This window comes from Sycon ciliatum, chromosome 1 (genome assembly GCF_964019385.1).
Source record: "Sycon ciliatum chromosome 1, ocSycCili1.1, whole genome shotgun sequence".
Lineage (NCBI taxonomy): Eukaryota > Metazoa > Porifera > Calcarea > Leucosolenida > Sycettidae > Sycon > Sycon ciliatum.
In genome coordinates this window covers 29,024,593-29,168,771 of record NC_088643.1, presented here as the reverse complement: position 1 = coordinate 29,168,771, position 144,179 = coordinate 29,024,593, and the positions used below count along the sequence as shown (strand labels likewise).

The 144,179-nt window shown below is 46.7% G+C and overlaps 6 protein-coding genes and 2 long non-coding RNA genes across 11 annotated transcripts in view; 5 read left to right on the top strand and 3 right to left on the bottom strand.

Annotated features, from left to right (window-relative positions):
• Positions 1-3,608, top strand: part of LOC135821749 (inactive C-alpha-formylglycine-generating enzyme 2-like) — a 29,413-nt gene extending 25,805 nt beyond the window's left edge. Inside the window, exons 7-8 of the mRNA XM_065334749.1 lie at positions 2,109-2,262; positions 3,095-3,608. Of these exons, the coding sequence (XP_065190821.1) occupies positions 2,109-2,262; positions 3,095-3,188 (248 nt within the window). The 3' untranslated portion in view covers positions 3,189-3,608. The remainder of the gene's footprint in view (positions 1-2,108; positions 2,263-3,094) is intronic.
• A 9,120-nt stretch (positions 3,609-12,728) lies between these two features.
• Positions 12,729-29,861, top strand: LOC135821741 (uncharacterized). The gene is made up of 6 exons (XM_065334741.1): positions 12,729-13,000; positions 15,987-16,111; positions 24,820-24,914; positions 25,511-25,729; positions 28,684-28,813; positions 29,276-29,861. Exons 1-6 carry the CDS (start codon positions 12,934-12,936, stop codon positions 29,567-29,569), a joined length of 930 nt encoding a protein of 309 aa, XP_065190813.1. The 5' UTR covers positions 12,729-12,933; the 3' UTR covers positions 29,570-29,861.
• A 1,522-nt stretch (positions 29,862-31,383) lies between these two features.
• Positions 31,384-49,357, top strand: LOC135821736 (uncharacterized). The gene is made up of 6 exons (XR_010554392.1): positions 31,384-31,992; positions 37,154-37,475; positions 39,495-39,640; positions 45,199-45,531; positions 45,758-45,854; positions 49,228-49,357. It is a non-coding gene; the product is annotated as an uncharacterized LOC135821736 (long non-coding RNA).
• Positions 46,376-48,200, bottom strand: LOC135821730 (uncharacterized). The gene is made up of 2 exons (XR_010554391.1): positions 47,446-48,200; positions 46,376-46,606 (listed from the first exon to the last, which is right to left on the bottom strand). It is a non-coding gene; the product is annotated as an uncharacterized LOC135821730 (long non-coding RNA).
• LOC135821716 (corepressor interacting with RBPJ 1-like) lies at positions 48,582-63,936 on the bottom strand. Of its 2 annotated transcripts, XM_065334717.1 has the most exons (8): positions 63,653-63,936; positions 61,291-61,385; positions 60,895-61,074; positions 60,067-60,172; positions 57,364-57,403; positions 55,364-55,470; positions 54,176-54,282; positions 48,582-50,502 (listed from the first exon to the last, which is right to left on the bottom strand). In XM_065334717.1, exons 1-8 carry the CDS (start codon positions 63,716-63,718, stop codon positions 49,953-49,955), a joined length of 1,251 nt encoding a protein of 416 aa, XP_065190789.1. In that variant the 5' UTR covers positions 63,719-63,936; the 3' UTR covers positions 48,582-49,952. The 2 variants fall into 2 exon arrangements, with proteins under 2 accessions (XP_065190789.1, XP_065190796.1); XM_065334724.1 differs by lacking the exons at positions 48,582-50,502; positions 54,176-54,282 and adding an exon at positions 54,305-54,675.
• Positions 63,937-65,042: 1,106 nt separating this feature from the next.
• LOC135826654 (WD repeat-containing protein WRAP73-like) lies at positions 65,043-115,254 on the bottom strand. The gene is made up of 15 exons (XM_065339284.1): positions 114,983-115,254; positions 108,073-108,168; positions 101,527-101,583; positions 91,621-91,737; positions 90,833-90,896; positions 84,157-84,260; positions 80,444-80,530; positions 79,585-79,719; positions 77,884-77,967; positions 77,584-77,683; positions 75,810-76,077; positions 75,448-75,587; positions 74,111-74,194; positions 66,929-67,036; positions 65,043-65,813 (listed from the first exon to the last, which is right to left on the bottom strand). Exons 1-15 carry the CDS (start codon positions 115,049-115,051, stop codon positions 65,689-65,691), a joined length of 1,638 nt encoding a protein of 545 aa, XP_065195356.1. The 5' UTR covers positions 115,052-115,254; the 3' UTR covers positions 65,043-65,688.
• A 169-nt stretch (positions 115,255-115,423) lies between these two features.
• On the top strand, positions 115,424-121,774 carry LOC135821711 (uncharacterized). Its single transcript, XM_065334710.1, has 4 exons — positions 115,424-115,716; positions 118,748-119,041; positions 119,689-119,704; positions 120,952-121,774. Exons 1-4 carry the CDS (start codon positions 115,611-115,613, stop codon positions 121,493-121,495), a joined length of 960 nt encoding a protein of 319 aa, XP_065190782.1. The 5' UTR covers positions 115,424-115,610; the 3' UTR covers positions 121,496-121,774.
• Positions 121,775-126,139: 4,365 nt separating this feature from the next.
• LOC135821700 (uncharacterized) lies at positions 126,140-132,028 on the top strand. 3 transcript variants are annotated; one of them, XM_065334705.1, is made up of 2 exons: positions 126,140-131,167; positions 131,395-132,028. In XM_065334705.1, the coding sequence occupies exons 1-2, from the start codon at positions 126,593-126,595 to the stop codon at positions 131,446-131,448; spliced, it is 4,629 nt and encodes a 1,542-aa protein (XP_065190777.1). In that variant the 5' UTR covers positions 126,140-126,592; the 3' UTR covers positions 131,449-132,028. The 3 variants fall into 3 exon arrangements, with proteins under 3 accessions (XP_065190777.1, XP_065190773.1, XP_065190769.1); XM_065334701.1 differs by having other exon boundaries at positions 131,350-132,028; XM_065334697.1 differs by having other exon boundaries at positions 126,140-132,028.
• The last annotated feature ends 12,151 nt before the right edge of the window (positions 132,029-144,179 follow it).

The following is a 144,179-nucleotide window of genomic DNA, read 5'->3' as shown; positions in this document are numbered from 1 at the left end:
CGTACCATTGGCTCTTTCAGGTATGAGAGCACTCGATGAAGGCAAACAATCGCATACTGTAAATATACAAATTTTCGGCAGCTATTTAATTTCGGCTATATTCGGCACCGACCCAAAACGCCTAAATTAAAACGCCAATGAAATTTTTCACAGCATCTGTCGCACTATACCATGCCCTCTACCCCACGCCGAAAATAAATCGCCGCCGAAATGTCAAAAATCGTGAAGTGCCGAAATTTTGTATATTTACAGTAGATAAAGGAGAATGACTCCAGCGACTTAAGGTGAGCAGTGGCATCTCTCTTATCATAGGCTGGGAATCCGTCAGCATAGGCCAGGTAGTCGTTGCTGCCATTACCTCGCATAGCTCCATGAGAAAAGGGTGGCACTGGAGGAAATGCTCCCATCCATCTATGTTCTCCACCCACCACGTAATACAAACATTTTAAGTGGAGCACGGCTTGCAGTTGCTGGCCCATCTTGCTGCTGGTGGGAGCAAATCTGATTCAGGAGACCATCTCTCTTTGGCGAGGCCTGGACCTAGTAGTTAATATCCTTGATCACAGTGATGGAGTTACGGATTGATGGCTCTGTACATGCCTGGGCAATCACCAAGTTCAAGGAGTGTATGTGTATGAAATGAACCAGTGACCCTTATAAAAAATATTACCCTTTAATAGGCATGTAAAATCATACATTGATTGTTTATCGTCAGATTTTCTCGAGAAATCGGGGTGGACGGGAGGTATTTTATTTTATTTTTTATTTTGCATGTATGGCTGTATGGTCGGTGTTCGCAACCTCTAGACATACCTCTTTCTTCACTTTTCTTTTTTTGAAGCCATTTTGCACAGAGTGAGATAAATCCATGTGATGCAGATGAATCGTCAGCCACGAATAACATCTTGCAAGATAATTTTGAGAATACACAAAGGGAAAAGTGAAACAACCAACGTAGGACAACAAAGAGAATCCGGCAGCTGATAATCTCTTTCACTTTTCAAGCCTATAGCACGATGATACACGTGTGATTTAATCTGCGGACTTTGCCTTCCAAGATCTACAGCCACGCTGATTAGAGGCCGTATAGGCATAGATCACAGTACATACAGTATATTTACTGTAACTAAAAAATAAAATAATTTGGCCGGGAGGGCGAAAAATCGGGGCGGGCGCTGACGATAAATAATCGATTTTTTTACTTGGCCTTATAACGCTTCTCCTCTCTCTCTTCGGAGAGAGTAAGTTTTTATCAAACTGGCTGGCCGGACTTGCCATTGCCGAGGAATGAACAGCTACTAAGCTCCAGCACCTCCATGCCCCGCTCTCGGCTGAACCCTCGGCGAGGTGGTCGCGGGTGGAAACTGAAGCGATTTCGCGGGTGGACGACACTGATGCGCATCCGTCATGGAGTCGGTTTCGAGAGTCGGTGCATGCTGAAAGCCGCCATCACCATCAGAGCTTGTGCGGCTGTCAAGGAATCACCATCATCCACCTCCTCGCCAGGTCAGCACGCCACGTCCTGTTGTCTTCATTTGTTGTGTTAATTCTTTCCAAATTTGGTATTTTGTTCATCGTATCTCTCTCTTTCTCTTTCTCTGTTTCCCCGTCCCCGGTCCACATCCTCTCTCTTTCCCTTTATCATGTCCCTCGGTCGATTTTCCTCGTTCGTGGATGCTGCATGATGTAGTCTTCTGCCACCCTTCTGTTATACATGTATATTACTCGTGCTTGGCCTGTTCTGTTCCTTTATTTTTGTCCTTCATCGTTACTCTCCTGTTTTTGTTGTTGTTGTTTTTTGTCCCTCTTTTGTGTTTTTATTTATTTTTTTGTTCTCCCCTCTTTCATTTTTGTACGGATACGTGGCACAGTTTGGCATATGCGAATATGTGGGTTGCCATTGTGCGGCTGACATTGCCGCGGAAATGCATATACTTCAAGTAATAATATTATAACAATATTTCTTGGTCTGACGCAGATATCGTTATAAGGGTAGGTGACGTCAATGTGCAATGTGGGTTATAGGTTTGTCAGTATCATTGATATTGTTAACTTGGATAGTCTGATCTTGAATGGATGATGTCAACTGTGTCTGTCTACCACTACAGGCATGTACAACATGATTGGTAACGTGTGGGAATGGACCAGTGATCAGTTCCGTGACGAGAGTGGTGGACAGGAGAAGAAATACGTGTTGCGCGGTGGATCCTACCTTGATACGGTCGAAGGCGAGAAGAATCATATCGCACGTGTCACAACGCGGTCAGTTGAATGCTACTTCAGTACCTTTATATTGGAAGAGGTTTGCATGACTGTTGCATCTACTGAATTCTGAATATGATGCTGTGGTAGACGTTCTTACCCACACAGGCGTAAGGTGTCTATGTTATGTCATTGTGTTTATGTCATTGTGTTTATGTCATTGTGTGTGAATATGTCATTGTATTATGTCATTGTGTTATGTCATTGTGTTTATGTCATTGTGTTTATGCCATTGTGTTTATGTCATTGTGTTATGTCATTGTGTTTATGTCATTGTGTTTATGTCATTGTGTGTATGGCATTGTGTTATGTCATTGTGTTTATGCCATTGTGTTTATGTCATTGTGTTCAGGCTTAGGAGGTTAGATAGTGGGTAGTGGGCAGTCGTGGCATGGAGGAGACGGAGAAAGACACTAGTTCCAGAAAGTAGTTATGTCTCGGTCCCAGATTAGGCATTTTTAAATGATCCGTCGGACCGTGGTGAATGCAAGACATGATCACTCTCAAGGCTGTGGCCGACTGACCTCGAACATAAGCCAGACTAGTGATGGCGTACTCTTTGTGCAAAGTAGTTAACCCTGGGTACATTTAAACTCTTTGACTGGTGATCACAGCTAATGTAGCAACGGCATCATGGAATGTCTTCATGGCCTGGTGTTCGAGGTACATGAGTACAGCCGACAAGAATCGATAAAGCCAACCAGTATATGCATCGCAACATTTTAGTTTGCAATATATCCATCATTCATGATAATTATCAGTTAGTCGTTAGGAGTTGTTGACTGGTCGTGTCAGGCCTGATTTAAGCTATTTCTGTGTCCTTCAACTGCAGAATGGGTAATACACCGGACTCTGGCTCAGACAACTTAGGTTTCCGATGTGCAAAGAAGGCTAAAGGCAAATCAAAGAGCAAGACTGAACTCTGATGTCAAGCATCTAGTTTATAGTACGTGTGTTCTAATCTTCTATTTACAGCTGCAACACAAGATTCCCCTCATTGCCAGCCAAGTCCGAGCTCACGCACACTCAGTCCTTCATGTACAGATGACTTGGTGCAATAGACAGCATGATGCTGGCATCATTAGTATTCAGTATCCGGTGTTTCAGGCTACCATGTTCCCAGACTGAATTAGGCAATACTGAATGTTTAGGCTACTGTCAATGAGACAATGAGAATGGAACCTACTAGTTATTCTCGGGACTTTTTATTCTTAGTTTTCAAATATTTCCTTACTTTCATCGCTATTGACAGAATTGTCTGGAACAATACTAGTGCCAAAACCTTCAACAGATTTCTGCCAGCCCCTCTTTTATTTTCTGCAATATATTTATATTGGAGGCTTCAACCAGTGGCAGTGTACAATAAGCTGGAAGGGCAAGGATGTGGGAGCAAGATGTTGTATACCAAGTGAGAGATTTTTGTTCCATAGAGAATTAAGGGAGCATCTCATAAGTTCGCATTTTGTTTCTAAACGTAACGCATTTCGAAACGGGGGGGTATACCGGTATACCGGTACTGGCGGTAGCGCCCTTTTCGAATAGAAAAATGACAGTTTGCACATTTTCTGGAAGTGTACAATCTACTAGAGACTGTCAGTGCGGTGCATGTGCTAGATAGCTTCAGCAAATGAGTGTGTTTAGGTGTAGATCTACATTGTACCTGTGTTTGCAGATCAGCTAACCCTTGCACTGCATGCATGCAGGCTACTCAGAGGTGTCAAATGTCACACCAGCCTGATCAAACCGTGTACCTGGTCAGCTTTTAAAGCAGTACAGACTCAGTTGTTGTGGAGGAACTGTGTTTATGTACGTGTAGATCTACATGTCATTGGTTGTACTAACTAATAATATTATTACTTGTACTCAGTAGATGCGGTACTACTGTATGCCATTCACTACCACACTGGCAAAACATTCATATCCATGTACATGTACATGCAGTGTACATGTACATAAGCATGGGGCATGGACATGTACATGTACATGTACATGTACATGTACATGTACATGTAGATAAACACAGAAAATGTGCCATAAGACTTTCGAATAGAGGGGGGAGGTAGGGGGGTAAAGTCTATTTGAAATGCGTTACATTTGCAAAATAAATGCGAACTTATGAGATGCTCCCTAAGGGGGGGGGGGGGGGGGGTGATTATAGTGGTCCTGAATTCCAAAAAAGAACTGAAATGCACTTATATCATAGTTTAGTATAACCTGCCTCATATGCATAGAAACAAATGAAAAGCGAACTCCTGTTTGTAAAAGTATGGGTTTTCTCTTATTTCGTGACGTAAATGCGAACGTATGGGTGTGGCTTTCACAGGTCCTAAATATAGGGAAGGATTCATTACACACTAGCCAAATTTTGGGAGTAACAGTTTGCCCTCAAGATGCTTCAATCCTGAAAATTTGAACAAAATCGGACAGAAAGTGGTCTTTGACCTCCGATATTTTTTTGAGATATAGGCCTGAGCTACCTTAACGCGTTGCTGTATTATTATTGTGTTCCATGTTGAAGGTTGATTGTTCACAAATCAATTGAATTGGGTATAGCAAAGGTGACGCTAACATGCCTCACTTTAGAGAGAGAAATATTTCTGCACCATGCACCAGGTCATGTAAATGATTTTCAGTGTTAGCCGGGTGTGTATGTCCTTGGCTTGCCTTGAAGGTGTCATGCATCCGGGCGTCGGACGCACACCATTGCTATCTGATCATGAGTGCTAGCTGTGAGCTGTTAGTCGAGGAACGCAATCATGTTCATTACATATGACTCAGTGTGCGGTCTCGCTGTACACGATGTCCAGGGTTTCATTATCGCAGTGCTCTTCCAGGTCCGGCAATGTCGTCTCAGCCTTCATAGCCTGTGTATCCAGCTGTAACAGTGCCATTGCTGTGCCCGCCTTTGCTGTATCCGAGCCAGAGGAAACTATGGAGTCGACACGCGGTACGTGCATGCTGTGACAGCTCAGTTGTGTCACATTGGTGTCACATGATATGCGAGAGTCACGAGTTGAGCTCAGGCCCTGCTTACGCCCGGCTGATGTGAAAGCTTTCGAATCGCGTAGCAATGTGGAACATATGAGATTCTTCCAGATGGACCAATTCCTGGGACTTAGAAATGCCCAGGCGCACCCCAGCACATTGACGAGAACATAGGCGGAGATCTTGGCAAGGAAATAGGCAACTCTAGCACGCGGTAGTGGCGGACATTTGCCTGGATCAGTGCACGTCAACTGCAGACATGTATCTCGTAACAACAAACGCTGCTTCCAATCCGTCATGCTTGTTACTTCATGAATACTCATGGAGACCTGCATTGCCACCAGTAGTACACTGAGAGCTACGAACACTGGCATCTGTATCATATAGCGCTGGCTTCCTGACGCCGCACCACTCTTCTTCCCTTTATGCGATCGTGCTGCCACTCGGCCGCTGAGCAGCATTCGTTTCACAGTCCGCCGTACGGACCAGAGGTGTCTCATACCCAGGCACATGAACAAGGATCCAGTGAGCAGTGCCACACCTTGTGGTACGACCAAGTAGTACAAGACGTCCTCAGGATCATCCAGCCAACAGAAACCATACACGAGCACGCCACTAACTTTCCTCTTGACCAGCACAATGATAAGTAGAATGAGTGCAGGGATCCACGATGCCATGTGATACACTGCCAGGAGATGGCAATTAGACGTCGCGGCCGCTTCTTGTGTAGCAGCATTTGCGCAAGCGTGGCGCGGTGCAGAACGAGGTGAGTAGAGACGTGAGAATGTGATATACCAGGAGTGCGCTAAGCATGCCCACCAGCAACTGGATGCCAGCAGGAAATAGTAACTGATGGAAAACTGCACTGCACACAAACTGGCATCATCTCCTGCTCGTGGCTGCTGGAAGAGCCTTGAACCGTCAGCATGGCAGATCAGAGACACTGCACCACTCGGTACATAGAAGCGCAGACTGAAGCCGAGTGAGGAGAGCAAGGCGCATAGGTCTAGGTAAAGCAAGACTTGCATTGGATACTTGCTCATGCGACGCCATTGCAGGCAGAAAGAGCACAGGGCAAATACACAGATGACCATGCAGACGTGGAACGTTACAGCCATTAGGGTGCCAAACGCTCTGATGTCGCTGTCGTCCATTACTCTGCTTACACAGGACTCAGCACACGGCAGCCACTTGCCAGTGAATGGCATGTCCATGCTGGTAACATTCAATACGGACCATATCGCCACGTATAAGCGTTTCAGCACTGCCTGCTTTTCAGGGTTCCAATGCTGTGCAATATCTGTCTCAACATACGCATGTACTCTGGTGCAACGGGTGCTGATGTTGAAGCAAACTGAGGGTGGTCTGCCATACGTACTAGCCTTGGAGATGGATGGACTATAACCGGCTTCCGCGCTGGATGCCACCAAGTTGGCCACTGATTCTTTGTAAGGGTAAATCTCCTCCACTACACCATATCCATGTGCAGTGTCCGTAACGTTAAGACAGTGCACGCGCTGTCCTGGAAGCGAGGTGTCCGAGCCGCAAGACTCCATGACGCGACTTAACAGAAAGTACATCCTTTTCTGCTGCAGTGTCTTGCTATAGTGTCCAGCCATGCTTCGTACACTCCCCAACACTGATTGCAGCTCAGTACACAGGCCTGAACAGAGCCTCAGCACTCTCAACTGCTCCATGGGCCGATGCTGTTCTTCAGTTGACATAGAAGTTGACCTGGTGGTGGATTCACCACTACTAATACCATCACTTATGTCAGCTGATGTCCTGGCGTTCATGCTTACTTGGTGGTGTGATGTGACGTCACTGCTAGCATTCAGTGCGGGCAGGTCCGTGACAAATGGCAGAGATGAACTATCACTGCGGTTGGGTGTGTAGTTCTCTCCGGCCCCAGACAGGCTGCTTCTGGAGTTTGCTGCTGTGGCTTCAGTAGCACTGCTAGGGACGGTCCAGTGCTTGCCATGGTGTGTTGCCGGACTGGAGACAGGTAACACTGCAGCGGCGTGGTCTGCTACGGTTCTGTATGTACATGCAGGCACAAAGGTAGAACACATTAGCATGTCTACAAGGTAGCTGATCGCCAGCTCAGACTTTCTTTTCCACTGTAGCAGGTGGTATATGGTCACCAAATCTTGTTTCCTTTGCTGATAATATCGTAGCTGAGCACTCCAAGACCCCAATAGCATGCCCATGTAGTGTTCCATCAACTGGTCTCCTCTGAAGAAGAAGAAGGTCTTCCTAAGCTTGCTATATTCATGCAGGCTAATGTTGATATAGATGCCACTGGCCTGCCTGTACGTATTGGCATATAACGGGCAAACAGCGTTCAAGGAGCGAATGATAACTTCTCTCTGAGCATTATCCACTGGTACGCAATGTCCGGCCGCCATCCCAGGACTGGCTAAAACCGCCGCCGCCAGATGACACGCTATGATCCACAAGAGAGTCGGGGACGTCATCATGGTCATGCTGGCGTGGCTAGCTTGTAAGGATGATGCAGCCAGCGGCATGGCGCCCATCACCATGATCACCCGCTATCCTCAACGGGTCAAGTAACACGATAACGTTGTTGGTTAGACAGTTACTGTGGCTGCCAACTAACAACAGACTCATCACGACATCAGGCTCGGGTGACTACTGAATCAATAACGAGTTCTCGCTCGGTGACTTGAGTTAGCTGGTTGTGCACCATGACTGTCTTTGACCGTTTGAGCTGCCACGCATTGAAACAATTCTGCATGCATGGTCTTCGCGAAGCAGCGAAGTGTTGTCGACCGAAGAGTTCACACCCCTGCACCTCTAAATTCTATTGTCGCAATGGTTCTATCCTTGCCTCGCACGTACTACTCGCTTCTAGAGAAGAACGGTGCGCGACTTGCACCAACACCACAGTACTATCACATAGGCACTCACTGACTGAGTGCCACGGTATTTTACCACCGATTGTGTGTCTGGCACATTGTGAATTACAGTGTACTTCCAGACCTTCCAGGCAGTATGTAGCACTTCACCACTGATCTTCATTATCAGTTCAGTTCAGTTCAGGACATAATCAGTTGCTGGTGGTTGCATGACCAGTCTGTCTGTTTAGTGCTGAGCTGGCTGACAGGTTGAAGCCAGAGAGAGGCTTCCGGACGTGTGTAGAGGTTCTACGTGTGTGCTGTGCCTGGCAGAGTTGACCAGTTTGAGAACAATCATGTTCGCTTGCGACCATGTGACTGATGTCTGTGATGAGAAGGGCGGAAGGAGCACAGCGAACATAACGGAACCGTGTGTACGCACCTGTGGTGCTGATTGACGGGCTTGGACTGTGGTTCCCATGGTGACAGACCATCTCGGGAGTCCAGTTCAGGTACGACTACGAGTACGAGTTTTGCACACCGAGTCTGTTTGTTGCGCTGTCCCTGTTGTGACAATCAATGTCATTGTGGAAGGTCACTCTCGTCCGACTTGTGCGCGTGAGCTTGTAATTGTGTCAGTGCCAGTGTGGCCATTCGTTTCCCGTACTTCATCTATACAATCTACAATCTACTACTAGTAAGTAGTATATCGATCCTCCACGTGTGTTTATTCTTTTACAAACTTGGCTGCTGAGTTTCGACATTCCAATGCCCTACCCTCAATTCCAGACTCTAATACTGTAATAGATCATTGCCTCTACGATTCTCTTGTGAAGCAGGTCTCCGAAGGAGGGCTATGAAGGGGAGCTGTGATGCAGGTTTGTGTAGCAGGGCTGTGAATCAACGCTGTGAAGGAAGGGTGAAATGGAGGGCTGTAAAGTAAGGCATTGAAGTAAAGCTGCGATGCAGGGCAAGGGAACAGGGCTGTTCATCAAAGCTGAACTGCCTGGCTGCGAAGCAAGGCCGTGAAGCAGGGCTTTCAAGCAAAGCTGTGAAGACGGGCTGTGAATGCAGGAGCCTCTTTCGCGGGCAAGATACAATAGTTTGAAGTGCAGTAGAGACTGTAGAGCTTAGGGACCGGCGGATTCTGCTCGAAAAGAAGTGAAATTGGCAGAACCATACAAACTTTATGGCGGGCAATTCCTCGAATTCTGCTCCATTTCTTTATCCACATACCAAACATGCATGAAACTTACCAGAAAAAGTACCGAATTCTGCCAATTTTTCTCCCGGCAGAATCCGTGGGACCCTAGTAGGGCTATGAAGCAGGGCTGGGAAGAAGCAGGGCTGTGAAACAGGGTTTTGTAGTCGGGCTGCGAAGCACGGCTGTGAGCCGGCCCAGAGCTACTAGTATGAAACAGGCCTGTGTTTTGGGCCAATTTTTGTTATTTTGGCGTATTTTTCCGCAATTTTTTGGCAAGTGATATCTTTTCTTCCTTTTTATTCATTTCTAACCCATTGCTCATTGGGGGACCAAAACCTGAGTTTCTTTATTGTCAGATCGCCCCTACATGTGTGATTCTGTGAAATGCATTGCCGCATGTGCCCTTGTCACACCACAAAACAACCCTTTTGTGAAAACTCGTGGTTCTGTGCCAATACCGGTAGTTTTTAGATCAAAGTCAAAAATCCCCGGTATGCCGGTAGTGACCGTAGTTTCCCGGTATAATGCAGTACCGGGAAAACCGGTATGGTTGGCAAGCGGTACATGTACATGTACATGACTGTACATGTACATGTACTGTACATGTACATGTACATGTACAGTCATGTACATGTACAGTCATGTACATGTACATGTACAGTCATGTACATGTACATGTACATGTACATGACTGTACATGTACATGACTGTACATGTACAATCATGTACATGTACAGTCATGTACATGTACATGTACATGACTGTACATGTACAGTCATGTACATGTACATGTACATGTACAGTCATGTACATGTGTGAGCGGACAAGGTAGAAATGGAACGTTAACTGCAGTCTGGCAAAAACTGTTTTTTTGCATGAAGGTCACCTACAACTATCTGTTTTTCAGATCCCAAAGTTTCAGGCTGATACTATGGTGGGAAGTGCCTTACATTCACCATTTTCTAGATGCCGGTCAGTATTTTAACGTCTGTTTCGGGATGATTTAAACAGTCCACCCTTCAGTACAACCAAAACACTGAAAAAAAACCCATTATCTTGGCCTGTATTTCTCCACAAGTGTATATCAGTGTGAAAGATGAGCTGATCACACACATGGACTCGTTTGAGGTGGAACCAAGCAACAAAACCACATAACTAGAAACAGCCGGAGCCGAAAAATCAGCTCCAGAGTAACTCGTGATGCAAGGCAAAATAATAGGACTGTTGAAGCTGGAACTCAATCCACACATCAAATACCACTACACACATGTCAAAAATAGAAGAATTTGGCGGACAAATGGTAATTCCAGTGCGTTCTTGCTTCAGCCATGTGTGCACGCTCTCATTGTATACTGTTGGCGACCTCGGACTCTGCTCTGATGCATTGAGGCTCCCGACGACTGAGCAGCGCAACCTTGGTAATATAGTTTGTAACATTTTGGCAGGAGACAGACAGCTCTTGAACACACAGCATCGAAATAATATTCCGGAGACGCACCACCAATACGGTGCCCATTGGCGAAGCAGGACGAGTCCACAGACTTGAGAAACTGTACTTAACGTAACGTTACACATCAGTCCGCAATCCGAGGCCCGATTTGACTTCTTTCCACTCAGCTCATGTTCACCAGCCTTGACCATTCTGTGTATCTCAATTCTTAAAACACTCATTTCCAGACAGTGCACGATGCAGGTCTGCCACTTGCATCCAATGCATTGGGCAACAGCTAGCTAGTTGTTCTGGGCTATTAAGTCCCTGTATACGTTCCCCTGTGGTGCACAACGCTATTGTTTCTTCAGCTCCTGCCCTGTGTGCTTCAGAGCTCTGAAGTCGGTTCGGCGTATACATTCAGTACAACTCAGCATCCACAGGAACGTTCCCCTTCATTGGTGTTATCATCATCACTGCTGTCACCACGTTCGCCTGCATCCGAAAGATCCATCTCATTTGTTCCCTATGTCTTTTTGTACCGCGCTGAAGCCAGCAGCAAACAAAACGCTGATCGGCACGTCGTTTTCGGCGTAGTGGAAGACGCTCTCGACTACTACCTGACTCAGAAACGCTCTCAGAATCAGAGAAGCTCTCAGCACCTGACAGCAGGCTATCAGCTGATCGCCGTCACCTCCAAATTCGCCCGTCAATACGCCACCCGTCGCACAACTAGCTGCCATATCTTCCTTCAGCCATAACGGATTCACTTCAAATTTTGAGTGCTGGACCTTGAAGCCCTGTGCTGAGCGAGGCACAAGCGCTTGATGCAAATAGAGCCCTCTAACCCAGGTAAAAAATATGCCACAGTTTGCCAAACTTCAAACGCCTGTATCTCAAAATGATGTCATGCAGCTAACGTTCCATTTCTACCTTGTCCGCTCACATGTACATGTACATGACTGTACATGTACATGTACAGTCATGTACATGTATGTAAAGCAGGGCTATGAATAGGGGTACGGTGTGCGGATAATTAGGCATGGGCAGGTAATGCTAGTTATTTGCTGCGATAATCATAAAGGCAATGCTCATAATATCAGGATATACATGTAATGCCACTTATAATGCTCGCACTACTCCATAATGCCAGTTTGAAAGCTGGAAAAGTCGATTTAAGAAGGCCGTCTTGGATCAAGGCCAGAGCGTAGAAGAAAAAAAAAACTTAAACAGCAGTGAGCATGTTGTCTGAAACAATCCACTGAGAAGGTTGATTTGCAACGCCAAGTCTCCGGAGTCCGGACGAAGCCGGACGAGTTCAGATGTACGATTTTCGGAACTGGACCTAACCAGCTTCAAGCATGACACCGTTGTTGACCGGCAATTATGCTCAAGTTGTAATGCCAATTTTGCATGCGAAATGGTGTTATAATGCCAGCAGCATTATGCCACCTGGAAAACAGGGACTACCGGTATAATGCCAGCCATAATGCTAGCATTACCTGCCCATGCCTACGGATAATGCTAGCATTACCCGCCCATGCCTACGGATAATGCTAGCATTACCCGCCCATGCCTACGGATAATGCTCGAAAAGGTGGCAGATTCTGCTCGAAAAGCAATGAACCATACAAACCTTATGGCGAGCAATTCCTCGAATTCTGCTCCATTTCTTTATCCACATAGCAAACATGCATGAAACTTACCAGAAGAAGTACCGAATTCTGCCAATTTTTTCTGCCGGATCCGCATATGCCTAGCCATGAAGCGGGGCTGTAAGTGTAAAGCGGGGTTGTGAAGTGTCGCGCGATGAACTGTCGCGCTGTGAATTGTCGCGCTGTGAAAAGTATCTCGATGGACTGTCGCGACACCTCTACGGGTCAGTCGTAGAACCACGGATATCCGCCGGCGCGCCGGCAGACACTCCTGAGTCACAGACACACACAGGACCCATACGGCCATAGCCATGCATGCACAGGGTCACGGTCAGTACAGCCTATGCACTCACTCGTCGAGAAGTCGTTCTTCTTTTCCAGGACAGATTTCGAGCGTCAAGTGCGCGGATTCTTGACTTTGTAGCGCTCACCTTGAACTGGTTCTGGACTGGACGGCCAAGAGATAGTACTAACTGTCCTCGCGAGAGTGCTATGGATCAGTCTGATGGCGTTGAGTAATCACCGGGAAGCGGTGTAGTCATGGCGTGGAGAGTTCCAATCTCGCAGCTTGTTTTGCTTGCTCTGTTAGCGTCAAAGGCACTGACAGGTAAAATATATACTTCCGTGTATTTCTGACCTGGTTGTCTACCGGTTCTTGTTAGTGCAATGCATTGGCAGCAGTATAACAATGCCATGACATCGATGAAAGCTGTCTGCTTTCCAGGAGTAAGCATATACAGTGCTCTAAACGGCGATTAGGAAGCTGCTAGGCCCCCTGGCCCTGCCTGCACAATGCACAATAATTATTATTTTCTGCAGATAAAAATAAAATTTACAGAGGATTTAGTTGACAGTGTGTGACGCCTGTAATGCTAGTAAGCTTTGTTCCTGTGAATCTGTGGTCGGTGCACACACCTGTGTACAGGGAGTCGTAAACAGGGGCGGATCCAGAGATCTCTACAGGGGGGTTCCGGTTGAACCAAAATTGAACAGCCAAAATATTATGGAATCAGATGTGCGGTTGGCACTTGTAATAACGACAATCCGATTGTGTTAGTGGGAATCGCATGCTTTTAAAACACACTACGGACATAATAATTATTATATTTTTCCATCATCGACCACACCACAACTGCGCTCTCCAGCCGGCCTCGACACGGTGCCACAGCACACCACCACTGCACCATCGCTGGAGACTGAGTCGGAGCGCAGTTGTGGTGTGGTGGACGATGGAAAACCTGTACAGGGCCAAATGCTGCTGCTTACCCTACATTGTATATTATTTAGTACGGAAGACCCTTTCAACTTCTTGTAAAGATCGAATATGCAAGCCATGGGTACGTTGAGAGCCAGGAATGCCGAAATGACAACCAAGTTACTTTCCCTGTCCATTTGTGCTTTCGGAAATTTTTGGCATTTTTACAATGCGAAATGCTCTATAGTCACAGGACAAGAGCATCGTCTTCACTTCAGTGACAGAAACAACAATAGCGGAACAGTGTCGACAATTGTACAATCCTTCCAATGTCATCTGAAACACATCTGGCGCAGCACTCCGTTCCTGCGGAGGAACAACTAGTCACTACTGCATGCTGCAGCAGGTAGAGATTACTGACTTTGCTTGGATGTCGGAGCCCTCATCTTGATAGGCGTCAGCCTTTGGGTAATCTTGAAATAAAGATTATTATATTCTGAGGAGCTTGAACTCTACGTGCACGGTTCGAAGTTCGTTGAAGAGTGTCAGTACTCGGAACGTCCTTTCTCTTCTGCAAAACACTTGTCCAAGGAATACTGACCACACCACACCGATCCTGAGCAGCAGTGAATGACAGCGCCAATGGAGGTAAGTTTGGATCGTTTCGAAAGATCAAAAAGGAAACAACCACCCAATGTTGTCTACAGTGTCCGTTTGTAAATCACGGACGTGAACACCAGTACAGACTACTATCCGTACAGTGTCGATCTACCGCACGCGCATGCAGTGCACTGACTGACAGTCTGTGCTCCTTGACTCGGTGACCAGGTGACTGCCACTGACTGAGTCTGTGATCGGACGGACGTCCTTTTGTGAACACATGATATTTTTCGATATTTCTCAGCCGCACACTTTGCAAAATTTAGGGGGTTCCATGGAACCCCCGGAACCCCCCCCCCCCCCCCCCCTGGATCCGCCACTGGTAAAATACATTTTACGACTCCCTGGTACACAGCCTGTTAGCCACAGACGCCATACTGCCTGCTCAATCCGAAAATTGCACCGCTCAGGCTCTCCATCCACATGAACTGAGCGCCTAATGAAACAGAAAGCCGAAACCCACCACCTGGGCCTGGTCAAACTAAGGTGCTTTTCCTGTGCCTGACTGCAAGATTAAATTGTTCAGGATTCTTGTAACTGCGATCGCACTGTAACGTTGCAGAATGTGCATTCAACATTCAAGCATCGCACTCTAACTTTGCAGAATGTGCATTCAAAGCATCGCACTCTAACTTTGCAGAATGTGCATTCAAAGCATCGCACTCTAACTTTGCAGAATGTGCATTCAAAGCATCGCCACACTGCGTGATTAGTAACAATGAGCTATAAAGTACAGTTCTCCTGAACCGTACCTGCCTCAGCTCAGCCCCTCAATTTACTGCAGTATACGTTAAATGGATGATGTCTCTTGACTTCTGTTGCTGGTCGTGACTGGCACTATACACACGCCCTTTGTACTTCGCTTTGGACATGACACATGACAGATAGAGTGAGTATCAACCGATGTAGCTTTCCAACATCAATACAGCAGACAGAGCTATATCAGGTTTAGTGCAGATACATGACATTGATTGTGGCCTTGCTCCAGCAACCTCACCTTGGATTTGACCAGGTCGGCTATGGCAGCGGAAAGCGCTCTGGTTTTGACTGGGTGTGACCGAGGCCCAAACGGAGATCATAAATGCTACCCGCAGAGGTGGAAACATTGTAAACACAGCATTGTACCTGTACCGTACAAGCAAGTTGTGTAAGTTGCTGCAGTAAGTGCAAAAGATAGCCTCGGATAGGTAACATCAAGAGTAAGTGCAAAAGATAGCCTCGGATAGGTAACATCAAGAGTAAGTGCAAAAGATAGCCTCGGATAGGTAACATCAAGAGTAAGTGCAAAAGATAGCCTCGGATAGGTAACATCAAGAGTAAGTGCAAAAGATAGCCTCGGATAGGTAACATCAAGAGTACATAAGCCCCCAAGAGTGTGCAACTCCTGATACCCTTTCTATGGGGTACGCCGACGGTGAAAACTCACATCACTTGGTGTAGTGTCGCAGTTGTACGTTTCCTGCCCGTTTTTAGCGAGCAGCGGAGTAACAAGATAGCTTGGAAGCTCAGGGCCCTACGCTATGCTTTTTTGCCTTGATGTCTAATTAGTGGCCATGATTACACACGACAGCTGTGCTGGGTTGGTCACAGGCACCTTCACATGACTTGTCATGGAAATGAAACGCTGGCAATGTGCACGGGCTGATTACGATTCTGTGCTTCTGGGTACAAATAGTCAAATACCTATGTGTGTGAATGTACATGTGTTTGTGTTTGTGTGTCCATGGGGTGTTTGCAGAAATTCAGAACACCGTGCTAACCGTTGAGGAATGCAAGGATGTGAACGGGAATGGAACAGAGTTTAATACGGAGAAGTGCAATGCTGGCTGGAGTAGCAACACCACAGTAACACAATGCTGTCAGGTACAGTACATGTACAGTCATGTACTGTATGATTAGTTGCTTGTTGCCTGCATTTACATACTTGATCATAACATGCACTTGTTGGGTTGGTTGGTTGTACAAACCAAATGGACTGAATAGATCCGATGACAAGGATGCGAATGACGTCTGAGTAACTGAGACGTAGTTGGAAAAGGAGACTCAAATGAGAAGAAATTAAAGAAGAAAACTCTTAAGTTATATAAAAAAAGGAAGAAAAACAGAAATGAAGAGATAACGTTACACCCAGGGCATGAGCAAAAGCAGGATGCAACGTTTGTTCGCTGATGTACACTAAAACCTGGTGTACTATAAGTCTGCAAATTTTCGGCCCATTCAAATTTCGGCCTCAGTCCCAGGGCTAAAAGCCTAGAACACATTTCAGTCTCATTAAATTTCGGCCTGTTCTGCTACTGACTGTATACATTGTCACACTAAACCTTGCAAAACAAATTTTCGGCCGCAACAAATTTTCGGCCAAATATGACAAGGCCGAAAATAGCCGAAAATAAATATGCGCCGAATATTTGTTGACGTACAGTAAGCGACTCAGAAGTAGCGACAAACTCGGCCATTTGAAAATAATCTTAGCCGTCCACCTCTCCACACTGCACTCTTGGCCCACATTCACAACACCACTCCGTAACGAGGAAGTTCGTTCTTGGGTAGATGTTCCATATCCTCCAGACAGCTGTTTCGCTCATTAAGAGCTCCTCAGTGGAGGTAGATAACGAATGAATAGCAGTTACAGGAATGAGTATATTTATAGGGTACAGTGGCGCAACAGTAAGCGACCTTTGGTTTTAGCGACCACCTGCTTTTAACGACCGTTTTTCCATGCACGGACAGTTCTACAGTGAAACTGCACCGGAGACAGCGACCACCTGCCTTGCGCGACCAGCGACCGACTTTTAGTGTACCAAGTGCCATACTGGACCTGCACACAGCGACCAAAACTAACCCGTTGAAATGTGCCATCTTGGCTGGCAGGGTTGACTGCAACAGGGTTGATGTGCGCTCTGAAGCAAGTGCATGCAGTGAACAGACTGAGTGACAAGTGACAGTGCAGGTTGCGCTGCATGCACTTGAGTGAGGTGTGCTTTGCCTGCACGAAAGTATTCTATGCTCCACACCTGTCAATATGAGTACTTGCAAATACATTTACATGGAAGTGCAATCATGCACACGTATGTACACAATCCCCCTCAGACTATAATGCCACAAATGTATGAGACCTGGCTCTAAAGACCATGTGGCTTTAACGACCGCTTTTTCTTGGTTTAAGCGACCACCCACGGTGCAAGCAAAAATTGTCGTTAAAGTCAGGTGGTCTTTAGAACCAGGTCCCATGCATTTGCGACAAATCGTGATCGTGTACATACATGTACAATCATACTCAATCTGCAGACAGCATGCTGTTTCAATCATGTACATGACTATACATGGCAGGGGCAACGTCGGAAGGTATTTTAGTGTGGTACGGTCAGCCATCTGAAATACAGTTTACTTGTGGGGGAGGGATGGGTGAGCCGAAAATTTTGGAAATTTAGAGCCCAAATCGGTGCAATGTATTGATTCACGGGGTACTTGGGGCAAATAGTGGTACGGTCAATACCGTAGTGACCGTACCGTGTGCGACGCCCCTGATGTACATGTTGTTTGGTGGACAGCATGTTACAAGGTGGAAACCAAACAACGTGTTCTCAACTAAGCCGAAGGCTTACCTAATACCATGACTGTACATGTTCATGATTCATGTACTCATATTGACAGCATGATTGTACTCATATTGACAGCATGATTGTACTCATATTGACAGCCTACACAGGTGTGGAGCATAGAACACAGTGCAGGCAAAGCACCCATGAGTTTCACACCTCACTCAAGTGCATGCAGCGCACCCTGCACTTTCACTTGTCACTTCTAGGTCTGTTGACTGCATGCTCTTGATTCTGAGCGCACTTCAACCCTGTTGCAGTCAATCCTGCCAGCCAGGCCTGATAGCACTTTTGGCTAGTTTTGGTCACTGTATTATTATTATTATTATTATTATTATTCAACGCAATATATAGAGTAAGCTGCGCACTCAGTACAAACACCATAAGCAAAACTTGTTTTCATGTAAATAAAGAGGCTTGTTCCTAAACGTTTTCGTCGCCATCTCATCAGAGGATTACTGGCAAATCAACAAAAGCTCTTAATGATAGCTTGCATAGACCTCGGTCCTACCGGTAGGACCTACCGGTAGGACCATCATACACAGACATGCTGCATGGCCTCTGTTCTAACATTGACCTAAAACTTGACCCTAAACTGTTGCTCAGGGGCTAATGAAGGAGTCCACAAATTTTTGACGTGATCGCACAAGGCATTCTACGAAATTCCATGGTAACAGCCCATGGTAACCATGGAAACTGAGTATGGAAATATGCATTCCACTGCCTTCGCAAGCTAATAAAAACATTAGGACCTCACCACGATTGATTTGCCATGGTCAAAATTCACTTTGGGCAGAGTTGCTAGCGCACCGACAGGATTATGTGCGGCCATTTTGACAATCGATAAAATTGCGCATACGCAATGCACTGGACATAGCCTTGCATTTTGCGCCATTACTTTGCCAGACAAAGACCTCATCTGAACAATTGTTTCAAGAAATTTCTCAACCAAAAGCACTTTTGCAGCTCGATTTCTTGGGTCCTACCGGTAGGACCCGTGGTCCTACCGGTAGGACGGCATGCAAGCTATCATTAACTCAATATATATACGCACAATGCAAGTAATATTTTAGACCCTAACTAGCGCGATAAAATGAGAGCTGAAAGAAACATTACACCATTCAACGATATCAGGTGACAACAGATGCGATAAATTTAAGTTTTGCTTATGGTGTTTGTACTGAGTGCGCAGCTTACTCTATATATTGCGTTGATTACATTTTTATCTCCACGGAAGCTTTTTAATTATTATTATTATTATTATACGCATTCCCGCGTTGAAGTGTAGCAGCAGTATGCTGCGTCCACAGCTTCGCTTATGCAGAATGGCTTGGGTGAGAGGAGAGGGGAGAGAAAGCAACAAGGCAACCAACATCTATGAAATTGGTCACAATAACATAAAGAGAACCAACCTACATATGCATGATTGCACAAGAATGGAGACGACCAAATATAATGGCTATAATCATTGTGCCACAAAACCGGTACACAGGAGATCTGACGACAATGTAACGAAACATAAAACTCAGTTACTCAATACAGGTTCCACTAAATTACAAGAGAACAACGCTACAACGTTAGAATTGCCGCTAAATTATCGCAATTGTAGAGAACGAGTCCAATACAAATGAAAACCATGAACAGACTGTCCCGAAGTTATTTTGGGAACAAATTGTACTACATGACTGTACTTGCTGATACTGACGCTGACGGAACACGAATTTGAGTTGAATACTCACGAAGTCTTGTACATGCACATCATTATGCGCCGGTGTTGTAGAGTAAGCAGGTACGTCAGTCACCAATCCAGCTTCAGCTCCACGCTCGCTTCAGCAGAATGTTGCCCGCGTTTGCTTTGCCTCCACACGGATAGACGACCAGCGCAGAGTCCCGCAGCTCCGTGGCCGTAAGGTCTTGATATTCGCCGTTAGCGCCGTCAAGTCTCAGTCCACCTCTCACACCAAGCTGCCCTATAAAAATCTTTCTCTCTCCATTGGAGTGCTCCCCAGTTGCGCGAGGAGACTAGAGAAATTCCTCCGGTGAGCGAGGAAGAAGAGCGGAGTTACCCAACTCAACCTAACACTGTATGCAGGTCAGATATGGCACTTGGCAGTTTCTGTGTAGAACTGTGCGTGCATGGAAAAACGGTCGTTAAAAGCAGGTGGTCACTAAAACCAGTTTTTACTGTACGTGCCTCCTCGAGCCGCATCATTTGCTGAATAACCGGACATGGCTACCATGGCTACCATGACTACCGTGGCTAACATAAAGAGCATGGAGAACATTGGCTACTACTACTACTCCTAGTCAAAACCCTTTATTCCCGGAGAAGTCGGAGAAGTTGGAGAAGAACACGAAAGTGGAAGAGCAAAAGGTGCACAGCACAGCAAAGTAGAAAAGAAATCCTAAGCAATAAACAAGTAAACAACGACAATTGCAATTCCGAATATGAGCCCTCGAAATAGGTATTGGGCAGAAGAGGGGACATTCGTGATGAAGTTCAACTACGAAAACAGAAAGAAAGAAAAAACCCAGAGATCCTATGCAAACCCAATATCTAGACTCACGACAACACACGGCATTCATGCACAAAACTAGCGGACCGCTTTGCGCAATACAATGCTATGCAGCCCCTCAAACAAGTAATACACCAGCAAATGAAACAGATGATAAATGGCAACGCAAGTGATTCATGACCACCGGATATGAAAGATCGATGTTCTTCTCGATTATTAAAGCTAACAAGCGATTTGAGGGAAGTGGTGCATTCTTTGGCGGCCATGCCATTTGTTGCAAAACCAAGCGGGGTGAAGCTTCCTCTATCCACAGTCAGATCTTATTTCATTGCGTTGAGCAGATGGATGTCGTCTACACGGGAATGTCATGGCATGGTCCACAGTAAGTGCCTTGCCGTTTACGCAATTAGGAGAGACACCATCTAGCTGAAGGCCTTACCGAATGGCAATAGCATCCCTAAAGTCCGATCGATTGAGTGCTGTTCCATTTGCTGCTCTAGGTGATGGTGTCAACCAGAATGGTACTCCCTTGTTGGTGTCACTGCACATATTAACCAAGAACCTTTGGGTGTCACACAGGTTCTCTATGATTTTGTCCACAGTCTGCTGTTCGCTGCGCTTTCGTTTCTTTCGACTGCTATGGAGGCGATGGCAGCATTCCGTTACTGCAGTGCTGACTGGACTAACCCCGTGGGAAGGCACTGTCGTTGTGGTAGCGCTGCGGGTTGCGTACTTGTGATAACCACTGCAGATTTGTTAGGAGTGGACGCCAAATCGAATATCCGAGAGAGAGAGAGAAAGAGAGACGATGCCACAGGCTGTTCCTGTAGTTGATGCACACACAATTCAACAATGGGACGCATCGAGTGCCTGCACTCTTTGTGCGCGACCCCGCACGAATCCGAGATCCGGGGGATACATAGCCCACCCATGTGGCAAGGAAGTGAAATTAAATCCCGCAGTAGATCATCATCTTGCAAAATCATGTTGGAGATTGCGGGCAACAATTTTCCCGAATAGCCAGATCTAGCTTCGCAAACTGTGTCGCCTCGCAACTGACTGCCCTTAGATGATATCGCCGACGAGAAGTTATGCTGCGCACGAGTACAGTATATGCTGCGTGAGGTTGGGTGACAGCTAGCTCTGCAAGGCGTTCGACCTCTGCAGCCCACTTGTCCACCCTCTCCCGGATGATTGATCCTCGGAACTCATCCCAACCCAGGGCGCCCCCAAGATATCGGCAGCCCTCTGTTATGATGTTAATGCCTGTGTCTGAAAAGACACAGCGGGCCTCGTCCGCACGTGCCTCCCTAACAAGAAAGACTGTTTTTGACGCATTGTGGTAGTATCCATACTCTGGGCCGGTGTCGCTAAGTGTTGACCAATAGCCAAATACATTGCTAACACTACCAGCAGCCGAATCATTGTCCGCATACCAGATCTGGGTTGTGTTTGGACATTGGTTAGATAGAGAGTTAATGAGTGTCATGATTGGTACTGCATAGATCGCCATAACTAATGGATCCCCTTGGCATGTTCCCTCACGTGAAAGTATCTCGCCACCACCCGTGACAAACAGGTGAGCTGGACTTTTATATGTGTTTTTAAAGACCTGGCCAAGAGCAGGGCAAAGAAAAGGGACATTATGCAGAGCCGCTTCTCTGTTCAATGAGTTCAAAGCATTCGATACATCAACAAGTAAAATGGCGCCAGTGCTGTCAAGATTGAAAAGACTATCCATAGCGTGCCTGAGGCCTCGCAGGCGGAGGGCACACTAACACAAAGCTGCCGTGGTGCAGTGGTGTTCCTAACGTTACGCTCTCGATAACTTTCATGACCGCCCGACACATAATTCGCCTGGAGACCTCCCCAACCGCTATAGGCCTGACCCCTGGGGATTTGTCCAAAGGGACCAGGCAAGCCGCGGTAAGAGCCTCTGTACAAGAAGAATCTATATCATCCGCGCAAAGGGCGCGTGCGGAGGCAGCACGCCCGGAGCACAAATTGTTTGAAGCCGACCCATAACAGGTCAGCATGCAGATCCCGAACCTCAGCGTCTAGACCGAAGGGACCAGTAGAGCCGCTCATTGATCTGCTGGTGGTTTTTATGAGTTGGGACGTTTTTCGATCGAATATAATGGGGTTAGCTGTAATTTCCTTGTCAGGCAGCAAAATTTCCGCAGGAGCCAGTTGGGGAACAGCGTGCTTCTCTAGTAGCAAAACTCGGACTGTTTTGTCCTCCGACACGGAGTCCTCCATCCTCAGGACTCGACCCACTCCGCCTGACTCCACCAAATGGGAGGCCGCTTGAATGCGTCCAGAGAAAAACAGTCGGCTGAACATTGTGTCTTCCAAACTCATAGTGTTGGTCTTTGACTGTGTTGTGGCCTGAGATGTGACTGAATGCATCTACCTTCACCTAGGAGGTCGTCAAACTCACCAGCCAACCACTCTCCCAGTCGTCTTTTTAGATGAGTGGCATTTTCCGCTGAACGGCTCTCGGGATGTGGCCGCTGGAGAAGCAGCTGACTGGCCACCACGACAGCAGTCCGGGATACTGCCCTTAGTGAGGAACCAGTGACAAAGCCAGGTACCAGCCTTGCTAGCTCACGAACGAATGCTGCTCCGGCCGATCCATATGATACCATAAAAAACATCTCGTTTCCAGTGAACTCAGTCATCGTACAAGACACCCATTGTGTTCTTTAGGCTATCAATGTCCCCTGTCCAGAGACTCTCCCCTGGATTACTCAGCGCAGGATGCTGTTCCCTCGGGACGGAATCCGCAGATGCAGACGGTGGCGCTGACTGTGGAGTTGGGTGTTGTCTTGACTGACACTGCTGAGCTAGTCGAGTAGCTGAAGCGATAGATGTTGACTGGGACTCGGGCAGCTGTGCAGCTGAATGTTGCTATGACTGAGACTGAGACTGGTGGGTTATGCTAGTGGATAAATCTGTCAACGTCGACTGCCGTCTACCTCGTTAACATGCCGGCTGCGATAGCTGAGTACTTATCTCAGTCAGTGATGTACCAGAGACCTGTGATTGCGAGTGGTCTAGTGAGGCAAGAAGATGGACGTCAGTATCATCAGGTGATAGCTGGCCATCGATCGATAAAGACGGCCGTGTCTGCTGCACATGGCTGTCGGTCACCGGGACCTGAGTGCTTCGACCGACTTCAGTTCCTCCTCCACTACCATCAGATACAGGATCAGAAGCACTGGTCATTGTGTTCACTGGACAACTTGCGTTTGCCTTCGAAAGCTGTTGTTTTTGCACCTGTTCTTAGTGCATGGCACGCAACTGTCGCAAACAGTGCTTAACACAACTACAATTTGAGCAGGAGTCCAGGGCATCGCACTTGCAGTGTTTAATCATATTGAGAAAGATGGAGGGTAATAAGCATCGTGAGTATTGCGAGACCTGAGCTCGCAATTCCTCGTTCTGCTGTAGAGCTACAGAGGAATGGGCACTGGGGTGAGAGAAAAAGCCCCAGCTGGTGCTGGAATGGGGAGGAGGTGGCTGTTTAGAACAGTACCCTCAGGCGAGGTGGGAAAACAAACCAAGGGTGTTGTCTATGCAAACTCTAGCCCTACTGAGCTGGCCAACAGAGAACACAAGAACAGGGATGGGAGGCAGGTGTGAGTACCACGTAAAACAGAAAACACAGATGACAGCTACTACTACTACCACCGTCACTGCTAGCACCACTTTCCAAAGAGGCTGACACGCCAAAATCGCCCACAATTTCAAATGCAATGCCAGAGGTCCAAAGAAGACATGTCGTGTGGACCGCTGCCAGGGGTCCAAAGAAGACATGTCTTGTGGACCGCTGCCAGGGGTCCAAAGAAGACATGTCGTGTGGACCGCTGCCAGGGGTCCAAAGAAGACATGGCTTGTGGACCGCTGCCAGGGCTCCAAAGAAGACATGGCTTGTGGACCGCTGCCAGGGGTCCAAAGAAGACATGGCTTGTGGACCGCTGCCAGGGGTCCAAAGAAGACATGGCTTGTGGACCGCTGCCAGGGGTCCAAAGAAGACATGGCTTGTGGACCGCTGCCAGGGGTCCAAAGAAGACATGGCTTGTGGACCGCTGCCAGGGGTCCAAAGAAGACATGGCTTGTGGACCGCTGCCAGGGGTCCAAAGAAGACATGGCTTGTGGACCGCCGCCAGGGGTCCAAAGAAGACATGGCTTGTGGACCGCTGCCACCATGTAGTGTTATGTCGTTGTAAACAGTCAACCAAGGAAATGCTCTGATAAGTATGTGTGTGTGTGTGTGTGTGTGTGCACGTGTGTGTGTGTGTGTGTGCACGTGTGTGTGTGTGTTTGTGTGCGTGTGTGTGGGGGCGGGAGGGGGTACATGGTGTGTGCGTGTGTGTGTATGTATGTGTATGTATGTGTGTGTGTCTTTCGTGTGTATGTTTGTGTATGTTCTTCTTCTGTACCGGCTAATCAGGTGGAGACACGGGAGTACAGCTACAGTGGCAATGAAACAAGTAATATAACTAGCTCTGACCAATTCTCACCAGGACTTGTGTGCTGTCTGGAGCAGTAAGTATGTCTGTATGTCTGTCTGTGTGTCTGTCGTTCGTTCGTTCGGTGGGTGGGTGGGTGGGTGGGTGGGTGGGTCGGTTGGTGCGTCGGTGGGTCGGTGGGTAGGTCGGTCGGTCGTCCGGCCGGTCTGTTTCTTTGTCTGTTTGTCTGTCTATCCTTATGTCTGTATGTCTGCATATATGCACATATGTGCGCGTGTGTGTGTGCATGCGTGCATGTGTGTACACGTGTGTGCGCATGTGTGTACATGTGTGTGTGTGTGTGTGTGTGTGTGCACGCGCGCTTGTACGTGTGTGTGTGTGTGCGTGTGTGTGTGCATGTGTGTGTGTGTGTGTGTGTGTGTGTGTGTGTGTGTGTGTGTGTGTGTGTGCATGTACGTGTGTGGGTGCATGTACGTGTGTGCGTGTGTGCATGTACGTGTGTGCGTGTGTGCATGTACGTGTGTGCGTGTGTGCATGTACGTGTGTGCGTGTGTGCATGTACATGTGTGTGTGTGTGTGCATGTACGTGTGTACGTGTGTGCATGTACGTGTGTGCATGTTGGTGTGTGTGGGTGCGTGTTGGTGTGGATGTATGTTTCTGCAACTGTCCAGAATGTGCCCGGCTGAAGCCAATTTCACAATGAATGAAATAATCAGCTGTCATCCCATTAGCCCGGTAGGTTCCAACGAGCCATCTTTAAATACCACGGATGTGGGTGATGAGACCAGTGGGAATGTCACCGTGGCAACGTACTGCTGTAAAACACTCTGCTGTCAAGAGCCGGAGAGTGTTATCCCGAAACTTGTCAAGAGGCTACATGAAGTGGAGAAGTAAGTATGGCAAGTATGGCATGTATGGCATGTGTGGGTCTAAGTATGGCAAGTATGTCTCTCCGGAGGCGTGGGTTCGAATCCCACCGCTGCCACCAATTTTGTAGCAGGCCGCAATCTCTCGGAGGCAAGAATACACAAGGGTCTCAATGAACACACTGTAACTGGCAATTGAAATGTAACTATAACTGGCAATGAAATTAACTGGGTCAAAAGAATCGTGAACAGCAGCTTTAATGCACAGGCAGACTCCGTATGCTAATGTACGGGGATACGCTAACGTATGGGATACAGTACGGGGATATGCTATACTCTAAACACTATACGCTATACGCTTTGAAGTCACCAGTGTGCCAACGCTACACAAGTATGGCATGTATGGCAAGTATGGCATGTGTGGCATGTGTGGCATGTGTGGGTCTAAGTATGGCATGTGTGGCATGTGTGGGTCTCTAAAACCAGCAATAGTAAGGTTACCATCATTTGCATAGCGTTTGCTTTGCTTGTGCCTGATGTGTTTTACTACGATCACAGCATCCAGACAGAGACAATAATGCATACTGGAAGCATAAAGATTGTGAGGTTTGTTGCCCTTAAAGGGGAAGTTAAGGCAAAAATTAAAATTTCACCAGTTGTAGTCTTCGGGGTGCTGAGTCGAATGGTCTTGGTCCGAGAAAGCTGAGACGCTCCCTTCCTACTTGAATCCCAATCGAACTCGCGCACTTCCACCGAAACTGGGTGACTGCGCCCTACTAGATGGGGATTTGTATGCAAGATGTCACTAAAAGCGTCATTTCGTTCTTATAAAAGCACGGATGACCACGATTGGCCCATATGTTGTAGTCTTTTGGACGCTGAGTCGACTGGTTTTGGTCCGAAAAGGCTGCGATGCAGCGTTCCTCCTTTATTCCCAATCAAACATGGTTGAACAAGTGGTCACGTGCTCCTGGGTGCCCAAATCACCTGGTAACCACGCCAGCAGGCGACAACTTTCACACCAAGGTTCAACTCGAGTTCAACTCGAGTGACAGGACTGCACCCAAAAAAGGTCAAACAGGCTAGTAAGTTGTACCCTCCAGGCACGTGACCAGGTGACTGGTGTACGCAGGAGCACGTGACCGCTTGTTCAACCATGTTCGATTGGGAATAAAGGAGGAACGCTGCATCGCAGCCTTTTCGGACCAAAACCAGTCGACTCAGCGTCCAAAAGACTACAACATATGGGCCAATCGTGGTCATCCGTGCTTTTATAAGAACGAAATGACGCTTTTAGTGACATTTTGCATACAAATCCCCATCTAGTAGGGCGCAGTCACCCAGTTTCGGTGGAAGTGCGCGAGTTCGATTGGGATTCAAGTAGGAAGGGAGCGTCTCAGCTTTCTCGGACCAAGACCATTCGACTCAGCACCCCGAAGACTACAACTGGTGAAATTTTAATTTTTGCCCTAACTTCCCCTTTAAATAACCGGCCTGGGGCCTCAGCATCATGGGAACAGCAAACACGCTAAATGCACACCATACATTTCTTTAAAAAGTATTCCCCGTCCTCTCTCCCCGAAAAGCCAAACACCGAAACAAGTGTGCCGTGGAGCATTCTTTTCACTAAACCATTTCTGTTTACTAAACCATTTCTGTTTACTAGACTTTTGCTAGACTTTTGCTAGAGTTTTTTGGCGATCCATTCCCGGACCTGTCACACTGAGCTCGGCTGATGAGGCCCTAGCATGGTCAAACACCACCTAGCTGTCTGAAGATTGAGCAATGCGGCATACACTGACTCGCAACTACATGTATGGCATGTATGGCATGATAAAGGTGAAATCCTGATAATCAGTCAAACCTCATAATGCCAGGAAAAAACTTCTAATTATTCGGACATTCTAATTATCCAAACATGAACCCACAACTCAATATGTATGTCAAAATGCTCTCATGGTCACGCAGAGTTGCGCTGTGGACCTTAGACACAACTTTTACGGACACTGAACTGACCGGCACAGCCTGCTCATGCAAACTGAACTGACCAGTACAGTGTACAGTGAACTTCGAATTACACTTTGCTAACTTCAAATTATCAACACAAATCCCACACATTTTCTATGTAAGTGGAATCTGTGGGACTTCTAATTAACCGGACATGTCCAGTTCGAGGTTCGAATTATCAGAAATTTTATGATATGTTCGAATTAAGCCATATTCGAATTATCAGGATTCCACCTGTAGTAAAGTAATGGCCAGGAAAATTCAACCAGGCTCCTGAATAGAATAGTGCCGGGAGCTACACAACCCCAGCACAACACACACACACACACACACACACACACACACACACACACACACACACACACACACACACACTATTCTGTGGACTCAAAATACGGTCCAAAGCACAGACCGTAATGAATGTTGTGTTTGTAGAATGTTGAGTAAAAGAATGACCAGTTTTCGTGGAGACAGAAATGAAATAAACGCAAGGAGTAAAGCAAGTTGCGCATTCACTGCACACACCATTCGCACAGGTTAGGTATCCTTGAACGCTTTCGTTGTCATCTCTTTAAAAGGATTTACTGGCTAAGCGAAATCAACGAGTAATGAGTTTTTTCAACTTTTTTGATTAGTGGCTTTTGTTCTCACCTCTCCTTGGTCGCACTGACACTGGTATTATTTCACCTCATGGCATTTTGAGTATTTATATTGTGTTACTCGTTGATTTAGCTTTGCCAGTAAATCGTTTTTGAAGGGATGGCAATGAAAACGTTCAAGGATACATAACTTGTGCGAATGGTGTGTGTATTGAATGTGCAACTTCCTTTTATTCATGGCGTTGAAAGGAATGACTGCTCATGTATTCGACACTGGGTTTTCAGAGCCGCTGTATTCTTATTTAAGTGTGCTCTTTCCTATGCTATGTCTTTCATTCATAGTGCGTTGCTGTGATTGTATTTGCTCTACAGGATCAACCATCAATGGCTTATTATTCTCACGGCAACCGTGGCTGGCTGTGGCTTCATCGCCATTGCTTTCTCCTTGTTCATGTGCCACTCTCATCAGCTGTGGAGACTACCCTGGACAAGACGTTCTAAGGTGATTGTTCAGGCACTAATCTACTTGCGTCTGTGACATGTACAGCTGCACAGCTGTCAGACTCACGGCTAAGTGACATGATCCCACCCAAAGTGCATGTTTTGCTTCCCGAACATGCACATGCATTGTACCTCCCTGGATGCCCTGAAAGTGACATGCATTATGTACAGTTCATTCAGTGGAAAAATGTTGGATTGTTTTGAATTGCACATGTATCGAAGGAAACAAAACCAATCCACAACCCACGGCCGCTGATTCGTCCTGACAAAACCATTTTCTCCAGAATAATTCATCAGTGGCTACTTCTAGTGGAGGAGTAAAGACTCTTAGAATGAATAAAGTAGGTCACAGTAGCAGAAGATAAAGCTACTCAGTGTGAATATACACAGTTTACTCATGAACTGATCTTATTTCGATTATATAATTTCAAAATCTGTTTCTGATTTCATTGTGCCATTGTAGGAAGAAGAGGCTGATCGTGGTGACCTGTCCTCACCTTCCATTAGCATTGATCCTCCATCGATGAAGATGGTAACAAGAGAAGTTAGCGAACCGGACTATTTCCAAACCCGCCTGCCGAGTGGTCTGAGAACGGCTGCAACGTACAACTCGCCTGACGAAGAAGAGGATACCGCCTGGCTGCTCAACTCTGTGTTCAATGGCAGCAGCAACCAAACTGAGAATAGCAGTCACCGGCGTGGCTACTCAGACATATCCGTTGTCTACCAGCACAGGATACAGCCCAAGCACGGTTAGCACGGCTAGTCCCGGTTTCTCATGACATCCATCGTACGGATATGATTGCTTTGCGGCATAGTCGGGGTGTATGCATCCAATCTGCACTTAAGTGGTGTAGCCAGTTGACACATGTATATGATTGTGACTATCTCATTATAGCATGTACATGTGATTCAAAGAATTTCTGGATATGTGGATATGTGGCGCATAAATACTCCGCTTTATTGAGTTGCCCTGAATTTCGTTTCACACTAAAATTGATAATTCTGATTCATATGATTTTTATGCTGACCTTTCATACAAACTTCCAGTCAACTGCCCCATCATGCAGGTGGTTTATATTGGGCATATAAACCTCATACCTCATACAAACCCCATATAGACCACCACCATACAAACTCCTTTTTAGAAACAGGAAGAAGTTGACTGTCAGTTTGTATGAAGGTCAGCATAAGGATAATACATCCCACGAGTACGCTTGTTCGTGAAATATAAACCGACATACAAACCTCGGCTGCGCCTCGGTTTGTATGTCGGTTTATATTTCACGTACAGTCAGACCTCGCTTAACCGCACAAATCCGTTTTCCCAAAAAATATCCGGATAGGCGAGGGAACCAGATAACCGAACACCATTTATGTTGGATGCATCACGTATGCTGTAAATATGTAACCAGCTTTTTCTTCCGGATGGCGAGGGATCCGGATAAACGAGGACCGGATAAGCGAGGTCTGACTGTACTAGCGTACTGTTGGGTTGGGTTATATACGTATACTGTGGGCTGGGGGGGGGGGGAGGGCGGGGCATTCGTGCGTGGGTGTAAGGTGTATCCACCACGGTTACCTTTTTTCTAAGGTTCTGTGACTGTTACGTTCTGCTCTGAAGTGCAAGAGCTCGTGCGCATGTTGAGAATGGCAGTGAAAGCTGTTCTTTCAGCCCAGACTTCATTTACTCAGTATCCACCACCCGCATATTTCGAGCTTCCATCGGCCTATTTTGTTACTTTCCCATTCTCAAGGTGCAGCAACTAACCGGGGCTGTCGGATTCTTCCACTGATGCATGTTTAGTATGAACTTAAAAAGAGTTCAAGACGCAGATTCTAATGCTTTTCCAGCAGAACTTTTCAAGCCATTTTGAAGCATGATCATGGATAGTGACTACAACTACTTATAGCACCAAACCAGCAAGCCGCTGAAGTACTACTAGTAGTCGTACAAGTCATGTAGCACTGCAGTAACCTGGTAACTAGTATGCTACAATAATTATTATTATTGTTTAGGAATGGGTTTGCTCCCACACTGGAGCTCGTGCTATTCCGCCGACTTGACTTGACTTGACTATTTCCAATTTTCGTATAATATTACATGTAGTGTTGTTTCCAATGAGGACTTTGAACTCCTGTACTGTTTGAGCATTGCGACGAAATAACTCTCCTGGCTCATGCCATCATGGCTCACTGCACTTGACCAGGGTCAGTTCAGGCTGAGCAGGTTAAAGTGACGCACTGATCTGCTGATCACCTGCGTGTAACATGTTACTGTGTGTGATAATGTAGTAGATCTACAATGCCTTCCCTGTCCACGTGACATGATGGCAAATGCCACACATAAGCAGCGCACGCATACAAAGGCAGCATAATGCAGCACGTCCGCAAACTTTCTCTATCCGGTCGCTGTCATGGCACTGCTTCCCAGCACCAAATCATTGTACAATGTACTAGGGCAGCGATTCGTCCAAAGTCAACGCCAACGCAAGTTCAGACCGTGAATCTCCTCCATTTCTAGTGTCGACAGGTCATGCTGCGCCTGCAGCGTCCAGGCTTTGTTCAACAAAACAATCTGCATCTCTCCGCAGGCACAACCAGTAGATCTACTTCTGTTGGCTTCTTGACATGCACGTTAAAAACTGTTACAGTATTACACTGTCTGCTGGTACATGGTAGGTCCTTTTGAACGGTTTCCGCAAACTGCCGAAGAAGTTGGCTCTAACGCTAGCACCTAGTCCTAGATCTGAGCCCAGTGCCGAGTGGGAACTACTAGTCTAGTAGTAGTAGATCTAGGAAGAGTAAAAATATAAGCTCATAATTATAATACTCTTGCTATAGAGTACGAAGTCTTTCAAGCTTGAGACGAGCGTGTGGTGTAGATGATTCGTGACATCCTAGGCTAGCGTTTCGGATCAGACCGAATGTTACAATAAAGAACTGAGGGGTTGCCGAGTAATTTGTTGTTCGACAATGGTGGCTTGGACTGAGTGAAGGAGTGCACCTAACTCAGTAACTGTTGCTTTCACTGACCAGGCGGATACTACTACTATAATACAGTAATAATAATTATAATTATTACTATGTTCCTTGCTTGACGGGAGAAAATGGCGGCAAGGGAACTGGTTGAATTTCGTGGATTGTTACCAGGTCCAGCATGCGGAGAGATCGCAGTTGGTAAGTTTACTTTGTGTTATTTCCAAATGCTATTCACATGATTCAAGTATTGACCAAAAGTTGCACATGTACTGCTACAGTATAATAAAACATAAGGCCAAAACAAAAAATAGGCTTGTTTCCGGTCGGCAACACCTCAAAAAGGAGACTCGGTCGGCCGGAATGAAACTTTTTTTGGATATTTTTTTGGTTCCTCAATCGTTGTGGTATTGATGGACAAGAGCACCCACACGTATACATTGTACATACAGTGGTCCCTCTATAATCCGGCACCATTTGTGCCACGAAAATCTGCTGGATTAGGGAGGGTGCTGGATTAACAAATCTGATTTACTGCTGCAATGTACATGAAGAGGACATTTTGGCTACTGAAAATTGTGCTGGTTTATCGAGGGTGCTGGATTATAAAGTGCCGGATTAGAGAGGGACGACTGTATATCATGGCAAGGATCAATGTCAAAGTTGACTGACTCACTGTTCTTGTACAGCATGTGGTGTATTCCTGTTTTCGTACATCCTGAGAAATCAAGCAAACAGTTCGAGTCCTTCCAGCTCCGTTATTCTAGCTCGTATCGACCCTGGAGGTTTTCGAGCCGACAGCTGAGAATCTCTGCTACCTTGTAGGTGTTTCGATTGTGGAATTTGGTTGAGATTTGACTGAGTTATGACTCGTTGAGTGCACTTGCACACATGGCATTGCCACCTTTTGTATACATTTGGGACCAAGAAAAAGTTTCAGAATTTGGGAAAAAATGACCCGGTCGGCCAACCGGAAACAAGGTCATTATTTGTTTTGGCCTAATAATTATGATCATGTTTATACAGTTGGTGAAACAGGTTCAGTGAAATGACGAAAGAATCACACAACAAGTGATAATTAGGCAAACAAAGCAAACCGAGAGCGCTGCTTGATCTCAGAAGCAGTCTGTTTGTTTACAAATGCAGGGCTGTAGCACCCAGTCTGGCCGGACCGGGACCTTATTTCGAAAAGGTTGACCCACCCACTTCGTGCACACCTGTACATGCAGATCTAGGGTTGAAACTTGAAAGCCAGGCAGTCCTTGCTTGAAATTATGTTCACTTTGCGTTCACTGGGTATCTCATCTGACCGCCGGACAGCTGAAATACCGGGGCTAAGGCCCTGAAATGTATCCTAGGCTATGATCAGCATGACGGGTCCGTGTACAGTGTGTATGCACCAGGATCGATTCTAGGTACGTAAATTGAAGACTAAGGGAGGGTGTTAATGTAAGACTGAAGACTTGGGCCGTGATCGTTTGGTCGGATCCAGATCCAGATCCATCGGATCCACTGGATCTGCAATGATCGATTGGTCGAATCCGGATCCAGATCCTTCGGATCTGGATCCGAGCAACCCTGCCCCGGGAGCAGGGTTGACTGGATCCATCGGATCCAAATGTGACCTTTGTGCGTATATGGTGGGTAAAAATCATTTTTATACTCATTGTCGTACGTCTAGTGGACTTTTGTTGACTTTTCATACGACGCGGGCGATCAGTACGACTTGTGCCTTTTTTGGGTGACCTGTCAGCGCCATTATTTACTTCGGAGCTTCGTCAACATGGCAACAGCCAAGGTCCGCAAAAATAGTGTCGGTTGATTCTGAAGGATCCGACGGATCTGAGATTTGGATCTGGATCTGGATCCGACCAAACGATCATAGCCTAAGGGAGGGTGTTTATGTAGCTGACTGAAGACTAAACAGACAAAGAGTAGAGTACTGTGCAAGAGTGTGTATCCCTCCCAGAATATGCGACTTTGCATATGGACCCTTGACAGAGAAAACTCAGATCATGTGGTCCCCCACCGATGTAAATACGACGTGTACCATACACAACAGAGGTCAGCATGTCTGCATTCGGAGATAAAATATTTTCCCACTTTCCTTTAGGGAATTCTCGCCTACTTGTTTGGCTCCGTACACAGTGACTGTGAACACTAGTGTACATCAACAGTCACCGTGACAGTATTCTATGGTCACATGCACTCAGTAGGAAGGTTCTCCTTGGATGTCCTTGAGATAGAGCCAGGGGCGTAGCACCCGCTATGACTGGTACGACCATGGCCGGACCACTTTTCAAAAAGTGTGGTCCGTCTGGAACGTGCAAAACCGTAATAAAAATCGGGACCCGTCAGATCTTTGACTCATACTCGACTTGACATGGCTATTAGGTACACTTGGTTCACGGCAACTTAGTTTTCTGCACGTGAACCATAAAATTATATGACTAAAACTTATAGAAAAGAAAAAGGACCAAGGAACTACAAGTTATGCTATACTGTCCACTAACACCACCAGCTACTAAACAATCAGCTCATGCGATAACATTGCACGACAGTGACCGACGGTACTGACGTTCTACAACTAACTGGCTATCAGCTCCAGCACGTCTTGGGTGCGCACTCCAACAGCCTTCCAACTTGGAAGGTTCTAAGTTATGGAAATAGCATAAGGTGGGGAAGGTGAGCGCAACTAAGATAAGCACGAGCTGAAAGTCTCAGCTATGAAGGACGTTGGCGGATGTTCATGGATGTGTGGCGAAACGATCGTCGTGTGAAACTGCTGCTTGTCAACACTGCTTATTGTCCATCTAAATTGTCATAGTCGAAGTACAGTGCTGTTTTACTGAGGCGTTCGGTTGTGCATGATTCTGGTTCGCATAGCTTCCCCTTTTATTGATCTTCGCATCTTTTGAGCCACACAAGTTGTGTGGAATGTTGCTTTGCGTCCTTGAATCGTGGTTTGACCATATTGTCTACTGGTCTTGCCAGTATCGTCATCGACATGCATGAACATCCGCCAACGTCCTTCATAGCTGAGACCTTCAGCTCGTGCTTATCTTGGTTGCGCTCACCTTCCCCTCCTTATGTTAATTCTATAACTTGGAACCTTCCGAGTTGGAAGGCTGTTGGAGTGCGCATCCAAGCTATGCTAGAGCTGTTAGCCAGTTAGTTGTAGAACGTCAGTACCGTCGGTCAGCGTCGTGCAATGTTATCGCATGAGCTGATTGTTTAGTAACTGGTGGTGTTAGTGGACATTTTAGCGTAACTTGTAGTTCCTTGGTCCTTTTTCTTTTCTATAAATTAATTCTTGGCTCTCAATCCGAGACTAAAAATTAGTAAAAAATGTGCCAAAAGTACCCAGAACACAGGAATTTGTCTCTTTTTTACAATTTGTTCACGGGGGAGGGCTCCCGGACCCCCCTTCACAGCCCACTCCCTCCTTTGGTCGTACCGGTCCGCAAGCCCCTCCTACACCACTGTAGACTGACCCACTTCATGGACTGTACTGAAGTTATGGTCTTCTTTGTACTTCAGGAAGTACAGTACTTTAGCCGTGTGATGCCGTTGGGAACAGAGTTGTCGTTGTTGAATATTATTTAAAGTCGCAGCACTGACAAACGGGCAGCAGCACCTTCTTTGATACATGTGATTGACTTTGCCGCACTGTTCCGTCTTCCCTTTTCCCATTTTATTTTAAATTATTGTGAAAATTGTAAGAAAGAAAAAGGACCAATGAACTACAAGTTATGCTATACTGTCCACTAACACCACCAGTTACTAAACAATCAGCTCATGCGATAACATTGCACGACACTGACCGACGATACTGACGTTCTACAACTAACTGGCTAACAGTGTCATGCAAGGTTATCGCATGAGCTGATTGTTTAGTAACTGGTGGTGTTAGTGGACAATATAGCGTAACTTGTAGTTCATTGGTCTTTTTTCTTTCTTATAAATTAATTATCGGCTCTCCATCCGAGTCTACTGTGAACATTTTTTTAAATGGGGAAAGGGAAGAAGGAACAAGACAAGAAGAACCCGGCAGTATTGTTGGTTGCCAAAGAACTGGGGGTCAGCCTCCTAGCCTAGGCCGTTCTTATTTTTCATGTATTACAGTCTATGGGCAGTTGAGTCACCGTGTATACATTGGCATGCTGTGCTTGATGAAATTCTAGCCTGGCCGTTCTTCGGCGCTCCGTTCTTCGGCGCCCGACAGTAGTGTAGATCATAGCAGAATGAAGCTGTAAAGAAATGCTGGTTAAAATCGCCCGCATCACATGTTTATTGGCACTATGTCATCGTGATTGTGGAATAATAATAATAATAATAATAATGAGCTGGAAACGTTCATTACCCAGCCCTTAATCATTATAATTTTACGGTGTGACAAGAAACTTTGTTTGATCCGAAATGTAAACATTACCTACCTGTAAAAGGGCTGGGGTACGCAGATTATTCCCGGAATACAAGTATTTGGGGAATACTATCGCTGTGAATCCTAAAACAATTTTGGAAATTTTTGGGGAATTCTATCGATTTTTGCCAGATCCATTAACCTTCAGAAGAATTTTGGGGGTCAGCGCTATAGCCCCTACGCACGCGGGTGCAGCCTTAGTACAGCTGTAGCTGTGTAGATCTGTAGATCCTGCATGCAGCAATAGAGCAAATCAGTGATCACGTGCATAACCGTCCATTTTGCATACTAAAGCGCAAGGCATGATTCGTGCTGGTTTTTTGGATGGATTTGGGGAATTCTGGAGAATTTTTTCTATATATTTTGGAGAATACTTTCGAATTTCCGCGGGAAAATGCCCTAAAGCATAATATCGGGTGCGTATGGGCATAATCCACGCAACCCTAAAAAGGGCGCACAAAATTTCAATTTTTCAGGGGTTTCACGAAACTCACATTCCATCTGTTTTAGCAGTTAGGGAGAAGTTCCATCGGTTTTAGCAGTTAGGGATAAGTTCAATGCATTCTCCATTGCTCTCACGTGCCGGGAGATTTGAGTCCTACGGTGATTGAGGTTAACGCTGCGTGTGCCATAGACTCTGGCAAAAGCAGTGTATTACGCTGCATGCAGTCATCTTGTACGACTAACATGACATTGTATCGTGTACGGAAGTGTCTTTGTGTTCTAATTTGTAGGATCTGTGTTCTCTACTTAGTTTGTAGGGCACTGTGAATTGAATTCTCACTCGGAAAGTGACCATTATGGCCATGCACTGGTGGTTACGAGTGGTGAAAGATGAAACACAGATTTGCTGCACATGCTGGTGCTTGCTTCCAAATTTTCCTCTTACTAACTGTTAGTAATTCCTGTACTGTTTCTTTGCTGTTGTTCTTGTTCCAGCATTCATCATGGCATTGGTGTCGTTCAGGTTGTCAGTTCTCGCAGCGCGTATTGAAGCATTGTGGCCAGTGAACTTTGCGGCATGCCGTATCTAAAATGTGGAGTTTGGAGTCGTAGCTACCCAACCCGAGACACCTGAGGCAATATGGAAGCACAAGGCCACACTTGGTATTCCCATTCGGGCTCAGTGAGTGTGCCGTCGATCCTCGAAGCTACATGACTCGGCATGTTCAGGATCAGACACCAGCATGGCCACGCAGCTGAACCCCCGTCAGACAAGTGACCAGCCTGACTGGCATAGTACATGGTCAAAGCTCATAAGGTAGGCATTGAAGTACATACGTACATTCCGACGACGCAGTATACTCAAACCATCATTGAAAGTTCTGCAAATAAGCCCACTTGAAGTAGCACCCATGATGTCCAACACAGCGCCTATGGAATCAACGTCTTTACTCAAAGCCCGTGAGTTCACCCATGTCCGAAAACCGCAAAGGATGCCAAAATAGGTGCAATGTATTGTCATGCCGTGTGTGGAATGAGCAGAACTCACTTGATCATACCGTATACACGTACGTTCACGCATTACTTGCTGCAGAGGTAGCATCACTTGCTGCAGAGGTAGCATTACTTGCTGCAGAGGTAGCATTACTTGCTGCAGAGGTAGCATCACTTGCTGCAGAGGTAGCATTACTTGCTGCAGAGGTAGCATTACTTGCTGCAGAGGTAGCATTACTTGCTGCAGAGGTAGCATTACTTGCTGCAGAGGTAGCATTACTTGCTGCAGAGGTAGCATTACTTGCTGCAGAAGTAGCATTACTTGCTGCAGAGGTAGCATTACTTGCTGCAGAGGTAGCATTACTTGCTGCAGAGGTAGCATTACTTGCTGCAGAGGTAGCATTACTTGCTGCAGAGGTAGCATTACTTGCTGCAGAGGTAGCATTACTTGCTGCAGAGGCTGCATTACTTGCTGCAGAGGTAGCATTACTTGCTGCAGAGGCTGCAGAGGTACTGTTTACATTTTGTACACGATTGTAGTCTCTCACGGTGATGAAAACGGACAGTGAAAAGCCTGTTCCTCCAAACTGTAGCTTGTGTAAAAGCCAGTCAGACTGGCTTTCCGTCATGTATGGTAACCGTGTACCACTGCCCTTCATACTTATGGTAACCGTGTACCACTGCCCCGGTTCATACTTTGAAATGTAAGGATCAGAGTGCCACTCTGCTCTGATCAGATCTGCTTAGGCGAATGTGAAAATAACTATGCATGACTGTACTCACGTACAAGGTCCATACCTCTACTCTATTGGGCACCCCGCTGTAAGACTGAGACCTTAGCCTGGCTTAGCCAGGCTTAGCCTGGCTTAGCCTGGTCTGTTGGAAATGCTCAAGTAAATACAATACAATACAATACTCTATAGGGCTTGAAAGCCTCAACATCAGAAGTCAAAATCTAATGTCAAATACCGACTTTTGGATCCACTCTGCCCATGGCGAAGTACAAGGTGTGGTGGGTGGACCCCGTGTCGCACGTTGGTGTGGTTTTTTGTACTAGGAGTGGGTCCCTGACCAGGAGGGCCCTGTCCAATCACTCTCGGCAGATGCGCCCCTATGCTGTGAAGGAAAACCACCCAAACATGTATGGATGCATACAAAACTTGCTGGATTCCACTGGATCAAAAAGTCAGCGTTGTCATGACTCCGGGCTGGTTGTGACGTAGCACTTTCAAGCCCAATTGGTTAGTGCATGGCAGGGATGGTCTTGTGGCTTGTTAGTGTCCGGCAGCTAGGTTAACCAGAGCTGGGATTGAGGCTAGGTTAACCAGAGCTGGGATTGAGGCTAGGTTAACCAGAGCTGGGATTGAGGCTAGGTTAACCAGAGCTGGGATTGAGACCCGAAGACTAACATGGAGGACGCTAACAAGCCATTACTGGCATTAGCCCCGAGCTGCCATGCTAACTATTTTAGAACGAGGTTGTCATTAAGTTCCAAATACATATGATAGAAGCTGACCAAACAGCTATTTTTCAACACAAGGTCAGGATAATCTGTATCCGCAATTTGACTGGTTGCCGATTGTAAACACATAGTGTCTATTAGAGCTCACTATACATGTATGTGTGTACCTCAGTTCATGGTGTGCCTTTTCCCCCGCAAAGGAATTTTTAAAAGAAATAAGATTGCATTCACTGTGCATGGAGCTGCTTGTCAAGCTCTTGACTTACCATCCATGTGCAGTTGATGCCGACTGTATCTCTTCCGAGTGCCGGTGCAGTGCCGCACCCTTTATAGACCGGCTTGTCTGTTATATGGCTCTTTATGCTCTTTATGTGTGTGTAGTTGTTCAGGTATGCTCGTAATGCAGCTGGACTGTTGGCTGCTTGGAGTTATTGGATTATCAACTAGAAGAACTCCACCGGCCTACAATGTGTACATGTACAGTAATAAGATGATGGCCACGTTCAAAAGGAACAATAATACTAGCGGTGAGTACATACCGGTACCTTAAACTGAAAAGCTGTATTCCACATGTACATGCATGTACATTGTACATTGTACATGTACGTGCATGTGCATGTGCATTGCCGATGCAAGCAGTCAATTTGGTTGAGTTTCGACCAATCAGCCGGTGAACGCTGTTTTGCTAGGAACTACAAGTACCGTACTGGCAATATATGTTGCCGCGTAACGCGTAACGCAGGGGGGGGGGGGGGGGGGGTGCGGCGTAACGCGCGACCAGGCTAGTGCGACAAATTTTCGTCAAGTTCGTAACGCTCGTCCGGCGGGGTGCGGCGATCTTTTCATTGCAGTTTGCACTGCAAAAAAAAGGCTGAAAACTGTGAAAGCACGTGTACCGCGTGGTGAAAAGTTCAAAACTGGACGCAGCAGGAAGTCCTGACACTCGAAGGCGCATCATTCAGTGGTTGGCGATCTCAATGGTTTCTTCTTTCCCGAGGTCGTTTTGCGAAGAAGAGAATATGTTGTACACTCATTAACTGTGTGAGTGACAGTAGTTTTTGGAGGAAGCGCTCTTCCCCTATGCCACTTTCCTTCTGATGATCTTTTTGTGAACAGATCACGCTGATAGTTAAAATATACAGTCTTTTTTTGATATCGTTGTCGCCCTTTGCCGTCGGGTTTGTAACAGTTGGATAGCAACTGAAATTCTGTGCCTTCAATGTGGATGAAAAGAAAAAATGATGCGGCAAAAGCAAAAAAATGATGCGGCAATAGCAAAAAAGTGATGCGGCAATAGCAAAAAAAGGACTGCGGCAATATAGAAACCTGTGTAACGGCTCCTGTGCGACTTTGCATGTAACGCCCTGCGTGCGGCAAACATGTGCCAATGTAACGCTTCATGGCCTCACTGCGGCAACATATATTATTGCCAGTACGGTAGTCAACCAGTCTGTAGTACTGCTGGACCTGATGAGTGCTTGACGGCATATTGCGGTGCATGTTGCATGATTGTGTTAGTTTCAGGTTTCTAAGTACTTTCTGCTTTGAACCAACGGGGGGCTACTTCTGACTAGATTAGGCTGTATGCAGCCACAGCATGTGCAAACAACACACGAGATGTGTTTGAATAAGTTGTCCGAGTAATGTACGGGAACGTGACGCATGACAATTGTAATCAGTGGATGGGCCGCATCCCTGCAGAAAGCCTTGTTTGTCGCATTTCCACCGCAATGCTAGTCCACTTCTAATGCGGGCTGCGGCATTCACTGCATTCACTGATGTACCAGCGTCACTATACAGTGCTGTCGTGTGCCGAAGAACTGAGGGGTCAGGGTTCTAGCCTAGCCCGTTCTCATTTTTAGCAAACACAGCAGTTTTGTTCTTATTCGATGGTACAGTCTTACATGTACTTCAAGTACATAATTATAATTATGCAGAGTTGTACGTCTGAGTGCACATTATAGTGTACATTACGGTGTCCGTTCTTATCCGCAAAAAAATCCAGGCTGCACCGTTCTTAAAAAATGGTGAAATTCTAGCCTGTCCGTTCTTAAAAAATGGTGAAATTCTAGCCTGTCCGTTCTTAAAAAATGGTGAAATTTTAGCCTGTCCGTTCTTAACCCTTTGTGTACGGACTGTACAACTTTCGATCCCCTGGGATCGAAACTTTTCAAAATTTCAATCGATCGTAACTCAGTCATTCCTGGGTTATATCCGAAAACTAAAATATGTAGGTCAAAGAGAAAACTCCCAGCTGTCCATTGAAACAATCGCTGAAGCGCTCTGATGTGTGGTTACAGAGTTACGAAGCCCGAAAGTCGAATCGGGGCAAATGTCGCTCAATAGCCGCTCGCGCAAATTTGAATGAGGGATTTCCCCATCATTCTGGGCATGCAGTGACGTAGAAACACGTTCAAAATGGTAAACGGACTCATGGCAGTTTGTGACATTTTTTAGAAGTAACAGTTAGTCGTTACAAGCAAGGAGAGCGAAATGGCTGATGCAAGACGACTTCTGTCGGAATATTGGCGTTGCAGCTAAGACGCTGGGCTGTAGCGCTGGCGTTTTGACCTTCGTGGTGGCAAGCGTGGGCTCAATGTGTTCCTCTTGCGACGAGCTTTCCAGGAAGCCCAAGATTGAAAAAATCGTCAAAAGGAGACTTACAGTTATGACCCGGGGAATTATAGAATTTGAGGTGAGTCGAGATCAAATTCAGCCTGTGTACAATTTTTCAGTACATAAAGGGTTAAAAAATGGTGAAATTCTAGCCTGTCCGTTCTTAAAAAATGGTGAAATTCTAGCCTGTCCGTTCTTAAAAAATGGTGAAATTCTAGCCTGTCCGTTCTTAAAAAAAATGGTGAAATTCTAGCCTGTCCGTTCTTAAAAAATGGTGAAATTCTAGCCTGTCCGTTCTTAAAAAATGGTGAAATTCTAGCCTGTCCGTTCTTAAAAAATGGTGAAATTCTAGCCTGTCCATTCTTAAAAAATGGTGAAATTCTAGCCTGTCCGTTCTTAAAAAATGGTGAAATTCTAGCCTGTCCGTTTTTAAAAAATGGTGAAATTCTAGCCTGTCCGTTCTTAAAAAATGGTGAAATTCTAGCCTGTCCGTTCTTAAAAAATGGTGAAATTCTAGCCTGTCCGTTCTTAAAAAATGGTGAAATTCTAGCCTGTCCGTTCCTAAAAAATGGTGAAATTCTAGCCTGTCCGTTCTTAAAAAATGGTGAAATTCTAGCCTGTCCGTTCTTAAAAAATGGTGAAATTCTAGCCTGTCCGTTCTTAAAAAATGGTGAAATTCTAGCCTGTCCGTTCTTAAAAAATGGTGAAATTCTAGCCTGTCCGTTCTTAAAAAATGGTGAAATTCTAGCCTGTCCGTTCTTAAAAAATGGTGAAATTCTAGCCTGTCCGTTCTTAAAAAATGGTGAAATTCTAGCCTGTCCGTTCTTAAAAAATGGTGAAATTCTAGCCTGTCCGTTCTTAAAAAATGGTGAAATTCTAGCCTGTCCGTTCTTAAAAAATGGTGAAATTCTAGCCTGTCCGTTCTTAAAAAATGGTGAAATTCTAGCCTGTCCGTTCTTAAAAAATGGTGAAATTCTAGCCTGTCCGTTCTTAAAAAATGGTGAAATTCTAGCCTGTCCGTTCTTAAAAAATGGTGAAATTCTAGCCTGTCCGTTCTTAAAAAATGGTGAAATTCTAGCCTGTCCGTTCTTAAAAAATGGTGAAATTCTAGCCTGTCCGTTCTTAAAAAATGGTGAAATTCTAGCCTGTCCGTTCTTAAAAAAATGGTGAAATTCTAGCCTGGCCGTTCTTAAAAAATGGTGAAATTCTAGCCTGGCCGTTCTTAAAAAATGGTGAAATTCTAGCCTGTCCGTTCTTAAAAAATGGTGAAATTCTAGCCTGTCCGTTCTTAAAAAATGGTGAAATTCTAGCCTGTCCGTTTTTAAAAAATGGTGAAATTCTAGCCTGTCCGTTCTTAAAAAATGGTGAAATTCTAGCCTGTCCGTTCTTCGGCGCCCGACAGTGCTGTATGTTATTACTCACTTTGATGTAGTCATGTGACAGCAGTCATGTGACAGCAGTCATGTGACAGTAGTCATGTGACAGCAGAAGGGGGGTCTCTGTACAGCCGGGTGTGCTGCTCTCTCTCTCTCCAACTAGGCTGCAGAATAGTGTAAATTTGAATTATAACTGCTCCTAGCTAACCTACGACGCTCCGCACTGCTTCATTGATTAGATATATAAGCCGCCGCGCTGCTGCGATTCACACAAAGGCAATACGTGGAATTTTTTCAACATCTGAATCATCTGTCATTGTGACTAAAATCAGGAATGAAGGTGGACATGGGTGAACAGATAATATTACTCAATCTGAAAGATAATATTATAATATTGTAAGTAAAGGAAGGGAAGATGATCAAGCTTTCAAGGTTGCATACTTCGAATTTGACTTGATTTATGGTACATTATACATGTCCCGTAAAGTACCGCGAGAGCGCCCCACCATCTCGTCCTTTCGTGGTTGTATTGTGGAGGTGATATCCTGTCTGTAGGCAGTGCTGCCAACCTTCCGTATTTGTACGGAAATTCACTCCTTTGTCCGCAGTACGGAAATTGACCGAAATTGTACGGAAACTGAGAAGGATGAATCAGCTGACTATGAACCGTTTTTTTACAGGTACATGTACATGACTATGTACTTAATTGCATGCAGGGCACATAAAACTGCGGAGTAAACCTGAGTACTATCACGCTAAAAACAGTGTTCCTGACTGCAACCTCAGACAGTGACAAAGCTTTCAAGCGCTGTGTACGTGTGTTGCACACCATTGCTGGCTTTCCTACACTAGGCTACCGTTCACGTGACGCATTACTTCCTGGGACCAAGACCATGCACGACTTTCTGAGCACCCCGTACATAAAGTACCCCGAAAAACGGAGACTACAAAATTTTAATGTCGCAAAAATACAATATAAATCATGGGATTAAAAAATGGTAAAAAAAAGTAAATTATCGTGTCCGTTCCCGAAGGGTAAAAAAATGGTAGTACGGAAAAATTAGGGAAAATACGGAAATTCTACAGTCGGAGTACACAAATCAGACCGAGAGATGTTGGCAGCACTGTGTAGGTCATACAACACGAACCGTGTGCACATATTGCACGTTGTGCAGTCAATCCGTACGCAATTTACCTTCGAGCGAACACAAGCTCCACACAAAAACCTGCCTACATAGTGTGACCTTGTACACCAAGGTTCTCACACCGTGCAAACTTCGTTGCACTCTGCTGTACGATTTTCCTTTCCCTGGCTATAAAATCAAGGTGGGGCGCTCTGGTGAGACGGGGCGCTCTGGCGGTACTTTACGGTACTAGGATTGCTTCATGACTATTATGATACTGCTCTTTGAGACTGCAGGCTAGGCTATATGTCTTGTCTAAAATACACAATACACTTTAGGCGAGCGAACCGGATAATCGAACACACTCTCACATACTGTATGTATGCATGACATAATTATGCTGTAAATCCGTAACCAACGATTTTCTTCCGGATGGCGAGGGATCCGGATAAAAGAGGACCGGATTAGCGAGGTCTGACTGTACCAGCTAACTACGTAGTGCACTACAAATGTAGTGTGTACTCGGATGTGTGTGTGTTTGTGTGTGTGTGTGTGTGTGTGTGTGTGTGTGTGTGTGTGTGTGTGTACGGCGCGCATGTGTGTGTGCTTGCGTGTGTGCGTGCGTGTGTGGGTGTGGGTGGGTGTATGGGTGGGTGGGTGTGAATGAAAAAGAATCTAGAAAAAAAATTAAAACTAGGGATCATTCACTGGCCAGAAAAAGCCACTTCAATCAGCCATGTGGTGTAGACCAGGCTAAAACTAGTGGCGGTCAATTCATCAGCCTTGTAAGCTGTTGAATGGTGACCAGCACAAGTAATTAGTTGCTACTGTATGTCTAACATAGCTGTTCGCTATCATAGCTTCTGCGATGGGCAGGTCTTAGGTCTGAGGTGTGTATGTGTGTGTGTACGTGCGTGCGTGTGTGCGTACGTGCGTGCGTGCGTGCATGCGTGTGTGTGTGTCCCCCAGCCGGACGCACGTCAATGCCATGCCTGCCTTCGGTGGTTCCGAAGTGCCGGTGGACTTGCTGTGCACAAGTGCACAACACCCGCCCCGGCATCACCGCCCACACCCCAGCGCATACCAATCACCAGCCATCCGTGTTGCAACCAGCACTGCGCTACCTGTGATCGCTGTTTTAAATCTGCTCCTGGCTTTCGGCGACACAATTGCCATCGTGGACGGCGTCGTGGCGGAGCGGCTCCCTAGTGGCAGTGCTGACTTCTCTCGAACTCTCTCTTCTACTCTCCCCTGTCTCGGGGGCGGCGTGGCCAAGCATTTGGCAGCTGTACACCAGGCCAGGTGTGTGTGTGTGTGTGTTGCTATGTCTAACATAGCTGTTCGCTATCATCGCTTCCGCGATGGGCATGTCTGAGGTCTGAGGTGTATGTGTCACTCAGTGTGTGTGTGTGTCACTCAGTGTGTGTGTGGTGTGTGTCTGTAGGTGCAAATGTATCAGCTCTACTGTTTTTGTCGCAAGAGGTATGATATTTTGAATTATTATCACTGTCCTTGCTGTTTCTCACAGGCTCGCAACACCCATGGCGGAGATTTGGACCTATCTGTGCAGATTCTCACTAGCTAAGCGCTGAAACCAGCCAGCAGGACTGCTAGTCTGCGCCAAAGTAAGTCATCACCAGCTGATTTGTAAAGGAAATGGTATTGCCTTCTCCCCCTGGCCCCTGTCACACAACAGCTCAAACAACTTGGTGGAGTTTCTGACTTCTTATACAAACGGAAAGGGCACAGGAGGCGAAAGACGAAAAGACTAGACAGAAAACGACGACGGGAAAGACTCCCGGGAAAAGCCTCAGAGGACCAACAAAGAACAAGCAGTAATAAACCGAGGACAAATCGTGACGACCAATCAGGGACTAATACGTACAGAACACATGACCAAGACCAAGACAACCAGACCACGGACGAATCACACACGACTCTCATTCCCAGACCAAACTAGCACTGCGCATGTACTGCATTCACTTGACAGTCACTCTCACACAGACGGAAGCACATCCTCACACTCTGACAACGCGTACTCCTGCATGCACCACATACCATAAACGTCACACATCACACCATGCTCACGCGTACACCTAGACCATATATGACATCAGACACTGGACTCCACAAGACAAGAACCAAATACAACGACATGCGTAAATCATAGTCGTAACATAAATTCGTTACACAGCCTTCCCCTCCGGCGAGAGTCGACCTCGACTCTCAGAAGTAGAAAAATGGAGTAGGAGGAAAACAAAAGGGTTGAGAAGACACAATAACAGGAGAAGAAGACAGGACAACGGCAAGTGGCTGGCTGCAGACGTGGAGATGGGAAAACCTTGGGTGTGGTTCCACGAGGTGGTGCGTCGTACGACTTGCCCATTCGGATGTGGAAGATGTGTATAACATGTACAAATGGAGCAACAGAACACAGCAGGCATGTAGTCAATCAGGGAAAAGAACAAATCGAAAATCCATCGATACACTGTCACACAAACTTCAGAAGGGGAGAAACCCACGGGACTCTAACCTGACTAGAAAACTCGGCGCGGAGCCGGCATAAGTGTCCCACACTTTTCCGATGGCGGATCATCTTGTCGTCCCACGACCCCGTATGATCCTGTCGTCCCACGACCCATAATAATCTTGTCGTCCCACGACCCATAATATTTAGATTTTTATTTATTTGTTTTTTTTTTTTTTTAATTTTATACTTCCCCGACAAAAGGCTAAACAAACACTGGGGCCCACCAGCTCACGAAGGGAACCGTGGCTCACCATGATCAGACATTCACCTGGTGAACTGAACAGACCCGCAGGTCGACACAAAACGAGAACAAAATACGCTCCCTGAAAGACTAAACCGAACTAAGCTGACAAACCAAACAGGTACACGACTACACTGAAAGGCTAATCAAGAAACTGCACAAACCCCAGCAAATATACGTACACTGACCGCCAAAACCCAAAACAGAAAGACACAAGAGAGACACAAGAACCAGATCGCGAAAAGATAACAAGCACCAAAAACAAAACCCACGACGCGGATTGTGAAAATACTACATTGCCCCGACAAACAGAACGACGGGGAAAGCACCCGGGCCCTGGGCGCTTCTGGGAAGTAAAACATACTGGACACACCATCTCCGAAGAGATTCGCTTGCAACAACTAATTTAGTACAACAACGACATCCCGTTCCGGGAGCGACTCACCGGGTAAGGGGCCTGCAGGCCAGGCTGGCGAACGCCTTTCCATCTCCATGGCCGTAGTAGCAATCTCGGTGAAGTGAGTTGAACGACGAGAAATAAAATATATTTCGAAACGGCGAGCACGAACTGAAGCCACGGTGAAAACAAAACGATCCCAGGGTCGTGGGCTGCAGAGGTAGTACCCTGCGTCGAGCGAACGTTGGGCGCCAATGTAAATGAAATGGTATTGCCTTCTCCCCCTGGCCCCTGTCACACAACAGCTCAAACAACTTGGTGGAGTTTCTGACTTCTTATACAAACGGAAAGGGCACAGGAGGCGAAAGACGAAAAGACTAGACAGAAAACGACGACGGGAAAGACTCCCGGGAAAAGCCTCAGAGGACCAACAAAGAACAAGCAGTAATAAACCGAGGACAAATCGTGACGACCAATCAGGGACTAATACGTACAGAACACATGACCAAGACCAAGACAACCAGACCACGGACGAATCACACACGACTCTCATTCCCAGACCAAACTAGCACTGCGCATGTACTGCATTCACTTGACAGTCACTCTCACACAGACGGAAGCACATCCTCACACTCTGACAACGCGTACTCCTGCATGCACCACATACCATAAACGTCACACATCACACCATGCTCACGCGTACACCTAGACCATATATGACATCAGACACTGGACTCCACAAGACAAGAACCAAATACAACGACATGCGTAAATCATAGTCGTAACATAAATTCGTTACAGATTGGCTGTGCTTTCACACCTTGTTCAAATTACCTATATAAGAAAGACCTCAGACGGTGGTGGGTGGGGAAGGAGGCACACACCAGTTCCCTCTCCTGTTCCTGGTATAGGTAGGCTGCACCAAAAACCCCTGCATTTTTCCCCCCAGTACTTGCCCCCCTGCAAAATTCTTACCCTCTTTTTCCACCTGTAATCAGCTGGCCGGCGACAGCTTTAGCGCAGATAGTGAAAAGTAGCACGGACATTAGCACGAACATTCACAAGTCAGACATGCGGCTGGGAATGGAGGTGCTGACTGTGTGTGATCAACGTGCCACTGTGTGGTGTTAGTGGTGTTGGTGCAGGTTGGGATAGCTCAGCATCATAGCTGTTACCACACACTCTAATCTCACTTGTTGGATTTGGCTTCGGAGGTGAAAAGGCATTAAGTTAGCATTATTCAGAGCAGACATGCAGACAAGCCTAAACTCGTGCATAAGACCAGACTGGCAAAAAAAATTGAATTGAAAAACAAGTCTAAACGATTACTAGTACACTAAACTACAGTACATGTGCTGCTAGTAATATCCTACTGGTAGAGCTGGGGAGAAGAAATCATTCGAATTCGTGGCTATAAGCCAGCCCCAGACTCCTGGGGTAGTTGCAGCTCTTTGAATTGATGCATTGTCTACGAAAGAGGAGTAGCTGTATGTCAAGAGAACAATTAAAAAATTAGATTGTTATAAAACTACTTTCCAATCGAGACGCAGTGGTAAATAGCATAGTGTTCATGGTACAAGGCCAATCATAAAGAATTAGCTAGCAAGAATAATTCAGAGTTCAGAGTAATCGTCCTAAAGTTACTTCAAGTACATGTAAGCATGGGTGTGAGTGAGTAACACAAAGAGTGCCCCTTTCGGTAGCAGTATGCGGCCTGGTGAGTGGTGACTGGCGAGTCAGTTTATCATGCAGACGAATATTCAAGCACACTACAACCACACTGCTGCTGCTGCTGCTGCTGCTTTCATGCAAATTCTTGCTGTCTTGCAGGATAGACATATGACTCTGGATTTGCTCAAGGGCTTGCTCCAACCCGTTCAAACCTGCTCCAACCTGTTCTTCCCTGCTGGCTGGTGTAGAGAAGAGCCGAGAATGAAGACGATCTTCCTTGAATGCACAGTAGATCCATGGTCAGGGAGGTCAGGGAGGTCAGCGAGGTTAGGGAGATTGACTGTCTGTACAGTACACTCATGATCAGTCACAGTCCAAACACTGATAACACTGATGATGACTGCCGTATGTACACTGATGATGACTGATGTCTGCCACACTATGATATAGTATGATGTCTGTAGAGTGGCGGCTGATTGGCGCGCTGATTGTGTACACGGCTGCTAGCACGGTGCACTGTACTGCAACTTGGTTTACCCGCACCATACGTAGGTCATTCTACTGCATGTACTTGAACACCTGGAGCTGAGAATGGCCCAGAGATCACCAGGCCGCTAGTTGCTAGATCGAACTGTATAGCTGATAACTTGATACTCATGTTGTCAACTGGATGAGTGGTGGCTGGTCGAGGAAATTAGGTACATGTAGATTGCGTTTCCTGCGTCACCTGCACCAAGCTCAGCACTACAACTCCTGGCTGCCGGCGTTCTCCACAAGCAGCACATGCTTACAACTGCAACAGCAGTCCTAGTAGTAACAGTAGGTGTTGTGGCAGGAGCATCAAGTTACAACGTCAAGTTACAACATCAAGTTACAACGTCAACCTAGCCTTTCCGACGTCTACTGCTGCTGCTGCTGCTGCTGGTACTTTTATGATGTTCACTTCGTTCACTATGATGTTCACGGGAACGGCGGTGACTTCTGTGGTCATTGTCGTCGTCGCTGCTGCTACTGTCATGTTGTCTACGCTGAGATCGATGGTGATCTGTGTGCTTATGATGGCGGTGGTGGCGGTGATGATGGTCACTGCCATGACGTGAACGCTTGCTGCTGCTGCTTACTGGGCTGCGAGAGCGCGAATCTGAGCAGCTTGAATGTGATCGACGGCGGTGCTTGTGATGATGTCTGCTTGAGGCACTGGAGCTAGTTGTCTTTGAGCGGGATACATGTTGGCTGGAATCATCATCACTATCACTGCCGCCGCTCTCACTGCTCTTGCTACTCTTCTTCTGCTTTTTGTGTTTACGGGACTTTTTCGACTTGCGTTGGTGGGACTCGGTGACATTGCGTGACGCCTCCTTTTCCTCTCTGGCCGCTGCAGCTAGGAGTTGTGTGATGTTCACATTGTCTACATCTTCCACATTCTCCAGTTTTCTGAGCAGAAACAGCCAAAAGAACAACTGTCAACAACAATCCATTAAACTATGATAACAGCATCGTGAAATTAAAATTTCAAACCACTCTCTTCTCGGCCACTGGTAATCTTGAGGCTGACAGATATAGTAACATAATTGTCCTTGTAGAGCTTGAAGTGCAGCACCTATTACTTGAAGTACAACCTTGGATTCACAGCTGGTACTGACACCACACAGTGCATACACTATACACCAATAAAGATATTTTAGATTTTCTTTTCCAGTAGAATTTTCCAGCTTGTTTCTCCTTCCTCATGCAGAAACAGCAAGAGGTCAGCCAGCTGTTGTTGTTTCTGCATGAGCAAGCCAAGGAGAAAATCCTTTTTTTGATCATGGTCGGGGTTTGGGATGGCTAGAATTTAGAATTCTCTTCTCCAGTTTGCTGATGTCTTATCTATCTCTATACATATATACACTTCTTCTCCTGTAGAGTTTTCTGGCTTGTTTCCTCAAGCAAGCAGAAACAACAAGAAGAACACACTTGCTCAACTCTGATTGGCTGAGGGTGGTTGACCAATCATTTCAGGTGTAAAGTTCAGAGCCCGGATTGGCAAAAAAAGTAATCATTCCAGGAGGGGATTATGGTCAGGGTTTGGGATGGCTAGAAATTTCAGATTCTAGTACACATGTGTTGAGAAACATCAGTGTAGCATCAGTGTAGCATCAGTGTAGCATCAGTGTAGAAACATCAGTGTAGCATGTTTCGTGGCACTAAGAGTCTAAGACCCCTCTCCAAACCGGGAAAAGACCGAGTTGAAACTCTACATGCATATTTCCACATGCATATTTCCACATGCATATTTCCACATGCATATTTCCTAGGGGTGAAACAATTATACCGAATATTCGAATACTCGTTTGGATTTTTCAAATATAATCGTACTCGGAATAAATCAGAGTACAGGTCGTCCCCCGTTAATACGAGTCCGGTTAGTACATAAACCCCGTTAGTACATAAGAAATCTCAAGTCCTGGACGAAACGTGGTCACTTCCATACAAATTGTGTCGGTTAGTACATAATTCGTTAGTACATAAACCCCGTTAGTACATAACATTTCTCCGTACCCGCATGCCACCTACCTCAATAGTACATCATTTGTTGGTCTTTTGGCCTTCCAGCGGAGGCACATCGTGTTCTAGTTTCTACTTGTGGAGCTCAGAAATCAGAGCGCACATCACAAACCGACAAAGCTCTGTTTTTCCCCGAGTGACTACCGCAGTACCGGCACGCCTGCTGGGCATGTATCATGTGAACTGTAGAATCTTCGCTGACTGTGACCGTTATAACATAATTTTTATGTTATATCGAGGGAATCAAGAATATCTCCCTGACTAGTCATGGTAGCAAGAAACACTCAGAAAAGTTGAAAAAAGTGAAAATTTCTGGTACACAAGCAAGTTATGTACACTTTCGTTTAGTACATAAACCCCGTTAATACATAACATTTGTCAAGTCCCAGATGTATTAACGAGGGACGACCTGTACTCGCTCATACATGGTACATGCATTTGCCAGAGAAGTCTGCATTTCAGAGCAGCAGTAAGCAGATATTGATGTGCAGACTGTGTGGTGAACACTTGCACACGAGTAGAGAGAACCCAAATGACCCACCAACCAATACACCCGAGAAAAGGACTGCCAATCGGTTCAATCAGGGTTGTATCATGTGATTTTTAAGGCCCTTGGTGCGCGATTTTTAGGATATCAAGAATACTCTAATACTCTAATTTCAGAAATTTTCGGTGCTCAATATTTTCGGTATTAGGACAACAGGCCAGGCTAGGTGAACAGAAATTTTCGGTACAGAGAAGCAGCTCCCTATTGGATTATGTGTGTTAGTGTTTGTTCAGTGTATTGAAATTTTAGGTATGAAACAGACGCACCGAAAGTACCGAAAATAAAAGTACACCAACAATTTGTGAAATTACAGTACTCGAATATTCGATCGGAGAAAATCAGAGTACTCGAACTCGGGTTCTCAGTGCCAACTTTCACCCCTAATATTTCCACATGCATATTTCCACATGCATATTTCCACATGCATATTTCCACATGCATATTAAATTTTCCACATTCGGAAGCAAATGAATCGACTCCCATCAAAATTCAAAGCATGGATCCATACACCGCCATACGGGAAGACTCATCCCAGGACGAAAATCTTGCCATCAATAGTGAGGTTTTGCATTCCGAATTTCGGTTCAGCGTTCTTCGGTCATGTGTCGAACATCAAAATGTCGAATTTTCGCACCAACGTTTAGTTTGCAAGTCGAACATGTGTTTTCATTTCGTGAGCTCCAGCATCAGCAACGTCCTGTCCCGTGCTCCTTTTCTTGCTGATTCTAACGAACTTTGATCGCCCAAAGAGTCGAGGACCAAAACCTGCCGCCTCAGTCGCCTCAGAAAACCAACTCCATGGCCAAGTCAAGTTTTATGCGTATCGCCATAGTCTTTTCAGCCACACAGGTGACGGTGAGGACACTCCAGGCGAAAGGGAGTAGACAGGCAGTGGAGAGAAGCAATCAGAGGTAGCTGACGATGTTGATGTCACCGAAGACGCCTGCGAAGCCATGCCGAGATAAGAAACCTCTTTGAACAAATCACGCACTAGCGCTCTTCTGTAACAGAATGCATCCGAAAAATATTTTTGACAAGGTGAGCTTTTCCGAACAAACATGCCGAATCTTCGTGTGCATTTTCGACTTTGCTCCCGGGGATCCCGCGTGCCGAATATTTTGCCGAATTTCGGAATGCAAAACCTCACTAATGCGTCACATTTTCACCCGGGAATGACTCGTATCGGGATGAAAAGCGCCATCTAAACAAGCCCTTAGATTAATGATGATAAACACTTGTGTTCCATCCCTAAACCGGAGTGAAGTCTAAGGAGCCGTTTACATGAGAAAAATAAGCCCGGGCTTATTCAACCCTAGGCTCACAATAAGCCCGCCTTGATCTGTCACCCATTCATTTTAGAACGCGAGTTTACATGGTGAGGCGGGCTTATTCAGCTCGCCCCGAGCTGAACTAGCCCTGCCCTTGACCCCCGAGCTTATTGAACCCCCAGGGCTTATAAGCGAGTTTTTCCGTATTATTCGATTTTGCCTCGTGAACCAGAGAGGATGTCGCCGTGGATAGTGGGTCTCCTTTGTTCCTTTCTTGGCATTTTTTCTTCTGAGTTTTCTTTCAGTGGAAGGTCCTAGCCGATCCTTCACCTTCTCGAAAAAATAAGCGACAATCGGAAGGCAGTAGTCTGTAGAAGCATGAGCCGGCACTTCTTGATTCAAATTTCATCATACACGAACATTTACCACTGCATTCATGTGCGATTTGAAATATAAAATGCGCGCAGAACTCGCAGTCGCTCACCTGAACTCAGCCCCGTACAACCGTCATGACTGTAAACGGTTGAAAATAAGCCCGAGGCGAATAAGCCCCTAAGAAGGCGATACACATGATATTTGACTGCATACTGTGCATAGAGGGACAAGAACTGTCACAGGGAGTACTATAAGAGAGTGATCAACAGGTCTACATGTACTGGTCAGTGAACTGTCACAGGGAGTACTACTAAGACAGTGATCAACAAGTCTACATGTACTGGTCAGTGCAAGCAATCATCTATCTTACTTTAGCAGTCGACGTTTCTGCTCTTTATTGAGTGACGCTACAATAGCCATATCATCAGACACCCGCGAGCCGTCCTCTTCATTGTCATCATCACTTATAATGAGTTCCTGATGATCACAACACACATGTACATGCACACACACACACACACACACACACACACACACACACACACACACACACACACACACACACACACATGCACGCGTGCACACACACACACACACACACACATGCACGCATGCACGCATACACACACACACACACACCTTGAACCTTGAACGCCCATTGCCGTAGCAATGATAGCGATGGCTTCCTCACGCTGAGGCTCTAAACTCGAAATCTGCAGTATGGCGCATGCCGCTTGAGGTCACCAGGACGACGGAACACTCTGTCACAACGGTAGTTGGGGCACGGGATGTCTGGGGCTTCCTTCTCGACCCTCTGTCGACAACACTGAAACCAGGTGGATCTCTCCTGCGCTATGTCATACCAGTCCGCTTCAGGCAAACCGACGACAGCAAAGACATACACACGCACGCACGCACACACACGCACGCACACACACGCACGCACAAACACGCACGATGTACGAACATGAACATTGTACAGTACAGTAGAGCCAGTCTTAACCAGGCATCTCAGTACCGAGGGGGGGGGGGGGGGGTATCAGAATCATTCGCAACTAGGAAACACGCAAAGATCAGAGCCAATCTGGCACATCATTCTCTTCAGCAGAGCTCCCTAAATGACATCACTACGATTTGGCAACATAGACAACAGGAGCTGAAGAGTATGACCTTTCATACTAGAACATAATATTATTTTTCAAGATTCAATAGCAGGCAAAGTGCCCGGTAGAGGAGGCATCCAGATACGTGCAGCGGGGATACGGTTAGAAGACACACACACACACACACCAGCTAAAACTAAAAGACTGAAGTGTGCAATACAGGCCGAGCTATGGTATGTAGGAAAAATACATGGCGGTGCAAACATGGGCAAAGCTAATGCTGGAACACTGACTGTGTATTCTTACAATATAGCAAGGCTGAGCAAGGCTACATGTACAGGCTATCTTCTAGCATTGCTTATACTACAGTGATTGCTGCATCTAATCGGAGTGAAGCACGGCTGACCATCTTCCTTTTAAACACATACTAGCAAGAGGGTCGACAAACAACATACCTGACCGCGCTGTGCAACATTGATGACACCACCATAGAGTGAGCGGTTGAAGGCAAAGCCATCGTGATGCATCTCCCGGATCAATTTCATTGGGTCAGCTCGGTGGACTACAATAACACACATGACAATAATACTACTGTCTTAGTGGAGAAGGGCGGGGGGGGGGGGGGGGGTAGAGCACAAAGAACAATCTAGGATGTACAACAGCAGCAGCAGCAGCAACAACAGCAGCAGCAGGACAGTAGCTGCAGATAGGTCAAGCTACTTCATTATACCACTATGTACTTCTGAAAAGTTAAATGTCAAAATATTCCTCCTACTCCAACTCCTCTCCTGGACCAAATGACCAAATGGGTCAATAGTTGAAAGTGAGTATACTAGTAGATAGCATTCAGCTGTGCTAAACCAGTACAGTGTGCTAAACCAGTACAGTGTGCGCAACCAGTACAGTGTGCTAAACCAGTACAGTGTGCTAAACCAGTACAGTGTGCTAAACCAGTACAGTGTGCTAAACCAGTACAGTGTGTGCAACCAGTACAGTGTGCTAAACCAGTACAGTGTGTGCAACCAGTACAGTGTGCTAAACCAGTACAGTGTGCTAAACCAGTACAGTGTGCTAAACCAGTACAGTGTGCTAAACCAGTACAGTGTGCTAAACCAGTACAGTGTGCGCAACCAGTACAGTGTGCTAAACCAGTACAGTGTGTGCAACCAGTACAGTGTGCTAAACCAGTACAGTGTGTGCAACCAGTACAGTGTGCTAAACCAGTACAGTGTGCTAAACCAGTACAGTGTGCTAAACCAGTACAGTGTGCGCAACCAGTACAGTGTGCTAAACCAGTACAGTGTGTGCAACCAGTACAGTGTGTGCAACCAGTACAGTGTGCTAAACCAGTACAGTGTGCTAAACCAGTACAGTGTGCTAAACCAGTACAGTGTGCTAAACCAGTACAGTGTGTGCAACCAGCACAGTGTGCTAAACCAGTACAGTGTGCTAAACCAGTACAGTGTGTGCAACCAGCACAGTGTGTGCAACCAGTACAGTGTGCTAAACCAGTACAGTGTGTGCAACCAGTACAGTGTGCTAAACCAGTACAGTGTGCTAAACCAGTACAGTGTGCTAAACCAGTACAGTGTGTGCAACCAGTACAGTGTGCTAAACCAGTACAGTGTGTGAGATCCAGCACAGTGTGTGCACCAGGACAGTGTGTGAGATCCAGTACAGTGTGTGCAACCAGTACAGTGTGCTAAACCAGTACAGTGTGCTAAACCAGTACAGTGTGCTAAACCAGTACAGTGTGCTAAACCAGTACAGTGTGTGCAACCAGCACAGTGTGCTAAACCAGTACAGTGTGCTAAACCAGTACAGTGTGTGCAACCAGCACAGTGTGTGCAACCAGTACAGTGTGCTAAACCAGTACAGTGTGTGCAACCAGTACAGTGTGCTAAACCAGTACAGTGTGCTAAACCAGTACAGTGTGCTAAACCAGTACAGTGTGTGCAACCAGTACAGTGTGCTAAACCAGTACAGTGTGTGAGATCCAGCACAGTGTGTGCACCAGGACAGTGTGTGAGATCCAGTACAGTGTGTGCAACCAGTACAGTGTGTGAGATCCAGCACCTAGCATTACCACACCCTGCTGCAGTCAAGTAAATAGTTCACATTTAATGTTCATGGTTAGCTGTACTAGAAACAGAGCAGAGCTCAGCAGCCTTTGTGTAGAAACAGAGCAGAGCTCAGCAGCCTTTGTGTAGAAACAGAGCAGAGCTCAGCAGCCTTTGTGTAGAAACAGAGCAGAGCTCAGCAGCCTTTGTGTAGAAACAGAGCAGAGCTCAGCAGCCTTTGTGCGAACTAAACCTGCGTTACAAGACATGCCAGAAAGTGTCATGGAATAAATAATTAATTTGACAATGCAGCAGTTCTAGTAAGAGTGACAAACGTTACCCTGGCAGTGAAACAACTGATTTTCACACCACAAAACTGCAGCAAAAAGCCTTACTGAATCTGTCTTCATCGCGGGGGACATTGTACATTGGGCACTAGCATTGAACACACACACGTGCACACATACACATACACACACCACACACACACACACACACACACACACACACACACACACACACACACACACACACACACACACACACACATCCGCAGACAGACAGACACACACACACACACATCCGCAGACACACACACACACACACACATCCGCAGACACACACACACACACACACACACACACATACACACACACATATGCAATAGGTTTGCCTGAAATGCTATAACTTATAAGAATTAATAATGATAATGATTGAATGTTGAAACTGATAGGAATGAGAGCTGCACTGCACATGTACATGTATATCCCCCTACTCAAATCACTGAACTAGACAATACATGTACTACATGTAGTAGTTAACATGCTGATGCGTCGGCAGTTATATTAATATCACCGATACTTTTTCTTCAACAAAAATGAACTTTGTAAATTGGGAGGGAGGATACTCCATGCTGTTCTCTTCATCAACGAGTTTGAAGTTGGAATATGGATGGACGCTGGAAATAAGATTGAGCCAATAGGTAGTGTACATGTGTTTGATAGGGGGAGCGGGTACAAGGAAAACTACAAATGTCCGCTCGGAAAATATTGGTATACGGACAGGCCCTAAGGCTGGGTTCCGTTATTAGTATAGTACTAGCTTTATTGCCTTTTCTGCTTCAAAATCTATCAGAAAAGAAACTTTAAATACCATTGTATTGAATACGGGGGTGCAGGCAGGCACAGTGGGTTGGTCTAAGACCATGATTGTGAAACGAGAGGTACCAGGTTCAAGTCCTGCTTGGAAACGGAAGGATTTTTCCAACCGTGCTGCGACCCACAGTTAACCCTTTATGTACTGATTTCCAGCGCAGAATGAAGCAGAGTTTGAATTTTCAGCACAATTTTCACCTTCAACAGGCTATAACTTGGCCTCCTTCGCTCCATTTCCACAATCTTGGGCTCTTTGGAAAGCTCCTGGCGAGAGAAACGCCAGGATACCAGGCTCCATCAACTAGCTGCCACAAATCAGGCGCAGGAACACAGCAAAGTCGTCTCCAAGCCCAATATGCGAGCAAATTTCCCCATCAACGCCATTCCACTCTCCTCTATCGCAGAAAGCTCAAATCTTTTCGAGGCGATTCAAACTTCAGCCAACTACGTCACTATCATGTGCTGAGTTGGTCAAAGAGCACACGAAAAGGGATTTACCCCTAAAATGGCGAAGAGATCGATAAAAAATTTGAATTTGCCGAGACAAGAATACGGCGCGCGATATCTCTGGGTTCGTACATCGTAGCTCTTCGGCGATTGTTGCATTGGAAAGTTTGGAGTTTCCGCTACCAAATAGACCCTTCGATTGTTGAATTCGGACAAGAAGTGATGGAGTTATGAAGGTTTTACGGATCGATCATGAATCGATCATATGTGATCGATTCACGTTAGGGCTGCAACGAATATTCTATTTCACAAACGAACGAATACTCATCCATAACGAATGAATAACGAATATTCTCTCAAAATGCTGAATTATCTCTTACACCATAGCTCAGTGGTTAGAGCATCGCTGGCTACAAGCGAGGGTCCCTGGTTCGAGTCCTGGTGGTGACAGTCGATTTTTTCTTCAGACTTTTCCCGTTTGTCTCTTTCCCTCAAAACCAGTTAATATTTTATGACTTGGGGCTCCCCGCATGCTAGTTTGTACGTGAAGTGTGTGGGTACAGTGAGGGCTGCGTCCCACCCGCCTGTGTGGATTCACAGGACGTGTGAGTTACGAAGTCTAAAGAAAACGTTGAACGGTTTCTGCTTGGATGACGACTACACCATAGCTCAGTGGTTAGAGCATCGCTGGCTACAAGCGAGGGTCCCTGGTTCGAGTCCTGGTGGTGACAGTCGATTTTTTCTTCAGACTTTTCCCGTTTGTCTCTTTCCCTCAAAACCAGTTAATATCTCTAAGGTCGAAACAATTATTTAAATAGGACCTAAATCGATTTTTTTTGTAAATGAATCGAATATTCTATACCAAAAGAATCTTAGAGAGAGTTTGGCTAGTCCCCAGTTGTTCTAGACCAAGTAGATGTCTGGTGGAGTCATGTCCACTACTCCTGTGAGTCATAGTCCCCTTTCTCAACACATAACACATATCACTCCATCCGTTCAAGAATTACTACAAATTGATCGACAGGAGCAGAGTGTGCGCACGTGTCAAAACGAACGAATATTCTAAAGGGGAAAATATTCCTTCCATCGGGTATCCTAACGAATATCAATCGAATATTCGAATATTCCTTGCAGCCCTCATTCACGTACACACCGTACATAAAGGGTTAATTGGGAAGAATGGGAACTCGTGGCCTGGCATGAGTAAAACATGGATGTGGCAAATGGGATTTAGGCCTTTGGCCTCTGGTTGGTGGATCTGATCTATCCTCCCCCACCGTCTAGGAGCCGCATCTGACGCCTGATCATGGGGTGGTGGCGTCCCACGGAAGCGGAAAGGTGGTTCTTGACCAGGGAGTTGTACGACTCCTTGTTCTTGACCTGCCTGGTACGCGAACCCGTCGAATGAATGATGATGAATACGGGGGAATACGGTCCTGGTTCAATTACTGTGTGTAAAGTGTAAGCAAAAACAGCTCTTGTGAGTTGTTCACTTACAATTTTGTCAGTGTTAGCATGACCCCACTTGCTACAGCGGTAGCACTGTACGTGCCGTTTACTGCCAATGTACTCGGGCTCTGCTGATGCCGAAGCAACTGCGCCACTGAAATTACACATGCAGACAAGCGTACACACACACACACACACACACACACACACACCAACAGCGATGGTACCCCAGGTACAGCAGTGGTGTTGTTTATGCGATTACCGGCAAGTCACACAACATGTGGGAGTAGGAAGTAGATTTTGGCCGGAGCTTTTATTAGTCTAGGTAAAAGTACTAGTAAAAATCTGTTGCCGCAGTTTAGGCTGTTCATGCGGGTAGCGCCATGCGCCCGACAAGATCGAAAATCCGACTTTGAAATCGGTGCACTTCCTCTTTGACGCTAACACACGTTACTTACTCAAGGAGATCACTGTCGAGTGGGAAGATTTTGGCAGGGGAGGCTTTCCAGTTTCCACACGATGACGATGCAGGTGTATTACAAAATAACTGTTTTTTTTGCGAGGCAGGCATCAGAATCAAGAATGATGGCGTGTCATCTCCCGGTATTTTACTATTCCCTGGTTTTAACCAAAATTTCCTGATTATACATGTAGGCGAAGACTGTTTGAAGTGGTGGTGGATTATTCTGTGAGCAAGCTGACATCAAAATTGAGTTTTGCAGCACTTAGCTTTCGCGAAGTACTACCCACTGCGAAAATAGAGAAACGCTCGCAATGCACAAAGTCTTCCAGGTCCTAGAACATACTGTCTAGGTGGAAACCCATCAATCATGGTTGGTATGTTCCTGCACTGACCACACCAGTAAGTCAACTTACTCCTTATCGGTGATAGCAGGCACTGATTTCTTCTTTTCTAGCTTTAGCCTTGGCAAGCCATCCGGACCTAGCTCCGGATCTTCCTCCTGCCTCTCCATCTCCTCTCTCTTCATACCGGGTGGTAGGTCATACATGAAGTTGAGTTGAAGTTTGTCACGACCACCACCAGCCATTTGTTGCCTGAAAAGAGAGAGAGGGTGAATGCAAGAGAGACAATAAGGAACAAATCAAGTCACCAAGGGCAACCAGCAAAGTACTGCTGAGTGCGTGAACACCACTCAGCACATTGCACTCAGACCCTACAGTCAAGTCAAGCCATACCTACACACACCTAAAGCTGCAGTATCTCAACAAACCATGACCACTTCAGTGCCAAAAAGAATATTCCATTCCTACCGATTGCGATAGAGCTCCTGCTCCCTGTCATACTGCGTGCGCATGTTGTCTTCCTTCTCCTTGGAAAGCCGTGTCTTTTCCTCGGCTTCCCATGCCTGATGGGCGCGCGCGCGCGCGCACACACACACGCATACACATACACACACACACACACACACACACACACACACACACACACACACACACACACACACATATACGCACACAATTACACAAGCTGCCCATAGTAGGGTAAAAGAACTAGTTGATGAGTTTCCACTATTTCCTCCCGATACCGCCATTACGCGCAAAGCCCATCAGCAAAATGTACAAGAAAGGAACCTGCACCTTCTCCAGTTGCACCTATAAACACAGCATGTTCTGCATGTTCTGCCAAGGGACACACTAAGCAACCAAATGACCTTCCCATGCCTCAGCTTACAAAGCCACAACCTCCTCATATACAGTTGTCACCAGTTGGTGAGAACTCTCTTTCCACAATCTTTACTCCAATTCATGTTGATGCTTTGAATGAAAAGCTTGTATGTCACCCTGACCGCGCTTTAGTTAATGCTATTGATCCGACTTGCGCTTTGGCTGCCGTATATGTTTTTCCGGGTAATCGCTGTGCTTCAGTAGTTTCTAATAATCTGACCCCTTTGGTAGACCCCCTTTCCTACCGTTACTGCACACAATGACCAGACAAAGCCGTTGGCCCGAGCACTACCCATGATAGTTCTAGGCCTGGAAATCTATTCCATTGCTATGGAGATATGCCTCCCAGCAAACAAGCTCCAGTATTTGCAGACTAAAATAAGTGGTGAATCTTTTCACACTGCTCGAAGCATGAGCTACTATCATTGTTTGGCCTACTCTTTCGGCATTTGCAGAAAAGGTGGTGACAGCGTGTCAGACATTCTTGCGCAGGCTCATTGAACTCAGCTTGTCAGCCGCTGGCCTGAGAGGCACAATATGTTTGACCATGGACCACAGCCACGCAGGAGGACATTCGCTGGTGGCAGGACATGCTCCTGCATGGTGGCGCTCATCCGGAATAAGAAGGTATGTGTTGTGTTTGTGAGGATTTGAGCGTTGAACGATTTCACTTTGCTCATTACGCATAGATTACGCATATAACCAGAGTCGGCAGCGCTGATGCACTATCACCAGGGCAGCTATCCTGATTTCCAGCCTTGGCTCCGGAGGCCGAGACCCTGCCATGTGCTCTATTGAGCCAGGTCTGTCCCCGGGGAAAATTGCGATTCCGCGGCCGCGTTTTTTTCCGCGTTTTTTGCGATTTTTTAAAAGACCGCGTTTTTGAACTTTTCTGTTGCACTACACGTACACACAGTGCACTGTTCGGTCAGCAACGTCTCATCCGGTGGCGGCTTTGTACTCAAATATGACGAGCGCTTACACCAGAGACTTGTAACTGATTGATTTCACTACATACTCACTGAAAATTGCCTCATATCAACTGCAAACTTGCCGCCGCGAGATGATATCAATAATATTCACCGCATATTTACCGCAAATTCACCGCAAATTATGCCATATTATGCCGCGTTTTTTTGCGATTTTTTTCCGCAATTTTCCCCGGGGACAGCAGGTGGCTCTTTCTCTTACGCCGTTTTGTTAGTGAACATGCCAGGATTGGCCCACACTGAATACGTGGGCTCAGTGTCATATGGTGCCAAAATGAATCCTTTTTCTTCCACTTTCCTTCTGACCAGGGAATAATTTATTTTCAATCGTTTGCTTAGCAGTTTTGCTATGCAAAATCAAACTTGAATAGCAATTCGAAAATGTTGCATAGCAATTTTCTTCAACACTTGACAACATTGTCCTTCCTGCAGAGCTGATCAGAGTGCAAGCTCATGCCACAAGTACACTGTAACACTTTCGTTGCAAGCCTATCCTGGTGCCAGGATGCCTAGCTCAGCACTTTCGAAGCTCCGTGCATCTATCTCAACCCTAATAGACACACCTGGCATGCACACTGTGCATCATAGGGTACAGTTGAAATCAACGGGCATCGCAGTTTTCTGCGACACATATCTGCAGTTGCTTCGCACCTCAGAAGAAATTGCGTAGCAAATTGCAATGCGGTGCACGTTAACCGTTTCTCTCTTTCTCTCTTTCTCTCTCTTTGTACATGTATAATTATACTGTATTATATTCCAATATTCATCTTCTCTTGTTTTACATTTGCTGGTCTTCCCTGTGCGGCAGCTACACATGTAGGGGAGAAGCTCTTTGCGATTGAGTTTGCTTGTCTCATTACGCCGTTGGCGTTGGGGCATTGTTTTGGCTGGTACCCTAAAGCTCACGTGGAAAACTTGCTGCGCCGCAATCAGGGTCATTTTGCACAGTAATAACTTACCATTTTGATATTCCTGAAGGATCCAGGATGGAAATCCTTCTTGTTCATGAACTTCTGGAACGACATGATTGTTCTGCCGATCTCACAGCACTGTTTCTCTGGAAGAAAGTTTGACGACTACTACCGGTACTAGCCTGTCAATAGGTCACTATCAATTGCTATGAACACTTCGCTCTTCGCTCTCTACAACACAACCTTCCAAAAGAAAGAGCTACACTGTACCCCAGTCATTCATTCACATACACAAGGCCAAGCAATGTTCGAAAAAATTGTTTTTGGGAGTCTATGGCCCTATGGCCCAGTATGGGCTCTATCTCAGCCTAGCTCTCGATCTAGCTTTTCAAATAATATTTTCATCCTCATCGACGTAACGATGACGCCATCGTCTTTCATGCAAATATTATGACATCATTAATTTGTCCTTGGAAGTACATGATTGTGTATTCAGGTTTGGGTAGACTCCCTGGTCAAGACTCAACTAACTTGGGCTGAGCCCATAAAAGCATAAACCCCAAGAGTTATGTACACTTGATATCATTATCAAGAGCACTCAGATATCTACATGCCCCAACTACTTTGCTTTCTAGATACATATTACCCTCAAAAGTGGTGTTCCTCGCACGCGTGCACGAGAGACTTACGGTGTTTGTACAGGATTAAATGCATGGGCATCTCGCCAGCCCCAGGTCAAGGATACGTGAGTCCATAAACAAGAGTGTGCAAGTGTGGTTATGTGGTGCAATGGCTGCCGTCATTACGCACCTTACGTGCCTGCATCACACGCTATACCCATAGCACACTCGCACCCACAACCACTTGTACCAACTCAATTCGTTAGACAAAATTTCATTTCAAACCAGAGAGACATAGGCTGTGTTTACATGAAGCGTTTCAACCCAGGTCAGATTTCAACCCGCCATGTACACAAAATGAATGGCGCGTGACGCATTGCGCTTGATCCGGGTTGAAATTTCGCCCCGGGTTGATTTGGGGGGAGGGTTGAAATCAACTCGGGTCAAGAAAATCGTACAAACGTACTTCTGTACGTATCTCGCGCCAGGTTTGAACAGCACTGCAGATGCAAATTTCGCGCGAACGGATTCACGTGACCATACAGGACTGTAGAAGTGGACTTTTGGCGGCATATCAGTATTAGAGCCGGGTCAACTGTCTTCATGTAAACGCTCACCTCTTTTGTCTGTCGTACAGACTTTCAACCCGGGCTGAACTCGACCCGGGTTGAAATTTCTCATGTAAACACAGCCTTTTAGTGAGCGATATTTTGATCTTCTGCAGTTTGCAGATTGTGCAGTGTGTAGCTGCATGAGGTAATGAAGGCAGCGTGCCACAAAGCCAGGGCTGAGGCAATGTACCAAATGCACAGTAATAATTGAGTGGATATGATACAGTAATAATGTCACATGTGTGTACAGATCATTCTGCATACTGTGTGTATGGAACATTGGCCAAAAGCTGGCAATACATGTAGCTGTATGCTGTGCTAAACGATGCAAACCAGGCAGTATGGCGTTGCTGTACTTCGGAATGAGACTCAACGATTACACCAAAGCCACCTTCAGGTCTGTTCCAAGGGTGGCAAGCACGGGTATATACAATAAATCAACCACTGAAGGGGGCATGCCTATCAAATTAGAAGGTTTTTCTTAGGTATGAGTATGGGTTCTATAACACTGTGGATATGTGCATGAAGAAAGTAGAAATCAAATAAGAGGGAAACTAGAGTATTCACAAACCTACTACTGTAAAAGTAAAACCCAAAAAAAGAGGAGAAAACGGAGGGTCGTGGCAAACTCGGCCATTGGAGTGAGCGAAATAAAAATTGTTCAATTATACTGTAAGAAAAATACTTCATAACAGCAAATGGCCAGATAACAGCACATGGCCAGATGCAGCAGGCTGCAGGCAGGAGATGAAAGCCAATGCTTTCAAGAATTGCGGTAAGACAGCCCAGCTGCCATCCTGGATGTATGCCGCTCTTCAGAAAATTCAAGATTATACAGGCACAGGCACATGGACTATTCCTCCAGCTGGGATGCTTTCATCTCACCTTGGTGGTAGCAGACACAGAATCGTTCTTTGGACATTACTGTGAACGAATCACCACACGGTGACCAGCTAAGACGTTGTGCTGGGAACGGTACTGTGTGAAGTACAGGACAGCGGTGCAGTGGCAGAAGGGCAAACACAAACACAAACACCACCACATACATACACACACATACACAAACACACACACACACACACACACACACATACAAACACACACACACACACACACACACACACAAACACATACAAACACACAAACACATACAAGCACACACAGGACACGGCACAGTCAAAACCAGGAGGTTAAGCATCACTAATTATTATTTCCTTTTCCAACTTGCCCCTGGATTTCCGATTCATAACAAAGTGGGGTGCAAAAGAGCTCCAGATATATCTGTACAGATGTACAGATGTACAAATGTAGTACAAATGTAGTACAAATGTAGTGTGAATCATGCAAACACCATACAGTACTGCCAGGCGCCGAAGAACGGAGCACACGCCGAAGAACGGAGCACACGCCGACACCGATATACACACGGTGACTCAATGGTATACCGGTATTATAAAGACTGTATACTGAGTGTATAGTATTACTGTAGTACATGAAAAGAAGAACGGCCTAAGCTACGAGGCTGACCCCTCAGTTCTTCGGCACCCGGCAGTACTGGTGATGCATAATCTTTCTTATTCCCAGGGCAGCAAGAGACTTTTAAATACTATGGATAAGAAGTCCCAGTACATGCGTGTCCGCAAAGAATCGGTCGGCTTGAAATGTGTGTAGTCCTGAGGTCGAGAATGTTGGTGATAGATGGACAATGAGTTGAGTTGTAATTTATGTACTTCAAGTACTCAGAGTAGTGCCTTGCTATGCACGCTTCAGTGTTGTCTTGCTTTGGTTCGTCTTTATTCAAAAGAGTACTTCGAAGCATATTGAAACCAAGCAGTAGTAAAGGATTTTACTACTCCGTGATTGAAACTTGAAACAGTACCAAGACTGCACTCTGTCGTATGCTGTGCCTGGAGCAAGCCAGGCGCAGGCCAGGCAAAGCAGCAGCTGCATGTACATGCATGAATACAGCTAACTGTACCGAGCAGTGAATGGAGCCAATACACAGCCGCCAGGACATGTCTGCTTTCGCAGCATTGCATTACAGGCAGAATGAAGTCAAATGCAGGGCATGCAATTGCGCACTATGTACTCACGGTCTGTTGGGATGCTGGTGCTTGTACAGCCAGCCGGTGACCAGATATACACATGGCTAGTGCCACTACACACGGCCAGTTCAGTGGTGACTGGTGACCATTCTAGACCTACAGCAGAAAACAATGAACGACGACGATGACGACACAACACTCTCAGCATAAATGTCCTAATAAAACTCATTTCAAGGGAGATAGAATTCTACTCTGGAGAAAGGATACAGTGTTACATCGATGGGATCATGCACTGTGGCTTACATGCACCTGCCAATCCACTTTAAAATAATGTTACAACCTACAGCACTGCAAGTAGCAGTGGACAACACCGTTACGGAGTAGGATGATGGTGGCTATATGGACTACCAGGATGCCTACAAGCTAAAAGCCATTGCAGAATGTGTATGCACTATGTATGCATGCTAGGTATTGCTAGGTATTGCTAGGTATTGCTAGGTATTGATGCCAGGCATATATGTAGGACTCAGTGAGCAGTCACGTCTCGATGACCGATCACGCTCCCCGTGACCAATCAAACAGTCACAAATCCCCGAAGAGCAGTCATAAAGTCACACACCAGTTTGAATCCCGATGACCAGTCACAAACAGCCGCGACTTTCTCTGTGAACGGTCACAGGATCCACGTCAAAATATTACGACTCAACTGTGGCATTCACGCGTTCAGCATACTTTTTTCCTTCACAGGTTTCAGAAGTGAGCAAGAAAGATTTCGATCAACTCTCGATCTCCGCGTAGTTTACTTGTAGCTCGAGTCTGGTGTGTGTGGGCTCCTCTCCAAAACGAAGGGTGGTCGAAAATCTTGCAGGCTTCAGATAGAATCTCTTTTGAGAGGACGTTCTGGCTAGTAGGTTGTGCTATTCATCATATTTGAAGAACAAACTTCGTCGTTCAGAAAAGCTATTTCGGAATATTTTCAGTCATGTAATTTTTGCATGCCGATCTTGCTAGAGCAGAGACTGACTTCAACTGATCCAGCATGCAAGCAGCACTCGATTTGTGTTTTTGGAGAGGATGGGTGACAAGATTACGGAGTCAGAAGTGGACATCGTCGACGATGCAGAGACGAAAATATAATGAAGATGGAAATGAAAATATGTTCATTTCCAAGAGGGTACTGAGTACATCAAGCACCTTCGTGTGTGTAGCTCTGTCTTTCTTGTGGAAGACTCCACAGAAAAACAATGTCCAGCTTGTTGAAACTGAAACTGCCTCTCAGTTGAAGTCGTTCAGGAAGACATCTATTCAAGACATCATTGATCCATTCTCAAGAACCATCGTAAGAAATTAAATCAAGTCATGTTTATCGATAAGAATGGCGAACTAGACCAGAGAAGTGTGAGTGTCTTGTTTTGACTGCAGGAAACTGTATTTCAATATTGTGGCTCAACGTAGTGCTTACGCAGTTTACTGCTTCGAACACATCTTCATTTCTACTCCCAAAATAACTCTGTAAAATAAATTTATTGATGCAACATTATGCACCATGGTCTTTCTCGTTGTGCTGCTATAACGTGTATAAGTACATGCATACGAGTACTGTGTACCGTTTACTGTCTCCTTGTCAGTGTCTTTGGGCGATTCTCCACACCTTCATTTGTCTTCCAATTATTAATTTTATAGAAATATTCACTCACTTCAACTTCTTTTGATTGCTGGTGCGAATGTAGCCTGCGATGCCTGCTTGTTAGTGAGAGTGCACCAGACATGTATCGATGTGTATGTCTGACGAGATGTTCTTGAACTGGCATGCTGCTTTGCTTAGATAAGGTTTAGAATTGGGTGCTCAATGGCCTGGAGGAATTAATCATGTTTGCGATCAGTATCACCAAGAGTACGGTTCTTCCGTCTACGCATCTCTTCTTGGCTTGTGGATTGGTTGAAAAGAGATAAAAATAATACAGAAGCACTTGTGTCCAAGTGTCGTCATGGAAACAAGTTCTACCTCCGTAACTTTGTCCGCAAGGTCACGTGAATCTAGCTGGTAGTCCCGCTGCCTATTTGTGTGTGTGTGTGTGTGTGTGTGTGTGTGTGTGTGTGTGACTCTACAGGAGTCGGTTAGGAATTTTGTAGCTCTCATCGTTTGATTAGTTTTTGTTAGTTTTCAGTTCTCAGGGACGGCTCTGGGCTTCCAGGGTCGTCCCTGGGACAGTTCCCAGTAGAAGTCCACAGCGGAAAGTCAGCAGAGCAGATTACAGGACGAACTTCGGGTGTCGTCACTCTGACTCTGTTTTCCGCTGTTGGACCCATCGCGAGGCCTTGCAAGCCCGCGAATGGAGCCATCTACCGCACGCAGTAGGAGACGAAAGGAGTTTACCCTGAGCGTTGGGACGTGGAATGTCCGCTCGTTGCTGGAAAGTGAAGGACCCGTCCAAACAGCATCCACTCGACATCAAGTGGCTGACGACAAGAAAATTTATCGGATAATTCAAATTTTCAAACGTCTTGGATTGGAAATAGTTTGTCTTCAAGAGACCTACTGGCTGGATAAGAACGTTTACAACATCGACGGAGCAGTGCTAATTTCGTCTGGAAGACCTTCACCTGGCGAGGGAGAGTCGTGTCGAAGGGGTGAAGGTGTTGCGATTCTGTTGCTGGGAAATGCAGCTCGCGCGTGGCGTGACGGCGGTTGTCAATACGACGCCCGCAGCTCTCGGATTGTGTCAGCGCGATTGAAGTTTGATATTCATGGGTGTTCACCGGTATGGTATACTGTCATCTCCGCATATGCTCCGACGTTCGCCAGCAAGCGAATTGCCAAGGAACAGTTCTTTGCGGACTTGCAAGCGACTTTGCCACGGATGGGCACAGAAAAGTTTATTCTGTTGGGTGACTTCAACGCCAGAGTTGGATCCCGTACGCATGCTGACGCTGATGAGTGGTCACGTGTACGGGGCCCACATGGAGTGGGTGAGATGAACTCTGCAGGACGTGAGCTGTTGGATTTTCTTGCAACTATTCAGGCGATGGTGTGTAACACATGGTTCTGCAAGACAGAGGATAGGAAGTGGACCTGGCAACATCCAAGGTCAAAGAGATTTCATTGTATTGATTTTGTCATCACGTCACAAGCTGACTACCACCAATGTATTGATGCTCAAGTTATAAGAAGTGCGGAATGTGGGAGCGATCACAACCTGGTGGCTGCGCGTTTTGTAGTAGGCCGTCTGCAGCGCCGCTCGCGTTGTGTGCAAACGAAGAAATGTAAGCGGTTTGATGTTGCACGTTTGAAGGATGTCCACAGCACTGACTCATCTGGAAACATCACACGAGTTGCTGATGTCTATCGTGAATGCCTCACAAACAGTCTGCAACAGCCGAATGAACATACCACCGTTGAATGCAAATGGTCGAGGTTGCGCACCGCGGTCACCGAGTCTGCAGAGGAGACCCTCGGTTTTCAGAAACGTCGTCAACCAGATTGGTTTACTGAGAGCAAAGATACCCTCGAACCCTTGTTGAATGAAAGGAATCAGCGATATCAAGAATGGATTTCAAGTGGCAGGTCTGATGACACGTGGAACAGGTTCAAGGCTGCCAGGAGTAAGGCAAGAGCTGCTGTCCGCTCTGCCAAGAACTCCTGGTTCACCAACAAAGCCAAATCTCTTGATGGTGCACGGTTTAGTTCCTCACGGGTGTGGGCATGTGTTAAGGATATGCAGGCTGCCAAGCAGGGATTACGCCCTGTGTCTACTACCGCTATTAGGGATGCAAATGGCAACATCTGCAAATCTGTGGAGGAACAAGGTGGACGATGGTACCAACATTTCGATGGCGTACTCAACATCCCTAGCACATTTGATCCATGTGCCATTGACGAAATAGACCAGCAGCCTATCAACCAGAACATCGCTGGCAAGCCGGATGCAGCAGAGGTGGCGCGAGCTATTCGACAACTCAGCAACGGCAAGGCCGCTGGCGCCTCAGCTATCCTGCCTGAGTTGGTCAAAGCGGGTGGTGAGAGTTTCATGGAGGCACTGTTGGATCTGTTGCACCATGTCTGGGATGACGAGGCTGTTCCGCAGGAATGGGTAGACTGCAACCTTGTGCCAATCCCAAAGAAAGGTAACCTCTCATTGTGTGATAATTGGCGTGGCATATCACTCCTGGATGTTGTTGGGAAAGTTGCTGCTCGAGTACTTCAGTCCAGATTACAGATTATTGCGGAGAATATTCTACCCGACTCCCAGTGCGGCTTTCGTAAGGGTCGATCTTGCACAGACATGGTGTTTGCAGTTCGCCAAGTCCTGGAGAAGTTGTACGAACATCGCTGCCCGGGATACGTTGTCTTTGTTGATTTACGTAAGGCGTACGACTCAGTAAACCGTGAATGCATGTGGCTGATTCTCGCGAAGGCAGGGGTCCCTAGTAACATCGTAAACATCATCAAGTCGTTTCACACCTCCATGTCGGCTACTCTCTCCATCGGGTCAACACCCATCCAACCCATTGCAGTGAAGAGTGGTTTGCGGCAGGGCTGTTGTATGGCACCAGTCTTATTCAACATATTCATGTGGGCTGTTTTCCAGAGATGGTCCAGAGTGGTCGAGCATGTGCCTGGTATCGGCGTCCCGTTGGCATTCAATCCTGGGGGCTCGCTTTATTTCAAGAGAAAGCGTACTGACGATCAGACTACCATCAACGACTGCCAGTTCGCTGACGACTCTGCACTGTTTGCCACTACCCGTACTGCTGCTGCTCTTGCTCTGGATATGTTCATCGATGTCTCGTCTGCATTTGGTCTGACCGTCAATCTGGACAAGACCAAATTTATGGCGGTTGGCTATGGTATCACGGATGATGACCGACTTCCTCTTCCTGTGAAGAATGGCACATTGGAATGTGTGCGTGAGTTCCGATACCTGGGTGCTGTTATCCATGATTCTGGCCGATCTCACAAAGATGTATCGACCCGTGTTTCATCTGCCTCCCGTGCTTTTGGAGCGCTCCGTCATGCTGTCTTCAATGACCACAATCTCTCTCTGCGCACCAAGCGTCTGGTTTTCGAGGCCTGTGTTCTGTCCTTACTGCTCTATTGTGCGGAGACGTGGGTACCGCTGCAAAGTGATGTGCAACGGATCACGACCTTCTACTACCGGTCGCTTCTTTCCATCATGAGTGTTGCACAGCGGGATGTGTGGGACTTGAAGATAGCCAAGGACACCATTCTGAAAACATGGAATGCAGCAAACCCACTGGATATCCCCGACCGCCTCATGCAGAGAAGACTGGAATGGCTTGGGCACGTGGTACGCATGCCTGAGGAGCGGATGCCGCGGATGTTGTTGTTTGGCACATTGCTGCCACCACGCCCAGCGTGTGGCCCGCGGAAACGATGGCGAGACGCAATTAGGGTCGACCTGCGACGAATAAACATCGCCGACGAGTCATGGTTTGACACAGCGCAGGAACGATCTGAGTGGCGGCAAGCTTATCGAGCAATACAACCAGCTCAGAAACCGGCTCGGGAGATAGTCTGCGAGGTGTGCCGGCGTGCATTTGCTCGGCAGCAAGATATCGCCCGCCACAAGTGCATCATGGAACGGCGTAAACCAGTCCAGCAGCAAGCCAACAGCCGCCAGTGCTCCCAGTGTCACCGATGGTTTCGGAGTGCGGGTGGCATTGCAGTCCATCGCTGTGTCCAGTCCAATTCTGCCCCGAATGTTGCCAATGCCACAAGCTCTTCACCTGTACGCCTATGTATTCGGAAACCGTGCTGTACCGCTCACTGTCCCATTTGTGAACGCTGCTGTAAGTCGATCCGGGGCTTTGCTATCCACAACTGCAACCGATCCACCAGGCGCCCAACTGCTGATGAAAGGGACAAGTTCCAATTGCAATGTCAGAATTGCCGGAGGCGTTTCAAAAGGCGAAACGACTTATCCCGTCACCAACGCTCATGTCTCCTCTCGTCTCCGTCTCGCTCAACGAGAAACACGTGACCTACATGGCAGTGTATACCAGGACCAGGACCAGGTGTGTGTGTGTGTGTGTGAGTAGGTGTGCGCGCGCATGTGTGAGTGTGTGTGTGTGTGCATGCGTGAGAAAGAGAGTGTGTGTGTGAGAGAGAGAGAATGTGTGTGTGTGAGATTTAGAGAATGTGTGTGTGTGTGGATGTGTGTGTGTGTGTGTGTGTGTATGTGTGTGTGTGTCTCAAACTCTCTCTTCTACTCTCCCCCTGTCTCGGGGGCGGCGTGGCCAAGCATTTGGCAGCTGTACACCAGGCCAGGTGTGTGTGTGTGTGTGTGTGTGTGTGTGTGTGTGTGTGTGTGTGTGTGTGTGGATGTGTGTGTGTCTCAAACTCTCTCTTCTACTCTCCCCCTGTCTCGGGGGCGGTGTGGCTAAGCATTTGGCAGCTGTACACCAGGCCAGGTGTGTGTGTGTGTGATATTGAGAATGAATGACATATGTGCGTGTGTGTGTGAGAGAGAGAGATTTAGAGAATGTGTGTGTGTGTGTGTGTGCGTGCGCGCGTGTGTGAGTGTATGTGAGAAAAGGGAGAGAGTGTGGGTGTATGTGTGTGTAATGGTGTGGGCATGTGTCGTCCCCAGCTCTATTATTATGTCATTCACGCTGGAACTGCTGCTGCATAGCCCCAAGTCTGAAGACTTGGCAACTTCACGCCTGCACCTGACTCTTGCACTATAATACCCGTCGCCTATGATACCTGTCAGAATTTCCCACCTTGCTCCCCCTTATGTTCAGGCTGCCCGTTTAGGAGCCATCAGTTGCCTGACGATCGTAGTAATACGTGAAACTCAGAGTTGTGACAAAGCCTCTAATCTCTCTTGTAATACAGAAATACCTATATTCTGCCTGTGACTACTCACAGAGAAAGAGTGGTCACAACTGTACATTCCGCATGTAACTGTTCGCATGGAATTATAGTGGTCACAACTGTATTCTGTGGCCGGTCATAGGGAATTATAGTTTCCACAAAAAATCCTGCAGTACGAAGCACCCTGCGAGCAGTCACGAACTGTGTACTTTACACATGTACATGTATGGTGATTTGTGACTGGTCATGGGGCATTGTGACTGGTAAACTAATTTGTGACTGGTCATGGGGGGTTTGTGACTGTTTGACTGGTCACGGGGACCGTGATTGGTCACGGGGCCTTGACTGGTCACTGAGTCCTACATATATACCACTGTCATACTGTAACTCACAGCGAACAGGTGATGTTTGCATCAGCAATGCCACTAGTGTCAGCCTCAGCATATCCCAAATCCACACGGTGTTAGGCTGGTTGTCTGCAACACAATACAGCAAATACAGTGCACAACAATCACACAATACAGCAAATACAGTGCACAACAATCACACAATACAGCAAATACAGTGCACAACAATCACACAATACAGCAAATACAGTGCACAACAATCACACAATACAGCAAATACAGTGCACAACAATCACACAATACAGCAAATACAGCGCACAACAATCACACAACACAGCAAATACAGTGCACAACAATCACACAATACAGCAAATACAGTGCACAACAATCACACAACACAGCAAATACAGTGCACAATAATCACACAATACAGCAAATACAGTGCACAACAATCATAAGAGCAAATTTTAAAAGAAAGTTGGTTGCTCGGAATGTTTGAGCTAGCACTTTGCCCAGTGACATGAGGTAACGACTGACTCATGACTGGCATTCATAGCACATGACTGGCATTATTCATATCACATGACTGGCATTATTCATAGCACATGACTGGCATTATTCATAGCACATGACTGGCATTATTCATAGCACATGAAACGCCCATCCAACCTTCGACTTGGCAAACCTTGTGCTCGTACACATCCATGGGCGACATTGACTTACACTGTCTGGTATTCACCGAGGTGTTTGTTGCGGAAACGGAACGTCTCGTAAGTTTCTATCACTGGTGGTGTTTGGGCCGGGAGAGTCGTACTCTGTTCTATCATGGGTTGTCGGAGTTGTCGGATGATTGCCCTGCGGCATGAAACTCGGAGGAACAACCAACCTGAACGGCCTCCGCTGAGTCGGCTATGTTCTAAGCTATGTTCATGACATTGAGCACTCTTTGCAGCTCAAGGCGTCAATCGATTTGAGTACATGTACCATAAATGTGATTCTTTCCAGGTGCGAACTTCCTCGGCCTAATCAGTCAAGTACCAAGTCAAGTCGATGGGTAAAGCACTAACTGAAATGTTGCGAGCAACCAACGTTCTTATCACTACAGCCGGGGTTACGACCACTAACTTGCAACACCAACTTACTCTGTATAATGAGTCGGCATAATTCAGTACAAGGCTGATTTTGCAGACAACACTGTGCATATCCCACTAATAGTACGCCATGTTAGCCTGGCAGTGGATGTGTAAGTGTTTTGACAGGTGTACACCATTTCGCAAACAAACACAATGATTACTCAGTGTTGCTACGCCTAGCTAGAAGCTACACGTGCACACAGTACGAATGGCCAAGCAGCAGGAGAGAAAGAGATACACAGCGCTTACCATTGCGTGTAGCAAGGTAGACAGAGTCCACACTAAACTTTGCAAGGCCCACACCAAGACGTGGGTTGGGCTTCTCTGGGTCGGGCTTCACCTCCAGCAAACGAACACGACCAGTGAAGATGTCATCTAACACACGGACACATCATGAGGAGGCAGGATTAGTTTCACACGCTGATGAGATCTTTCATCAGGTGCTTACGCTCTACTGCAGTGCACCAATCAAACTCCAGCTACCGCCACATCGCTATGGACACCGTAATGGGTGTACAGTATGCACCACACTCATTGTATATAGTCAAACTTTACTATGCCAACTCCGAGGGACAGAAAAATATCTGTCCTTTGCAGCCGAGCTACTCTACATGTACTGGTATACAGCCAGACCTAGCATAATCGCACACATCCGTTTTTCAGAAAAATATCCGGATAGGCGAGGGAACCGGATAATCGAATACACATTTGTATTGTATGCATGACATAAGCTGTAAATCGGTAACCAACGACCATTGCGTGTAGCAAGGTAGACAGAGTCCACACTAAACTTTGCAAGGCCCACACCAAGACGTGGGTTGGGCTTCTCTGGGTCGGGCTTCACCTCCAGCAAACGAACACGACCAGTGAAGATGTCATCTAACACACGGACACATCATGAGGAGGCAGGATTAGTTTCACACGCTGATGAGATCTTTCATCAGGTGCTTACGCTCTACTGCAGTGCACCAATCAAACTCCAGCTACCGCCACATCGCTATGGACACCGTAATGGGTGTACAGTATGCACCACACTCATTGTATATAGTCAAACTTTACTATGCCAACTCCGAGGGACAGAAAAATATCTGTCCTTTGCAGCCGAGCTACTCTACATGTACTGGTATACAGCCAGACCTAGCATAATCGCACACATCCGTTTTTCAGAAAAATATCCGGATAGGCGAGGGAACCGGATAATCGAATACACATTTGTATTGTATGCATGACATAAGCTGTAAATCGGTAACCAACGATTTTCTTCCGGATGGCGAGGGATCCGGATAAATGAGGACCGGATAAGCGAGGTCTGACTGTATCCAAAGTCAAAGTCAGAGTCCTCAAAATAGTACTTCTATCTCATAGTACCGTACTGGTAATATATGTTGCCGCAGTGAGGCCATGAAGCGTACATTGGCACATGTTTGCCGCACGCAGGGCGTTACATGCAAAGTCGCACAGGAGCCGTTACACAGGTTTCTATATTGCCGCAGTCCTTTTTTTGCTATTGCCGCATCACTTTTTTGCTATTGCCGCATCATTTTTTTTGCTTTTGCCGCATCATTTTTCCTTTTCAAAAAAAAAAGATCGCCGCACCCCGCCGGACGCGCGTTACGAACTCAACGAAAATTTGTCGCACTAGCCTGTTAGCGCGTTACGCCGCACCCCCCTTTGTTACGCGTTACGCGGCCACATATATTGCCAGTACGGTATGTTACAGCCAGAGCACTTTATTATACTGAGCTGGTTCACTGTATTGCACATACACATATACATACAAGCAGTCCCGGAGAGTGACACTACAAGTGTCACATACACATATACATACAAGCAGTCCCGGAGAGTGACACTACAAGTGTCACATACACAGCCGTAGCAGTGTACAGCTACAATAAAACCTGCTCTAACCGGACGCCCTTGGTTCAGCGGAAACTGTCCTGATATGACAGGATCCCGCTAGATCCAGGGATGCACGTTAGATCCACAGGACTTTGGTGCATGAAAATGTGTCCGGTCAATACAGGATGCCGCTTGGTACAGGGTCCGGCAAACACAGGACTTCTACTGTACATGTCTTTGCAAATCGGCCGCGTGTGTCTGACGCGTAGATCTATGGAGCACAACTTCAACCACCACCAACGCTGGGTTTAACCAACATCAACTACCGGTAGGTTACTCAGAATCCGCAGCTGTCTGCCATAGATCATTTTAAGGATAAACTTGATGAAATCAAGCATACATGTCTCAGGGATGAACATTTTATAGAAAAGGTCTTATTCTCTATGCACTGGCAGACCAACAGCAATGTCAGTTCTGAAGCACTTATCGATGCCTGACAAAAACCTCTCACAAGAGTTCCTTTCCATTCAGTACACCGGAACTTACATCTGCTTTGCTGGCGATGAATGCGCTGACGCTCTTGAAGTGTTGATGTCATATCGATAGGTGCTTGGGGTCCATCAATTACCACTTCCTGATAGACAACCTGTGAGAAAACATCACCGGTATTCATGTCAAGCACAGACACCAACTAGTGAGCAATGTGCCATGAACAGTGGTATGGATTAATTCAAACCAATGAAAAATGAAGAGGCACACTGTTTATCCATAAACACATTGAGTGAGATAGGAAAGGAAAAAACCTCAGAGAGCATACACAAGGAGCCTGCCTGTGGCTGCACTTACTGTTGTGCTTTTCTTGGGTGAGAACGATGTTGGATGGTCAAACTCCATGCTAGGTTTCCAGGTCAGGTGATTAAGCAGCCTTACCTAGCCATGGGGAAAGGTGGAAAACAAAATGGCCAGTGCATTGTGAACAGCATGCAGCACACGTATATGTACTATCAGGTGTACATACACCCCAGTGTGTGCAACTACACGGCAGTTTCTTGTACAGCTATGTATGTACTATGTATGTACTATGTATGTACTATGTATGTACTATGTATGTACTATGTATGTACTATGTATGTACTGTGTATGTACTATGTATGTACTATGTATGTACTATGTACGTAGTATGTACTGAAGTATATTTGCAGGCTACATCTGTTCAGCACGGCAACTTGAAATCAATGAAATGGGAACTGAAGTTGACACAAGAATAGAAATATCCAAAATCCTACATGCAGGTTAGCCTGGGTAACACCATTTTAACATCAACACACTCTGCCTCACTCCGATAGTACAGATGCCTGGCATGTATCAAAATAATAATTATACTTGAATGCGTCGTGAACAAACCAACTCGGAACTCAATCAAATCTCGCTCAAATTCAACGATCCAAATATCCAGATCCGTTCTAGAAAACTCCCTGAGAAAACTCCTGTCTGCTGTCCCTGCTGCTGTCACGGGTAGGTAGCAGTAGTCTGTGAAGCGCTGCGAGCAACGCTTCTCGAGATAAACTGCTCTTAACGCTTCTCGAGATAAACTGCTCTTTAGATGAGCCGCAATTGTGGCAACTTCAAAGGTGCGCAGTGCGACTTGAATTATAAGAATTTTGAGACTTTTCGTGGCGCTGATTTACTCAAACTTGCACGGGTTCAACTTGAGATATTCTCACAAGTACACATCAAATTCGGAACTCAGCGACCGAGGAAAATGAAATGGCTGGAGCAGGCCACAATTGGACGCATTTGGAGCATTTTTCAGACAGCCACTGTTCTCTAGCGCTGAAGGTACAGTATCCTGGATATCACGGTCAACCTCATTCTCTTCCTCTCGCAGAGACCTATCCAGGAAGCCCACAATTGTGAAGACTGAGGCTGCGTTTACACGACAAAGCACGGCCAGTTTTCCGTTTTCAGTCCCGCATTTCTTTTTTCGTTTTCGTGCGTTTACATGACCAAAGCTGATCCGAGGTTGTCTCGGTTTGTATCGTTTTCGCGCGTCTACACGGGAGCAAAGGATCCGCCAAAGTTCGTCATGTGCCAAGTGTTGTCGTGGAAGCACCAATCACACTCAAGTTATAGTTGAAAACAGACCACACGACCACACTCATCACATGACGAAAATTGTAAAAACAATTGTTTTGATTGTCGGATCCGTGTAAACGACCGAAAACGAAACAAACGTGACGGAAAATGAGGCCAGTACACCGTTTCGACTGTTTATACACCTAAATTTATCCGGCAGAACACTTCCGTTTTCAAATTCTTCCACCTTGGCCAGCGTTTTGGTTTTCTTCCGTTTTGGTGTACAACTTTTACGTTTTGCTCCGCGTACCGTGTAAATGAACCATGCATCCGAAAGGATTTTTGTTGCGTTTTCACCCCCAGCGTTGTCGTGTAAACGCAGCCTGAGGGAGCAGAGCTGAAGCCCTGATTCAAATAACCTGTCACAGCTAGCACTAGCACCGCCACCATCAGCACTCAGAGGAAACTAACCTTTTGATCGTAGCAACCAATGGCACAGAACTGTCCAGAAGAGGACCAAGACACGCTCTTAATAGCCAGCGCATTATCATACGCTGAATAGGTGCCGAGACACCGACCGTCCGGTGAGTAGAGTAGAATCTTGAACTGAACAGCCCACAGCAGACCAGGGGAGCGGTAGAGCAACGCACAAAGAATAAGTATACAGAATACAAGCGGCGCATAATTTCGAGGGCAGAAGCACATGGGTTCCTATCAAGGCAATGCACATGAAACAACACGCCATTAGGTATCGCTAGAGTGTGTACTCCCAAGGAGGGGTCAATCCAAGAAGTTTTGTCTGGAGCAATTCATGATGAGCATATCCCTCAGGCCACATTTGCAACACAAAAATCGGCCGCGTTTTCACGAGTATCCACAGCAAACGAGCGGTCCCGCAAATAACTGTTACAAAATGTAGCCCCGAAAACCCCCCGCACATAGTGCATTTTTTCGAAACACAACCCAAAAAGAACACCAAGAAGACATCCAAATCATATATCTTGTCCACTTGTGCAAATTCAGCCCCCCCCCCCCCCCCTCCCTCCCTCCTTCTTCCCCCCCCCCCTCTCTCTCTCTCTCTCTCTCTCTCTCTCTCTCTCTCTCTCTCTCTCTTGTGCGTGAGGAGATTTCACTCAGCGGATAGAACTATTCACTATTGGCCCCGAATTCCCCATTCTATACGTTTCTGTCTGTCTGCCTGTCTATAAGAGGAAAGTCACTGCATCATTGTACAGGGGGTGATGTATGCGTAGTCACTTAGTCACTTAGTCACTTAGTGCTGAAGGAATCTTAGATATCCACTGGTCGAACTTGAGTTACATAGACTTACATTGACTGGTGAATCCCACACAGCCAATAGGGATCCGTCAGGAGACCATGCTAGCCCACTTGAGTCACGCGTGTCCACGGCAAAGTGCTATACCAGCAACAGGTGTGAGCATGCATGCACACATACACGGACAGTGATACACACACGCACACGCACAAAACACAAAAACACATACACACAAAACACACACACACACATACACACACACACAAAACACACACAAAAGAAACAACATTGGACCTGAGAACTAAAACTCAACTGCTTTGAGGAGGGAAATAGAATACTAAGAATAGGGTCGATTTTATATTGAGAAAGTTCCCTCTACTTCCTCTACTTCCTCACCTTTTGCTGTTTTTTCTTTTTTTGTTTTATTCAAAAGCCAGGCCCCTTCAATGGCCTTTTCAATTTTGTTTTTTGGCAGTCAAGGCCACTCGACTCAAGTCTTTTTTTTGCTGTTTGGGAGTAAAGGTCGTGATTGTGGAAGCAGCGGAGGTAGCTGGGAAGGTGAGGCAAAGATGCCCCAGGGAAATCCACAAGGTGCTCTCTTGATACTGCCATCTAAATCAGATCACATGTATCGTAAATCAAAAAGATTACTATGTAGTGTATCAAATGAAACAGAAGTGGTCAGCATGAGACGAGGGAACTTTATAAATTTTCTGGTAGCTTCGAATATCAACTGTGTCACTTCACGTAAAGTCTACCCCAGTGTATCAAGGAACCTAAGTAAGGGATTGCAGACAATCTTTCCCAATTATTGGGAAAGAGTTTGTCACCTGGAAAAAGGCAGCAGTACATTCCTTATAGTCTTATGGTGCATGGTGCATCTCGCGACGGCACAATGACGAACGTCGCAAATCACATCGTGTAAATCGTCCCGTGTATTACACGTGTTTATTGGTGATTCCTGGTTAGCTGCTGGGTTCTCCCTACTTGAAGATGTTGCCACCGCAAAGTCTGGGGGTGGTGGGGAGCGGCTGTTGTTGGCAAGTGTGTCCGTATTAGTTTCGCTCTTACAGCGTCGTAAGTGCCTGAACGTCGGAGTACTGATGGTAGACGTTGCTGGCAAGGTCGCGAAGTCTGGAATTTTGTCTGCGTCCTGGTGTAAACCGTGTTTTGATCCTTTGAGGGAGACGATAGATACATTGGATCCGTTGAGGGAGACGATAGATACATTGGATCCGTTGAGGGAGACGATAGATACATTGGATCCGTTGAGGGAGACGATAGATACATTGGATCCGTTGAGGGAGACGATAGATACATTGGATCCGTTGAGGGAGACGATAGATACATTGGATCCGTTGAGGGAGACGATAGATACATTGGATCCGTTGAGGGAGACGATAGATACATTGGATCCGTTGAGGGAGACGATAGATACATTGGATCCGTTGAGGGAGACGATAGATACATTGGATCCGTTGAGGGAGACGATAGATACATTGGATCCGTTGAGGGAGACGATAGATACATTGGATCCGTTGAGGGAGACGATAGATACATTGGATCCGTTGAGGGAGACGATAGATACATTGGATCCGTTGAGGGAGACGATAGATACATTGGATCCGTTGAGGGAGACGATAGATACATTGGATCCGTTGAGGGAGACGATAGATACATTGGATCCGTTGAGGGAGACGATAGATACATTGGATCCGTTGAGGGAGACGATAGATACATTGGATCCGTTGAGGGAGACGATAGATACATTGGATCCGTTGAGGGAGACGATAGATACATTGGATCCGTTGAGGGAGACGATAGATACATTGCGAAGTACGATCTTTTCGAAAATCAGCGAAGAAGAAAGCTTCGCAGACAAACCTGGCGCCTAGTCGATGCATGGCTGGGGACAATAACATAGCTTGCTGGTACATCAGTTAGTGCATAAGCGATGATACAGCGACGATTTGGCTCGGATTGTGACGTATGTTTCGTCCCTCCTGGACTCGTCAGTCAATCATGAACGTCTTCAGGTGGAGCTTGATGTAGTAGGATGTAGACTCCACTGCAGCATCATAATTTAGAAGAGAAATGCCCTGGCAAAATGGCGGTAAATACACGCATACATACGCAAAGCTCTCTCAACTACAATGTTTGGCAGAACGTTGTAGCTTAGAGAGCGCTGCGGGGCAGGCGTGTATTTACCGCCATTTCGCCAGATGTATTTTAACAATGTCTTCTCTGTTAAGAGTAGAGCTCACATGCTCTCTTCCATTAATACTGCAATAATTCAACTCATTTCACAATATTACGACGTTTCGGCAAATTGCCTTCATCATCTCTCCTCTTAAATGCTTGTTACTATTGTAATAAAGCATGGTTACCATGGTTACCGCACAGTTAGTACTCTTCATTGCCATATTAAAACTGATGTCTGCGTTCAAAAAAGCCCCTGTGCAGCACTTGTGTGCATACGTGCGTGCGCGAAGCAAGGGGTCCGCGGAAACCTTCATTGTGCCACACAGGCTGTACCATTAGTGTGCAATCATGGCCTTTCTTCTTGACAAGCAAAGCTGAGGTTTTTCGATCTTCAAATCGCCATAGTGTCATAGTCCTTGTCATGACTCAAAATCAGCTGAAAGCCAGCCTGAAACTTTGCAGGAGGAATGAAAATGCCATGCTGAATCGATTGATACCTTTTCGGAAAAGTTTCCTAGAAAAATAAAAAATAAAAAATGATAATAATCGACGTGGAGACAACAATTTTATAATAGCAATAAAGAGAACAAATTCTGCAGTCATCGCCACACTACAACAAAGTCATGAAAGTTTACCAGAATTAATTTTCTTGTCACATTCATCAGTGGAAAGTCGTTTTCCTTACAGCGCTTTTAGTATTATAAAATTGTTGTCTCCACGTCGATTATTTGCATATTTTAAACGGAGATACTCTAGGAGTCAGGTTGAAATCCTGAATGATGCTCTGCGCAAACGCTACTTGGCTAGAAACATTTCACATAATATTATCTTTTTGAAGCGCTGTAAGGAAAATGACTTTCCACTGATGAATGTGACAAGAAAATTAATTCTGGTAAACTTTCATGACTTCGTTGTAGTGTGGCGATGACTGCAGAATTTGTTCTCTTTATTGCTGTTAAAAAATGATAATGAAAAATTTAGCCTGCACTGAATAGACCGAGTGCACAATGATTTAAAGTGTGTACAAAGTGTGTACACACTTTACACACTGAGGAAAAATTTGAAAAAAATCCGTGGTTACCATGGACATTTGCCGCTGTGCGGGAGATTTGAGAGATTTAATCCACTCGATGAAAATCAGCTCGAGGCCTCGCTTTTCCGCTGAAGATTATAATCACCCGCGGGTTCCACTGGATTTCTTTGAGTTTCCTTGTTTTTTTATTGCGTTATGAAGTGGAGCGACACTCTAGAGGCTGTGCTGATTCAGCTCTGGCCCAGGAGCGGGGCTGACAGACTGCCAGAAGCGAATGGTGACAAAAATATTGCTCGCGTGAGTGAGATTTTTGTCATTGTGCGTATGCAGTGTGGCCGTGATGAAAAGCAGAAAAAATTATTCCCGGTTTATAATCTGAGGATTGTTCCCTCAATGTGACCGGCCCCTAAAAGCTTCAATCTTGTCCAGAAAATTTGTACGGATGACATCAAAATGAGAGCGGGCACACAGTCTGCATGTACGTACAATTTAGTATTGCCATCTTCTAGTGGAGCTTATAGCTAACTGTTACCTTGCATAGCTGCCAGACATTGCAATCAAATACACTGACGTAGTCCTTACAGTCACGGCGCTCAGCAAGGGCAAGATAGCGGCCATCCTTAGAGAAGTCCATAACTAATGGGAAGACAGGAACAAAAAATGAGAGAGATAGGAAAAATGTGACACAGTACGCGTGCGCGCGCGCGTGTGTGTGAGAGACTGTGTGTGTGTGTGTGTGTGTGTGTGTGTGTGTGTGTGTGTGTGTGTGTGTGTGTGTGTGTGTGTGTGTGTGTGTGTGTGTGTGTGTGTGTGTGTGTGTGTGTGTGTGGTGTGTGTGTGTGTGTGTGTGTGTGTGTGTGTGTGTGTGTGTGTGTGTGTGTGTGTGTGGTGTGTGTGTGTGTGGTGTGTGTGTGTGTGGTGTGGTGTGTGGTGTGTGGTGTGTGTGTGTGTGTGTGTGTGTGTGTGTGTGTGTGTGTGTGTGTGTGTGTGTGTGTGTGTACCTGCAGTTGGACCCCGGGACGGATACCTTGATGCCGTCAATCCTTTTTCTGCACCTTGTCCTCACCCACTTACTGAGGTGTGGTGAGCCCATAAGTGGGATCATTTCAAGTCCACCCTAGTTTGGGGATTTCAGGGGGTGTCGGCCGTTGGGTGGTTCAATGGCCAATTGTTTTAACTGTTTTAAGTCTCTCTCCCCTCTCCCGGGGAGACCCACGTGACCAGTTTTGGCAGTGAGCAAGTACAAGTAAGTACAAGTGTACAAGTGTGTGTGTGTGTGTGTGTGTGTGTGTGTGTGTGTGTGTGTGTGTGTGTGTGTGTGTGTGTGAAATACCGGTACATCAAGTAGTTGTGGACGAATACGAATATCTTGGCGCACCTGCCAAGGAGAACAGGTTGAAGCTGGCAGAGTGTGTGGTGAGGTTGATGCTAAACAAAACGGTGGAACAAGTACATATGTTCCTGAAGCTCATTGAACACAGCCAGCCTGATGTAGCTGATCACGTTGCCAATACCATGGCGAAGCGACTCAGTGCAACTGCCAGTGGGAAACCGACCATCCGACGAAGCCAATGGCGGCAGATCATGAGTCGACACTTGGCTCGTCCTCCGTGTCCAGAACAACAATGTGGCGCCATAAGAAAACGCTATTCACAAGCGGCAAGTGAGGCAGGGGGGTTGCAGGAACCAGTGCCAAATATACATGTAGATTCGTTGAACGAACAGCTGATAGACACGGAAGCCCCTGAAAGAAAGGAAGCACAAGAGACGTTCCGTTTGACAGTATTCTCCGACCAGACAACCTACCCATTGGATGAGCGTGGTTCAAATGCCATACACAAAGTGGGATAGGGTTGTTTGCTCACAAATCATCGATTGTCCGAATTTGGAGTATAACCCATATCAAGTCCTTTACGAGGAACTGAATGTGAGGTGGACTTTATTAGCAGATTACTGGACTGAAGCTATTGGCTGCTGCAGCCAGCAGAGCAAGTACCGGCACAGCCAGTACCAGCACAAAGAGCACCAGCACTATAGAAAGGCATGATTGCCAAGTGATATCAATGTGCTGCTTTGTGAGCATCGTCTAGTACCCTACTCTGGTTTGGGTACGTTGCATGTACGGCATTGTACGCGCCCAGAGTGGATACCCCGGGAAGTTATCTTCAGAGAACTGAACTGTTGCACACTCAAACACGCCATGGTCCCAAGAAGAGCTGGCGAGATGTCACTGTTGATGACCTGCATACCGCGGACATTCCAGTACAGCAGTGGTAAGCCATCACACATGATCAACCAGACTGGCGACGGACAATCTTCAGTGCAACATGCTGCGGATCTAGATGATAGCACTCTGCCCGATTCGTCTGCGTCATCATCGTCTCGTCGTTCCCTGTCACGGTTCCAGATCGGCACACATGTTGATGTATAAGATCACCGCACCAAGCATTGGCGTCGCACTGGTGTGATAGTTGGAATCGGCACGCACCGAGATTACCATGTCTGGTGGCCCAGTCGCACTGGTGTAATAGTTGGAATTGGCACGCACCGAGATTACCATGTCCGGTGGCCCAGTGGTGGTGTATACTGGCGCAATCATCGATTTCTGCGTCCTCGACTCTCCCCAGTTCCTCTTCTATGTACTGCTTCACCGCAGGTACCGGATGAGGCCGCTCCCGTTGTACCTCCGCCTCGCCGTAGCAAGCGGAACAAAAACGCTCCGTCCCGTTTGAACATTTCTTCGACTCGTGGACAGTCGTATGATCCCTAAATTGCCTTGAAGCTCGTAGTTTGCTTCAACTTGTTATTTCAACACATACACAGTCTTGATTGCGTCTGTGTGAACATTGCTTGTTTCGTTTTCTTGCGTTTTTGTGTTTGTGCTCACATGCAATGGCACTTATGTATTATTGGTTGTTGTTGGATCATGCTGGCACTTATGTATTATAGGTTGTTGTTAGATCATACTGGCTCAATTATCTCAGTATAATCTCCAAGGGACGTGTGATGTACTTATTTATGGTGATGTGCACAGATTTATGGAATGTACACGATATCATGGCCTATACCAGCAGTTCCGATGTAGCTCCCATCAACCGTGTCCTCTCAATTGCAGTGTCCGGAGTTGCAAAATCTCTAGCAGACAAGGGGTTAATCCTCAACCCGCAGAAAACCCAGGTTCTGGGCATCTCTGCTGGAAGGCGGAACAGCCTAGAGCTTGCAGTTACATGTCGTGGCACTCCTCTGGCTCAAACCAGCACAGCCAAATACCTTGGTATTTATCTGGACGAGCGCTTGAGCTGGGCAGGTCAAGTAGCTGCTGTAGTAAAGAAGGTGTCCTACAAACTCCGAGTCTTGCGCCACATCAGAGCAGACATCACCCGTGCGCAGTCTCTCCTTTACTATACAGCTCTTATCCTACCTGACCTACTCTACGCCTCGAACGCCTATTCCGCCAGCCTTTCAGCAAGCCTCAAACAGATCCTCATCAGACTGGATAAGCGCTGCATCCGCTGTATCACAACCCAGCCCTCACGTGCCCACACTGTGCAGTTGTATGCCCAACTGGGCATCTGTCCGGCTGATGAGCGGGCGGATTGCAAGTTGCAGCTTCTCATACACCGTATTCTTCACGGCAATGTCAGTTTGCTGCTCAAATCACGCCTGGAATACAGTTCGCTGCCCTGTGCCACCAGACGTCAGGATGCCTGCAATCTGCCCCTTCCCAACATCCGCAGTACTTCGGCATCTCACAGACCAGTATTTGCTGCTGCTAAGTTGTGGAATCTCCCCCCCCCCCCCCCCCCCCCTTTGAAGTCCTGCCCTACCACATGCCGATTCAAGCGTATATTGAAAGTTTACTTTCATGGCTAATGCTAGGATGTTCCCTATCCCGAGAGATCTCTAGGCTCACTGTTTTCTTTACTCCACTTATCCAGGTTATCCTATCTTTTATCCGTTTGGGCATGATTGTCCGTTTGATTTGAAATGCATTACATAAAACAAATACAAAATACATGTACATGTACTTCGGGATCTCACAGCCTCGTATTCCCCTCTAGTTGTCCTGCCCTGCCATATCTCATTCTCACGTACATTGAAAGTATATTTTCATGATCAATGTTAAGAATGATGATCCTTACCCTGAGAGATTCCTAGACTCACTGTTTTCTTCACTCCCCTTATCCAGGTTATCTAATCTTGTTCTCTTTTCTCCCTTTCCATCGTCATCATAACATTGGGCATGAGTGCCCGTTTGACTTGCGATGTAAAACGAGAGAGCTTGGAAGCTCAGGGCCCTACGCTATGCTTTTTTGCCTAGCTAGCTCATCATGCATGTTATTAGAACTGATGGAAATGGTTTTTTTCCATTGATTGGCTACATCAAACTTTCTCTTTGCATTCGAGGGTAATACGACACCGTCTACCACCTTGATGACCTAGGCAAAAAAAGCATAGATTTTATGAATTTTTCACTTCTCCTATTTTTTCTCAAGACATAACCTGGGATTCGAACCCACACTATCGCCCTGCATGCATCCCCCGATACACTACGCATACATACTCATTCTTCCAAGTTGCTTCACGTTATGATGTTGCATTTGAAAGCCCTATTTGAATATTGCGGCCAGCTGTTTGTGGCCAGCTGTCTTTGATGGTACGGTACTGGACAGGTACGGGATAGCGCCAGGCATGCCGATGGCACAAACAAACAAACAAACAAACACCGAATTAAAGCTGTGTGGACCCTGGCTAGCACCAGGCGTTACTGAAGTAACGTCTTTTGCATAGCTACGGGAATAAAAACAAATACAATACGCACGTCACACATGCATATTCTACCATATACCCAGCTCATATTGACCCCCACTGAAAACCTCGGCTACGCCTTGGTTTTTATAGCAGTGTTTATATTCCCATAAACACTACGACATCGGTGTTTATTCTATACGTATACGCACGTGCCTGCGTTCCCGCATATGCACAAACACTCTCCTGTTCAGAGTTGTTCTCTTCCTATCGTGTCGACAATGGTCGTTCTTCTTCTTTCTGTTTCCCAATATCAATGTCGTGTCTCTTATAGAATTTATAGAAAAGAAAAAGGACCAAGGACCTATAAGTTATGCTATAATGTCCACTAACACCACCAGCTACTAAACAATCAGCTCATGCAATAACATTGCACGGCACTGACCGACGGTACTGGCGTTCTACAACTAACTGGCTATCTGCTCTAGCACATCTTGGATGCGCACTCCAACAGCCTTCCAATTTGGAAGGTTCTAAGTTTTAGAAATAACATGCGGACGGGAAGGTGAGTGCAACCAAGATAAGCACGAGCTGAAAGTCTCCCTCCTCGTGTTATTTCTATAACTTAGAACCTTCCAAGTTGGAAGGCTGTTGGAGTGCGCATCCAAGATGTGCTAGAGCAGTTAGCCAGTTAGTTGTAGAACGCCAGTACCGTTGGTCAGTGTCGGGCAATGTTATTGCATGAGCTGATTGTTTAGTAGCTGGTGGTGTTAGTGGACATTATAGCGTAATTTGTAGTTCCCTGGTCCTTTATCCTTGGCTCTCCATCCGAGTCCACTCCCATTGAATCTGTGAATATAATACTGTATGTCCGCACCTTTAAAGCCATGGCGGTATATTCGATTATAAAGCCAGTCTCAGATATAAAGCCATGGGCTTCATAAATAAAATGACATTTGAAGTATGTTTTGTAAAAATGAAGGAATAAGTACTTTGTAACAAACTTACAGCCCAGCAGGAACGGTGAACAAGTGGATTTAGATTGAAATTGTTCTGTGGACTGACTTTTATGGCATGGCGTAGTGGGTGAGTTATTTATCTAAAATATCTAGGAAAGCAGCAGTATTTCGAATATAAGGCCATGGCTTTAAAGGCGCTGACATACAGTAATACTTACCAACATAACCGAGAACTTCAAATTTCAAGGATTAGTCGGGGATGCGAACTGCCTGAAAAGAGAAAAAAATGCCAGACCCACCAGGACTCGAACCCAGGACCTTACTTGTCATGAGCAATGCTCCAACCATCTGAGCTACGGGACCAGACCGAACCTAGAAGGCACTGGCAAGTTTTTTCACTCCAAAGGCAGCTCACAGCACGTGCCACACATACTGATGGCATTTGGGTCTTTTCACTCCCCCAGGGGACCAACCACGGTCAGTTTCTGGAACGTACAAGGTTCAGTCTGGTCCCAGGAAAAATCAAATTTGTGAGTTTTGCATAAAACGCTAGTTTTTTTTCTAAACCGGGAAGAAGTGAGAAACAACCGGTGAAAATTTGAACCCAAAATTCCAAGGCAATCTAGAGTTATAGTTGATCGAAGATTGGGAAATGGAGGCCAAAACAGTCACAGAAGTAAATGCAAGATGTATGTGGACGGTGTGGTTTCCGTCCAGCACTGCACTGTCTCGTGCGTACATGCGCGCAGTGCGCATGCATGTCGTGCGTGCCTACTTGCACAACTAACACGTTTTCACCATCACTGCTTCTACAGTATGTGCACAGTTCACTCGAATTTGTTCGTCCACCACCAGGAAATCGCCGTGGGCTGGTTTTTGTGATCATTTCCCTTAACCGCGATAAAGCGCGAGCCTAAATGTTCTAGAATCCTCTTGTTTTAGACTAATTCAAGGCCGCTGAACACGAAAATCGGGTGTTCCTCGCGGGGCCGAGTACGCATTTGGTCGAAATTAGTATCTCGGGATGCCTCTGCGCAAAGTGCGGCAGTCATTTTTGTTCAACCAAGGCATGCGTGGCATCAATGGAAAGGTAATGACCTCAGCTACCTAAAAATAGCATCAACAGGGGAGTACTGGCCACGGGATCAGATAGAAGCTGACTCGAAGTCAGGCCAAAAAGAGCTGTCATCCGGGCCCTATCTAAAATGTACAGGCGAGTTGTGACTGCATATTGGGCCTGACCTGGGCTGGAACTGACCTCCCCACCCATAGCTCAGATGGTTAGCGCATTGCTCATGACAGCAAGGTCCCAGGTTCGAGTCCTGGTGGGCCTGGCATTTTTTTTCTCTTTTCAGGCAGTTCACTTCCTCGACTGATCCTTTGAAATATACTTTCTTCAGTATAACTGACACAGCAGCAGCAGCAGCAGCAGCAGCAGCAGCATGTGTACAAGACTCAAATGTTACACATGATAACTGGAGTGGACATTATACTACTTACAGCCCTTTGGGTACTTGATGTAGGATATAGACTTATCAAGCAAGGACCATACAACCACACGTAACTGCGCACAAGAACGAAGAAAGAAAACAGAAGAGAAAACAGCACAAGAGCTTACATTTAGCCTAACATCAGTACAGCAATGGCTTCTGCCATTTTCAAATGAGGGAGGTAAGCACAGTCATCTTCCATTAGCCGAAGAGCAGTGCATAGCAGATCAACTGCACATGATTTCCAAGTTTCTCATGCAGATGCAGTCACAACTTACTGTGCAGGAAGAAGAAATGAATAGCCAAAACATTGATATTGGCTTGGAATGATGCTTTGCCAGGCCGCTGAGAAACGATAAGTGGTGGCAAGAGTTCATAACCCCACGACAATGCAACTCTACGCATGCGGTCTGGCGGGGTGCGCTGCCCACATTACGTAGCAACGAACTGTGTCATTTTGCCATTGCATCATTATTGATATGCGACGGTTTCCTGCTTACACTGCTGCCTGCTGTCCCCCAGGTCAGTGATTCCGTTGATCAACATGTTGGGAAAGGCAAAAGATCAATGGCCAACCTGCAACTCATCTTGTCTACATGGCAGCGGTGCTAGCATGTGACAACATAGTTTGCAAATGGCTGATTCATCAACGCAAACAATGCGTCATTCCCTTCCCCACGATGGAAAACGTCAAGAAGTTGAATTTCACAAACTTGCACCAAAGGTCAGTACATCATAGGAAGGAAACAGACAGGATGGGAGTAACACACGGTCACACGGTCATCACCAGCAACACACATTGAAGTCGAGCGTTGTCAGGATGTGGCGCGAGTTAGGTGCCCAGCGAACAGCGATCACACCTGCCCATCCCTCATCAATCTTGCATGCCCACTCTGGCTGCTCAAGTGACCAAACCTGCCAGGGAATTGTAGAAAATACCGTGCGCAAACAACAACAACAACAACAACAACAACAACAACAACAACAACAACAACAACAACAACAGCAGCAACAACAGCAACAGCAACAGCAACAGCAACAACAGCAACAACAGCAACAGCAGCAACAGCAGCAACAACAGCAACAGCAGCAACAGCAGCAGCAGCAGCAGCAACAACAACAACAACAACAACAACAACAACAACAACAACAACAACAACAACAACAACAACAACAACAATCTCTTATTGGCCACTGGTTATCGTGAGAATAACGATTTGAAACAACACACACACACAAACACACACACACATAAAAAATAAAAAAAATAAAAAAAGGTGTTTAGAGTCAGCTTGCTGAGCACATGGAGCGAAGGCTGACTGCATTCCATTTAGGATTGGTGAAGAAAAGTGTTGGGCATACTAGACCTATCCCCGGACCTATCCCCGGTACCATTACATACAGTACTGTTGGGCGCCGAAGAACTGAGGTGTCAGGGTTCTAGCCTAGCCCGTTCTTATTTTTACACAGCAGTTTCGTTCTTATTCGATGGTACAGTCTTACATGTACATTAATGCAGAGTTATACGTCTGAGCGAACACTATAGTCAGTGAGTATAGTGTACATTATGGTTTCCGTTCTTATCTGCAAAAAATACAGCCTAGACCGTTCTTAAAAAATGGTGAAATTCTAGCCTGGCCGTTCTTCGGCGCCCGACAGTACTGTCGCAATGATATAGCTCACTCGCCCTGGTAACGAGTGGTATAACACAGAATGATAATCTTGCTTTGCAACTGTTCTACTGAAGTAGATACAACAAAGTAGACGTGATGACGCGTCAGTCCACCAATTCCCAACAACTCCTTAGTCACAACCGCTGCTGCACAAGATGTGTCAAAGCACGATCAATAACTTCTGTGCACGATCAATAACTTCTGTACACGATCAATAACTTCTGCGCAAAGGACATAAAACCAGTATACCGTAAAGAACTGCGAGAGCGCCCCGTCTCGCAAGAGCGCCCCGTCTCGCGAGAGCGCCCCGTCTGGCAAGAGAGCGCCCCGTCTCGCAACAGCACCCCACCTTGATTTTACAGCCAGGGAAAGGAAAATCGTATGGCACAGTGCAACGAAGTTTGTATGGTATGAGAACCTTACAACAAGTGTACTAAGATCACACTCAGCAGGTTTTTGTGCGGAGCTCATGCCCGCTCAAAGGTAAATTGAGTACGGATTGACTGCCTAACGTGCAATGTTTGTACATGTACAAGGTTCGTGTCATATGACCTACAGACAGGACACCACCTCTACAATACAACCACGAAAGGACGAGATGGTGGGGTGCTCTCGCAGTACTTTACTGTACTTGAAAAACGGCTAAATTAAGCGATATTCAAATTTAGCAATATTCTCAACCCGTCAGCACCACACGCTCTCAGCCGAATCAATGCATGAAGCATAAACGCACCAGCACAGCAAGGACACTTCCGTTGATGGATAATTTGATTCCGTTGATAGATAACAATCGAGCCTGTCGCGTTGGCGGATCTCGGTGGTGAGCCTCGCCTCGCCTGCACACGAGGGAAATTGCACCATCATCGCACTAAGCACAGCATACTTTCCAGTGGCATCATTATTCTCGCTTTATTGCAATCAGTTGAAGTGTCGTTTCCATGTAAGGTTTACGTTGCCTGTATGGTGTGTTCCTCCACCAACGAGCGCGTACAATAGCTCTTCACACTATTCTCACATTTAGCAGCTTGCATATGCCAATGTTCTATGTGGAAACGCACACTTGTTCCATTTCTGCTGAATATCATTCCTTTACACTCCATTGTCATTATTATCATCCTCTACTGATGAGCTCAAAGGAACGAAACAGCTGTCTAGAGGCGTAACAAATGTCTATCAATGGAAGTGTCCTTGCTGTGCTGGTGCGTTAATGCTTTGTGCATTGGCTCGGCTGAGAGCGCGTGGTGCTGACAGGTTGAGAGTGTAGTAAATTTGAGTATCGCCGAAAGCTCTGTCGCAGTATTTAATTGTGAAATTTTAGCGATGATGAATTTTTTTGAAATAGTTTATTTCCTGTGCATGCATGCTGGTACACACGCTATCAAGAGTGCGCAACTCCTGATACCCTTTCTATGAGTTTAGCTGACAGCGAAAATTCACATCACGTGGTGTGGTGGTCCAGTTGTACATTTCCAGCCTGTTTTTAGGGAGCAGGGGAGTAATAAAAAAAAGCATTCTCTGACAGAAACTCACGGCACATAAGCAGCTTGCCAGCATGATCATGGCAGATATTCGGATTGCACGCACGCTATCCTTCGTTTGTACGTAGTACGAAACGTACCTGAGGCACGTGATGTGAGTTTTCGCCGTCGGAGACCCTATATGCAGAGTTGCACACTCTTGCTTGGGAGCTTATTACCGTATTTCCTCGATTAATGGACCATGCTCGAATAATAGACCATGCTCAAATAGTAGACCCTCCTAGAGGCCTCACGGGAAAATAGTAGACCATGCCCGAATAAGAGACCCAGTCTCTTATTTGAGGTCATCGCTTTGCGAATGCGCACTAAGAAAGCACGTGGTGGATCAAAAAAGGACGCGATTTTAGATTGCGCAACTACAATTTTTGTAGTGGCTATTGCTTTCTTTCATTATTTGAGCACGGTCCACTATATTTTCATCGGCACATCGCTGGAAATGGTGGATTTTTAACACGTCATAATATAGAACTTCTACATATTGGACTCAGATGGAGAGCCAAGGTTTAATTTATACAAAAGAAAAAGACCAAGGAACTACAAGTTACGCTATACTGTCCACTAGTTGTAGAACGTCAGTACCGTCGGTCAGTGTCGTGCAATGTTATCACATGAACTGATTGTTTAGTAACTGGTGGTGTAAATAGTGGACAGTATAGCGTAACTTGTAGTTCCTTGGTCTTTTTCTTTTCTATATTTATGACGTGTTGAAAATCCACCATTTCTAGCGATGTGCCGATGAAAATATAGTGGTATAGTGGACTGACTGTGCTCAAACAATGGACCATGCCCAAATAAGAGACCGGGGGTCCAAACCTCTTCAAAAAACAAAAGACCGGGTCTATTAATCGAGGAAATACGGTAGTCTGCTTATTTACCCTTGACGCTATCCCTACGTGTTTGTGCAATCTTTTCGTACACTATACTGGAGTAGAGGTAGCTAGGGGTTGCTCAAGACTTCTTTTGACGTAGAAGTAGTTTTTGGCCGTATGTATGTGCTGTGCGGGTTTTGGGCTTGTCTTGAAGAAACAAAACTGTGGTGGATGCTTACTAGCGATTTTGTTGTGTTCGTGCCTTCGTGGGTGGTTGGACAAGTGTGATTAACAGTACAAGAACAATGGCTGAGCCATCTCCAAAGTGTTTTGTGTCCGTGTCAGACAAAGATGTCATGGAAGTAATTACTGGCCGTGTTCCCGAGGCAACAGGAAAAGCCATGATCGGATGGCGATCCGTTCTTGAAACATTCAACAACAGCCAGGAGACGTCGATAGATTTCGACAAGTGCACCAAAAACGAGCTTTGCACCCTTCTTGCAAAACTTTGTCGCCGTTATGTTGACGTTAGGCGACAGGATGGCCTCTTTTACCAGCGGGCGAGCTTGGTCTGCTTGAGGGCTGCTATCCGACAGATTTTCCTCGAAAGTCGCCAGTGGGACATTATAAAGGATGCAGAGTTCCAGCGATCGCACAACGCCCTGGACGGCATGCTGAAGAAATGTAAGTGTGAAGGTGAGCTGCGACCGGTTGAGCACAAGCTTATCATATTTGATCGCGATTTAGCGAAGATGAAGGACATGTTCAATACGAGTATGGAGCTAGATGTGCTGAATATGAAGGTCCGGCTTTATGTCATGTATCACTTCAGTCTCCGAGGCCGAGAAATGCAACGCTCCGTCAAAAAGAGTGACCTCAAGCGGTGCAAGGATGAAAACGGAAAAGAGTACTACAAAATTGCTGTGGATCTTGCCACCAAACATCACTTTGGCGGCATTGGAGAACGGTTCGATCCGGCAGTTGCTGCGCATTCAAGACCCCGACCAGGTCTTCTTCATCAAGTTCCTGCTGGAGCATTTGAACCCTAACGTTGACGCGTTATTTCAGCGTCCGAAACGCAACCTGGCACAGGGCGCAAAGCTATGGTACGACCATGCTCCCGTTGGCAAGAACACAATAGGGTCAATGATGCAAGCCATATACAAGCGATGTGAGCTTTTGCAGGTGTACACTAACCACAGCGTTCGTGCCACTGCATTGCAAGGCCTGTCAGCGTCTGGAACACCAGAGCGGCACATTATGGCTGTGACAGGGCACAGAAATCCCATGAGCCTGAAGAGTTATGCTGGATAGACTGACCAGATGCCAGCCATCTTAGATGGTGATGCAGCCAGAACAGCATGTACGACCTCCGTATCTGAGCAGTCTATATCTGGTGTCCTTTTACTTATGCATTTAGTTGCAGTTCATTGAGTTCTTTTTCTAAGTTGGAGAGAAACTCCAAAAGGTTTTAAGGAGTCAAACATAAGTGGTCAATTGCTATTCGACTCCTTAGGGGTCGTCCGTAAATATCGAACGCTTTTCACCAAACGAATTATTTTAGTTTGGACCCAACCCCTCCCTCCCTCCCCCTCAGAACGTAAAAATTGTTGACATATACATGCATATACAACAAAAGTCGCAAGGGTGTCACTGCTCCTATGGCCATGTACATGTATCGAAGTTTTCTGAAACGAAATTGGTCAACCCCCTCCCACCCCATAACGAAATTATTTCGTTTCGTGAAAAAAGTTTGATAATTATGGACGACCCCTTAGGGGTCGTCCATAATTATCAAACTTTTTTTCACAAAATGGAATAATTTCATTATGGGGTGGGAGGGGGTTGACCAATTTCGTTTCAGAAAACATTGATACATGAACATGGCCGTAGGAGCAGTGACGCACTTGCAACTTTTGTTGCATATGCATGTATATGTCAACATTTTTAACGTTCTGAGGGGAGGGAGGGGTTGGGTCTAAAATAAAATAATTCGTTTGGTGAAAAAGTGCGATATTTACGGGCGGCCCCTTAGAACCTCTTGGACTTAGAAAAAGAAAAGAAAAAACCTCTGTCTTTTACTCGGTCTATATATCCCGTATAGACCTCCTAGCCGGTCTAAAATCTTAACATATTCCCCGGAAATAACGGCTGCTGATTGGCTGAATCCATGGTTCCCTACCATACTATTATGTCATAAGGCCCTCGCAACCATGCGATAACATATACAGTCAACTTCGCTAATAACGACTGCGGATATAACGACAATTCGCGAATAACGACAGAATTTCCATGCCCAGAGCAAAGTCCCATCTAACTGTAATACATACCGGTATACGGTATAATGAGACTTCGGGTATAATGAGACTTCGGGTATAATGACACTTCGGGTATAATGACACTTCGGGTATAATGAGACTTCGGGTATAATGAGACTTCGGGTATAATGAGACTTCGGGTATAATGAGACTTCGGGTATAATGAGACTTCGGGTATAATGAGACTTCGGGTATAATGACACTTCGGGTATAATGAGACTTCGGGTATAATGAGACTTCGGGTATAATGAGACTTCGGGTATAATGAGACTTCGGGTATAATGAGACTTCGGGTATAATGAGACTTCGGGTATAATGAGACTTCGGGTATAATGAGACTTCGGGTATAATGAGACTTCGGGTATAATGAGACTTCGGGTATAATGAGACTTCGGGTATAATGAGACTTCGGGTATAATGAGACTTCGGGTATAATGAGACTTCGGGTATAATGAGACTTCGGGTATAATGAGACTTCGGGTATAAGGACACTTTGCTGATGCCCCGCCAGTGTCATTATACGCAAAGTTGACGGTACATATTCAGTAGAACCCTGATAAGACGTAACCCCATAGGCAGCAGGAAAGCGTACTTAGCACTTCTAATCCATACAACATACCGGTATTTCAACATGGATCAATACAGCCGTGCTCTGGATAATGTCTGTGCTAAGCAAGAGTATGCTTTATCAGAGTACATACTAAGCGAGGTCCACTGTTACACACTGTGTTATACACTGTGTGTTATACACTGTGTGTTACACACTGTGTGTTATACACTGTGTTATACACTGTGTGTTATACACTGTGTGTTATACACTGTGTTACACACTGTGTGTTATACACTGTGTGTTATACGTATATAATACAAACTAACCTTAGGTTTATACGTGGAATATAAACTGAACACAAACCGAGGCGAAGCCGAGGTTTGTGTGATAGTTTATATTCCACGTATAAACCTAAGAGTAGGTTGTAGTATATTTATACCAGCCTTTATACAAACCTCCATTCAACTCTACCGACTTTTTTGTGAGCAGTATCAGCCATTAATCATTACCCTTGTCTTCTACCGAAGAGATAGCCATTCTTCATTACTTGTGGAAGACAGTAGACTAGGCTACTAACACTGTACAGCGGTTATGCATGAGTCAACACTGACAACAGTATCGCTTTACCTAGTCACTAAGCCAGTGCAGAGCTTCCTCCAAAAAGTGAGAACTTTCGTGACATTCTTTAGGTGACGACGTTGGAGAACACGGTCAACTGCTTGTTTCCATGGTGAATTTAGGCGCGCAAATTTGGGCGCGCTTTTTGAAGTTATAAGCAACTTGGGCACCCCATATCTGCCACTTCCTCCAGTTTGGCAGTTGTGGTAACATTGTCAATCATTGATTTCACTATGGATCCAGATCAGTCTGAAGATCCACCCAAGAAAAGAGTTTTCGGAGCGTCAACGAAGGAGGACCAGCAAAAACTCATCTCTGACGCTGTTCCAAAGAGTACACACTCAGCAACCCAGTATTGGGTACGGCTCTTCACTGATTACTGCAAAGATCAAAAGGCTTCGACTACGAACTTCTCCTCAATCCCTATTCCGGAGCTTTCAGACCTAGTTGGCTCTTTCTACGTCGATGCGAAGACGCGCCATGGAACTCCTTTCTCAAAGAACAGTCTTCTGGCAGCAAGAAGTGCTATACAGCGTCATCTGTCTTCTATGCGAGAAATCAACATATTCAGCGATGAAGCCTTTGCAAGGACCAACAAACTATTGGATGGCGTACTAAAGGCACGCAAGCGCGCAGGCAACGAACCAGCTGTAAAGCACAAAGAACCACTGTCTGAAGACGATCTCGGAAAGCTGCGCACATATTTCGAGGATGTCGTCGAAACAACCGACGCGATCAAGCTGGCGTTCTACGTTTGGTACCAGCTAACTCTCCACTTCTGCCTCAGAGGTGGTGAAATGCAGTCAAAGCTAACGAAACGCGACCTCGTGTTTGAATCTATCGACGGACAAGACGTGCTCAGGCTTGGAACATCGTTTATGTCCAAGAATCACCAAGGGGGCTTGACAGGATCGGACTGGTCGTCAGCAGGAGTAATCAATGATCAAACGCAGCTGACAGCAATCAAGCGTTACCTTGACAAGCTTCACCCTGACCAAGATCGCTTGTTTCAGCGCGCTGTGAAACCTGGTAAGCTTCCTGCTGATATGTCATGTTGGTACACACGCTCACCGCTGTCGCACAATCTGTTAGCAGGAATGATGAAGAGATTGTCTGAGCTCGCTGATCTTTCCATGGCTTATACTAATCATTGTGTACGTGCCACTTGCATTACCAACATGAAGCGCAGTGGCATTGATGATAGGCGAATTTGCAGTGTGTCAGGCCATCGTAATGTTCAATCCTTATCTGCTTATGATCGCCCCACCACAAAAGATTCTTGCTCTATGGCTGCTGCTGTTGATCTTGGCTCTGTGAATAGCCAGTGCAGGCTGTCGTAATAAAACGACTCATCCGTGTTCCATTCCCGTGCATGGTACATGCATGGTGCGACGGCACAATGACAGCTGTCGCAAATCACACTGAGTATTACACGTGTTTTTTGGTGATTCTTGGTTAGCTGCTAGCTTTTCCCTACTCAAAGATGTTGCCGCCGCGAAATCTGGGGGTTTGTGTTCGTCCTGGCGAAAACCGTGTTTTGATCCGTTGAGGGAGACGAGAGATACAGTGCGAAGACGTACGGTCTGTCCGAGAATCGGCGAAGAAGAAAGCTTCGCAGACGACCCGTAGTGGTTGGGAACAGAATGGAACATATACCAGTCGATGCCTGTCATGGTAGGGATGACTGCTACGAAGTTTTAGCCCCATGCTCCCCAGCGCTTTTTAGCGCCCGACGATAATTACCAAATTTCATCGATTTTCGATGTGGATCAAAGCATAGTCTCCTCAATCTTCTCCAGTCGAGCTGAGTCTGGACGCTACAATGTCGAGACGCGAAAAGAGAACATGCATGAACACACAGGAGCATCACATGCAGCTGCATTCTGCCTTGACGAAGCTGAGAACAACACCAGCACCACGCATTTGGAAGACATTTCGAAGAGGACGAACTACATATCTGCGTTCAAAAAAGCCTCTGTTCTGTGCAGTGCAGTATACATGCGTGCAGTATGCATGCGCGTGCATGTGCGAAGCACGGGGTCCGCGGATCAACTTCGTTCAAAAATCATTGTGCCACACGGGTTGTATGATTTGTGTGCGATCATGGCCTTTCTTCTTGACAAACAAAACTGAAGTTTTTCGATCTTCAAATCGCCATAGCCTCCTTGTCATGACTCCAAATCAGCTGAAACTTTGCAGGAGGAATGAAAATGCCATGCTGAATCGATTGGTACCATTTTCGAAGGGTTTCCTTGAAAAATAAAATTTAGCCTGCACTGGCTACTGTGAAAGCTGTTCCGCCTGCCACTTGCAAAGAGAATTTTCCACTGCACCCTTCATCCATAGCCACTTCTGTCCAGGCTAGCCCTGTTCAGAATAGTACTTCTACTGTGAGTTCATCTGCTTTGGCTCCCTATCTGAATGCTGCTGCTTCTACATTTCAGAACACATCTATCGTGTTCAACATTCATGCTGACCGTGCTAAGCAAGCTCGCAAAAAGCTAAAGAGAAAGCGCTCTACATCCGATTCTGCTGCCTAATCCTGCTGTTGACAGTGTTGTGGCCCTAAAAAAGGCGTTTATATTCAAGTTTATATTCAGGTTTATATTGTGATTTCAGGTTTATATTCAGGTTTATATTGAAAATATAAACTTGAAATCTCTGTTGAAGTTGAATGAGAGTTTGTATAAAAGGGTGGTATAAACTGTGTTATACACTGTGTAACACAGTGTATAACACAGTGTGTGTTATACACTGTGTTATACACTGTGTGTTACACTGTGTGTTATACACTGTGTGTTATACACTGTGTTATAACCTGATGTACTACTACCCCATGATGCAATGCACTGCACTATGCTATGCACTGCACTATGCTATGCACTGCACTATGCTATGCACTGCACTATGCTATGCACTGCACTATGCTATGCACTGCACTATGCTATGCACTGCACTATGCTATGCACTGCACTATGCTATGCACTGCACTATGCACTGCACTATGCTATGCACTGCACTATGCTATGCACTGCACTATGCCAGATTGAATTACCCGGTGATAAGCCATACAACACGATGTAATGTACTACTACACTATGCTATAATGTACTACATGTACCCAGCTCTGCAATATTTCCTCCTCTTTATAGCGCGCATGTACTGTTGCTGTACATGTGAAGAAAAAAGTGCACGTACCTGGATGAGAGAGCGCTTGAACATGCCACACAGTATGAGAGCAGAGTCTGGAGACCACTGCATGCAACAGAACAAAGGAGAACACCAGGTACAGAGTCGCAGTGGGAAAGTGCTTGGCTCGTTCCCTGCCACTTCCTGATTGATAGGAAAACATCATGCACCTTTCTTAGACATGTGCAGTGCTGGTACGAGTCCAAGGGATGCTTCTAATGTCACCATGAACAATACCAAGCCTTTTTCAATACCTTATTTTCTCTAATGAAAGCCCAGGTCTCCAAAGAAAGCCCAGTTTCTAATAGTGACCAGTACATTGTACTAAAAATACTACGTAGGGCTGCAACGGGTAGGGGTTTGATCAGGAAATGGGTTGGGTTATAAGTAGTCAGGTAGCATGGGTAGCCTATGGGGTATTTTGTTAGTGATGCTACAGATCATCAACTTTACCAGCCCTGATCCGTACTGCGGTGCATGTGTAGTGACTGTACTGCACACTCTGCACAGGACCAGAACTGATCGATCCGTTCACCATCTTTGCCCTCTAATAGTAGCGCAGGTAGAGCTGTCACTGAAATAATAAGCGCCCGGGCCCTTATTAGAGAAAATACAAGGGCGTCGGAAGCGGTACGACTAGTACGGCTTGAGCCGTACCACTTTTGGCTCCAGGTGGTCCACGCGGAACGTCCAAATCCGGTGTAAAAAAAGGGGGTATCGAGTTTGTACATGACCACGCGTGATCGTGAGCCGCGATCCGCCACCGGTGCACCAGTCAGGTCACTGCACCGTGTAACGCGTGACTAGACTGTCGACTACGGAACTGCATGGCATGTATGTGTCATGACTCGTAGATCTACTACCATGTACCAAGGCAAGAGTCTACCAAGAGTCCATAAGTCCATGGGGGGGGGGGGTTATGGACTCTTGGTAGACTCTGCTACATGTAGTAACTGTATAGATTGACCAGCTTCAGGTGTAGTAAGCCTTCAGGTGTAGTAAGCCTTCAGGTGTAGTAAGCCTTCAGGTGTAGTAAGCCTTCAGGTGTAGTAAGCCTTCAGGTGTAGTAAGCCTTCAGGTGTAGTAAGCCTTCAGGTGTAGTAAGCCTTCAGGTGTAGTAAGCCTTCAGGTGTAGTAAGCCTTCAGGTGTAGTAAGCCTTCAGGTGTAGTAAGCCTTCAGGTGTAGTAAGCCTTCAGGTGTAGTAAGCCTTCAGGTGTAGTAAGCCTTCAGGTGTAGCAAGCCTTCAGGTGTAGTAAGCCTTCAGGTGTAGTAAGCCTTCAGGTGTAGTAAGCCTGCACTGCACACTAGTAGACTAGTAGTAGTTGCACTCCAAACAGTTTACACGTTCTAGTTCTACTTTGGAGTACATTAGAGATGCATGCAAACCTATTGATCAGAAACTTGTTACCAGTGTCACGCCGACCACTTCTTCACAGATACAGCACGCCACACACCGCGGGTGTGCATGCATTGCGCATAGCGTAGTTGGTTTCGAACCTACGCCTCCAGAGAGACCAGCACTGAAAGTGAGTCAAGTCAGTCTTTGGCTGGCAGCACAGAGAAAAAGGTGGCGATGTCCGCCTCCGCTTCAACTGAAGCGTTGCCTGTCGAAATTGGCGACAAACCTCATCAGCCAAGAAATATTCAATCTCCCCTTCGGTCCTTTGGCATCGCCAAGCCTACGTACCGTTCGTTTCAGGCCGGATGGTTTGATAAGTTTTCTTGGCTGCACTGGGATGTTAGACGTGAAAGCGCTTTTTGCCATGTATGCGTGAAGGCCTCACAAGCTGGTTTGCTGACGACCAAATCCGCTGAAACGTCGTTTATCTCTTCTGGTTTCCAGAATTGGAAAGAAGCGATGCGTGTTATGGGCAGGCATGAAACCAGCATGTGTCACAAAGAAGCTGTGGAGAAGCTCATCACAATTCCGGCAACCACTACTCCAGTGGATGAGCTGCTAAGTTCTCATCTATCGCGTGAGAGGAAGGCGACGAGGGAAACTTCTTGCTGACACGAGTACTGCGAGGAATCAAGTTTCTTGCACGACAAGGCCTGGCATTGCGAGGATCAGCAGCGGAAGACGGCCATGAAAAGGATGGCAACTTCATGCAGACCATGCAGCTGTTCCAGCAGTTTCACCTGATCTGATCTGAAGCAGTGGCTAGAGCGGAAGAGGGATAAGTATACCAGTGGCAGCGACATCCAGAATGAAGTCCTGAAGCTGATGTCTCTCCGTGTCCTGCAACGAATTGCTAGCAACATCAGCGATCGACCCTTCTCAATCATGGTGGATGAGACAGTGGACTGCAGTGTGACGGAGCAGTGTGTGATAGTGATCAGGTGGGTGGTGGGTGGGTGGGTGGACGATAGCCTTGAGCCACATGAGGATTTTATCGGTTTTTATAGTGTTTGGCAAGTGGATGCTGCCACATGCTGCCACCATTGTTGCTGTCATACGAGACGCATTGGTCAGGATGAACTTGAAGCTGAATATGTGCCGTGGCCAGTGTTATGATGGTGCTGCTGTAATGAAGGGCCACAGGAATGGTGTTGCAACGCAGATACTGAGAGATCAGCCAAAAGCCCTGTACACACACTGCTACGGTCATGCGTTGAACTTAGCATGCCAAGATATGGTCCGGGGCGTGAAAGTGGTGAAAGATGCACTGGATAACGCTCTGGAACTTAGCAAACTCCTGCAGTATTCTGCAAAGAGAAATGCCGAGTACAAGCGGTTGAAGGCAGAGATTGCCCCACAAGAAGCTGGAGTGCGCACTCTATGCCCAACCAGGTGGACAGTTCGTGCTGCAGCACTGGCCAGCATTCTGTCCAACTACGAGTGTTTGCAAGCGTGCCCGGAGAAGTTTACAGAAATGTCCCGGTATGATCATGAGATGTCGGCACGCTGCAATGGCCTTGCTGCACAGTTTTCGTCATTCCACTTCCTGTTCGGTGTCTCCCTTGGAAAGAAAGTGCTGACACTCGCTGATAACCTCAGTACAACGCTACAGAAGAAGGATTTGCCTGCCGCCGAAGGCCAGGTGAGTGAGTAGCTACTGCTGCTGTTATTGCCGCTCTATGCTACGGTTATGTGGTGCAAATTGGTGAGATCATTGGTGTATTATATGCATCGTATGCAATAAATGTGATGAAAAAGAATTCAAGTTTGAAGATGACAATCCTCTCACGGAATTTTGTTCTGCTGCTTTTGGTACTTCAGGTTTTGGCAAGGGCAACTCTTGATACGCTGAGAAATCTACGTACAAATGAGGAATTTCGCAAGTTCTGGGTGGAGGTTACCAGCAAGCAACAGTCATGTGATGTTGATGAACTAACACTTCCTCGACGAAGGAAGGTGGGTTTGATCTTTCATATTAATTTTGTTCCCAATGTTGTGTCCCGGTGATAATCACGAGAGAGCTTGGAAGCTCAGGGCCCTACGCTATGCTTTTTTGCCTTGATGACCTAGACAAAAAAAAGCATAGGGATGTTATAAATTCTTTAAAAAAATTCCTTTTTTTTAAGACATAACCTGGGATTCGAACCCGCACTATCGCGCGCCCTGCATGCATCCCCCGATACACTTCGCATACATACTAACCAGGGAGTAGTACAATTATTGTACTACTCCCTGATACTAACTCTTCCAAGTTGCTTCACGTTATGATCTTGCATTTGAAAGCCCTACTATTTGAATATGCATTGTGGCCAGCCGTCTTTGATGGTACGGTACGGGGTAGGTACGGGACAGGTACGATCGAGGGTAATACGACACCGTCTACCGCCTTGATGACGGCAAAAAAAGCATAGGAATGTTATAAATTTTTCAATTCTCCTTTTTTTTTCAGGCATATCCTGGGATTCGAACCCGCACTATCGCCCTACATGCATTCCCCCATACACTTCGCATTCATACCCATTCTTCCAAGTTGCTTCACGTTATGATCTTGCATTTGAAAGCCCTATTTGAATATTGCGGCCAGCTGTATGTGGCCAGCTGTGTTTGACGGTACGGTACGGTACGGGACAGATACGGGATAGCGCCAGGTGTGACACAAACAAACAAACAAACAAACACACAAATACCAAATTAAAGCTGTGTGGACCCTGGCTAGCGCCAGACGTTACTGAAGTAACGTCTTCTGCATAGCTACGGGAATAAATGTATTACTTCTACTTGTGTTGTAACTCATGAGCTTTATTTCTTCTAACCCACAGCAAGTGTTCTCGCCATCAATATCTCTAAGAGAATGTTGTCTATGGCTTGCTTTTCCTGTCAGGTTCCCTGCAGGCTTCAACAAGGAGGTGGCGCAGCACACTTTCCATCCACAGTTGAGGATCATTTCCGCCAGATGTACTTTTCAGCTGTGGACATCATCGTCCAAGCCATCCATGACCGCTTTGATCAGCCTGGATACCATGAATATGAGAAGTTACAGAGCTGTATCCTCAAAGGCGAAAGAGGGCAGGGTATCACAGAAGAACTCCAGCACCTGAGTGAGATGTACGGCGATGATTCGAAACACGAGCTGCTGGCTGATCAGTTGAAAATCATTCAGTCCCACTTTGCAACAGCTGATATAAGAACACCAAGCCTTGGAGATATTCGCTCCTATGTCAAGACGGTGCCAAACAGCAAAGTGTTTCTGTCCGAAGTGGTGTCATTGCTGATACTGGTTCTTGTCTGTCCAGCTACAAATGCCACCAGTGAGAGAGCCTTCTCTGCACTGCGACGGTTGAAGTCCTACCTACGTTCGACAATGACGCAGCAGCGGCTGAACAGCTGTGCTGCTTTGCATGTCCACAAGGATCAGTGTGATGCACTGAACCTGATGGATATTGCCAATGACTTTGTCACTGGAAATGAGCACCGTTACCAAGTATTTGGCAAATTCTAAGCTTTGCATTTAAAGTTTAGTATCTGCATTCTAAACATTGGCTGGTATACATTTTGGTATGCATATCTTGGCTGTGTATTGTCCCAGCATAGAATGTTTTTGTGTTTGCATACGCAGAACCAAACCAGTGAACTGTGGCATTATTTTCCATTGCTTATACAGTCGGTCTCTTTGTTATCCTTAAAGACTTTGTACCTTTGGAGACCCTCTGAGAGGGGTATTTTGAGTGTGTTTTTTTTTAATTCACGGGGAAGTCTCCCCCGGACCCCCTCTGTCAAGCTGTACCACTTTCTACCTCCTTCCGACGCCCCTGAAATACGGTATGAAACTAACAGCTTTCCAACTTGGAAGGGGTCACGGAAAGAGGAGAAGGTGAGCGCAACGAAAAGTACAAGCTAAGCTAAGTCCCAAGGCAACAACGGATGGCAACTGTTACTGGATGATGACAAGACCAATAAGATACTTGACAATGCGGTTGAACTACTACAAGCAGCAAAGCAGCACACCACCAGCTTGGGTGACTAGGAATTATCGAAGATAAATGCAGAAGGGGGAAGCTTTTGCGGAAACGACATGGGGTACACAACCGAAAGCCAACAGCCTATGGTACTCCCCTTATATGACAATATGATGGACACTCATACCTCAGTTATCCCAACCCCAAAGTTATGGGCACTTCGGTCTACCAGGCACTCTTTGGATGAATTCAGTGGAAATATTACCACTCTTCTGTCACTTTTTGTGGAAATAATGACGCCATATGCCATATCTATGGTGTTTCCCCATCAAAATGTACATGTATGTGATTCGGAGTTACGGACATTTTTTCAAAGTTACGGGCAGTGCCCGGTCCCAGACCGCCTGGATAAACGACATATGAGTGCAATAACAAGTAGTTTCACACAACACACACTTCGCCGTGTAGGTTCTGACAGCTCATCATGTGTTCAGAAATAAACTCGGATACTTAGCCAATATGAAATGTAGAAAGAAGAAGGGACACATGGATACAAGTGATGAGCAACTGTCCACCACTGTACCTAGATAATATTTGGTCAGAAACTCTGACAACTAGGTCGATACCAAAAGCGGGCGTTTCGTTGACTTCACGGACAGGGCTTGAAAGTGCTACGTCACAGACAGCCCGAAGCCATGACAACGCTGACTAGTTTTTGTATTGATCCAAACACGTTAGGGTCGGTGGTTTTCCTTCACAGCAGGGTAACACAGGCGCTGGTAGCTACTAGACTGGGTCTTCCAGGTCAGGACTCACTGCTGGTACAGACAAAAAATGCACACCTTCATGCGACACGAGGGGTCTATCTGCCCACAACATACTGTACTTCACGCTGGACAGAGTGGATTCAAAAATCGTTATTTGTCGTCATTTGCTAACTTCATACAACCTCTATAGACCAAGAACACAATGTCCCTATGGGAAAGTAACAACCCTCCTCTCCTCATGCCGTCATGGCTGCCCCCGGTGCCAAGTACACTGATACCACCCACATACACCAGCTTTACCACAGACTCACAACTATACTATGCAACACTGCCATCAACACATCCCTTATTGGCCACAGGCCATCGTGAGAACAAAGATTTGAAACACAAGCTGCATATCTATCACAATATCAAACAGAGAACACCACTAACCTCCAGTTCCTGAATGACATCGTTGCACGTAAAGAGGTGCTCAATCTGCAATGTGCTCACGCTGCGGACAACAAGGCGATGCTGGGATGCCGATGCCTGAACAGATCATTGGATAGTTAAAAGCAAGACAATTAGATGCACTACTTCAATTCACGATGTACAGCCAAATTTGGCTGTACACTTGGATGAGCTATGTGCCAACACATGGCCAAAGTTGCATTCGGCATAATCTATACAGGTATTACAGTGTGGTCAACCAAATTCAGATTGTGTTGCTGCAAACTGTAAGACCTAGATACTACTGGAACTTCCTTTTAAGGGACAAGGTAGCTAGATAGATCCAGTAGCTGACACAAGTCAATCTGTCCCCCGTGATTCCGTGGATTACAGAATTTCCGCAGAATCCAGTAGAGCCCACGAAATTTAGAAAATTCCACAGAATATTGTAGAAAAGGACAAGAAATTGCTTTTTCTGGAGACTTGTACTCCACACAGCCAAACTAGGGAGTCGTAAAATACGACTCCCTGAGCCAAATCAACCTGATCATGACTAAAGCTGTGTTCACAACTGGCGCGTGTACGCGTGAAACCACGCGTTTGTGCGTATTTTTGCTGGCTTTTGGGGCGTCATGCGTATGGATACGCGCCGAAATGGAAATTCCAACATGTTGGAATTTTCAGCGCGTATCAGGCGCGTACCAGCGTACATGCCAGTCACTTTGACTGGCGGGGTCCAAAAATTAGTACTCGAAGGTGTCGCACGTGCTGAATACGACTCGGATTGCTGTTTTTTGTGAAAGCTTGAGCGCGCGTATGGGCGCACATGAACCGCAAGCGTACCGCGTCCACGCGCCAGTTGTGAACACAGCTTTAGTGTTGAGATTCTAACTATTTTTTATGCTCATTTACCTTGCAGAATTGCCACAGAATATAGAATAATTTCCAGAATTGCCACAGGAACGTGCTGCTTTCACCTGCAGAAATCTGCGCGGAATTTCTCATATTTGCCGCGGACGTACACACGGGGGAGATGTCAATAGTGACTAGACCTACAGCTACTGCTGGCAAGGCTACCAGGCCCTTCTGAATGAAGAGATGCCGGACCATGCTCCCACCTCTGTCCAGGACCTGAATGGTATTTTCAACTCAGAAAGCAGGATCACCATCATTGAACTTCAGATGGTGTTCATCACGGAACACTGCAGGAAGGTCACTGTGCTGAATGACACATTCCAGTCTAGAACACCATGCGCCATGAAGGTATTCGACACACTGGACAGACTAGCATGGGCTCTTGAAGGCCACCACTACCCGCTGATAGAGGACATTTCTAGCCTGGACAGTGCTGACTCGATGAGGACATCAAGCTGGAGCTTGTCGATCGCTTCCGAGAAGCCTATCAGTTGACCCATGATAAGTTAAAGAAGCATTTGGGCAATGACCATCAGCCTTCAGCTGACTTCCTGAAGCAGGTCAGGGTGTTCGACCCTTCTGTAACTCTCAGACTTGCCAAGGATGTTCAACAGTACTCTGCTATCCCCGGATATGCGAGCACACCAATCACAGAGCTCAACTCCTACTTTGACAAGTACGCCCAGGAGTTCATAGCCTGCCATGAGAAGGACGAGAAAGCTGTTGACGTGTTTTGGAAGTCGTGTCGTGATAGCTTGCCAGCACTGAAAGCCCTCGCGAATCGCTACAGAGATGCTGAGAGAAGGTTCACCTTGTAAAACCTGGTTATCTCAGAGCGCTGGCGGTCTCTGTCCCAGAAGAATATCGAGGCTCTTGTATTCTTGTATTTCAATCAAGGCGTTGAGCACAATGTTTTTGAATGAACAATTCAGTGATCATAGAACAGTGGTCATTGTTTCTTTTCTTCAGTCTGATAAGGCCCTCTTCAGACTAGGTACAACACAGCCTATAAGTCACATTTACATAGAAGTTTCCAGGACAACAACAAGAATCTGGCGGGAAGCCTAAAAAGCTGCCCAATCCTTTCAGGCAGGGTGCCAACCCTTGTACAAGGCAACTTTCCTGCATTTATCGTACTTTCACCAGGCAGATGTACGAACTTTGTACCCGGGTACGACTGTCCGCTGCTTTCACACATCCCAGGCCCCTTGCGCAATTTCGTAGGGTCAAAGGTTGCCTGTATATTGCATGTAAAATGTGTAGTCTGAATGCAGGCATGGAAAAATGTTGCCTTTTAGGTTTTATGTGATTTTGTACTGGATTTTCTATGTACGTAGTCTGATGAGGGCCTAAGGCCATCATTTTTTATATCTATGTTTCGCGTCAGTTCAACTTCCATAATCATATGCGAGAGGTGGAAAAAAATAAAAAGTTGCAACATAATAAAAAAGGCTCATCAGACGTACAATAGCTCGTGCATGGTGTACATCCGAAAGAAAAATCGTCCATCGAAGCACAAAATCTGGGTTATCAGCATCACTTTGGACAGAGGAGGCAACCGTTGGTGCCCTTGCTTTGCTGGATTATTGTACTCAGCCTTCAGCAGCGGTGCAAAGAGCTCGGGAACGACGCATCCTCTCAGCTTGAGGCGATCGATGCGGTCTGGTGTAAGCTCATAGAATACTGCTCGCAGATGTCGAACAAACGATTTACCAACGTTAACGCTGGCCTCGAGGCTATTTCTGCATCCCAGCTTCGCCTCCACATGATGACTCGCACGATCGTACACTGTGCATGTTCGATTTTTTATTTTTTTCCGGAAAAAAATCAAAACGTATGCGTGCGGACGACGCGAAACATAGATATAAAAAATGATGGCCTAATGATATTCATCGTGATGTAGTTCCTGATGGTTTGATCTTGGTTTTTACACTGATCTTAGAATTGGAAACCATATTTGACTCTTGATTTCACATCTACATGTTGTCTTCTTGGAGAAAAGCTGCTAACTTACTGTCTGTTGTGGACATTCAACTGGCTAATTAAGTAATTATCATCTGGCTGGAGAGACCTTTCTCATGTGTGATTTGGTGGCATACATATTATCATGCATATTCGTATACTTTATATGCACCTTCTTAAAGCCCCGCATAGTAATAATAACTGCCCTGCAGGACACATTTGCATGGGCTGACCGAGTAGGCGGAACTTTTAACCCATCGAAACCCGTTGTCATCTCATTCAATGAGGAAGGAGCTGGTGAGCCCATCCGTGGTATCCCGCCATCAACTAGTCACCGTCACCTGGGGGTGTTGTTAAATCAAACACTTAGCTTCCAGGAGCACATTGAACAGACCATAAGCAAGCTTAGACAATGCTGCGTTCTTCTGTGCCATATGGCAGGCCGTTTAACAGCAGACATCGTCAGGAAGCTGTACCTTATGTATGGCCGCCCCACAGCAGAATACGTCACCCCTGTATGGGAGTCATCCCTCTCTGCTGCCCAGCGGCTCACCCTTGAACGGCTGCAAGCCAGAGCAGCTCGCACAATCATGCGGCTTGAGAGATGCCCCTGCCCATCAGACGAGCCCAAATCGTCATTGTTTAGACAGCTGGTGTGGCCAAGTCTATCCTGGCGCAGGAATATTGCCTGCCTTATGGAGTTCTTCCATTTGGTCACCACCCAACCAGAACTTCTTGAAGCAGCAGGATACTGCTCCACGCGTAGTCGCCGCCGGCAACTCGCATTCACTCTGCCAAGGGTGGGGAAACACGCCAGGAGGTCATTTTTCTTCCGCACAGCTACCGTCTGGAATGCCTTGCCAGCAGATCTGAGAGCCACTGCCTCGCAGTCCCTGTTTCGCAGTCACATTTGCACGCACTTCCCTGACACCAAACACAACGCCACTCCTCACTAACACGCCTCTGTTCTCCTTCTTTGAGCTCTGCACTTATCCTTCTTATTTTGTGTTTCTGTTTCTGTACTTTTTGTATTTCAAGGCATACCCCGAAGCTATAGGTATTATTGAGTACAGGACCATTCTGGGACATATTGTGTATTTTTGAGCTAGGCTGTTCATTAACCATCCACTGTTTGCTATCTCCACCTACAGCCTCCCATTATAATGGCACTCCCTTAAATTTAGACTATGCCTTTGGGAAATCCTCAAATATACGAGAGAGCTTGGAAGCTCAGGGCCCTACGCTATGCTTTTATGCCTTTTTGCCTAGCTCATCGTACATGTTATAGGAACTGATGGAAATGTCTTTTTCCGTTGATTGGCCACATCACTGTATTGCAAAAACGTTTCAATCGGTTTCAATATTATGAGTTAGGCAAAAGTATTTGCAGAATTTATTGCGGATTGTTATTTCTCTAATAATCATCTACTTTTGGTTTGTTCCTTCTTTTCTTTTTATCTCCTTATACTGTAAACCAACAAATTTTGGCCGATGAGAAATAGAAACCTCTCTATTAGAGAGGTTAAGATGCACGTTATTTCCGACATGACGCGCAATTTCACGCCAAATTTGAAATCGATCGGTATTTTTGCTCTCTCATGCATCCATTGCTCAATCATGCATCATTTGCCTATATGACAAACTTTTGGCCTGCGATTTACTTTGGCCGGTTGGTACCAAGCGGCGAAATCAGCGAAATTAAATCGCCAGCGAAAATTAGTTGATTTTAATACAGTAATCGGATTTTCTGGCCTTTTTGTAGTAATACATGTACATTGACCTGTTGAGCCAATGACTTCGCGGAATGCTTGGTTGCCTGTGGAGCACATTACATAACTTTACAGCCTCCTATAATACGTATCCTGTCCGACGGCAAAAGAGGCTGCAGATTTAGTTTTTCTGCGCGTCGACGGGATGTCTGCGACGCGAAAGCTCAGCTCGCGTTATTTGGCTCGCACGTCGAAAAATCAACGCGAGTGACCTGCTGCTCACGTCGAAATTTGGACATTACATAACTTCACAGTCTCCTATAATACGTATCCTGTCCGACGGCAAAAGAGGGTGCAGATTTAGTTTTTCGGCACGTCGACGGGATGTCTGTCCTGACGTTTACTGGGACCGGCGCTGACTCTGCCGATCACGGGCGTTCTGGACTCAACGGGATGTCTGTCCTGACGTTGCCTGGGACCGGCGGACTCTGCCGATCACGGGCGTTCTGGAGTGGACGGGATCTCTCTTCCGACGTTTCCTGTGACCGGCGCTGAATCGCTCGTTCACACTTATTTTGGAGACGATGGGATCTCTCTTCCAAAGTATGTTTATGCTGACGCATCCTATCACCTATTCGGCGTCTATTCTAATTTAATTTCCTCCTCGTCTCCCTATTTCTTTCCAAATCTCCCTCTACATCAGGGAGTCGTATACATAATACGACGAATATTGGTACGGTACGGGACAGATACAGGAGCCCGCAAATATTGTGGACAGCTGTTATGTACAATCCTGTAGAGCCTTTGTAGTCACAGATACGGGACAGATACGGGACAGATACGGGATAGCTCCAGCCGTGACACAAACAAACAAACAAACAAACAAACAAACAAACAAACAAACACCAAATTAAAGCTGTGTGGACCCTGGCTAGCGCCAGACGTTACTGAAGTAACGTCTTCTGCATAGCTACGGGAAAAATAAAATATAAATACCGGTAAGAATGATTCATTCTCCACATCATCCCGCATAATCCTGGTATAATTGACTGTTTTAGACCGCATAATTTGAGAGATTTGCCCGCGGAATTTACGGGGGAAGTTATATGTACTGGGTATGCCGTATAAAGGGCATTACTGACACCGACACCTGGTCACACTGACCTGCAAGTGAAGATAATTACAGTCGACTCAAAATCGACCCTTTGCAGCGAACTGTTTTGGTTTATAACGAACCATATCTTGTAGGGCTGAATGTAAACCAAGCGCTCTCAAACTGACTCAAAGCCATGAGCCACATGGCAGTCATGATGCTTGTATGGTGCGAGTGCATTTCTGTCACAAAGAACTTTAGCTATAACGAACTAATTCTCCTGCACAATCATGTTGAACTAAATTCTCCTGCACAATCATGTTGAACTAATTCTCCTGCACAATCATGTTGAACTAATTCTCCTGCACAATCATGTTGAACTAATTCTCCTGCACAATCATGTTGAACTAATTCTCCTGCACAATCATGTTGAACTAATTCTCCTGCACAATCATGTTGAACTAATTCTCCTGCACAATCATGTTGAACTAATTCTCCTGCACAATCATGTTCCTTATACACTACTGTTGTGTACATTGACATCCGGTGGAATGCCGCCGCAGCCGGCGCCCTTACTACCTCAGCGTACATGCATAGTAACTTAGTTCACGTACGGACTGCAAAAATTGGACCAGCAGTACTCACGGCTGCAAGGCCAGCGACCCGTGGCCACTTGACTTCTCAATGAATTTTAATGTTCACAACAGTCAACAGTATCAGGATTCAACTGTACTATTGTCCGCTCGCCAAATCGGGGCTCCTGATACGCTAAAACTACAATCAGTCATGTATGTGTACCATCTTGAAAAACTCTCCATGATGGCCCAGGATCGAGCAGCTTGGAGAGGCTTTATACATGCGGCATAGCACGCGTGCGATCTCTAGCCGAGGAACAGCTGCGGAACCATGTGCTGCACGATTTTTGCACATATCTTGATCAATTTTCACCGCATTCACTTCATCTTAAAACAACGGCTATCATATTGTGACCTGTAAAAGTCATCGACTTCATGATCTTGAATAAGAATGAAGTGAGGCAGTGAAAAACATATGGGCTCCGGTTTGGCGAATGGACTATAGTAGACTGCATGGTCCCGAAACACACTAGTATTCTCAGGCCTCTCGTGTTGTAGGCCCTCTAATAGCAAATTCAAACAGTTTTCATATCTTATTGAACGCTCCCGGAATACATGTATACAGCACTGTTGAGTATAGTGCATGCTCCCACACTCACCACATATTTGCCGTTGGGCGAATATTGACACAAGAAATTTGAATGCTTGAAAGATTCAGAGAAATTCATTTCATTGGTAACGTCGTTTTCAAGGAGTTCCCGCCGCTTCAACAGATATTGCCGCAGACAGACAAATGGTACTGGTGGCTTTCAACTAAGCTATTTCCAAGACCCAACGCTCAGAACCCAAGCGCCTTCGACCTGTACTGACTTCCATCGACTACTACTACTTGCAACGCAAGAAACGTGCAAAATGTCCTGAGCTAGCTGTCTTTCTGCCTTCAATTTCATCATCATCACCATACATACATACACTGGCATAGCCATGCATGTTTGATTTTCCCGGGCCGTACAGATCCGCGTGACGTAAAATCTACACGTGTCTAGCGGCACGTGTATTCCCACACGTGCAAATGGATTATGCCAGTAACACCGACCGTGTAGATCTACAATCATCATGATCACACTCTTGTCTTACTTCAAAACAGTGTGTAGATCTACTTGACTCCATAGAAGAATAAGTATTAGTATTACCGGTACTACTTGTAATAAGTAATAGTAATACCGTGCTGTACGGGTGGTAGACTCTACTGGCATCACTTGCTACTCGACTTGGCTTTGGTAGGAAATGTCGAAATTGCTTCTTGTAATTCGATTGCTCTTCACAGCGCAGCTTCTTTACGTTGCCATCGATTTCTCAACGCGCACAGTTCTCTCCCTAGCCGCTGTGCTCGGTAAGGTTACTGCCACTCTTTTTTTCTTTTTGGGAAATTTGCAAACTTCCACACATTATACATTACATACTGATGATATTGCCTAATCTGAACCGTGTGCACATGTGACACATACTCACCTAAAGGGGAAGTTAAGGCAAAAATTAAAATTTCACCAGTTGTAGTCTTCGGGGTGCTGAGTCGAATGGTCGTGGTCCCAGGAAGCTGAGACGCTCCCTTCCTACTTGAATCCCAATCGAACTCGCGCACTTCCACCGAAACTGGGTGACTGCGCCCTACTAGATGGGGATTTTTATGCAAAATGTCACTAAAAGCGCCATTTCGTTCTTATAAAAGCACGGATGACCGCGATTGGCCCATATGTTGTAGTCTTTTGGACGCTGAGTCGACTGGTTTTGGTCCGAAAAGGCTGCGATGCAGCGTTCCTCCTTTATTCCCAATCGAACATGGTTGAACAAGCAGTCACGTGCTCCTGGGTGCCCAAATCACCTGGTCACCACGCCAGCAGGCGACAACTTTCACACCAAGGTTCAACTCGAGTTCAACTCGAGTGACAAAAAAAGGACTGCACCCAAAAAAGGTCAAACAGGCTAGTAAGTTGTACCCTGCAGGCACGGTGACCAGGTGACTGGCGTACGCAGGAGCACGTGACCGCTTGTTCAACCATGTTCGATTGGGAATAAAGGAGGAACGCTGCATCACAGCCTTTTCGGACCAAAACCAATCGACTCAGCATCCAAAAGACTACAACATATGGGCCAATCGCGGTCATCCATGCTTTTATAAGAACGAAATGGCGCTTTTAGTGATATTTTGCATACAAATCCCCATCTAGTAGGGCGCAGTCACCCAGTTTCGGTGGAAGTGCGCGAGTTCGATTGGGATTCAAGTAGGAAGGGAGCGTCTCAGCTTCCTGGGACCACGACCATTCGACTCAGCACCCCGAAGACTACAACTGGTGAAATTTTAATTTTTGCCTCAACTTCCCCTTTAATAATTATTATGATGGTATCTCACGGTGTTGGAACAAAAAAACTCTCAACTTGTTGAATCACCAAAAAATTCGATCATGGTTCATCCTCCTCAGGTACTAGGTAGGGATCTTGGCAGCGCGTGCATTATGCGCAGGGTGTTTGCGCATACATTGCGTCATCGAGTTTTGAGTGCAGCTCGCGGACACAGCTACAAAATGGCGATGGTAGATTTTCGACACTAGCGGAAGCGACCGTCGACACTAGCGGAATCGTCATCTTCATCGTCGTTCGAACACATAACTGTGATTCCCGCCAAAGGACAGCCCGCGCGGCGTGGCCAAAGCGATATCGCCCCAGTCGATTTTTCCTATAATTTGCCATGCGGCAAGAACCCACTTCAGAGAAGATTCAGTGAACAATTCAGAGGTTTTCTCCGGTTAGATTGTCCTAACTTCGATTTTCAGTGCATCAGCCATCGTGAAAATCGCCGCCATTATCACGCAGAGAGAAGACATCGCGCTCACAAGAAGAGGTGCCAGGCTGCGTCCAAGAGTTAACTATTGTGCTCTTTGACCCTCCATAGTTCCTCTGAGAGAGTGTCCGGGAGATAGGTCAGGCGCGTAGCATCGCCGTTGGCTGTGGTCCGGCCGGGGGGATCTTCCCCCGGAATTTTTTTGAAATTAGGGTGCAAAATCCTGCATTCTGGGCACTTTTGGCATTGTTTTACTATGGTGGTCGTGGTCGGGCGAAAAAGTGGTCCGGCCAAAGGGACCGGCCGGAGCGGCTGCTACGCCCCTGTAGGTAGCTTGGAGATGGTCGTAGAACGTGCTTTCCGAGGCTGGACGCAACATTCAGCCATTTCTACTGTCTTCTTCAACTTGATTTATTTCGAAAAATGTTCTGTTTCACGGTTTCTGCACTGGACACGTTTGGGATCGAAAATCTCACCTGTGCAAACTGGCTGCGCAGTTCACGTGCTGAGATCCCTACCTCAGGGTGAAACAATACGCTAAAGACCAGCGGCAACAAAGAAAGGGAGTGCATGTAGCCATGTGACTGTGAGGTGCATTAGGCCTTGAAGGTAACAAGGCTGAGAGCTATAATATAAAGAAAAAATGAGAGGAGAGCTTTGAAGTTTTCAACCCTGCGCCACACCCTCCCTGTCCAACACACGGATTATGTACATACATACCGGTATGCATGATTGTACTTCCATGACATTGTACTCATATTGACAGATGTGGAGCATAGAATACATTCATGCAGGCAAAGTCACCTCACTCGAGGGCATGCGGCGCATCCTGCACTGTCACTCTTTTTGTAGCTCTATTGACTGCATGCACTTGCTTCAGAGCGCACTTCAACCCTGTTGCAGTCAACCCTGCCAGCCAAGATGGCACTCAAAAATTTGGTTAGTTTTGATCACCGCTGTGTGCAGGTCCAATATGGCACTTGGTACACTAAAAATCGGTCGCTGGTCGCGCAAGGCAGGTGGTCTCTGTATCCGGTGCAGTTTCTATGTAGAACTGGCCGTGCCTGGAAAAACAGTCGGTGAAACCAGACTGGGTCGCTTACACCAGGTTCTACTGTATCGATAATGATAATGTCACTCACGGTGACAGCTTGCAAGTGCAGCTATGTCGAAAGAAAGCTGTGAAACAAAGAATGGAGCAAAGCAGGTCTTCCTGTGGATTGACGCGGACCAATTTCAAAATGCTGTGTGCTATGTGTATGTGTCTATCGGTGTTCATTCTGAAGAAGACTGTGGCAAGGTCGAGAAGTTTAAAAGATTCGTCAGCCTCACATCTTGCTCTCTCTCGTTGTGTGGTTCGGCTACCTGCTGTTGTATGTCCACTGTATAGTTTCCTAGCCGCTGGTGTCATCGTTTGGAAAATTAAGCTCTTACTTGATGTCAGACTACTGTCTATCAATCTGCGTGTCTGTCTGATTGTGGACTGTATGCGATGTGGACTGTATGCGATGTGGACTGTATGCGATGTGGCCTGTATGCGATGTGGACTGTATGCGATGTGGACTGCTGATATCGCCATGTACAGTTGTGTTTTATGTCACCCAAGAGCCCAAGAAGACGGACCATGAGGCTGGCGACAATCCTTTTAGGGCCAGGACGAAGTCCGGAGAGGTTGTGTCGACTAGCGAGGATGCCGTTCCTGAGGCCACTGTCGCTAGCTACCGACAGCAAATTGCCGAGTTCGTACTATCCGCGGACGATCCAGTAGAAGCCTCTGCAATCCATCACTTCCTACCTGTCCAGCAGCATACTGAATGTATATTTGCAAAGAGTGCACGCCTGTGGGGAGCACGTGACTGGAACCACCATCTTAGTTTCGGTAAGGATATACCGTGATCAGTGTATGTAACACAGTGCTCACCCCACGGCTAGCAGTGTAGGCTTTCTCCTTTTCTCATCAACGAGAATTGTGATGTGAGTGCGTTTCAGCCAATCGCTTCACAGTGTACTCAAAGCACTTGCCTTGTCCCAAGAACAGAGACTTTCCGGTCGACTCCAGGAGCTGGTGCTTGGATATAATATTATGCACTTCAATGCAGAAAAAGCAGTTCAAAATAATGTGCTTAGCGCGGACTTGCATCCTTTCTCATCTCCTGTTGTTGCATGTCAGCAGAGTGGAACCGGCCTCATTAGAAGAATGCTAATATGACAAGCTTTTGCTCCAGAAGAGAAAACGTAGAAGTAGTCGATATTGTGTGACTCCCTTCGCCAAAGTCAGAGTGCATTCACAGGGTGTACATTGAGTGTTAATGTATTCGAATAGCACATTTTTTTGTGTTTGACATTGTGTTTTTTATTTCGCATGTCGAAACGGGAATTTCGTGTGTGTGTGTGTGTGTGTGTGTGTGTGTGTGTGTGTGTGTGTGTGCGTGCGTGTGCGTGCGTGCGTGTGCATGTGTGTGTGTGTGTGTGTGTGTGTTTATGCGTGTGCTGCTACATTGTCTTGGCCATGACTGGGATGATCAGAGGAGAACGTTGAAAGGTAAAACAATCTAACAAGAATTCCGAGCCACCAACCTTCTTTTAAGTTTCATAGGAATAACTTATAACTCGAAAAGGTTTGAGCGGTGCCACTCGGCTCAAATCTTCTGTACAATATGTATCCGTATCCACGTTTTCTTATGGGCTTTCAAGAAGTGAACTGACAGCAGGCAGACGGACTTTATCAGTGTTAGATAGTCCGTTTGGTCTTGCTGTTCTTTGACTTGCATTTTCAGTGATTGCTTTTCATCTGAAGAGTTTTCAGGCGGTTTATTTGAATGCAGGGACGTCCAGTAATTTTTCTAGTCTTTCAATGCGTTTCGTCATCTTTCTGTTGATGATTTTTTTTCCAACCGCACAAACTGCCTTTACTTCATTGGGTCTCAATGAAATTGCATTTATTGGCAGACACTTGGAAAAAAACTCTTCTTGTGCAGTATGTTTTCGTGAGGAAATGTGAACACTGATTGTCTCCCTACCATGGCCGTAAGTCTCTGTGAAAAACAGACAAGTTCTGTTACGGGCGTGATTACCTGATTCAAAGCCAGCCAGCGGGTAGCCGGGTAAGTGTGCGTTCAGACTACCGATAAAGAGTGACGGAGTGGGGAAAGTTAAAGGTTTCCAGGGTGATTTGATCACGTGACGTTACTGGCACTTTCCCGGCGGAAACGTTTTACTGCTGCGGCTGGCTGCGGCGGACACAGCATCCCAGCAGTAAAAAAGATGCTCAGGCTGCTGGGAGTAGGGGAAAATACCTTCTGAGTGCCGCGCTGAGAGCTGCACAAGGAACGTTAGTGTTCCCGGTAGTGCGAATGATCTTCACGGTTTATCACCGGCATTCACGGTTTGACTGAGTGTTCTCGGTAGTCTGAACCTACCCTAATGCAGTCACATGATGGCCGGGAATGTGATTAGGCCTGTCCCAGGTGCATGGACAGTGTTCTCGGTAGTCTGAACCTACCCTAATGCAGTCACATGATGGCCGGGAATGTGATTAGGCCTGTCCCAGGTGCATGGCGTACATGAATAGCATGGGCACAGTCAGTTGTCAAGAGAGTTGTGCAGACAGACATGATGCCTGTCTTAACTTCTTGACACCACCTGGCATCCTTGTAGAATATGGCTTGGTTTCTCATGTGGCCTAATACATTGTACTAGATAATGTAGCTATAGTCTAGAGTGTTTAGAGTTGAAGTGCCAGGTTAACATGATTCCACGCTGGTACGTGTTGTTGCTACCTGCTTGTAGGTCCATTCCAGCACTAATCAAGTTCTGCGCTATTGGCCTGCATTGTCAACTGGACGGATTCGTCTTTGAGCTGCCCAGCAGCACATTTGGCACATCTCCCGAAGTGTTCGGGAGAGGTGTTCGTCGTCTGCTAACGTGCCTGTCTGACTCAGACCCAGCTGGCGTGCACTGCATGCGGCGCTCCTACATTGGTGGCCGGGGCTGGTTCTATGAATTTGCAAGAACACCTATATTTGTTACAACGTTTGCACCGTGTTACGCAGACAACCACTCACGGCATGCATTCGGTGTGGATGGATGCTTTGTCCTGCTACAGCCTGAGTACTCTTTTGCTGCCAAGAATCTCCCGGCTGACACACCTGACACTAACTGGACAAATCCGCAGACTGTCCGTGACCGTATCCGCGTGGCCTACCGCCAAGCCGGGCGCGAGTACATTGTGCGTGACACTGTGTATTACTCTCCAGCGCTGGACATCGTCAAACCACTGGCGGTGGACACGGATGAAGTGGTGCAGTGGTGGTCTAACACAAAAACAGACTGAAACTGCTCATCATAGAAACATTACTTTCTCAGTGGTGCACGGCAGGCTTCATAACTTCTTGTTCTAGCAGTGAATCTTCAGGGTTGACCAAATTATACTTATGAAAACATTGAAACAGTTGAAAGTGTTTACAGCGTGTGTGTTATATTTATCTGTTATTGAGAGAGGTGCTATGACAGTATGCCAGCAACATTTGCAAGACGAAACGTGCATTCCAATTGAGAACACACACCAAATAAATGATCATACAAAACTTTGTAACATAACAGTATTCACCGACTGTGCATGCAGCATAGCTGTGGTGAGTATGTGGGTGCCACACTGGTAACAAAGCCCAGATTTCAAGATGAGTTCTTCCATTGGCTCCAATTATGAAAATAGACAATAATGTATATAACACAAATTCAGATCAGCGGGGCATAATGCTAGAGCTGTAGAGCACGATGGGCAAGCCTCTTCAAGGAAGATACCATGCATTTCATATCAAGACGCACTATGTTCGTAGAACTTCCTGCTGTGTAAGAAGAGATGGATAGCTATACATGCATGTAACGTTATAACAAAAACAAAAAAACGCAACACCCAGACTGGCGCAGTGTCCTCGGCTCAACATGGTTCTCTGACCTGATGACAGACTTGCACTACTTGGCTGAGCAGTCATGCAATGAGTTCTGTCGGTTCAGGGTTTGCACTCATAATGCCTGTGTTTTGGAACACTGCGGCTACAGAGCACCGTGAGTCAGCGATAGTGATTACTCGTACTTGCCAAAGGCTGTAGGATTCACGCATATTATGGCAATCAGCGCTCTCTTCATTCACTCTTCTCAGGCTCCAGTTTCAATAGATTCCGACGGACTGAGATGCTTGTGCCCGTGCAAGATGCTCGTTTCTGTGTCAGTTGAAGATTCCGGCTGGTGGACGGAACTTCCATTCTTAGGTGCAGTGCAGCTGTCACCAGTGTACTGAGCAGACAGCTCTAGCTTGGTCCGAACAGTCTTGTCTTTCCCACTCGTGCTACTTCCAGTAGGTGCTCCTTGGGACAATAACGTTGAGACAGAGGATATGCGTAGAACTTGTGCCCACCTTGCCCATGTTTCACGGCTGAGTATAGCCCAGGAACAGCACATCCATGAGCAGAAGATCAGAAAAATGACCTTGACCAGGTAGATGGTACCATCGTCCTTGATTTCTTCAGGACAATCAGCACCGCCATTGCAGGAGAACTGAAGACAAGTCAGCCGATCCGTCGTCTGTCTCACCCACCACTCCATATTAGATGCCTCATAAGCACTCATACCGACCTGCATTGCCACCAACAGCAAAGTCAGAGTTATGTATACTGGCATCTGTGCCAGATAACGATGCGTGTTCGTCATTGCATTCCTGCGCTTACCTTCAGGCACAACAATCTTGCCACTGGACCACATCTTGCTGACGTACTGACGAGCTTTCCACAGGCTCCTCATGCCAGCAACCAGGAATCCAAAGCCAGCTAAGAGGGAAATAGTCTGGGGGACAACCAAGAAACCTATGTATGGCTTGTATCCACTCAACCAGCAAACGCCGTAGATTGGAAGGCCCCATACGTAGCGTTTGGCCAATATTGGGACTAGCAGGACAATGCCAGGTAGCCAGGATACCAGGTGGTAGACAAGCATGGTGTGGTGCTGCTCCTTCAGCACTAGTCCCTTCATGACGGACGTGCTGCGATTAGCTAGTTGCGTGAAGGTCACATACCAGGAATGTGCAAAGCACGTCCACCAGAAGCATGTTGCAATGAGAAAATAATAGCTGAGTATGAACTGGGTAACACACCATCCTGATTCATCGTTAGAACGAGGTTGGTCCAGAAGTATAGAGCCATCGCTGTGACAGATCAGTCGATTATCATCAGGTAAATAGAAGCGTATGCTGAACCCAATGGTTGTCATGAGAGCACTGGCGTTCAGGTACAGCAAAACCGGCATGGGATACTTCTTCATTCTCCGCCATTGTATGAGAAAGGATGCCAGGGCAAAGAGCACAGCGACAAATGTGATCTGTGTCAGGACCAGCATGACTTGTCGTACACGACTGATTGCGGCAACAGAGAACACCACACTCCTGCAGCCCAGAGCATATGGCATGAGAGACCCATTCACTGGCATTTGCTCTTCAGTAGCATTGACCAGCTTTCGTGCAGCCTTAGTTATCTCCGCCAGGACGCCTTGCACACGACGATCCCAGTGGCGACTATCTGATGTGGCAACAAAGTACTCCTTGGTTCGATTTGTCAATGCTAGGCTAAAGCACAGGGTTCTGGGTGGCGAATACGTCCGCTTCTTGCTTGTTATTACCCGCAAGGAAAGGGTATGGTTGAGCCCTTCACCCACAATATAGTCACCTTGAATATCAGGATACAATTCCTCCACTGCACCGCTATAGAATCCACTGAAGTTCAGGCAGTGCACATACTGTCCTGGTATGGACGTGTTGTGTCCGCATGTGTCCAGTACCCGACTAAGGAACCCGATCCATATGCTGTCCTTAATGCCTCTGCTAGCCAGCTGGCTGATTAAGCCTAAGAAGGCTCTGAGATCTTCGCAGATCCACCTGCACGGTCGTAACACTTGTAGTGATGACAATGTCTGGTTTAAAGCACTCAGTGCAATGCTACTAGTAGTAGATTTACTAGTTGCACCACTGATAGGGTTAGCAGTCTGACTACTAGTAGTACTGCTGCCACTGCTGCCACTGCTGTTTAGCACATGTTTGCCTGTGTCACCTGTGACTCGCTGCTGCACGAATCTGCTCGTGCAAATGGGGAACAAGCTCGTGCAGAGAAGCACCTCCAACTGATAGAGAACCTGAGACGCATTGGGTCCCTTCCATTGAAGCTTGGCGATGCTTTCCGCCACCGATAGCTTGCTCAAACTGAATGCGGCTAGTTGACGATCATATCTGACAAGCAGATCGGCCACATAACGATGAAAGTCTCCATCAGAATCTATTGCGCCACCCACGACCCCAACGCCACTTGATTCGTTGTAGACAGCAGAAAATAGAGGACATACTTTCGTCAACGCTTTTTGTAGTTGGTGTCGCAGTGATAGGGATAGCTGAACACACTCGGGCTCTACAGTTGCCCGCACCGTTGCTGGCCTAAACATAGCGGTCATCAATAGCAGTAGAACCACCAGCAATATCGAGTATTGGGCCATGTTCGATCGTGGGGACGAGCAGAGCATAATTCGGAATTGGCTGGTATTGTTCCTTCTCGACGCCTGTCAAAGCCCACTGCAATGCTCCCTCTGTGGGTCCTTTTTATTCAGATCCGCGATGGACCATCGCTACGATCATCGTCGATTCGAGGATATTTATTATCCAAAGCAGCCAGAACTGGCAGGAGGGCGAAGTGAAAAAGTAGCCTAAGCTTTGCAGTTTGGTTTGGGACTCAGTCCAGTCTAATTAGCCTTAGCCTTAGCCTTAGCCTTAGGTCGTCGCCGATTGCGCAGATCTACGGACTAGCCAGGCTGAGCTCCTCCGCTCTCCCGCGTAAGCATGGTAAGTGAGCTAGTCTTTGCGGCTCACCACTGGCTGAAACGTGTGTTACCGGCACCACTGCCATGTGCCAGTTTGCGCCGGTACATAAATAGGTAGTCGATCGATATCCGGTATCACGAGCCAACCCGAGCTAGCTGTCACCAGGTCACTGAGTGTCATGTCATGTCAGTCTCAGCCTCAGGTCAGAACTCTCAGCAGTAGCGCACATATAAACATGCAACTAATGTAATTGTTACTTTGCAAGCCGAGTCGGAACTGCCATCGATCCTTGCCTTGCGGATCGCGGTCGCGTCCTGGCCATTTTTGCAACGAATCCCGGCTCGCAAGGTCGCACGCTAGATCTGCATGCAAACAGATCCGAGCCGGAGGCTAGTGAGGAAGGCTTCAAACTTCTGCTCCAGCGAAAAGCGCCCGCGGCACGGTGAAGAGCAGATCTAGATCAGAAGGAGTGCAGGCTGGGGACCAGTGTGTCCACGGTGTCAGTCAGTAGACCTGCTCAGTAGCTCTGTTTTTGTTTTTACTTGAAAGTCACACACCCAATTCGTAAAAGGAGGAAATGGCCAAGGCAACACTTAGTAGTAGCATGCAGTCTCTGACACTAGTGACAATCTCAGAAGTCAGAGCATCGTGAACATCGTAAACACGGACACAGCATGCTTGCATTAGTAGCAAGGCTGCAGACTTACTCATACTCATAGTCTGTACTCACTGCCACTGCCAGACTGCACACCCGAAAATGGTCTCACTCGAACTACTTACCGGGCCGGTACTTACTACTTACCAGGGAGTAGTAAAAATCAGGGAGTCGTAAAAGCCCCGCGAGGGCTTTTACGACTCCCTGGTAAAAATTAATACATCTTAATAACCGGTAAATATTTACTACTCCCTGGTAGATCTACTTTACTACAGTCACCGACCTGAGCAGAGTCAGGTGGGGTCAGATAACCAGTGGCAGTGGGAATGCAGCCCCAGGCGGCAGGCCAAGACGTACATGTACATGTAATGCAAGAGTTGGGGGTTATGTACTCTTGATACATGGTACAGTCAGACCTCGCACAACCATTTTCCAGAAAAATATCCGGATAGGCGAGGGAACCTGTTGCAGTTAGACTGGTGCAGCATGCTGGCTGTTAGAGTACAATCATTCATGCGTGATATGGATAGGCGAATGTGTTAGAGCTATGATCCATGTGTGCTTCTATTCATGCATTCCCATCAAGAAGGCCATGTGTCAGGTCTATTCAGTACTCTGGTGTCTAGACGTCTGCATTCTATTGTTGTATCACATTACATGGTCGAGTGTTGCCATAGGGTCTTTCTATACCATGTATGTGCGTGCACTGTTATTAGCTATTGCTATCTTTTGTTAGGCCAGAGTTGGTTTTAGCCTAGTTGTGGAGATGTTCAGGTTTTAGTTCTTGGAGAGTTGTGACTGTTTTCAGATCATGAGTCAGTGTAAACATTGTGTCCTGGAGATCTTTGTGTGTGGATAATCCCGGTTCCGGGGAGAAACGGAATATCTGGTCCTTCGAGCCGGATCTGGAAATAGTCATCATGGAAGGTGAAGATAGGAGTACGCGCAGAAGTGCGCGGTCAACGAGAGGTGTAGCACCTCCCCGTTTGGGTTTTGAAGAAGAGCGCTCGATGCGGAGTAGTAGGAGATCGGGAGGAGGACAGTCCCGATCTTCATACGAGACTCAGCGTCGAGTTCTGGAAGCAGAAAAGAGGCTCCTGGAGAAGGAGCTTGAGCTCGTGAGGTTAGCTCAAGACGAAGCGTCGTCAAATGGCCAAGGGGCCAAAGGATCGTCCTCTCCCAAGATGGCCTCCGAAGTCTTCGCAGAGGAGCTCATAGAAGGCCATGAAGCTGATGCAGCCGTTGACGCTGGCCAAGGAGATGAGGCTAGTATGGGTGAAGTAGAAGTTGCGCACCTGCCAGAACATGCAGTGGCTGTTTCTCACGATCCAGAGCCGCACGCAGTGCCGAGTCCCAGTGTAGCCGGAACTGTCAGTGCCCACACAAGCAGGAGTTTGCCTGTGGCGGTGAGGACTGAGTCTGAGGTCGCACGTGCGTCGACGAATACGGAGCAGGCCAATCTGTCAGGGTTGCGAGTGCAACAAGAGTTTGTGCTGAAAGAGAAGCGCTATCAGCGGGAACTGAGCGAAGCTCAATCAATAGCGGACGCCGAGCAGCGACGTGTAGCGAAATTGAACAAGGATCTTGCGAGCGCTCGTGCAGACCTGTCATCGCTGCAGGCGGAAAATAGGCGAGTCACGCAGGAAAAAGAGGTGTGCGAAGCTGAGCGGGATGTATTGGAAAGGGAACTGCGCGAGCTGCAGCCGCATCTCGAGCGCCTGGAAAGAGAACACCAGGAGGGGCGCATGTGTTTGGAAGATCTCCGCGATCAGAATGACCGCTTGCTGACGCGAGCCGAGCAGGTTTCAGCAGAGCAACACGCGCAGCGAGCTGAACTGCTCGACAAGCTCGAACGCCTTCGCGCGGAGAACGCCAGCCTGCAACAGCGGGCGGATCGAGGCGGAGGCCGAGGGTCGGATGAGCAGCGAACACAGCGAGCGGAGTTGCTAGTTCAGCTGGACCAGCTTCGCGGAGAAAATGATCGCCTGCGGAGGCGTGCGGACCACGACCAGTACACCGCACAGTGTTCTAGTGAGCAGCAACAGGAGCTACGCAGTCGGATTCAGAGCGATCAAGAGCCGGAGGAGATAGTGAAGACGCACCAAGCAGCTGGTTCCACGGTCAAAGGCCTTCAGCAGGATGGACGTGGGCAAGCAGATGAGGGTCTGCAAAGCCAGCTATCAAGGCTCACCGCGCGACAAGCCAAGATCAACACCGACTTGCCAGCGTTCTCGGGTGCAGCAGAAGAGTGGCCAGCATTCCACCACATGTTTCAGTCTACGACCAAGCAATGTGGCTTCACGGAGGCTGAAAACATTCAGAGATTGCGGGTCTGCCTAAAAGGTCCTGCAAAAGAGGCAGTAAGAATGCTCCTCATCGTGCCAGAGAACCTGCCGAAAGTTCTCTCAACGCTGGAAAGGAGGTTCGGGCGGCCAGAACTAGTAGTCACGGAGCTCGTATCGAAGGCGAAATCAGCTAAGCCGGTACGCAGTGACGATGTAGAGACCTTGGTGTCGTACAGCACCTCGGTTAAGAATGTAGTGTTATGTATGAAGCTGCTTGGTAGCTGTGGACATATGTCCAACCCTACCCTCCGACAGGAGCTAGTGAATAAGCTGCCAGTTGCACTGAAGATGCAGTGGGGCGAATACTTGGCGGAGAAAAGGATCCAGATGGATTCCCTCGACCTGGAGGTCTTCGCAGACTGGCTAGAAAATCGAGCAGAGGCTGCGCTGAATGTGGCCGGGCCGTTTGCCAAAGCGGCCCCTCGAGCAAGTAATGCAACAGCTATGCACACCACAGGTGGTCCAGCCAGCACAACTAAGCCAGTGTTGCAGTGCGCCAAGTGTGGTAAAGCGCACTCCCTCACCAGCTGTGATGTCTTCCGCCAACTGTCAGTGAAGCAGCGGTGGGACTTCGTGCTTGGAACATCGCTATGTGTGTGCTGCTTCAAGACAGGCCACTGGAAGTCCGAATGCAGAGGCAGTGGTTGCAACAAGTGCCGAGGCAGACACCACCCTGACCTCCACCAAGAGCGCGCACCTCCGGCCAACCAAGGCTCAACGAGCAGGAGCACAAAGCCACGAGAGAATGTGGTTCCGCAACACAGCACGAATACGTCGGTGGCAACCACGCAGAAGACCGCTTTTATGGTAGTCCCTGTCGTGTTATGCCATCAGGACAAGACGGTGCGGGCCACAGCCATGATGGACAGCGGTTCTTCAACAACATACCTGAAAGACAGTGTGGCAAACGACCTCGGGCTGCAGGGAACACCAACGGCATTTACGGCGTCGGTTCTGGGGGGAAAGACAGTCTCAGGAAAGCACCGTCGCGTAAAAGTGACAATGGCGTCGGAAGACGGCTCATATGAAACCCAGCTGGAAGCATGGACGCAGCCAATAGTTACAGCACCGATGGAGATGATCGAGTGGAACTCGAGGAGACACATGCACAAGCACCTCCAAGAGGTTACCTTCCCGCAGGTGACTGGGGACCAAGTCGACCTGCTGATAGGACTCAACGTGCCAGAAGCGCACAGAGTACTGGAAGAGCTGGCAGGACAGCCGGGCGAGCCAGTTGCTCGAAAACTTCCCCTCGGATGGGTATGTTTCGGTCCCGTCAAGTCGCAAGCGGCAGAGTTCACAGAGACGTCCCTGCATGCGAATGTCAGCGACAGGAGCAACGCAGTTCTCGACGACCTCGTCGCAAAGTTCTGGGAGGTAGAGAGCGTTGGTTTGGTTCCTAAGGCTACGAAAACGGTCGCGGAGGAGGAAGCACAACGTATGGTTGAAGGAAGCATGAAATTGATGGATGGCAGAGTGTCGACGGCCATACCGTGGGTCAGCACCGATAAGAAGCCAGATCTCCCACCGAATCGTGAAATGGCTGAACAGCGACTGAGAAACCTGGAGAGGACTCTGAGGAAACGACCGGAAGTCTACCAGCAGTATTCCGACGTCATCAAGTCCCATATAGCCAAGGGCTACATCCATCCGTGCCAGGAGACAGACCAACAGTGGTTGCTTCCTCATCTGGCGGTGGTACGAGCAGATAAAACTACGACGAAAGTACGAGTGGTATTCGATGCCGCTGCCCGATGCCAGGGCAAGTCACTCAACGACGAGATGCACTCTGGACCGAAGTTGCAGAGAGATCTGGTACACGTGCTGATGAAGTTTTGCCTAGAGCCTATAGCGCTAGTCGGCGATATTGCAGAGATGTTTCTGCAGGTGGAAATCGCTCCAGAAGATCGCAAGTATTTGCGCTTCCTGTGGCGCGACACACCGGATGAGCCAGCCGCCATGTATGAGTTCTCTCGGTTGGTATTTGGGCTGAAGGCATCGCCATACCTGGCATGTCGGGCTCTGAAGGCAACGTCAGCAGAGCACGGCGCATCCTTCAGCAAGTTGGCTCGGGAAGCAGTTGATGAAGCGTTTTACGTTGATGACCTGCTCGACTCACTACCGACTGTGGAGTCCGCCATCAACACTCGACAGGAAGTCCAGAGTCTGCTCGGAAAGGCGTCTTTCCACGTCCGCAAATGGAGGAGCAACAGTCAAGCCGTGCTAGAGTCTATACCGGACGAGGACTTGGCCAAAGAGGCACTGCTATGCATCAGCAACGACAGTCAGCAAATACCAGCGGTGGTGAAGACTCTCGGTGTGGTGTGGGACGCCAAGACAGACACCTTCAGCTATACGCACCGTGCTCCTGAAGAACAACAGTGGACCAAGCGTCAAGTGCTGTCGAAGATGGCGAGCATCTTCGACCCTAGAGGCCACATTGTGCCCTTTACCATGCGGGCGCGGCTGATGTTTCAGGAGCTTTGTGCAGCTGGGATCGGGTGGGACGACCAGATTCCGGCCGAGCTGAACGAGAAGTGGTACAGGTGGTTTGCCGAGCTGGAGCACCTCAGCAAGATCAAGATACAGAGATGTCTCAAGGAAACGGATCGCCCAGCCCATGAGGCATCACTGTCGGTACATGTGTTCACCGACGCTTCGGCCCATGCAACAGCGGCAGTGGGTTATGTCCGAGCGGAGTACCCCGATGGACATGTGCGCATCAGCATTGCGCTTGCTAGAGCCAGAGCCACACCACTGAAGAAAGTCACGATTCCGAAGCTGGAGCTCCGCGGTGCAGTGCTGGGTGTGCAAGTAAGTGCCGCCATCAGTGAGGCCCTCCACATCCCCATGTCCGAACACAACTTCTGGACTGATTCGATGAACGTCGTACACTGGGTGAGGAGTCCGGCTAAGAACTTTACTTCAGACGTCGCTAATCGAATAGCGGCAATACAGGAGTCGACAAAGCCGACGCAGTGGAGGCACGTGCCTGGAAAGATCAACCCAGCAGACTTGCCAACTCGGGGGGTGAAGGCCGAGGATCTACCCGGTAACGAGTGCTGGTGGCAAGGGCCTGCATTTCTCCGCAACACCAAGGAGTCCTGGCCGCAGACTGAGTTGACCAACAAACCGCAGCTTCCGGGCCAGGTGAAGAAGACGATCGAGCTGGCATTCACAGCGGTAGAGCCGGACAAGGGTCGTCTTGATGTTGAGAGGTACTCGCGTTGGACACGTCTGATTCGCGTCACGATCTGGTGCTGGTTATGGAAGATGGCATATCTCGTGGTCATTGGCCGCTTGGAAGAGTGGTGGGAGTACATCCGGGTCAGGATGGCCTGGTGAGAGTTGTGGACGTACGGCTGAGCAACAAGAAGGTGAAGCGACGTGCCATTCAGCGATTAGTGCCATTGACTGCAGACGGCGAATGAGAAAGAGACATATTCATTATTGACTCGGTCAGAATACTCTAGTACTGTGGTGTGATTGGTCACTTTCATATGTTTAGTCTTTGCATATTTAGCTACACGTATGTTTGTAGAGCACATCGTTCATCTTTTGTTCTTTTAGGCTCTGAGGGGGTTGCCTTTTTGGTTTCTTGTTTTGTTTCACCCTCGGAACTCCTCGTGTGAGAGGGGGAGAATGTTGCAGTTAGACTGGTGCAGCATGCTGGCTGTTAGAGTACAATCATTCATGCGTGATATGGATAGGCGAATGTGTTAGAGCTATGATCCATGTGTGCTTCTATTCATGCATTCCCATCAAGAAGGCCATGTGTCAGGTCTATTCAGTACTCTGGTGTCTAGACGTCTGCATTCTATTGTTGTATCACATTACATGGTCGAGTGTTGCCATAGGGTCTTTCTATACCATGTATGTGCGTGCACTGTTATTAGCTATTGCTATCTTTTGTTAGGCCAGAGTTGGTTTTAGCCTAGTTGTGGAGATGTTCAGGTTTTAGTTCTTGGAGAGTTGTGACTGTTTTCAGATCATGAGTCAGTGTAAACATTGTGTCCTGGAGATCTTTGTGTGTGGATAATCCCGGTTCCGGGGAGAAACGGAATAGAACCGGATGATCGAACACACATACTGTATATGTGCATGGCATATGCTGTAAATCGGTAACCAACGATTTTCTACCGGATGGCGAGGGATCCGGATAAACGAGGACCGGATAAGCGAGGTCTGACTGTATAACCATTGTATTGTACAATTATGTCATGTAGATCTACATGACACATGTACACGACGTTTACGGGAGTCGTATACCGGTATACCCCTGATCATAATCCTCGCTGAGAACCCTCTCCGCCTCGGCACTGGCACAGACTCAGTGAATGTTTCACTGGGTAGGCATGCATGTTTGGTTTACGGATAAAGAAATGGAGAGTAATTCAAGGAAGTGCATGCCACAATGTAGCCCTTTCCCAAAGATGCTCGCCACTTTTTTTCGCAACTTTTCGTTGTTTAGGAAGAAATCGCAACTTTAGCAACTTTCGCAACTTTCTTCATTTTCCGGAACTATTTCGCAACCTTTCCGCAACCTTGGCGCAATTGGCCCCATGGCATGGGGTCAAAAGGTCAAGTCACCGACTACATATCGGACAAATGCACACTCGTGCTCGCTCATTTCTCACCTACCTTCACTCTTCAGACTCGTTTCAGAGAAATAGTAGATCAACAGTAGTTACGATAATGTGGTTCCCTTTTCCGTGCACTGTACATGTAGGATACATGCAGCAGGCTACTTGCATTGTGTAAAGTGGTAGATCACAGCAGGAAGGGGTGTACGAGTTTGCTGTCGCTGCACTTCTGCTATTTCTGCTCCTTTTTGTAGGTTTTTGCACAAGAACTCTCCAATTTTGAGTTGCGATATTAGCAACTTTTGAGCTTTTTCTGAAAATATGGATGCGATTTCAGCAACTAGCACTTGTTTTAGCACGGTTGCGAAAAGCATAAGTTGCGAAAAATTATGGCATCTTTGGGAAAGGGCTACCACAATGTCGGTATGGTTCTGTTAATTTCACTGCTTTTCAAGCAGACTCTGCCAATTTTTTCCAGCATAATTACTTATTATTAATTATTATCACTCCCTTAATAGTATTGACTCCCAAAGATTTTTGCTATACCTAAGCAGTCAAATATTCCTGCATATTTCACTCCTTAGGGCTATATTGACCGCCTATATTTGACTCCTTTTTAGGGATTGAACACATGCTTTGGGTAGTCGTGATAAATCTAATAATATTGACTTCGTACTTGGCCAGTATAGGAAATAAAGACCTCGTAAAAGAACTTGGCTTCGCCTCGGTCTTTTACTCGGCTTTTATTTCCTATTGACCTCATACTCAGTCAATATCATTACTTATTCTTTTATTTAAATAATCGACGCGGAGACAACAATTTTATAATAGCTATAAAGAGAACAAATTCTGCTGTCATCGCCACACTACAACAAAGTCATGAAGGTTTACCAAAATCGATTTTCTTGTCACAATCATCAGTGGAAAGCCGTGACCGAAGAATAACCATGCTAAATCAATGATTTATATACATTCAATAATGTGTTACGAGAACAAAACAAAGTGCTAAAATAGAATGAGGGAAGGTGAGACAATAGCAGTGATGTGAGAGCTAAGTGCAACAGGGGTGAGGAACTAATTGCAACGCTAGAACTGTGCAGTGAGACAAACAATCATGCTGTGCACCTACGAAAACAATCTTAACGCAACTACATGTTTCTTCTGCTTACAAAGATCAGGCTTATGCAAACGAATGTAATAATAGCCTCAAGTACTTTCAACTGACTAGCGCACCGTGCACGACAAAGAACAGAAAAACTAAAATCATCATACACCTGCAGACACTTAGGGTGAGACAACAGATGAAGAAAAACGGCAGACTTCTTACTGTTGGGCAAATATGGATGAGGTAAGCACTGAACATGAACAAGAAGAAAGAAGGCTGAAGGGAACGGAATTCAACAGAGAAAACAACACGATCAACATTCAAAGACCTAGACGATCAACGGCTAATTATTCAATGAACTATTACAGTACTGGATGTCAAGCACCGGCGAAGACACTGGGAACAGAAGATTTAACAACAACAGGAACAACAACAATAACAACAACAACAACAACAACAATGGTAACAAATTACCATCAAGATCAAAGGAGGAGTCAACGAACAGAGGTTCAGCAACATGAGGCGAGCCTGGGACCGATCGGTGTTGATGAGGAGAATGACACGGAGGACGACACTGAGGACGAGTTGGAAGATGAGACGGAGGACGAGGTTGCGGTTGGTGGAGACGAGGAATCGGATGGTGATTGTGATCGTAAGAAGTCTTCCGTTTTTCTTCATCTGTTGTCTCACCCTAAGTGTCTGCAGGTGTATGACGATTTTAGTTTTTCTGTTCTTTGTCGTGCACGGTACGCTAGTCAGTTGAAAGTACTTGAGGCTGTTTGTATTCGTTTGCATAAGCCTGATCTTTGTAAGCAGAAGAAACATGTAGTTGCGTTAAGATGGTTTTCGTAGGTGCACAGCATGATTGTTTGTCTCACTACGCAGTTCCTCACCCCTGTTGCACTTAGCTCTCACTTCACTTCTATTGTCTCACCTTCCCTCATTCTATTTTAGCACTTTGTTTTGTTCTCGTAACACATTATTGAATAAAAATTGGTTGTGAGCAACACTGGCTCACACTCAAATCACTGCTTTTCACCAGAAAAATATTTTATTTCAACGTTTCGGTCATGAAATAACCATCATCAGGAATGAAGTGGGCACACCGGTTAGGATGGGTTAATAAATGAGGAGCGCTGCGAACTGATAACAAATCACACCTGAATGCACTATTACGAGAGAGAGAAAAAAAGGACAAAACATCACCAAAAAAACCTGGTATAGAAATAACGCAATACGCGACAACTCTAAATATGGCACAGGTACCGGCACCAAACAGAATATACATGTACACTAGGTGCGTGCATACATGTAATTGCAGGCGCTAGCAACAACAGTAGTAGTAACAGTGCATGGGGTGCAAAACCATCACTATCCAGGAAAAGCGAGTATCAGGGCCAGAAATATGTACAAGGCAGTACTTCACCAGAGACTTCACAGGAGGTCCCACCCTGCGGAGGTCCCACCTTGTTGTTTGAATTCTTTATTCTCACGATGGCACCATCGCCAATAAGAGTTGTTGTTGTTGTTGTTGTTGTTGTTGTTGTTGTTGTTGTTGTTGTTGTTGTTGTTGTTGTTGTTGTTGTTGTTGTTGTTGTTGTTGTTGTTGTTGTTGTTGTTGTTGTTGTTGTTGTTGTTGTTGTTGTTGTTGTTGTTCTTGTTGTTGTTCTTGTTGTTGTTCTTGTTGTTGTTCTTGTTGTTGTTCTTGTTGTTGTTCTTGTTGTTGTTCTTGTTGTTGTTCTTGTTGTTGTTCTTGTTGTTGTTCTTGTTGTTGTTCTTGTTGTTGTTCTTGTTGTTGTTCTTGTTGTTGTTCTTGTTGTTGTTCTTGTTGTTGTTCTTGTTGTTGTTCTTGTTGTTGTTCTTGTTGTTGTTCTTGTTGTTGTTCTTGTTGTTGTTCTTGTTGTTGTTCTTGTTGTTGTTCTTGTTGTTGTTCTTGTTGTTGTTCTTGTTGTTGTTCTTGTTGTTGTTCTTGTTGTTGTTCTTGTTGTTGTTCTTGTTGTTGTTCTTGTTGTTGTTCTTGTTGTTGTTCTTGTTGTTGTTCTTGTTGTTGTTCTTGTTGTTGTTCTTGTTGTTGTTCTTGTTGTTGTTCTTGTTGTTGTTCTTGTTGTTGTTCTTGTTGTTGTTCTTGTTGTTGTTCTTGTTGTTGTTCTTGTTGTTGTTCTTGTTGTTGTTCTTGTTGTTGTTCTTGTTGTTGTTCTTGTTGTTGTTCTTGTTGTTGTTCTTGTTGTTGTTCTTGTTGTTGTTCTTGTTGTTGTTCTTGTTGTTGTTCTTGTTGTTGTTCTTGTTGTTGTTCTTGTTGTTGTTCTTGTTGTTGTTCTTGTTGTTGTTCTTGTTGTTGTTCTTGTTGTTGTTCTTGTTGTTGTTCTTGTTGTTGTTCTTGTTGTTGTTCTTGTTGTTGTTCTTGTTGTTGTTCTTGTTGTTGTTCTTGTTGTTGTTCTTGTTGTTGTTCTTGTTGTTGTTCTTGTTGTTGTTCTTGTTGTTGTTCTTGTTGTTGTTCTTGTTGTTGTTCTTGTTGTTGTTCTTGTTGTTCTTGTTGTTCTTGTTGTTCTTGTTGTTCTTGTTGTTCTTGTTGTTCTTGTTGTTGTTGTTGTTGTTGTTGTTGTTGTTGTTGTTGTTGTTGTTGTTGTTGTTGTTGTTGTTGTTGTTGTTGTTGTTGTTGTTGTTGTTGTTGTTGTTGTTGTTGTTGTTGTTGTTGTTGTTGTTGTTGTTGTTGTTGTTGTTGTTGTTGTTGTTGTTGTTGTTGTTGTCTCTACGGACATAGTGTCTTATTGCATTGGTCGGCTTGTAAATGCAGGGTTCACTGTGTGGTGTTTCAGTGTCTGGCTGCTGTCTTGCTCCTGACTCCTGTTCTATTAGTACTACATTACATGACCTACTCACCGACTCACCTAGCACCCTCCACTCACCTAGCACCCTCCACTCACCTAGCACCCTCCACTCACCTAGCACCCTCCACTCACCTAGCACCCTCCACTCACCTAGCCCCCTCCACTCACCTAGCACCCTCCACTCACCTAGCACCCTCCACTCACCTAGCACCCTCCACTCACCTAGCACCCTCCACTCACCTAGCACCCTCCACTCACCTAGCACCCTCCACTCACCTAGCACCCTCCACTCACCTAGCACCCTCCACTCACCTAGCACCCTCCACTCACCTAGCACCCTTCACTCACCTAGCACCCTCCATACTAGCCAAGCTCACAGCCATCCAACGCTGGGCACTCCCCGTCATCGGCGATAGCTGCTACCTGCCCAGCCTGGACATCCGTCGCTCTGTTGCTGCCCTCTGCTATCTGTTCAAGCTCCACTACCTGACTCAGTGGCTGACCCTGCCATGATCACAGCTCTCCTACCCCTGCCTGCTCCAGCCCCAGGCCTGGCCTGCACCCGAGCCAGCGTTCGCACAATAGCTAGCCACCACCCGTTCCAGCTGAACAAAACTGTCCCACCTCAGTCTCGGAACAATGTCCTTCGGTCCTTCACCCACTGCATGATTGAGACCTGGAATTTCCTCCCAGCCTCTATTCTCAGTGCTTGCCCCTCCCAGAAGTTTTTTTGCATTAAACTCATGTTATTTGGAAAGAGAGGACAAGTGAATAATTAGTCAGTCCATTGCTCATGATGGTCTCCGACGGTTACGTCGGCAAGCGACCCTCCACCTAAGGCCACTGAGGCTCCATGGATCCACCACTGCCAAAGCAGCGTGGGCTCCACAGGAGAGTGCAAATGAAGTCGATGCAGACTTTCAAGAAGAAGGTCTGTAACCACCTGAGACAGTCTGACTGGGACTGGGAAACCGACCGTCTCTAGCCTCTTCAGGGATAATGCCTCTGCTTCTCCCACCCAAAGCCAAATTATTGCCAATCCTGAGTAGCCAAATTCCACTGCTACCCCTATTGCACCCTTCATTTGAAACTCTACTTTCACTCCTATTATCAAGAGTATATAACTCCCTGGGGAGTTATATACTCTTGCTATTATCTGTTTGATTATTTGCTATTTTCTGCTGTGTTCCAAATTTGATCCTCTCCTTCGTTCTAAATCCTCCATTTTCTCCCGTGCTTTTTTGTTTTTTCCCCTCTTGCCTATGCTTTCCTCCCAAATTTGGTTCGCCTGCCATTCGAAGATGCCCAGACCTCAGGCTGGTCGGCTGAGCATGGCAGGCCCCACCAGCACCATCTCAACCCATGCTAGCCCCACAACCCATGCTAGCCCCATGCTAGCCCCACAACCCATGCTAGCCCCATGCTAGCACCATGCTAGCCCCATGCTAGCCCCATGCTAGCCCCATGCTAGTCCCATGCTAGCCCCATGCTAGCTAGCCCCATGCTAGCCCCATGCTAGCCCCATGCTAGCCCCATGCTAGTCCCATGCTAGCCCCATGCTAGCCCCATGCTAGCCCCATGCTAGCCCCATTCTAGTCCCATGCTAGCCCCATGCTAGCCCCATGCTAGCCCCATGCTAGCCCCATGCTAGCCCCATGCTAGCCCCATGCTAGCCCCATGCCAGTGCCTGCTGGTGAGTTGTGTATCTTGTAAAAAATAAAAAATAAAGTAGGTGTGCTGCTGCTGCTGCTTCTCACTTGGTCCGGTTCTACGGGGCAGGTATTCTGTCACTTGATGCCATGCAAGGTTGGTGTTCAATCATTCCAATGTCGCCATTATTGCATCAGTGTCCACTGTTCAGGAACATGGACAACTACTACTTGCTCTATTCATTCCTTATCAGTTGAGAATCGTGTTCACCTCCAAGTAGCGATGTTGTTCTCCTCATGAATCCATACAGTGTACATGTATGTGAATTCATAATAACTTTAGTTGTTCAATCATGGTATTATAACCCAAGACTAGTTCAAATTACTACTAGTACCAACCTCGTCTACAGTACAGAGAGCGCCTTCTCACGACAGTGTCATGGTGGTGACAGTGACTGTTGACAGCTGACGAGCTGAGAGAGGGACGTCATGGGCAGAAGTTGGAAGAAAAAAAGATTGAAGAAAAACAATTCAGGTTAGCCCCATCCCTCACACAAACAAGTCAACAAAGAGGCATCTTTGGATTGAGGAGTGCTGGTTTCGAAACAACTGGTTTGAAGCTCAAAGTAGAGCTGGTGTTAGCTCAGAGCAGAGCTGCTGTTAGCTCAGAGCAGAGCTGCTGTTAGCTCAAAGTAGAGCTGCTGTTAGCTCAAAGTAGAGCTGCGGTTAGCTCAAAGTAGAGCTGCAGTTAGCTCAAAGTAGAGCTGCGGTTAGCTCAAAGTAGAGCTGCTGTTAGCTCAAAGTAGAGCTGCGGTTAGCTCAAAGTAGAGCTGCTGTTAGCTCAAAGTAGAGCTGCTGTTAGCTCAAAGTAGAGCTGCTGTTAGCTCAAGGTAGAGCTGCTGTTAGCTCAAAGTAGAGCTGCTGTTAGCTCAAAGTAGAGCTGCGGTTAGCTCAAAGTAGAGCTGCTGTTAGCTCAAAGTAGAGCTGCTGTTAGCTCAAAGTAGAGCTGCTGTGAGCTCAAAGTAGAGCTGCTGTTAGCTCAAAGTAGAGCTGCTGTTAGCTCAAAGTAGAGCTGCGGTTAGCTCAAAGTAGAGCTGCTGTTAGCTCAAAGTAGAGCTGCTGTTAGCTCAAAGTAGAGCTGCTGTTAGCTCAACGTAGAGCTGCAATGCTAAATGGATGTAATATAGCGCAAGGCAGAGCCGCAGCAAATAGCTAGATAACACCAGTTGTGAGAGTGGACCCGATTAGTGGGTACGATAATTATGATGGTGTGAATAAGTTGGATAGGGAGGGATGGTGGGAAAAGAAACACTGCTGAAGCACGATCCGTTGTCTGGAAGAGCACAACAGGGCAAGCAACATTTGTTTTTCTTTTCCGCAAAATGGGCTGGTGCCATTTGTGATTACGCAGCAAAACAAAGCGCATGACGTCAGTCTTGAATGCAGTACAAAGCAATGCAGTGCAGTGTGTGCGCTAGTTCGGATTGTTGCTAACAAGTACTAGCACAGCTAGTACACCATTAGCCCCATCCCTCACACAAACAAGTCAACAAAGAGGCATCTTTGGATTGAGGAGTGCTGGTTTCGAAACAACTGGTTTGAAGCTCAAAGTAGAGCTGGTGTTAGCTCAGAGCAGAGCTGCTGTTAGCTCAGAGCAGAGCTGCTGTTAGCTCAAAGTAGAGCTGCTGTTAGCTCAAAGTAGAGCTGCGGTTAGCTCAAAGTAGAGCTGCAGTTAGCTCAAAGTAGAGCTGCGGTTAGCTCAAAGTAGAGCTGCTGTTAGCTCAAAGTAGAGCTGCGGTTAGCTCAAAGTAGAGCTGCTGTTAGCTCAAAGTAGAGCTGCTGTTAGCTCAAAGTAGAGCTGCTGTTAGCTCAAGGTAGAGCTGCTGTTAGCTCAAAGTAGAGCTGCTGTTAGCTCAAAGTAGAGCTGCGGTTAGCTCAAAGTAGAGCTGCTGTTAGCTCAAAGTAGAGCTGCTGTTAGCTCAAAGTAGAGCTGCTGTGAGCTCAAAGTAGAGCTGCTGTTAGCTCAAAGTAGAGCTGCTGTTAGCTCAAAGTAGAGCTGCGGTTAGCTCAAAGTAGAGCTGCTGTTAGCTCAAAGTAGAGCTGCTGTTAGCTCAAAGTAGAGCTGCTGTTAGCTCAACGTAGAGCTGCAATGCTAAATGGATGTAATATAGCGCAAGGCAGAGCCGCAGCAAATAGCTAGATAACACCAGTTGTGAGAGTGGACCCATGAAACCAGCACTCCGTTAGCTAAGCACTATTGACGCACAGCAAGGGTCAATTTATGTCAGCACAGGCAAGCATTGCGCAGCTAGAGTTCAGTAGCTCATTACTCACCCGAGTTGGGGATCATGGCATCCATGGCACGGCAGCAAGCCGGGACGATAGCTGGCGTTTAGCGCTTGTTGTAGTCCGGATGTAGCATAGACACGCATCGCTCTTTCCACTGACCTGCCACTCGGAAGAAGGAGTCGGGGCACTAGCCATAGCAGCGGTGGTGGCTGCACCAATGTGGACCGAATGCCCGGAGTAGTTCGACTGGGATGGTACACCGGCCGCAGCGACAAGAGACCATACTGTTACTGTGAATGACTGCCTGGTCAGCTGCTGTCTGTTCGAGAGTACGAACAAGAGTTGCTCTGGTCCCTCGCGACGAGTGGCAAATGGGTAGCTAACAATGGCACGGACCGGGCAGTACGGCGGTACAGACGGGCCAATGTCACTAGTAACGCCTTTACCGAATGGGTCCGTCTTGGATGAAAGCAGGAAGAGTTGCATGCGTCCGTCACCAGGGGAGCTAGTACAGCCCCGTGTGATGCCATTAGTGAATTCAGCACACCGAAGAAATCCAAAGAAGCAGCATGGCGGCTTGGTAGAGCAGCTTGTCATGGCCATTCAGGATACTACTTTTCCGGCGTGCATCCGTCAGGTGTCGTTGGATTGGCATAGTTATAGGAAGGCGAGGGGTGAGTACAGCCGTACCATGGCATCGCTGGATGCCCTTCAACACCCTCTCCAGAAGCCACGCATCTACTAAGGGGCCGGCAAACCCATTCTCAAGGTGGGCTTTATGCACCGCACTCGCATACACAGATACAGTTCAGGGCACGCTGATCATAGTTCACGCATGAATGTGTGTCCAGGAACGATGACTCGGGCAGCAAAAGTGAGCTTCCCCAGGAGGGACTCGAGTTGACGCTGGCCGATGCTGCGCTCGCTGATAGTAGCCATGAGTGGCGCACGGATCTCGGACAGCTTGTCCTCTGGTAGCCGCAGTCTAGGAAAATACCAAGGAAGGTCAATGATGGTGATGGCCCTCGAGCTGGGATGGAGCAAAGAGGAGTGCCGAGATACGTGAATGCCCGGAGGGGGGTGGTGAGTTGCTGGTTGGCTGCAGCCAAACCAGTGGAGATATCGAGAAAGTCATCGAGGTAATGAAGCCGGTGATCTATAGCAAACTCGTGCTGCATGATCCAGTTGACTGCTGTTGCTACTGAGTCAAAGACGGCTGGGCTGGAGCGGAGGCCGAAAGGCAGAAAGCGCTCGTAGTAGTAGGAGCCTTCCCAGCGAAGTCCTGACGGCGGACTGGGATCTGCCGAAATGCACTGCGTACATCGAGCTTGGACAAATACACAGGCTGTGGGCATGACATGATGATGTTGATCGCGTTGTCAATGCTCGCGTAGTGCAGAGAGAGCGGCTCGGCAGGAATGCTGTCGTTCGCGCCGGTGCCTTCCGGACTAGACAGATGGTGGATCATTCGCAGCTTGCCGTTCTTTTCGGGGATGGCACCAATACCAGAGCGGCGCATGAACTGAAATGGAGGTGACGGAAATGGGCCTGTGGTCTCGCTGCGGGCGCAGGAAGCAGCTAATTGCTCGGATATAAATGCCGAGTGAGTGAAAGCCAAGGGTAGATTATTAGAGAAAACCGAAATGTCGTGTTGGCCGGCAGATCCAAGAGTAAAGCCACGGCGCAGCCCATGGAGAACATACGCAACGCATTATTGATATGAGTGGTTACGTAACAGGCGGGCAAAGTGGTCAGCTACCAGTGTGGTGTCTGCAGAGTGTATAGGAAAGAAGCTACGTACCGAGTCAAGCTATTCAGTAGCCATTCTGCTAGGAGCGGCGGGGTGGCCAATTGGCTCCGCGCTGCTGCTGGTTGCACATGATGCATGGGTGGTCCTTGCCACACTGGCTGCAGGTGTGGGAGAAGCGGCACGACGACGAAGAACAGCGACCTCCATTGAAGTTGCGGCAGATTTCTTGGCTGTCGCTGGTATGGTTGCGACCACTGAAGGTAAATGCTGCTGGCTTGGGGACGAAAAGGACACAAACCGCCCCTGGATGGGCCGTCTTACATTGAGCACATTTTGGGTGTGCATGGCCTGTGACAGCTATCTGCCATAGGTTCACGTCGATGGTGTCCAACCTCTTCGTGCCTGGTTACTGGGCCACGAGCAGCCGCAGCTGGCGGTCGTACTCTAGCCACGCGCTTGGGAAGAACTGGCGGTTAGCAGTCAGGATCAACTGCTGGTACGCAATCAGTTCAGCAGTTCAGCAGTGCGGTGTAGGGCAGCAACCGTGATAACAGACATGTATGTGGTCCATGCCTCGAGCCGGGTAGTTACATGTATAATTATCGTGAACCTTGCGACGCACCTGCTTCGCGTACGGTCATCCGACTCAACGATATTTAGCTGGCTATCGTTATTCGGGCTGTGCACCAGCCGGAATGTTGGGACGGAAGTGTGCAAGAATTTCAGGCAACCAACTTGAAAAATCTACGAACTCCCCTCGCAAGGTACGTTCTTGCACAGCCTTGGGCACAGCTGGTGGAGGTGGCTGATCGGGTGGGTTACAAGGGCTTGGCCTGGCGTAGTGGCGGCAGCAGCCGCATTGCCTTGGCCTTGGGTGAGGAGAGGCACAATGCTCTCCGATAATAATAAAATGGCGGCCGACAAAGCCGACTACACCTCGTCACGTAGATCTACGGGAGCGCAGAGATCCGTTGAGCCCGCGTCACCTGAGCTGGCGGAGGAGGCATTGGTGCAAGTCGGGCTTCTGGGCTCGCGAGCCGTGTCCGCACTGTCATGTTGCTGGTTCTCCTGGCCGGAGCAGACCTCACTACCAGGGCTAGTTGTGCCAGCAAACGGTCCTGTAAAATACTTTTACTAAGTTTCCTTTCGGATTCAAGCCGCGCTGAGAAGGCTCGCCGCGGGGGCTTGGCAAGGCATTGCCTTGACAGTGTCGACAGTTAGGTCAGACATACTGAAGAAATACAGTGTCGAGGTGACACTCGGGCTGGCAGCAAAGCTACGAAAGGAAAAGAAACACTGCTGAAGCACGATCCGTTGTCTGGAAGAGCACAACAGGGCAAGCAACATTTGTTTTTCTTTTCCGCAAAATGGGCTGGTGCCATTTGTGATTACGCAGCAAAACAAAGCGCATGACGTCAGTCTTGAATGCAGTACAAAGCAATGCAGTGCAGTGTGTGCGCTAGTTCGGATTGTTGCTAACAAGTACTAGCACAGCTAGTACACCATTAAAGTAGCTACATGACTATCATATCAGGACGACATCCAGGAGCGATCAAAGAATACACGACTGACGTATTAAAAGGAAAAGTCTAAAAACTCCCCTAGCACAATGAGGGTCAGAACCGGGTTCAACACCCATGTGGTTCAGATGGTCCCAACGGACCGGGGCTCTGCCAACCGTGGATGGTTGTAGTAAGGTCACTGTTTCCGAACACAGTGACCTCCAGGCTCCACCTCGTTTCATGCTGTCAGTGTCAAACTAACAATCATGTACATGTACATTGTACATGCCTGTGCACCTTTTTAAAATCACTGGCACTGGTGCCACTAGGCACTGTACTGGTAGCATTGATGGAAGTTAGTTCGACGCCCGGAGACGTCTAGACTGTCGTTGGCCATTGAGTAGTAGCAGGATGCCTTGATGGAGCCGTGGCATCGGATACATGTACACGTATGAC

Bases quoted from the DNA above. Each gene is read 5' to 3' on its own strand.
- LOC135821741 (XM_065334741.1), top strand. From the start codon at position 12,934: ATGGCGTGGAGAGTTCCAATCTCGCAGCTTGTTTTGCTTGCTCTGTTA. The intron at 24,915-25,510 runs GTAAGTATGTCT...GCAACTGTCCAG, and splicing joins CTTGTGTGCTGTCTGGAGCA to AATGTGCCCGGCTGAAGCCA. The intron at 28,814-29,275 runs GTGATTGTTCAG...GTGCCATTGTAG, and splicing joins CCTGGACAAGACGTTCTAAG to GAAGAAGAGGCTGATCGTGG.
- LOC135821716 (XM_065334717.1), bottom strand. From the start codon at position 63,718: ATGTCGTTCCAGAAGTTCATGAACAAGAAGGATTTCCATCCTGGATCC. The intron at 55,471-57,363 runs GTAAGGCTTTTT...GTGTTATTGTAG, and splicing joins CCGCGATGAAGACAGATTCA to TCCACCGAGCTGACCCAATG. The intron at 54,283-55,363 runs GTATGTTGTTTG...TGTGATCATCAG, and splicing joins ATGTTGCACAGCGCGGTCAG to GAACTCATTATAAGTGATGA.
- LOC135826654 (XM_065339284.1), bottom strand. From the start codon at position 115,051: ATGAATTTCTCTGAATCTTTCAAGCATTCAAATTTCTTGTGTCAATAT. The intron at 90,897-91,620 runs GTGTGTTGCTGG...TCTTGTGCGCAG, and splicing joins TGACAACGCTCGACTTCAAT to TTACGTGTGGTTGTATGGTC. The intron at 65,814-66,928 runs GTGAGTACATAG...TACTTCACACAG, and splicing joins CACCAGCATCCCAACAGACC to TACCGTTCCCAGCACAACGT.
- LOC135821711 (XM_065334710.1), top strand. From the start codon at position 115,611: ATGTCGAAATTGCTTCTTGTAATTCGATTGCTCTTCACAGCGCAGCTT. The intron at 115,717-118,747 runs GTAAGGTTACTG...CGCCATGTACAG, and splicing joins CTCCCTAGCCGCTGTGCTCG to TTGTGTTTTATGTCACCCAA.
- LOC135821700 (XM_065334697.1), top strand. From the start codon at position 126,593: ATGGAAGGTGAAGATAGGAGTACGCGCAGAAGTGCGCGGTCAACGAGA.